General features: G+C 45.8%; 8 protein-coding genes and 1 non-coding gene across 12 annotated transcripts; 2 read left to right on the forward strand and 7 right to left on the reverse strand.

Moving 5' to 3' along the window:
- Positions 1–14754: 14754 nt before the first annotated feature.
- LOC115401544 (alpha-1-antitrypsin homolog) lies at positions 14755–16317 on the reverse strand. The gene is made up of 4 exons (XM_030109793.1): positions 15696–16317; positions 15294–15564; positions 15056–15203; positions 14755–14946 (listed from the first exon to the last, which is right to left on the reverse strand). Exons 1-4 carry the CDS (start codon positions 16315–16317, stop codon positions 14755–14757), a joined length of 1233 nt encoding a protein of 410 aa, XP_029965653.1.
- Positions 16318–28833: 12516 nt separating this feature from the next.
- On the reverse strand, positions 28834–30375 carry LOC115401542 (alpha-1-antitrypsin homolog). The gene is made up of 4 exons (XM_030109791.1): positions 29781–30375; positions 29379–29649; positions 29141–29288; positions 28834–29031 (listed from the first exon to the last, which is right to left on the reverse strand). The coding sequence occupies exons 1-4, from the start codon at positions 30373–30375 to the stop codon at positions 28834–28836; spliced, it is 1212 nt and encodes a 403-aa protein (XP_029965651.1).
- Positions 30376–35212: 4837 nt separating this feature from the next.
- clmnb (calmin b) lies at positions 35213–43362 on the reverse strand. 3 transcript variants are annotated; one of them, XM_030110370.1, is made up of 10 exons: positions 42343–43362; positions 41977–42038; positions 41795–41890; positions 41253–41336; positions 41055–41147; positions 40732–40958; positions 40453–40646; positions 40079–40161; positions 37142–38508; positions 35213–36071 (listed from the first exon to the last, which is right to left on the reverse strand). In XM_030110370.1, the coding sequence occupies exons 1-10, from the start codon at positions 42410–42412 to the stop codon at positions 35945–35947; spliced, it is 2403 nt and encodes an 800-aa protein (XP_029966230.1). In that variant the 5' UTR covers positions 42413–43362; the 3' UTR covers positions 35213–35944. The 3 variants fall into 3 exon arrangements, with proteins under 3 accessions (XP_029966230.1, XP_029966229.1, XP_029966231.1); XM_030110369.1 differs by having other exon boundaries at positions 35213–36074; XM_030110371.1 differs by lacking the exons at positions 41977–42038; positions 42343–43362 and having other exon boundaries at positions 35213–36074; positions 40732–40890; positions 41795–41846.
- Positions 43363–43615: 253 nt separating this feature from the next.
- On the reverse strand, positions 43616–45343 carry prkrip1 (PRKR interacting protein 1). The gene has a single exon (XM_030110372.1). It carries the CDS (start codon positions 45325–45327, stop codon positions 44746–44748), a length of 582 nt encoding a protein of 193 aa, XP_029966232.1. The 5' UTR covers positions 45328–45343; the 3' UTR covers positions 43616–44745.
- LOC115402548 (small Cajal body-specific RNA 13) lies at positions 44107–44388 on the reverse strand. Its single transcript, XR_003933143.1, has one exon.
- Positions 45344–45788: 445 nt separating the features above from the next.
- On the forward strand, positions 45789–47761 carry glrx5 (glutaredoxin 5 homolog (S. cerevisiae)). The gene is made up of 2 exons (XM_030110373.1): positions 45789–46178; positions 47099–47761. Exons 1-2 carry the CDS (start codon positions 45887–45889, stop codon positions 47269–47271), a joined length of 465 nt encoding a protein of 154 aa, XP_029966233.1. The 5' UTR covers positions 45789–45886; the 3' UTR covers positions 47272–47761.
- Positions 47762–52725: 4964 nt separating this feature from the next.
- Positions 52726–80594, reverse strand: LOC115402348 (kinesin-like protein KIF26B). The gene is given in 21 exon segments (XM_075410457.1): positions 52726–52884; positions 54739–54908; positions 56470–56941; positions 56943–57019; positions 57022–58063; positions 58066–58446; positions 58449–58481; positions 58483–58569; positions 58572–58720; positions 58723–59608; positions 60470–60629; positions 60842–60980; positions 61069–61246; positions 62221–62492; positions 64334–64427; positions 64707–64919; positions 71941–72112; positions 72199–72320; positions 74788–75201; positions 79817–80170; positions 80403–80594. Coding segments are annotated over 21 exon segments (5634 nt in total). The 5' UTR covers positions 80463–80594.
- Positions 80595–84369: 3775 nt separating this feature from the next.
- hnrnpub (heterogeneous nuclear ribonucleoprotein Ub) lies at positions 84370–91934 on the forward strand. 2 transcript variants are annotated; one of them, XM_030109829.1, is made up of 14 exons: positions 84370–84957; positions 86676–86790; positions 88638–88714; positions 88804–88943; positions 89045–89144; positions 89504–89616; positions 89756–90019; positions 90107–90226; positions 90316–90444; positions 90526–90694; positions 90770–91084; positions 91167–91450; positions 91545–91682; positions 91774–91934. In XM_030109829.1, exons 1-14 carry the CDS (start codon positions 84519–84521, stop codon positions 91822–91824), a joined length of 2454 nt encoding a protein of 817 aa, XP_029965689.1. In that variant the 5' UTR covers positions 84370–84518; the 3' UTR covers positions 91825–91934. The 2 variants fall into 2 exon arrangements, with proteins under 2 accessions (XP_029965689.1, XP_029965688.1); XM_030109828.1 differs by having other exon boundaries at positions 84371–84984.
- Positions 91935–97312: 5378 nt separating this feature from the next.
- lft1 (lefty1) lies at positions 97313–99244 on the reverse strand. Its single transcript, XM_030110520.1, has 4 exons — positions 98980–99244; positions 98521–98758; positions 98160–98402; positions 97313–97631 (listed from the first exon to the last, which is right to left on the reverse strand). The coding sequence occupies exons 1-4, from the start codon at positions 99242–99244 to the stop codon at positions 97313–97315; spliced, it is 1065 nt and encodes a 354-aa protein (XP_029966380.1).
- Positions 99245–104691: the final 5447 nt, after the last annotated feature.

Consider the following 104691-nt stretch of genomic DNA (forward strand, 5'->3'; position numbering starts at 1 on the left):
CATTCAAGGTGCATAGGACAAAACTACTTGTTGCACTGCGGTGCATTCACTGCACCTGGGATAGAAACAATATATGAAAAAAAAACCTCATTAATCTAACTTGAAAATCTAACTTGAGCAATGAAATAAACCTGGGTTACACTCTCCCCCTCTAAACGGCATGAGTCCCTTCATGCACAGCTGATCTTGGAAACTGTGGAGGTAAACTTCCAGTACTGGAGAATGCAACACCCAAAGTTTGGAAAAACGAACTAATGGCTAAGATCAGTGGCTCTCCCAGTTCATCATAAGTAAACTTACGAGGTGGGCGTCTTTCTCTGTCAGAGCGTCTCAAGCCTACTGACTCTGTAGCAACATTGCCAGTTTCAACAGCATCACCACTGACTACAGATTCTGATGGAATGAGAACTGTGTCAGTCGAGGTGGGTATCATGTCAACTTCTGGAATGTCAATCACAACATGGTCTGGGGACCCAGCATCTGTAGGTGACAACTCAACGCTACTTAAACCAGGGACTTCATGTTGTGTATCCATGTCAGATTTGTCACAGTCAGGTACAGACATTTGTGGTCTTGTAATGTCTGGAGATGGCACAGAGGGTTGAACATGTGTGAGGGGTTGAGGTTCTGGAAGAAACTGCTCAGTTTGAGCATAGGGACCTTTTGTGATGACTTGTGGCTCCCACATACCAACACAAGTTTCTTCATCATCGCTCTCTTCATCCTCTTCACTGTACACTCCCTCTTCTCCAATGTCGGTTCTTTTGGTCTTGTGTTTGCTCCTTGTACAGATTTTGTTCCTTTGACGAGGAGAGTCTGATCCACTCTGATCCTCAACAGGTAAGAACCCGCAAGGGAAAAGCAAATCCCTGTGTAAGGTGCGGTGAGGACCGTCTCCAGTTTCCGGTTTAATTACATAAACAGGACTGTCCTTGATGCGCCTCACAACTGTGTGAATGGTTTCCTCCCAACGGTTTGCAAGTTTGTGCTTCCCTCTAATGTTGACATTCTTCACGAGGACTCTATCACCAACAAAGAGTTCAGCAGCCCTTATCCTTTTGTCAAACCGAACTTTGTTCTTCTCACCCATTTTCTTTGAGTGTTCAGATGCAAGGGCGTAGCTTTCTTGGAGACTGTCACGAAGATTTTGAACATAGTCTGAATAGGACTTTGAAGTAGCCTTTCCAGGGTAAGTACCAAGAACAAGGTCGATGGGCAACCTTGGCTGTCTTCCGAACATTAGCTCATACGGGGAGTACCCCGTTGTGTCGTTTCTCGTACAGTTATAGGCATGTGTCAATGGCTTAACGAAGTCTCGCCAATGATACTTGTCTTTGTCCTCTAGCGTGCCTAGCATGTCTAGCAACGTCCTGTTGTACCGTTCCACCGGGTTTCCTCGAGGATGGTAGGGAGTGGTTCGGACTTTGCTCGTTCCAATCACACCACAGAGCTCTTTGATAATCCTTGATTCGAAATCTCTGCCCTGATCGCTAAGCAGACGACAAGGGAAACCATAGGGAATGATCAGGTTGTCCCAAAGAGCTTTGGCGATTGTTTTAGCTTTCTGATCTCTGGTTGGCACTGCCACAGCAAACTTCGTGAAATGGTCTGTCAATACCAAAACATTTCTAGTGTCTCGGCTATCTGGCTCAATGGACAAATAATCCACACACACTAGTTCAAGGGGATAATTTGAGTGGATGTTTTCCAATGGAGCGGCCTTTTGGGGAAGGGCCTTCCTCCTGAGACATCGAGGACATTGTTTGCATTTGTTTTCAAGTGCCTGGCCCATTTTTGGCCAATAGAACCTGGCTCGAGCAAGATGTAGGGAACGGTCAAAGCCAAGGTGACCAACCTCATCATGCACACCTTGCATAGCTCTCTCATGATACTGGTGTGGTAGTACTAACTGGTACACCAGGGAATCTCTGTCCTCAACCTTCCTGTGCAGCACTCCATTACGGAGCTCCAGTTTGTTCCATTGTCTTATAAGGAGTTTAACATCGGAGGATTCAAGATTTCTTTCTTTGAATCCAGGTTTCACTCCTCCCTCCAACAAAGTTATGACCCGAGCAATGGAGGGATCTGCTCTTTGTGCCGTACACCAATCAGCATCTGTCACTGAGGGCAAGATATTTTCCCCATATGCCTCAGGGATAACTGTAGGGTCAATAGTGAGAGACTCTACAATAACAAGGGGCTGAGATGGAGATGACACTGAATGACGCTGACACAGAGCAGAAAAGGCTTCATGATCCAGTTCATTTTGTGCTTCACTGAGACGTTTTTTCATGTCATCAATGCGAGCTCTCTCTTTAACAAACTCTTCATCTTCATGGGGTGGCTGTTGGGGTCGCCGAGACAACCCATCGGCATCTCTGTTGGCTTGCCCCGCCCTGTACTTAATGGTGAAATGGTAAGTAGACAAAGCGGCCAACCACCTGTGTCCTGCTGCGTCCAACTTGGCACTCGTTAGAACATACGTTAACGGATTGTTGTCTGTCAGGACACTGAAAGAGGAACCATAAAGGTAGTCATTGAATTTCTCACACACAGCCCACTTGAGGGCTAGGAATTCAAGTTTGTGTGTGGGATAGTTTTGTTCACTCTTGGAAAGCCCTCGACTAGCATACGCAATAGCCCGAAGCTTCCCCTCCTGTTCCTGATAAAGCACAGCCCCCAATCCATCACAACAAGCGTCAGTGTGCAGTATGTATGGGAGGTTTGGGTTTGCGAAGGCAAGAATGGGTGCAGATGTAAGCTTGCTTATTATGGTTTGGAAGGCTGTCTCACATTCAGGAGTCCACTGTTCAGTGAAGGTCTGGTTGGATCCGTGATCGCTCTGAGAAGGGGCGCGCTTGTAAATCTTGCCCCGTTTTCTTGGTGGGCGATAATTTGCAGTGAGGCGGTTGAGGGGTTTAGCCATCTTGGAATATCCTTCAACAAAATGCCTATAGTATCCTGCAAAGCCTAAAAAACATTTCAGTTCTTTGAAGGTGGATGGACGTGGCCATGTTTTTAAGGCTGCGATTTTGTCAGGATCAGTATGAACTCCTCTAGCATCCACAATGTGTCCCAAGTATTTGACCGAGTTCCGGAAAAAGTGACACTTCTCTGGGGACAGTTTAAGGCCATAATCTCTGAGGCGTGTCAGGACTTTCATTAATCGGGTTTCATGTTCTTCCAAGGTGTCTGAAAACACGATTAAATCATCCAGGAAGACAAGCACTTCATTGAGATGGAGATCTCCAACACATCGCTCCATGAGGCGTTGGAAGGTGCTTGGGGCGTTTGTGACACCCTGTGGCATCCTATTAAACTCATAGAAGCCAAGGGGGCACACGAAGGCTGTCTTTGGCTTGTCTTCTTCAGCCATTTCTACCTGATAGTAACCGGATTTGAGGTCCATGACTGAAAACCACTTTGCTCCGCTGAGAGCAGTGAATGTCTCTTCAATATTTGGCAAAGCATATGCATCTTTTATAGTTCTCAGATTTAATTTACGGTAATCAATGCATAGCCTGATTGAGCCGTTCTTTTTCCTGACCAATACAATTGGCGAAGAGAAGGGACTGTGAGACTCACGGATGATTCCTGCATCGAGTAGCTCTCTGAGATGCTGTTTCACTGCCTCTCTGTCACTTGGGTGAATTGGCCTTGGCCGTTCCTTGAAAGGTGTTTCATCATGTAACCTGATTTGGTGTTTCACGGCTGTAGTGTGGCCGTATGACTTGTCATCAAGAGCAAACACTTCAGAGATAGATTGCAATTTCTTTTGGATTCGCTCCTTCCATTGCTCAGAAATGGGAGATTCATCAAGATTGAAAGTGAGTTCACTGCGTCCCTGTTCTGCTTGACTTGGGAAAATCTTTGATTGACCAGGTGCCAACGGGGAAACGTGTTGGGCTGCACAAGCATGAGCAACAACTGTCTTTGGCTGCAGTGTTACATCATGTTCACTCACATTACACACCATAACAGGGACTTTGGTTCTGGCTTTGAAAGGAATGTCTACCAGAACTGGTTCGATAAACAATCCTCCAGGTAACTTTGACAGCTCACAAGGTTCGAGGACAAAGCTTATGTTTTGGTCATTCTTCTTCAATCCAACATTGCACATGAGACATAGCCTCTGGTTTGCATGGACTGTAACTGGCTTTTTACAGTGCAACATGACGGGGTAGGAATGAGTGTCATTTCTCTGGGCCTGGGCGACATGTTGAAGGATCATTGCAAACTGTTTAGAGTGAAATTTTTGGATAAACCCGGACCCATCTTGCTCTGCTAATTGTTCATAAAGCCGCAACAGGGCATTTGTTCCGATCAGCAGTGGAATTTTACTGTTAAAGTGATATTCGGGAACCACAAGTGCCAGTACAGCCAGCTGCTGTTCTTTGCCTGCCATGTTTGGGGGGAAAGTAATGCTTATTTGAATATAGCCCAAGTATGGAACATTCTGCCCTCCAGCTCCCTCGATTTCAAGAAGAGTGCTTATAGGCTGGATGGGAAGATGAGAAAGGTGCAACTTGTGGAAGGATTGAGAGATTGTGGTTACTTGGGATCCAGAGTCCATTATGGATTCACATGGCATACCATCAACGAATACAGAGGCTGCACAGCGTGGGCCTATGAGACCTTGGGGCAAAAATGAGTCACGGTTCAAGATGTCCATTGGTTGTAGTGGGTCCTGGTTCTGCAGCTCAGTGTCAAAAGTTTGGGGACTCTGACAATCTGGGGTCTCAGCTCCTGGGGGTCCCACGGCAGGAGCTGCCACTAGTTTAAAGCAAAAGGAGCAGTAGCCTGTCGTGCTGAAAAATCTGCCTGCCTCCTTTTCAATTCAGCATTCTTGTCTCGAACAAGAGTGGGGTTTGGGTCATTTGTGCAGTGGACTGCAATATGATTGTCTTCCCCACACTTGAAACAAAACCATGCACGAGGCATGCCAGAGACTTTGACAGAAGTCCGTGGTTGTCTGGTGTTCACAACAAAAGACTCCCTGGACTCGGTTTTCTCGGATTTGCTTGCACCCCTTTGGTTCTGGACAAGCATTTGAACCTGTTTGGTCAATTCAGCTATCTGATCTTCCAGCTTGGCAGTTTCATTTGGTTTTTGTTTCATTTGTTGTGGGCTTATTGGGAACTTGTTCAGTTGGATAGTGTCTTTTGGCTTCTGGCTTAACTTCTCCACTTGTTTTATGAGTTCATTGACTTTTTGTTCAAGTTCCAATGTTTCACTTCTTGACGAGGAGCTTGTAAGTGGCACTGGGTCGAAGACGGGCATGTTATAAACAGCGTGGGCATGTGCAGCAGCCTTTGTTGCGCCCAAATGCTTCTTCATCCGATCTAGTTTGGCTGATCATCTGTCTTCCTCAGACCTTAACATGAGAAGAAGATCAGGGAATGAGGGGGGGTGGCTCTTTTTCGCTTCAAGCTGGAGACCAATGATCAAGCTCTGGTCCCAGCAGCCACGAATGAATTGTTTAAGGAGCAGCTCATTCGCATTTGAAGCACTAGCTCCCCCTCTAGAAATGACCCTAGTCAGGAGACTGTGAAGACGGTTAAGAAATGCAGAGGATTTTTCTCCGCTGTTTTGGTTGCATCCCAGGAATGCAGTGAAAAGCTCTTCCCCATCCTCAACAACACCAAAAGCTGACTCCAGCTGAGCAACATAGGTGCTGGGTGGTGCAATGACTCCTAGGGGCTTTACAATATCAGAAACAGGGCTTAGTAAGCTCTCCAGTATCTTTCTCACTTTGTGTGCATCAGTCATAGAGGTGTCAGTGAGTAGAAGGTCAACTTGGGTGCGCCATGTCTCATAGTCAACTTCACCATTGGGTCTTGGTAGTCGACCCGAGAAAGTGCGGATTTTTGCATGTGAAGGTGGCGTGTGTGAAGGCTCATTACGAATGATGTGTTCAACTACCACTTTCTGGACATGAGGTGGGTTGTAAATACCTTCATCAATCTGAACTGGGCCTGTAGGGGGTTCAGCATGCACACCAAACGCACCTGCATTCACTACCCGTTCACTCTGGTCAGTGGAATGAGTTGTAGTATTGTCATGGTCATCAATAAGCTGGGTCTCAGTCTGGGGTGAGGAGCCTGCCTGCAGCTCACTTTGAAGGAAGCTAAAGAAGCCTGCTTTTGCACTACTCCCCAAAACTTCAAGTTCTTTCAAGTATCTGCGGGCCACTTCTTTGCCTATTTCCCCATGAGTGATGTCCCTAACAGTTTTAGAGAACCAAATAACACTTGGGTCTACAGGGCTCTGCAGTTCACCTAAGGTTGCGGGGTCAATCTTCAAAATGGCCTGTTCTGATTCATAAACTACAAGTATCCTACCCAAAGGCTGCTGTGGCTCATCTGGAACTCTAATGATTTTAGATATCTTGCCATTAGCCACAAACACATCAGAAACGTCATCTTCACCACAACTCAGTTCAACTCCTGTGACATACAGGGTGTTTCGACCATCAACTTGAAAGCGTTCACAAAGATCCATTCTCTTAGGCAATTTATCAATGTATCAGTGTCTCATATAGGTTGGAGATGACAAAAGCTGTGCCAATCTCCTGGCTGGCTCGCCACTTATTATGTCACCCTTGCTTCTTTGTGTGGTCGAAAGAATCAAAAATCAAATCAATGTGGTGTCGCAGAAGCACCAATCCATCTAAATCCACACAAATTTTAGGGTTCTAATAGGTTCGTAAGGAGATTGGCGCTGACGACCTCGCTTAGAGAGGGAAAGAAAAGAAACCTCCAACCGCAATGAAAACACTGACACCTTGCTTTTGGTAAGAAGAAAACATAGAACATGTATTAAAACAGATTTTTAACTCTTCCAAAACAAAACAATGATACAACCGTAGAAATATACCAACAAAACAGATGATACAATGTCCATTTCAGTTCAGATCCTTCTCTTGTAGTTTCACAGTCTCTTTTTGTTATGGTTAGTCTCTATTTTTATGGTTAGTCTCTAATTTTATAGTCAGTCTCTATTTTTATAGTGAGGCCTGACTCAAAAAAAACGGGGGTTGGGGGGTGGTCTGAGATCTCAGATTAATGGGGGGAAAAGGGAGATTCACTCCCAAAGAAAATGGTGAATTGGATTTCTCTCCTACCGCCCTCCTGGGAAGTAGGTGACCTCTGAATTTGGGATCCTCTGTGGTCTTCGCAGATGCAGTCCGGCCCATGGACAACACAGATCAGTTCCTCAATTCGCTTTGATCAATCCCATATAAAAAACCAGCCTGCACAAAACATGCAGAGCCATCAATCAATGAGCAAATAAATTTCACAGTTAATCCTTTTGTCACAAAATAATGCAGAACATCTTCCAATAAATCTCTCTTTCTTGTTCCCAAGTTTCACAATTATAGGCCAATACAACATTTTATCTATGAAAAACACAAAAAAACAGTCATATCAGGCCCACGTGTCACTCTACACAGTGTGTTGATTCAATCCACAGTGCATTGCGTCTGCAGGAAAAAAACGTTTAGATGCACAACTTACTTTGTACATTTTCTACAGAAATTAACATTTCACCAAAGTCAAAACACATTTCCTCATTTCTGTGCAAAAGAAAGAACATATCCCGACTGGTTTTTTTTTAAAATAGGTTTGCATACAATCAGTTTCACTTTTTTTCCCCTCATGGTGGAACATGATGCAATTTACACACATTTTCAGCCACTCACCGGAATATTCTTGAACTCTCTGCTAAAGGTATCACTTGAACTCAGCACAGACGCTTCCTTGTCCCAAAAAAAATGAAGTATCTCCAACAAAAAATACAGATTTATCTGAGTCACGTCTCCTCCGACTCCCCCAGAACCGAAAGTAAAACGGAAGCTGCACGAGGTGCATTCAAGGTGCATAGGACAAAACTACTTGTTGCACTGCGGTGCATTCACTGCACCTGGGATAGAAACAATATATGAAAAAAAAACCTCATTAATACTGAAAATCTAACTTGAGCAATGAAATAAACCTGGGTTACACTGTCACTGCACTCTTTCCTCCCACTTTGCCCAGAAAAGACCCAAGGCTTGAGCTTGAACCGTCCAGCTTTGAGGATGCGCTCCACATTTGCGGTGATGGTTTTCAGTCGGTCTAGGTTGTCATGGGATGTGAGGATGTCATCTACGTAGCTGTCTTCTTGGAGAACTTGCCGTTCCTCTTGAAGGTGAGTGAAAGAAGGAAGGTTAGCAGTTTCACGCATTGCTAATTGCGCAATGCACCCTGCTGGCTTATCACCGATGTTTACTCTTGTGATGGCATACTCTCCCATTTCTTCATCTTCTAAATCATGCCACAAGAATCTGTGCAGGTGCACCTCTCTGTCTTCCAACCAGACTGAATTATACATTTTTCTGATGTCCCCCAGAGCAGCATACCTTCCACCCCGGGACCTGAGGAGGACAGCACGAATCTGGTTGAGAACATCTGGGCCTTTCATAAGCAGATCATTCAGGCTCACACCTCCAAACTTTTGGCTGCTGTTCCAGACGAGCCTGACAGGGGTTGTGATAGAGGTTGTGAGTTCTTCCCTCTTACCGGTTGCCTCTCTGGTGTTTGTAGGTGCTTTGATCTGCAGGGTGAGTTGCAAGCAATCGCGTTCAGTCTCTCTGTCTGATGCTTGGTGCTGCTGTCTGCTTGATTGCTTCACCTGTGCTGGGGCTCCACTCATTCAGGTCCAGCAGGTCTCAGGAAGGATCCGCGTCCTGCTCTGAAGGTTCTGCCTCCTGTTCTTTGAAGCTGCCTCATTTCTTTTGATAGATCCACCTCAAGTTTGACTTGACAGTTCCATGATGCATGTTTTGACAGAATCACCCTGACAGCACGGCTCTGGGTGCCTCCACTGTTGTTACTGTCCATCTACTTGAAGAAGATCTATTTACTACGGCTGTGGTCCACATGAGCAGCAGCAGCGATTCAGAAAAGTTACACACTCGAAAAAGTAACTCAGAGAAGCTTCTAACACCACTTGATTTAATGCATGGATCCAAGTAAAAAATTGTAATTAGTTGAGTTTGATGAACTTTCTAAGTTCCAAACTTATTTTTTTAAGTTATGATTAAATAAAAATGTTCCTAATTACATCAACTTAATTTTGCTTGCAATTTGATCTCAAAATTCATTGTTGATGGTTTTAAAACAAAATTCAAGTTGTTATAACTTAACAAACTTGGCTTGATAATTTAATTTTGTCAACGCTGACTTCACAATTTGAAGTTCCCTCTCGCCACACAGCATGCCTGGACAAGTTGGACAGTGGGTTAGCAGGATGAAAAACCTTGATACAAGCAACATTTCATGATGAGTAGAATTTATTTCTAAAAGTTCTAGTGGGGTGAGGACACCACATCGGCATAGTTGGTGTTGGTCACAGCATGAAGGAAATGGGCTCTTTGAAGAATTTAACAATGATGATGGTAGTGCCGCAATGCATCATGGGAGTTTGGGATGAGATATTCAAGATTTAAACATTGATTTCATGATTTATTTCGATGCTCTGATGTTTGTCTTTTATTTTTGTGGCCTGGTCTGTTCACTAATATGGTTCGGAAAAAAAAAAAAAAAAAAATGTATGTATGGTTCTGTAATTTTCTGTGTTGGTTGTCGGCTCTGTTTTGGTGTTGTCTAGATTGGGGGTTTGGGATTGTTCTTGGTTGCGTGTGGTGCGTCGACAACACTGTTTTGTATTGTGACTTTGTACATAGGTTGTGCGTTTCCGTCCCGGTCCTGTCCGGACCATGCCGGATGCCAGCTTTAAATAAAGGCAGCAGCAGGAGGAGACTCAGTCTCCTCCTGCTGCTAACATTAAAATCTGTTCGGATAGTAAAAGGCTACAATCATACAATATTGCACGCCCCAGCTGCCGAACAGGACAAGGGAAAAAAAAAAAAAAAGCCTGCGACTGCCTGTGAAAAATGAGTCCACATTGGCTATGACAGCATTGTATTCCCAAATAATCACAGTATTAAGGTTCAACAGAAATTGGCCATTTTAACTACTTAAAAGCAGTCAGCCAATTTATTTGCGTTATCAACTTAAAAATCTTGCATTTATTAAGTAAGCAGCACTTAAAACGATCTTTGACTGATGACAATAAATGAATTCACCCAAAGTAATAGTTTGTTGGTTCAATGTCATTTCTAATGAGGTTGCCATAACTTAAAAAGACTAATGCAAACTGTTGCGTTGATTTTTTATTTTTTTTTTTGAGTCGAGACCTTTCTTTTTAGAGTGCATGCCTCTCTACAGAGTTTCTGAGGTTGAGACAAAGTGTCTTTAATCTGCCCCGTCATGTTCATTACATGCCTCTCTACAGAGTTTCAGACTGAAGCTGATTGAGCAATCCAACGCCAGAGACACATACTGAAAGGTTACTTTACAAGGTGGGAGAGAATGAGGAGAAATGTGGCAAATAAAAAAGAATTTCTCTTCCCTTACAGCTCCGTATGCTGGAATTAAATTGTTAAGATGACTCGGTGTAAGTAATTTCCATAAGAATCATTGACTTGCAGTCAGGGTAGGCAGGGTTGGCACTGCCTCCCCTGGGCTGATAGGAAAAAATGAAATCATTCCATTTCAATAATTACTTTTTCAAATTGTTTTCAATTGCTTTATTATTATTATTATTTTATATATAATTTTTCAAATTTTAATTTCCGATATAGTACTATATATAGTACCTTTCGGTTTGAAAGTGACAGCATTTAGTGCTTTTCACAGCCCAGTAAAAATGACTCAACACAGACTCCTCCTGGCCAAGCAGAGAAGCTGCACAAGTAACTTCCCCTTGCGCTGTGTTACAGTGAAGGCCACGCCCTCTCCTGAAGGCACAGCGCTGCTCTGCCTTCATCTGTCACGTCGTTGCAATGATTTGTGTTCACGCAGGCGTGGTCAGTTGTTTTTGGTTGTTGCTTTCAGGTGTTCTTTCATTAAATGTGTGTTGGGGTGTGGGCCCTGTAGAGAGAGAGAGAGAGAGAGACGTTTCAGCACCGCAGACAGCTCCGCGTCCGAATTGTCATTTTCTCACTCATTTTGCGTCTCGATCACAAACAAGGAATGCGCTGTGTGGTCATGAGATATAAAGTTAATTGGGAGAGTCTTGGGACTGCTATTGAAAACGAGATGATGCATCTCAAGGGGTTACTCCTCTATAAATAAATGTTAAATAAATAAATAAATATCAAGTCATTGTTTAAGCTTTTTTAATGGTGTTATACGATCTTGATTTTGTCAGAGTAAGCTGGCACTTACCTGCCTACGCATGTAAATTGTCATTGGTGTGTCCGTCGCAATTTGCGACTGTCTGCCTCCCTAACCCTGGAGCTCACGGCACGTGCTTGATAAGAATGTACCTCAAAGCTGCACACGCTGATCTCTGATCTCTCCCTCTGGTTTCCTCTGCTAATCCCAGTCATCCTGCATCCTCAGTCAAAGTGAGTCACTCTGCTACTACTCCATCGTAGTGCGACATAAAAGACTTGGAAACGTCAGCAATTAGAGGAGCTCCAAGGTTTCCCCGCAGAGTAACCGTGGAGGAAAGGTAGAGCGAGGAAGACAGCCCGTCCTGCCTGAACACGCTGAAGCCGCTGGCACCACTCCCACTCACAGGTTTGGAAGTCTGCAGTTCTTAAAATGTTTCAATTATAGCTGGGCCGTTAACGGCGATAACGTGCTGCGTTATGTCGCCGTTAATCTAATCTGTCCTATGCCCAGAGCCCGAGAGTCACACCGCGCTCCAGCTGAGCGTCAAAGAAACACACACGCAGTTTTAGCGATGAAACACGGTCCATTCCTCATTACTTGCCATATTGAACTCGGCTGAATTATCAGAAAAATCAAGAGGAAAAGGCTGGTATGAGGCACAAACTGAAATAAGGAGCGCAAATAAGAAGAAAATGCAAGTGAAATTTAAATCGCGTGTTTTGTCAGTGCAGCATTTCGGCCAGCTGGGCATTTTTAAGGCGCTGAAAACGCAAAAATAAAGTACATTTCCCTTCAACACACAATCTGGTTTAATAAAGGTAAGTATGAGGTAAAATTCGGTGTGACTGAATTTAGGCTGTCTTGGAGATAGGATAAAGTTTGAGGAAGTGAGCGCTCATAAGAAACTGCTATTTTTCATCGCTCTGTTATTGCTGGGGTGTGTGTGTGTGTGGTGTGTGTGTGTGTGTGTGTGTGTGTGTGTGTGTGTGTGTGTGTGTGTGTGTGTGTGTTGGTGGCAATCTTGGTAAAGACTTGGTATTTTAAGCTATTATAAATCATATTTGATGAATTGTAAAATTATTTATGTAACACACACACATTTTGAATGGAATCGGCAGACTTCAAATGAGCCACTTTAATTGTGATTAATTGCGAATAACTCCAGGATTCGAGTGTGATTAATCGCGATTAAAAAATTTAATCGTTGCCCAGCTCCAGTTTAAATGAAGAAGTCTGAAATGACTGCTGCAAGTTACAGGCTGAGAGGAGAGCTGGAGTGCTTGATTCTCCTCACACCAGGGGTGGGCAGCCAATTTTCCCAAAGGGCCACATGAAACAGAACTGCTTATTGAAGGTCGAGAGGACAGCTGACTTGAATTTTCTTCAACAACAGCTACATATCTCTTGATAGAAAATTTGTTTCACGGCTTTAATGAGTTATTGTTGCTCAAGGTCACTTTTTCTGAGTCTGTCCGTCTTCATCAAGATTACATGTTTCTGAATTTAGCGTCTGAGTAAATAAAAACCAAACTGTTTCATTAATCATCTTTATTTCTACTGTGAAACAACAACTTTGTGAGGTAACAGTTGCTCGATAAACAAGGTGGCCAGTAATATGCAAAATGTGAGCATTTTGGATGGAATGAGCCAATAGTAATAGTAATTTCATTTTTATGATGATTTCTCAGTGATAGATTTGCTGTCGTTGCCTCAGACTGCAGGAAGACAGTGAGGATGTGTTTACAGGCTGAAATTCCTGATTTTGTATTTTCGCTGTTTTCTGTTTGCAGAAAAGAGTTAGCAGTTTTCATGACAACACATAACTTGCAGGGTCTTAATCTAATCACAACAATGCCACTTTTTTCCAGTGTTTCTGACATAGTTTTTATGTTTTTGCTGCCTTTTGCTTCGGTGTGAACATGACTTTTTTTGGACCTGTGAAACTGCAACAGCCACACGGCTTTAAAAATTATGTTATCTGTTATCAAATAAAAAAAATAAAACACCTGTCAGGGAAAACAACGGCTTCATGTGAAGAAGTCCCGGCGAATGTGAGTCTTCTTGTAAACTGTGTGGAAAATGTTAAAGCTGAAGAACATTTGTGTGCAAAGCTTTTCAAATAAAAGAGACGTTTTTCCACAGTTTCCACCTAATATAATTTCTTGGAATTGGAAACCTTGTTTAATATAGAAAATAACAGCACGTATAATCACATGCATTGTTTTTATATTTGTTTTCCAGAACAGTATTTGTAAATTGTATTGATGTACAGTTGTATTGATGAATTTGAACAGTTTTCGACTGTTGTATTGGTTTTAACTGTTCAGTTTTTTTGTTTTTTGTTTTTTGTTTTTTTTTTTTTGTCACTGCACAGCAGTTTTTGCTCATATATCAGGTTTTATTAGCCGTTGAATGAAAGTATTTTCTTTCGAGGATTTACCCGTACCGAGCTTTCCAAGACGTGCTTTTGGAAACTGGGCGTGTATCAGCTGCAGTCAAAGACAGCAGCCAATAACATCAAAAGGTGCATGCAGCTCCGGGTTCAGAGGTCAGGGGGAGCAGACTGTGTGTTTATTGGTTCTGACAGGAAAAAGAAAACAGCTCTGACCTGCAGTCTGACTTGCATTGCTTCCTGTATGAGTAGATCTCTTTACACATATCACACTCTTCGTCCTTGAGTGAACTGCAACCTAACAAGCAAATACGTTGTATCAGACAGTATTGTAGTGTGATCAATAAAGTACAGTTGATCCTGGTCATTTCCCTGAAAACTGTTCAAGTGTCTGTGTGTATTTAAAAAAGGAATAAATAGCGAGAATATTCCATCCATCCATCTTCAGCCGCTTATCCGGGGCCGGGTCGCGGGGGCAGCAGTCTCAGCAGAGATGCCCAGACTTCCCTGTCCCCAGACACTTCCTCCAGCTCTTCCGGGAGGATCCCAAGGCGTTCCCAGGCCAGCCGAGAGACATAGTCTCTCCAGCGTGTCCTGGGTCTTCCCCGGGGTCTCCTCCCGGTGGGACATGCCCGGAAAACCTCCCCAGGGAGGCGTCCAGGAGGCATCCTGAACAGATGCCCGAGCCACCTCAGCTGGCCCCTCTCGATGTGGAGGAGAAGCGGCTCTACTCTGAGCTCCTCCCTGGTGACTGAGCTCCTCACCCTATCTCTAAGGGAGCGCCCAGCCACCCTACGGAGGAAGCTCATTTCGGCCGCTTGTGGATTGGGTGGCAGCTGACGGCAGGGTGCCCGGCGACCCGATCCTCAGACACAGAGACTAGCTCTAGGGACATGGAATAGCTAGAATATTGAATTTTTTTATTTCACTTTGTGTTAAAACAGCAACAGTACAATAACAAGCTTGTGCGATGTGTTCATGGATGCTTTGAATGGAACCATTATTTCCAATCCAAAATGTCATGAGTTTGTTAGAACTGCATTGACCGAGGCAGGTTCAGAATACACTGATACAGACGTTGGTCCCGTTCTGACGTTGAGGTAAACATGAGCCGAAGTGCTTCCCCCTGGCTTCCTCTTACAAGGCCGTGGGGTTGTTGATCTTGCCCATGAAGAGGATGGTCTCCGTGCTGGAATCCACGATGAAGACCAGGAAGGGTCTGTTGAGATTGACCGACCCGAGAGAGCTGTTGCGCCCCAATTCGATGGTGGTCGTGCCCGCTGCCTCCGTCCCCGTCTCATCCACGCTCAGCACGGCCTGGTGGGAAACCTGAGGAACAACAAGAAGGTCAGAGTCAGAGTCCAGTCACTGCAGGCTGAACGGTTGTCTCTGCTGACACCAGTCAGTTCCACAAAACATTTGCGTGTCGCGGTTCTACCTTTGAGACTATGAGTTTAATGTCTTGAGACAAGCCAGAGAAATCCGCGGCAACTGAGAAAGCATCAGTTACTCCCAGTTCTTGAAGTATCTGTTCCAGGGAGGCTTCGGCAGAGATGGAGAACTTGGGCATGGAAAGGTCGACGATCCTGAGGAGTGAAGGAAATCAGTGGCGTCAGAGTCACTCGGAACTCATCACAGAAACACATACAGGTCTAAAGAGGACGTTTCTCACTTACTTCTTGAAGAAGGATTGTGTCCAGTGTTGGAAACGCTCCATGGTGAAGCCGTCCTCCACCTCCTTCATCTTGCCCTCATCGGGCAGGACAATGATCATGGAGGTGTTGCCCTTGTAGGGCAGCCTCACGACCGTGGTGTGGTTGTCATTGTCCTCATAGATGTCGTAGTGCCCCGTCCTCTTCATCATGTCCACCTGAACTGTGGTAGACTCGTCCACATGGAAGTCTTCTTTGCTCGTCAGATTGGCATCAAAGAGGTGTTCCCACTGTCCTGCATGGGATAAATGTAGAACATGGTGTAGAAATTATCGACTGTGGTCACTGATGTTGTTTTATCGATGTGCCTTTGCTTCATGCTCCATTTGTCTGGAAGAACACTGTGTGTCCAGATGTGGGTCCTACCTCTGAAGTAGACGTAGTTCAGCAGCACCATGATCGTCCCAGGGTCCAAGTCCTTCACCATGTCTTTGATCTTGTCGTGCGTTTTGCTGGCGATCAGTTTGTTCATCTGGGCCACAGCTTCCTTGGGGTTGGCGAAGTCGACATTGTGGAGCTCGCCGACGTAGTGTTGCTTTATATCCGCCACAAACTGCTGGCTGGGCTGGAAGCCTGTTCTAACTGCGACGACGTTGCCCACATCCAGCTGCTGGTTTGCCTGTTGATGTTCAAGAACGTGGAAAAAATGCTCATAACCGTCATCTACCTGGGTCTGGTTCAGAGCGGCGTAGCCCAGGGTGGACATCAGCTGGCTGCGGGTATCACCGCGGGCCCCGGAAGACAGCATGGACAGGGCGGCTGAGATGCTGATCGGAGAGTAAAAGATGTTCTTTCCGGCTTCAGTGTGGGCATCCAGCTTCTTGTAGAGGGCCAGCGCAAACTCAGCGTTGGGTTCGGACAGCTTGTGACAGGCGTAGGATTCCTCATGGCTGTGGTGGTCATGGCCGTGGTGGTGGTCGTGGTGATCAGCCAGGGCCACGGCCACAAACACTGCTGCGATAACGCAGCTGGCAAAGGTACTATGCATCTTTTGAGCCTGTTGGGGAAAAGTCGAATTAGTTCCCTCGCACCTCTACATTTGAACATATATGTAACGACAACTCGGCAGTGGGGCTTACCTTTGAAGTCCACTTTGCTGCAGACAGTTCGCCAGAAATTTCCGCCTTATATACAGGAGCTGTGAGAGCCAGCTGACAGTCTGGTTAATGATTAACTGAGCGCAGATTTTTCCTGCGAAGCATCTGGCTGGGCCTTCGTGACTCATGCAATACAACTCATACATTATGTCAAACGGATGAACCACCCCTGGAAGGGACTGGTCTACTCATCCACCTTACAGTTTTTCTCCATTGGTTTGGCTCATTTCTTGAAACTGAAATTACATTTTCAAAACTTGAAGATCATTTGGCAAAATGGTCTTACAGTTCAGCTCGACACCATAGTTCACTTGCAAAAGCTCATCTCTCTCCCAAAACTATTCACACATGTTTCAAAGCTACATTTCTTTCCCATATAAATAGTCGGAGCCTCCAAAATGTAAAGATCCCTCTCAACAGCTTTGGTTCATTTCTCCAAACAGACCGGACGTTCTGAATTCTCTTGGTTCTCTTGTGAAAAACAACCTGGACGGTTCAGTAAAACACCATGGTTCACCTGTCAAAGATCACATCTCTGCCAAAACAGTTCACTCAGGTGGAAAAACTAAATTTCTTTCTCAAACAAATGGTCAATGTCCTCAAAAAGTCACAATTTTTAACCACACACAAAGTGACTACCAGCCATCAGAGTTCAATATACTGTAAAATAAAAACAAAGAAACAAAAACTAAACTAAACAAAACAAAACAAAAAGGAAAATTGTATGTAGCCCACAGAGCTGCAAATGAAGCTGGAGTTTCAAAGCTCACTTCTTCACTGGTCTCCCTCCTCGCCCTCCTGACTGTCCTCCTCACCTTCATGCAAACAGATCCATGTCTGGTATTCCTGGTATTGAAGTGTGTTTTTGACTCTTTTTGACAGTTGAGCAGATGATTTTGCAGGTGGTGACTGATGCAATGAAATCATTCCGATATGTTTTGGAGAGAAAAACCATCAGACTGAGAATCAATCAATCAGTTTCGATCAACATGGCCTATACACTTGGGAGTAGGGCTGCCACGATTAGTCGATTATTCACGATTATGTCGACTATTAAAATCATCGACGACTAATTTAATAGTCGACGCGTCAGGTTTTTTTTTTTTTTTTAATGTTTGTTTTTGTCTCGAAACTGCTGCGGTACCTTCCACTGCTGCGTCTGCCTCGCTGTATTTGACACACATGCGCAGCAGTGTCAGCCGCGACAACACCAGACTGGTGTCATGGCTACCCGGCAGCAGCAGAGCTCAAAAGTGTGGGAGCATTACAAGAAAACGTCAGAGAAAAGTGTGCAATGCAGTATCTGCCTTCCATGGCAGCACAACTGCGATGCATGAGCACCTGAAACGGAAGCACGTCGTGGCTCGTGACAAAGATGAAGAGGGACCGTCGTCTCGGTAAGCTAATAATATTAGCATAGAGCGCTAACTTGCTGTTTACTCATAGCTGTCAACGTTAACATTAGCGGTGACGATTTATTAGCTGCCTTTAGCACACATTTCATGTTTTCTGTAACGTTCTAACAGTGATGTGTTTTAATAAGAAGTGATGTCAGGCTGATATTTTCTAACGTTACGTTTCAGAGCCTCCACCCCATCGGAGCGGATTTTCTCCGCAGCAGAACATCTGCTCCAAAAAGAAAGCAAGTCTGTCTCCAGCACATGTAGAAATGCTGACTGTCCTGAACAAGAGCCGTGTGTAGTTTGGGATTATGTAGAGTGAGAGTGTAATAAAAGTTGTATACAGCTGAGCACTGAACACAAAATGCACTTTTGTTTTGTTTGAGTCAGTGAGATGAAAACTTTATTAATTCCTTAGTTACAGGTGCCTCCCTCATTGTTGCTCTGCTTGATGCCAAACACAAATTAAGGAATAAAAAATTAACAAAGGATTTATTTTTGTGTTGTTTAGGCAAGTGCCTTTTCCGTATTTTACTCAAGTATTTGCACTTTATGGTGCACAGTAATATTTCAATAAAGGTTTAATGAACTATCATCTGAATTGTCTTTATATTTATTTAGTATATACCTTAAACACTTAAAGCTGAAATATAATCACGGTTATATAAGAGCAGCTTCTTGGTGGTGCGATAAACTATGTTTTACATTTAATTTACATATGATGTGATTAGTCGACTAATCGAAAAAATAATTGGTGATTAGTCGACTACCAAAATAATCGTTTGTGGCAGCCCTACTTGGGAGTTGTGCTAAATACGTCCTTACTGTGCTTAATCATTTGCAAAGATTTTCTGAGACACTGAGACATGTACTATTGGGTTTTGTTTTTGTTTTGTTTTTTTTGCTTTTTTTTGCTTTTGGTCTTTTCTTTCTTCCTTTTCTCCTATGGAATATGGAAAATTTTGTTTTGGTTGAAAAGGGTTAGGCAAAATAAGTTTTGATTTCAGCCTAAACCCTTCGGTCACAGGATGATGAAGTTGATGATGATTTCGATGATGAATTGTTGATGTTGACGATGATAATTTATTGTGGATGGCGATGATGATGCCATCATAGTACACAGTTGTTACAATGTTTACTTTTTTCTTTGCTGACCAAATAAATCTTCTACTACTACTCCTACTATTACTACCTCTGCTCCCCGTCGGACGAGTTCTCCAGGCTTTCATACACTCCACATTGTCACATCAGCAATGCCGGCATCGTGAAACTTCTCTGCTTCTCCTCTCACCATCCTGGCACCGTCACGCCCTGAGCCCGGCCAGACTCCAGCTTTGGGGAAGTGTGTGTTGCGGAATGTGGGTGTTGAAAGCACATCGATCCCCATGGCGAAGATTTTGACCCTTGGGTCGAGCGCAAGCAAACAATAGCAGCTTGTGTTTAGTTTCTTAAAATCTCACCAGTAAAGAATATTGGTGTGTAATCTGACGGCAGTGACAGCACAGCAGACTCATTCCTTACCGGCAATACACAGTTTGGTCAACAAAGACTTTGAACATGCAAACAAACAATGCAAACATATGTATCACTGGAGTTTGATGGTATATACAGCAGGGTTTCCCTCAGTGCTTTATCGGCGTGGCGGGCCTCCCTGCTTTTCTTGCCCCCCCCCCCCAGGCTAAGTGTCACTCGTTTCTTTATTGTAAATATGTTATTTTTATGCACCAAAACAGCAATGTCAAAGATGGAAGAGCTTTTAATCGCATCTGGAGATATGGTTGAAGGTGCAATAGCGACATCTTATGGTCAATACGTGAACACATAGGGGGGGTCAGAGGTGAGGCGTATTTTCATCACCTGATCCCTACAACCATGGCCTGTCTTTACCTGTCTGCACGCTAACAACTTTTACGCGACATGTCACAGAGAAAGGGTCAAAAAACGTTGGACACTTTCTTTTTCCGATGTCAGAGGAGCACAGGAGGACGGTGAGTCGACCGATGATGAGGCTGAGCCGGTGCGAGTTAGCATGGATGTTAGCACGTCGTCAGAGCAGCCTTCTGCGAGCCGCGATGATAAACATCGAACTAGCGGATTTAATCCAAAAAGGTTTGTGTTCTATCCTCAAAATGATTCACTGTCCAAACGGTGGAATTGCGTTGCTTCTGTTTAATGAACCAGCCACGATCAACGTGCTTCATCATTCTGGGGGATTCCGTTCATACATGTTCTTCTTCTACGTGCTTCACACTGCACTATACATGTAACAGTAACACTGCGCCATCTGCTGGACTGAAGGAGGTACTGCTGGACTTATGCACTGCTGTGAACTCCATATAAACAACAAATACTTAAAGAACATAATGGCAGCAACAAGTGTTAACCGTAGCAACTGGCAATATGTAAATCTGTCAAACAGTCAATGATTTACTGCGATACTACAGTTAGCTGACCCTACATTTAGCGGATGGCCCTACAAAACCGAGGATGGTAACCATGTTTTGTACAATATTAAAAGATTAAATAAATTAATAACTGTGAGCAATCTAATAATTTTTCAATAATTTTTCTTCAATTTTTCATACAAAAAGTAGCCGAGGTCACACAGTCCAGCATATACCTCTTCAGCCTCTGAGTTCCCTGTTTTTACACCTTGATCATGTTTGCACTTTTTTATTTTTGTAACAGTAATTTATTTTACCTTTAAATGTGAACAGCAATGGCTGTTTTAAGATTTAACTTAAGTGAAAACAGTTGATATTTATTTTAATTGTATTTCTTGTGTTGGCTAAAACTTTATTGTAAGATTGTGCCTTTTTGTTAATAAATGCTTACAATAACACAAAATAGTCATAATTTAAAAGTTCTGTCAACTTTTAACTTTTTTTTTTTGCATAAACACGGTGGGCTTATCGAGCAGTCCAACCACCAGGCTTAGCAAGTTTTCTGGGGGAAACCCTGTACAGTCACAGAAACATCCAGAAGGAAAGTCTGGAAATATCCTCACAAATGAGATGAAAAACAGCCAAACTGTACACATCTTCAGCCATAAATGACACATTAATAGGATGGATAAATTTGTTGAATAATACTGTCTTCTCAGTGATCAGCAATTTGGATTTTGTTCGAATAGGTCAACCCTAATGGCAGCCATGGCTCTTGATGAAGACATTGCAACCGCAATGGACAACAAAGAATATACTGTAGGTGTATTTATTGATTTAAGTAAAGTCTTTCACACTATCGATCATGCATTACTCATGGAAAAGCTTCAAAGATACAGCATCAGGGGCATTGCTGCTGCATGGCTCAATAGTTACCTCAGCAACAGAGAACATTATGTACATTATAACGACGTCAATAATAAAAATACAAATGTATCTCAGTAATTGGAGTTACCAAGTGGAATAAACTTGATGAGGGGATAAAAACATGCAAGACTTTGAAAGTATTTAAAAAGCAGTTGAAAAGATCAACTCTTGAAAAATATCAATCCCAGGGAAAATAAACGAAAGTAACCAAAATGATTTCAAATTGATTCCTCATGTCTTGCAAATGATATCGATGGCCTGGTTTTTCTTCTCCCGTTTGTTTGTTTGTTTGTTTTTCTTGTTTTTGTTTTTGCTTTTTGTTTTTTGTTTTTCCTTTTCTTCCTTTTCTCCTATGGAATATGGAAAATTTTGTTTTGGTTGAAAAGGGTTAGGCAAAATAAGTTTTGACTCCAGCCTCTGACGAGTTCTCCAGGCTTTCATACACTCCACATTTTCACATCAGCAATGTCAGCATCGTGAAACTTCTCCGCTTCTCCTCTCACCATCCTGGCACCGTCACGCCCTGAGCCCGGCCAGACTCCAGCTTTGGGGAAGTGTGTGTTGCGGAACATGAGTGTTGAAAGCACATCGATCCCCGTGGCGATGATTTCGACTATTGGGTCGAGCACAAGCAAACAACAGCAGCTTGTGTTTAGTTTCTCAGAATTTCACCAGTAAAGAATATCGGTATGTAATCTTAGGGCAGTGACAGCACAGCAGACTCATTCCTTACCGGCAATACACAGTTTGGTCAACGTGGACTTTGAACATGCAAACAATCAATGCAAACGGTTGTATCGCTGGAGTTTGATGGTATATGCAGTCACAGAAACATCCAGAAGGAAAGCCTGTACTCATGACATGCGGCAAAGATCCTCACAACTGAGATGAAAAACAGCCAAACTGTACACATTTTCAGCCACAAATGACACCTTAAGAGGCTGCAAAATGCCAAAGAGCTCATTAAATACGATCAGATTAATCTCAATACAGCTTTAATTAAACGGGCAGGAGTCTCAGTGGGCAGCAGAGACGCCGGCTGCTCTGAAGGTAAGGCTGGACGATTAATTGAATTTTAATCTTGATTTCGATTTTGGTTACTCACAATCATAAAAATGTTATAATCGGAGAAAAACGATTAATTAGCCGCACGGCGCGGCGTGTATGTAATTTCCTACGCTGCCAAAGTACCATGAATGCACCTTGTGCACGCAGCTGCAGCAAGGGCTCTATCAGCAACACGTGAAGGAAGCAGTTTACAAACATGGCAGAAAAGGAGCCTTTCGTTGACAAGAAAGGCAGGACTACTTCAGTCATCTGGAAGCATTTTGGCTTCAACTCGTCGGACATCCAGCATCCCTGCCACAAGTGCTGCATCAGAGCGGGTTTTCAGCGCAGGTGGAAATGTTGTCACCTGCCTTCGTTAGTCGCTGAAGCCAGACATCATAAAAGACTTGGAAATGTCGGCAATTAGAGGAGCTCCGAGGTTTCCCCGCAGAGTAACCGTGGAGGAAAGGCAGAGCGAGGAAGACAGCCCGTCCTGCCTGAACACGCTGAAGCCGCTGGCACCACTCCCACTCACACACCAGCAGGCCGGGGTTTGGAAGTCTGCAGTTCTTTAAATGTTTAAATTATAGCTGGGCCGTTAACGGCGATAATGTGCTGCGTTATGTCGCCGTTAATCTAATCTGTCCTGTGCCCAGAGCCCGAGAGTCACACCGCGCTCCAGCTGAGCGTCAAAGAAACACACACGCGCTTTTAGCGATGAAACACGGTCCATTCCTCATTACTTGCCATATTGAACTCGGCCGAATTATCAGAAAACTCAAGAGGAAAAGGCTGGTATGAGGCACAAACTGAAATGAGGAGCGCAAATAAGAAGAAAATGCAAGTGAAATTTAAATTGCGCGTTTTGTCGGTGCAGCATTTCGGCCAGCTGGGCATTTTTAAGGCGCTGAAAACACAAAAATAAAGTACATTTCCCTTCAACACACAATCTGGTTTAATAAAGGTAAGTATGAGACAAAATTCGGCGTGACTGAATATAGGCCGTCGGTCCGTCGTGGTGAAGAAGGAGCTGAGCCGAAAGGCGAAGCTCTCGATTTACCGGTCAATCTATGTTCCCACCCTCACCTATGGTCATTTTTTTTTTTTTTTTTTCCCTTGTCCTGTTCGGCAGCTGGGGCGTGCAATATTGTATGATTGTAGCCTTTTACTATCCAAACAGATTTTAATGTTAGCAGCAGGACGAGACTGAGTCTCCTCCTGCTGCTGCCTTTATTTAAAGCTGGCATCCGGCATGGCTGCCGGACAGGACCGGGACGGAAACGCTCAGAGAGCAGGGACAGAAAGAGAGAAAGATAAAGAGAGGGAGAACGGGGGGGGGGGGGGGGGGGGTGGCACAACCTATGTACAAAGTCACAATAGAAAACAGTGTTGTCGACGCACCACACACAACCTAGAATAATCCCAAACCCCCAATCTAGACAACACCAAAACAGAGCCGACAACCAACACAGAAAATTACAGAACCATACATACATTTTTTTTTTTTTTTTTTTTTTTTTTTCCCCGAACCATATTAGTGAACAGACCAGGCCACAAAAATAAAAGGAGGTGTAGGGGAGGAAGGAAATGCAAGGACACCACAAACCCTTTTTTTTTTTTTTTTTTTTTTTTTTTTGAATATAGCTAGTCGTGACTAGTCGTAAACTCGGGGCGTGCATCAAGAGAGGTCTGCTACAGATCACCATTATTCTAACCACCACAAGAAGACAAGGTAACCGAGTATGTGAAGAGTGATTAAAGATCAACGTGATCATGTGAATATGATGGTGACAGTGATGGTGATAGTGATCATGCATATATGACCTCTGACCTCTGAGAAGGCCAGAAGCAGGCCAGAGAGGCCCTCAGAGCCCAGACAGCCGGCGGACATCACAGAGCCCGGATCCAAGCCGCCCCCCCAGGCAGACGCCCACGCTCCGGTCCAGAAACGGGGCAGAGGAAAGCCCCGGCCGGGGACCCCGGCAGCCCCGGGGCCCGGGCCCCGCGGAGCCACGACCAGCAGGAGCCGGTCCACCCCGGGCGCCGGACGCCCGGGGCGGGCAGGGCTGAGAGCCCAAGGCCCAAGAGCCCAGGAGCCAACCCCCCACCCAGGCGGAGGGCCATGACCCACCCGGGAGAACCAGCCCACACGGGCGGCTACCCACCCCAGGCCAGTACACCCCCCAGCGCTCCGGCCACGCCCCCCAAGATCCAGGGCATCACCCCCCCCCCCCCCCCCCCACCCACCCACCCCCACCCCATGACCCCCACCCGGAACCCACCCCCCCGTCCACCGCCCGGCCCACCCTTCCCACCCCCTGTCCTCTCCCGCCTCACTCCCCCCCGCCCCAACCCAACACTCATACCCACTCACTCATACTGACACACACACATGCACACACGCACACACACAACCACTCATCCCTAAACCAAACGCACACACACACACTCACATTCCAACACACTGACACACTCTCACGCACACGCTAACAAGCACACACACACACACACCACACACACATATACACACACACACACACACACACACACACACACACACACACACACAGAGTCCATCCTACCCCAAACACACTCACATTCCCGCGTCATCCAACTGTCACATCCTGTTGGAGATACCCCCGGAAGGCAAGGGAACACCGAACCCCACATCCAGGCCCCCCCGCCACCCACAACTGCCGCCCCCACCCCCCCACCCCACCGCCGCAGACAGGTATGCACCCCCCAGAGCCAGCAGCCCCCCAAACCACAGCCGCTCCAAACCCCAGGCCTGTGGGGAAAACAACAGCCCCCCCGCCCCACCCCCCACCAGAAGGAATCCGGAAACGGGGGCGCAGAAGACCCCATTGCCCTCCCTCCCCCCCCTCCGTCTCGTGAGTGTTGATGGAGTATATGTTGTTTGCGATTAAAATTTGAGGGTCAGTAACCACACCGTGCCGCGAGTGAGGCCAAACGAGCAGTCTCATCCACCTGAACAGCCCCACCCCCGACACAGCGCGCCAAGACCCCCCGACGTGTGTTTGTATGTATTTGGTCGTGTTAGATGACTAAGTGCAATTAAGACTGAGAGGCGAGCCACTGAAGCGTGCAGTGATTGGGGCCACTTAGACGGCCCCCTCCACCACACCCAACTTGATAAGCCCGCCTCCCAAAGCCCTACATGTGTGTGCATGAGAGCGGGGGGGAGAGGGGGGTCCGGGGATGCCGCAGCACCCCCGTCACCCAGGAGCCCCCCCGATGAAGGACAGGGCCAGGAGCGCCACCCCCCCCCCCCCCCCCCCCCCCCCCCCCCCCCCCTCCAGGACCAGGGCGGACAGCGACCATGGCCAGAGAGCCACCGACCCAAGAAGCACACACCCATCATGCATCAGGAGGAGTGAAGGTGAGGACAGACAGGGGGCAGCAGAAGGACCCAGACCCAGGGCCCACCGCCCCCAGGCCCACCGGGGCCACCCCCCACAGGACACCGCACTCTCTCATACATAGCTCCAATCGCCCATACATATACACCCACACGTACAGACATACATACATACTTACAGATACACACCCACACACACATACATACCCCGCTCACAGATACATACCCACACACACATACACACTTACACATACATAGTCACACACATACACATACATATCCAGATACACACCCACACACTCACATACACCTACATAAATACCCACACATACAAAAACATATATACATACTCACACATACACACCCACACACATATACACATACACGTACACGCACCTTCCTCAACCCCCTAACCCCCATAGCCCACCACCCCCCTATCTACCCCCTCATCCACCCCGCCCCGTCCCCCACCACCCACCCACCTCCCCCGCCACCCCCCACCCATCCACCCCACCCCCCTGTCCCCCACCACCACAACCACCCACCCCAATGCCCTGAATTCCGGGGCAGCAACCAGACACTAGGGCGTGCACCGACCCAGGCCGCGGCAGCACGCCCGAGCCGACCGGCCCCCCCAGCCAGGTCCCCACCTATGGTCATGAGCTTTGGGTCATGACCGAAAGGACAAGATCCCGGATACAAGCGGCCGAAATGAGCTTCCTCCGTAGGGTGGCTGGGCGCTCCCTTAGAGATAGGGTGAGGAGCTCAGTCACCAGGGAGGAGCTCGGAGTAGAGCCGCTACTCCTCCACATCGAGAGGAACCAGCTGAGGTGGCTCGGACATCTGTTTAGGATGCCTCCTGGACGCCTCCCTCGGGAGGTGTTCCGGGCATGTCCCACTGGGAGGAGACCCCGGGGAAGACCCAGGACACACTGGAGAGACTATGTCTCTCGGCTGGCCTGGGAATGCCTTGGGATCCTCCCAGAGGAGCTGGAGGAAGTGTCTGGGGACAGGGAAGTCTGGGCATCCCTGCTGAGACTGCTGCCCCCGCGACCCGGCCCCGGATAAGCGGTAGAAAATGGATGGATGGATGGATGAATTTAGGCTGTCTTGGAGATAGGATGAAGTTTGAGGAAGTGAGCGCTCATAAGAAACTGATATTTTTCATCGCTCTGTTATTGCTGGTGTTTGTGTGTGTGTGTGTGTGTGTGTGTGTGTTTGTGTGTGTGTGTGTGTGTGTGTGTGTGTGTGTGTGTGTGTGTGTGTGTGTGTGTTGGGGGCAATCTTGGTAAAGACTTGGTATTTTAAGCTACTATAAATCATATTTGATGAATTGTAAAATTATTTATGAAACACACACATTGTGAATGGAATCGGCGGACTTCAAATGAGCCATTTTAATCGCGATTAATTGCGATTAACTCCAGGATTGGGGTGCGATTAAACGCGATTAAAAAAATTTAATTGTTGCCCAGCTCTAGTTTAAATCAAGTCTGAAATGACTGCTGGAAGTTACAGGCTGAGAGGAGAGCTGCAATGCTTGATTCTCCTCACACCAGGGGTGGGCAGCCAATTTTCCCAAAGGGCCACATGAAACAGAACTGCTTATTGAAGGCCGAGAGGACAGCTGACTTGAATTTTCTTCAACAACAGCTACATATCTCTTGATAGAAAATTTGTTTCACAGCTTTAATGAGTTATTGTTGCTCGAGGTCACTTTTTCTGAGTCTGTCCGTCTTCATCAAGATTACATGTTTCTAAATTTAGAGTCTGAGTAAATAAAAACCAAACTGTTTCTTTAATCATCTTTATTTCTACTGTGAAACAAAAACTTTGTGAGGTAACAGTTGCTAGATAAACAACGTGGCCAATAATATGCAAAATGTGAGCATTTTGGATGGAATGAGCCAATAGTAATAGTAATTTTCATTTTTATCAGGATTTCTCAGTGATAGATTAGCTGTCGTTGCCTCAGACTGCAGGAAGACAGTGAGGATGTGTTTACAGGCTGAAATTCTTGATTTTGTATTTTCGCTGTTTTCTGTTTGCAGAAAAGAGTTAGCAGTTTTCATGACAACACATAACTTGCAGGGTCTTAATCTAATCAGAACAACGCCACTTTTTTCCAGTGTTTCTGACATAGTTTTCTATGTTTCTGCTGTCTTTTGCCTTTTGCTTCGATGTGAACATGACTTTTTTTGGACCTGTGAAACTGCAACAGCCACACGGCTTTAAACATTATTTTATCTGTTATCAAATAAAAAAAATAAAACACCTGTCAAGGAAAACAACGGCTTCATGTGAAGAAGTCCCGGCGAATGTGAGTCTTCTTGTAAACTGTGTGGAAAATGTTAAAGCTAAAGAACATTTGTGTGCAAAGCTTTTCGAATGAAAGAGACGTTTTTGCACAGTTTATAACTTCTTGGAATTGGAAACCTTGATTTATATGGAAAATAACAGCACGTATAATCACATGCATTGTTTTTATATTTGTTTTACAGAACAGTATTTTATGTTGTATTGATGAGTTTTAACAGTTTTGACTGTTTTAATGGTTTTAACTGTTCAGTTTGTTTGTTTTTTTGTCGCTGCACAGCAGTTTTTGCTCATATATCAGGTTTTATTAGCCGCTGAATGAAAGTATTTTCTTTCGAGGATTTACCCGTACCGAGCTTTCCAAGACGTGCTTTTGGAAACTGGGCGTGTATCAGCTGCAGTCAAAGACAGCAGCCAATAACATCAAAAGGTGCATGCAGCTCCGGGGTCAGAGGTCAGGGGGAGTAGACTGTGTGTTTGTTGGTTCTGACAGGAAAAAAAAAAACAGCTCTGACCTGCAGTCTGACTTGCATTGCTTCCTGTATGAGTAGATCTCTTTACACATATCACACTGTTCGTCCTTGAGTGAACTGCAACCTAACAAGCAAATACGTTGTATCAGACAGTATTGTAGTGTGATCAATAAAGTACAGTTGATCCTGGTCATTTCCCTGAAAACTGTTCAAGTGTGTGTGTGTATTTAAAAATGAATAAATAGCTGGAATATTGCATTTGTTTATTCCACTTTGTGTTAAAACAGCAACAGTACAATAACAAGCTTGTGCGATGTGTTCATGGATGCTTTGAATGGAACCATTATTTCCAATCCAAAATGTCATGAGTTTGTTAGAACTGCATTGACCGAGGCAGGTTCAGAATACACTGATACAGACGTTGGTCCCGTTCTGACGTTGAGGTAAACATGAGCCGAAGTGCTTCCCCCCTGGCTTCCTCTTACAAGGCCGTGGGGTTGTTGATCTTGCCCATGAAGAGGATGGTCTCCGTGCTGGAATCCACGATGAAGACCAGGAAGGGTCTGTTGAGCTTGAGTTTGAACGACTCGGGCAAGCTCATGCACTCGACTTCGATGGTGGTCGCGGCTGCCGCCTCCGTCCCCGTCTCGTCCACGCTCAGCACGGCCTGGTGGGAAACCTGAGGAACAACGGGGAGGTCAGAGTCAGAGTCCAGTCACTGCAGGCTGAATGGTTCTCTCTGCTGACACCAGTCAGTTCCACGAAACATTTGCGTGTTGCGGTTCTACCTTTGAGACTTTGAGTTTAATGTCTTCAGACAAGCCAGAGAAATCAGCGGCGTCTGAAAAAGCGTCAGTTACTCCCAGTTCTTGAAGTATCTGTTTCAGGGAGGCCTCGGCAGAGATGGAGAACTTGGGCAAGGAAAGGTCGACGTTACTGAGGAGTGAAGGAAATCAGTGGCGTCAGAGTCACTCGGAACTCATCACAGAAACACATACAGGTCTAAAGAGGACGTTTCTGACTTACTTCTTGAAGAAGGATTGTGTCCAGTGTTGGAAACGCTCCATGGTGAAGCCGTCCTCCACCTCCTTCATCTTGCCCTCATCGGGCAGGACAATGATCATGGAGGTGTTGCCCTTGTAGGGTAGCCTGACGACTGTGGTGTGGTTGTCATTGTCCTCATAGATGTCGTAGCTCCCCATCCTCTTCATCATGTCCACCTGAACTGTGGTAGACTCGTCCACATGGAAGTCTTCTTTGCTCGTCAGTATGGCTTCAAAGGGGTGTTCCCACTGTCCTGCATGGGATAAATGTAGAACATGGCGAAGAAATTATCGACTGTGGTCACTGATGTTGTTTCATCGATGTGCCTTTGCTTCACTCTGCATCTGTCTGGAAGAACATTGTGTGTCCAGATGTGGTTCCTACCTCTGAAGTAGACGTAGTTCAGCAGCATCATGACCGTCCCAGGGTCCAAGTCCTTCACCATGTCTTTGATCTTGTCGTGCGTTTTGCTGGCGATCAGTTTGTTGATCTGGGCCACAGCTTCCTCGGGGTTGGCGAAGTCGACATTGAGGAGCTCGCCGACGTAGTGTTGCTTTATATCCGCCACAAACTGCTGGCTGGGCTGGAAGCCTGTTCTAACTGCGACGATGTTGCCCACAGCCAGCTGCTGGTTCACCTGGTGATGTTCAAGAACGTGGAAAAAATGCTCGTAACCGTTATCTACCTGGGTCTGATTCAGAGCGGCGTAGCCCAGGGTGGACATCAGCTGGCTGCGGGTGTTACCGCGGGCCCCAGAAGACAGCATGGACAGGGCGGCCGAGATGCTGATCGGAGAGTAAAAGATGTTCTTTCCAGCTGCAGTGTGGGCATCCAGCTTCTTGTAGAGGGTGAGCGCAAACTCAGCGTTGGGCTCAGACAGCTTGTGACAGGCGTCGGCTTCCTCATGGCCGTGGTGATCAGCCAGGGCCACGGCCACAAACACTGCTGCGATAACGCAGCTGGCAAAGGTACTATGCATCTTTGGAGCCTGTTGGGGAAAAGTCGAGTTAGTTCCCTCGCACTTCTACATTTGAACATATACGGAATGACAACTCCACAGTGGGGCTTACCTTTGAAGTCCACTTTGCTGCAGACAGTTCGCCAGAAATTTCCGCCTTATATACAGGAGCTGTGAGAGCCAGCTGACAGTCTGGTTAATGATTAACTGAGCGCAGATATGTCCTGCGAAGCATCTGGCTGGGTCATCGTGACTGATGCAATACAACTCATACATTATGTCAAACGGATGAACCACCCCTGGAAGAGACCGGTCTACTCATCCACCTTACAGTTTTTCTCCACTGGTTTGGCTCATTTCTTGAAACTGAAATTACATTTTCAAAACTCGAAGATCATTTGGCAAAATGATCTTACAGTTCAGCTCAACAACATAGTTCACTTGCACACACATTTCAAAGCTTCATTTCTTTCCCATATAAATAGTCAGAGCCTCCAAAATGTAAAGATCCCTCTCAACAGCTTCGGTTCATTTCTCCAAACAGACCGGACATTCTGAATACTCTTGGTTCTCTTGTCAAAAACAACCTGGACGGTTCAGTAAAACACCATGGTTCAGCTGTCAAAGATCACATCTCTGCCAAAATAGTTCACTCAGGTGGAAAAACTAAATTTCTTTCTCAAACAAATGGTCAATGTCCTCAAAAAGTCACAATTTTTATCCACACACAAAGTGACTACCAGCCATCGGAGTTCAATATACTGTAAAATAAAAACAAAGAAACAAAAACTAAACTAAACAAAACGAAACAAAAAGGGATTGTATGGAGCCAACAGAGCTGTAAATGAAGCTGGACTTTCAAAGCTCACTTCTTCACTGGTCTCCCTCCTCGCCCTCCTGACTGTCCTCCTCACCTTCATGCAAACAGATCCATGTCTGCTATTCATGGTATTGAAGTGTGTTTTTGGCTCATTTTGACAGTTGAACAGATGATTTTGCAGGTGGTGACTGATACAATGAAATCCTGCCGATTTGTTTTGGAGAGAAAAACCATCAGACTGAGGATCAATCAATCAGTTTAGATCAACATGGCCGATTGACTTGGGAATTGTGCTAAATACATCCTTACTGTGCTGAATCATTTGCAAAGATTTTCTGAGACATTGAGACATGTACTATTGGGGGGGGTTGTTTCTGTTTTTGCTTTTTGTTTTTCCTTTTCTTCCTTTTCTCCTATGGAATATGGAAAATTTTGTTTTGGTTGAAAAGGGTTAGGCAAAATAAGTTTTGACTTCAGCCTAAACCCTTCGGTCACAGGATGATGAAGTTGATGATGATTTCGATGATGAATTGTTGATGTTGATGTTGGAGCCCAGGACTTCCGTCCCACTGACTCCACCCAGTTCTCTTTTTCTATGCTTTGTATAAAGAATGCCAAAACGACTGACTTCAGATTATTACCATTTATTGAAGTATAGCCAGATGTAATGCTCAGCGCTGGACCTTACAGGGAAAGATACAAAGTATTTCGCCCCGAAAGGATCCTGATTGTTGATGAAACAGAGTTTTTATTCCATGTTCTTCTGGGCTGGGCCTGCCCCGACAGATCGGTTGGACTTTGTTCGCAATTGGACAATTTGGTATTGATGTCAGCTGCCAACCGAGAGCTGACATCCTTATCCAGTATGTTTTGGAACACTAGTGAGTGTGTGTTGGTTTCTCTGGAACGTGTGGGTATGTTTACACTTTAGCAGAGCATCTTATAACCTTGGTGTACTTCTCTCAGGAAAGGCCTAATGTGCAGTTAATACAATTATTCCATAGTAGTAGTGGTAATTAAAGTATATCCCTAACATTGACGATGATAATTTATGTGGATGGCGATGATGATGCCGTCATAGTACACAGTTCTTATAATGTTTACTTTTTTCTTTGCTGACTGAATAAATCTCCTACTACTACTCCTACTATTACTACCTCTGCTCCCCATCGGACGAGTTCTCCAGGCTTTCATACACTCCACATTTTCACATCAGCAATCCCGGCATCGTGAAACTTCTCGGCTTCTCCTCTCACCATCCTGGCACCGTCACGCCCTGAGCCCGGCCAGACTCCAGCTTTGGGGAAGTGTGTGTTGCGGAACGTGGCGAAGATTTTGACCCTTGGGTCGAGCAAAAGCAAACAATAGCAGCTTGTGTTTAGTTTCTTAGAATTTCACCATTAGAGAATATTGGTGTGTAATCTGAGGGCAGTGACAGCACAGCAGACTCATTCCTTACTGGCAATACACAGTTTGGTCAACAAAGACTTTGAACATGCAAACAATCAATGCAAACATATGTATCACTGGAGTTTGATGGTATTTACAGCAGGGTTTCCCTCAGTGCTTTATCGGCCTGGCGGGCCTCCCTGCTTTTCTTGCCCCCCCCCAAACATGCACCAAAACAACAATACCAAAGACGGAAGAGCTTTTAATCGCATCTGGAGATACGGTTGAAAGTGCAATAGTGACATCTTATGGTCAATACGTGAACACATAGGGGGGGTCAGAGGTGAGGTGTGTTTTCATCACCTGACCCCTACAACCACGGCCTGTCTTTACCTGTCTGCACGCTAACAACTTTTACACGACATGTCACGGAGAAAGGGTCTAAAAACGTTGGACACTTTCTTTTTCCGAAGTCAGAGGAGCACAGGAGGACGGTGAGCCGATCGATGATGAGGCAGAGCCGTTGCGAGTTAGCATGGATGTTAGCACGTCGTCAGAGCAGCCTTCTGCGAGCCGCGATGATAAACATTGAACTAGCGGGTTTAATCCAAAATGGTTTGTGTTCTATCCTCAAAATGATTCACTGTCCAAACGGTGGAATTGCGTTGCTTCTGTTTAATGAGCCAGCCACGACCAACGTGCTTCATCATTCTGGGGGATTCCATTCATACACATTCTTCTTCTCCGTGCTTCACACTGCACTATACATCTAACAGTAACAATGCGCCCTCTGCTGGACTGAAGGAGGTACTGCTGGACTTATGCACTGCTGTGAACTCCATATAAACAACAAATACTTAAAGGAGAACTTTGCAAGATTTTCTTTAGCGCTCCCCCTACTGGTCTGCTGTGAAAGCTCACTGTCGTAAACGTCCTCCACATCACCCACCCACCCCTCCACCTCCGCCCCCGCGTGCGGAGAGCATCCCACTCCCCTTTCCTTTATTTCCGCTCGTTAGACAAAGTTTTTTTTCTGTCTTTTTGGTTCTGCCATCAGTAAGCACCTAAGGGTGGCGTTGCTCATGCTCGCGAGGGTTTCATGTTTGTTTTCTGTGCTTTTGTTAAATCTTCTGCAGCGGCAGTTCCTCGCGCTGCCCGGGAACTTCCTCTGGTCAGGGCCGGCGATTAGGCTGGGCATGCGGGGCACTTGCCCAGGGCGCCGGGCCATAGGGGGCGCTTGATGAGGCCGTGAGGCGCACCGCTGTGACAGCCGTTTGAGCAGCGCACTGCTTGGTTCGCTCGCTCGCGCCCCTCAGACTGCTCGACTCAACAACTCTCGCGGCGCGACTCTCCGCGACACTACCACGGGGCGCTCGTGTCGGGCTTGCCCAGGGTGCCTGAGAAGCCCGCGCCGGCCCTGCCTCTGGTCGCTCCCTCCGTCGTAGACATGCCTGCCTCGCACACTCAAACTAAAAAAGAGATGTTTAAAAAGATGATTGATTGATTAAAAAGAGAAATGCTGCTTTCAGCTCAGTGCAGCGAACTCACTCGCGCTCACTTCTACGAGAAGAGGTGCCACTCCTCTTTATTTTTCAGTTACCAACGGAAATTAGAACCAATCAACACATCATGCAAAGATCGTCTATTGCAACACAACGACAGATATCGCACTCCAACAGCTTTTATACTTGTAATTCCGTATGAGTGCCGTAAAGCAGGTTTGTTCTCGCGAGATGTAGTCGGGTCCGCTCCTCTGAAATTGCAAGCGCTGTTTTCAGGACACAGACCCCGGGGGAGAGTGAAGGGACAGGCGAATCACCGTGACAAGTCTTTGTTTAGCCCCACAGGGATTCTGAAACACATTTATTGAGGTAAAAAAGTTGCAAAGTTCTGCTTTAAAGAACATAATGGCAGCAACAAGTGTTAACTGTAGCAACCGGCAAGATGTAAATCTGTCAAACAGTCAATGATTTACTGCGATACTACAGTTAGCTAACCCTAAATTTAGCGGATGGCCCTACAAGACTGAGTATGGTAAGCATGTTTTGTACAATATTAAAATATTAACTATATTAATAACTGTGAGCAATCTAATCATTTTTCAATCATTTTTCTTCAATTTTTCATTCAAAAAGTAGACAAGGTCTCACAGTCCAGCAGTGGGTCCAAATCTATGGAATGATCTACCCTTGTATCTTAGACAGACAGACTCACTTCCTGTTTTTAAGTCCGCTCTTAAAACTCACCTTTTCTCCCTGGCCTTTGAATACAGGAAGAGTTGTTTGACTTTTTATGTGTCTGTTATTTTACTATTTTATTGTTCTTCTTTACTGTAATTTTATTGTCGTGTTCAGCACTTTGGTCAGCTCTGTTGTTTTTAAAGTGCTTTAGAAATAAAGTTGGATTGGATTGGCTTGGATTGGATATGCCTCTTCAGCCTCTGAGTTCCCTGTTTTTACACCTTGATCATGTTTGCACTTTTTTATTTTTGTTAATTTATTTTACCCTTAAATGTGAACAGCAATGGCTGTTTTAAGATTCACGAGGATTTCACTTAAGTGAAAACAATTGATATTTATTTTAATTGTATTTTTTGTTTGTTAAAACTTTATTTTAAGATTGTGCCTTTTTGTAAAACTCTGCATTTAATTAATGTTAATGTTACAATAACACAAAATAATCATAATGTCAACTTTTTTTTTTTTTTGCATAAAGACGGTGGGCTTCTCGAGCAGTCCAACCACCAGGCTTAGCAAGTTTTCTCGGGGAAACCCTGTACAGTCACAGAAACATCCAGAAGGAAAGCCTGGAAAGATCCTCACAACTGAGATGAAAAGCAGCCAAACTGTACACATCTTCAGCCACAAATGACACATTAAGAGGCTGCAAAATGCCAAAGAGCTCATTAAATACGATCAGATTAATCTCAATACAGCTTTAATTAAACGGGCGGGAGTCTCAGTGGGCAGCAGAGACGCTGGCTGCTCTGAAGCTGCGATGCCCTCATGTGGTCGGCTGAGTCAACTGAGACTGTAAAGGACTGAAGGCTTTCCTTCTAATCTGCACATGCATGCAGCAAAAAAAACAAAACCAAAAAAAAAAAAAAAAACAAGGTCTGATAAGGTTTGCAGCATGAGACCGAGCAGCTGGGAATCTGTGTAATAATGGGGATTACAGAGTTTATCTGACACTATAGCCCGAATTATTACAAATTATATCTGCTGGCAGACAGAAACAAACAATCATTAAATAATCGCCATGAGGGAAATTCGGTGACACAGATAGAGAGTGGGCCCGGCCTGAGGTGTCCCTGTTCGGCTCATTAGTAGAAAGCGGGACTAATAAGCATATCGTAATAAGAAGGATGCGCTGCGGGGAGACTCAGAGGTTCATCTGAGGCAGGAGGAGGCAGCAGTAGAGCAGGATCCACAGGACCAGCAGCACCTCCAGCTCCAACGGGGTTAAATCACAGGAGGCGGGTGGAGATGGTGGAGCGAATCCCTCCTCACTGCTGGAAAGCAGATAAACACACACACACACACACACACGTTGGAGTCAGGGCCGCTCGCATGCTTTGAGTAGGAGTTCTATTAAAGCAGCAAAACAAAAACATGGAGTAGAATGTGATGATGTGCATGAAAAAAGTATTCATAAAAAATCAATCAATCTTAATTAGAATACATAACAGCAATTGATCATTCAAAGTTTCATCAGAATGGAGGCTGTAATAAGAGTCTGAACAGAGTCACAGACAAATGAAGTGAGAAGAAGACTTTGAAAGAACGACTTCACAGTTTCATTTTCTCAGCAAGATGTTAAAGCAGATATTAAAATAATTCAGTGTTATGTGTTTAATACAGATATACTCCCTTCTTACTACAGAAGAACAGATGTTTAAAAAAAACTGGTGAAATCTTTAACTTCTTTATTTAGATTAGGAAAAAGGTTATAAAGTAAAGTTTTTTTTCACTCTTGAACTTTATTTTCCATCATTATAGCTATTTTTAGAGTAACGCTGTGTTTATCAGTGTGGACACAGCAGCTTTAGTATCGTTGATGCAGATTATGATTCATATTTTAACTCTGTTCTGAAACAGATAACAAACTGACTAGACTTTTTATAAAACCCTATTATTGGCAGTCAGTCACTGTAAAAGTATTTAAAATCTAAGAGGTCAAAACAACATGACACAGCCTTCATATCTATATTTAGTTACTTATTTATAGGATTTTCACTTTGTGTTGAGGGTTTGTGCTTTTCAAATTTTTACTTGTGATTTTTTTCAACATGTAAATTAAATGACATGTTATCCCAAAAATAAAAGACAATGGGGAAACCAAAAGCTGTTCCACTGCTTTTGTAAGCATATGTTATTTACATACATGTAAATCGCCAAAGGAGGGGGCGCCGTATAAAATCAGGCCTCGTGTACCACTAGTTTGCCAGACTTTGGTGTTTAAAATCAGTCTATGACCACCTGACACCACGTTTTGGCGTTGCCAAAAGCAATCTGCTGTGCTAACAAGGCTCCCATACATTCAGCTGATGGCTGCAGGACCGTGTGGATCGATCACTACCTGACTGACTGAGAGGCGGCAGTCGCAGCATCGTCTTCATGGTGGGCGTCCTCCTCGTCCTCTGTGTCATTTTCATGAGCTGGCCTCTCTGCTGCTGTCTCCTGATCGTTCTTGGTGTTCGTTTCTTCCATCTCCTCTTCATCTTTGGGATTTCTGATTGAAAGTATTTTGCCTTGACACTCAAAGACCCGGCTTCTGCCACCTTCTCCCTTTGTGGAGACTGGAGTCTGGGTGATTAAAGTTTTTCCTCTGACTTCACAACTCTGTGACTTCATTCTCTGCTCCTTTTCCCTCACTTCACTCTCCTCTCCAATGTTCCCTAAATTGTGCACATTCTCACATCTTGCCAAATGTTCTCTCTCATCCTCGTCCTGTGCCACTCTCCACTCGCTCACTCGTCTTTCAAAAAGCCCTCCTTCTTCTCCTTCCTCAACACTTTTCTGCCAACAAGCCACTTTAGAAACCTTTGCTTTCACCGCATCATTACTGATTTCATCAGAGACATCTTTCACCCATCTCACATTTTCCATTTTCTTCTCCTCCACTTCCTCGCCGCAGCCTCCATCACTGCTACTCTGTTCTCCAACAGCTCTCCCCTGTTGCCTCTCCTCTTTTCTTCCACTCTCAGCTCCTGGCTCCGGGTCAAACTCACCTCTGTTGTTCGTTACTTCTCTCAGGAAACTTTCATTCATGTCCAGATTAAACTTCCTGTGAACTTCTGACTCGGCCTCAATGAGTGATCCCTGATCTAAATCTTCGCTCTGTAATGTTGGGCTCTCCAGGCCACCGTTAACTGTCTGACACACCTCTGGACGTTTCAACTCTTCAATCATTTCTTCTGCTGTTTCCTCCTCAACCTTTGGTACTTGTCTCTTCAGCTGATTATATGGCTGAAAAACGTCTTTATTTAGGTCCAGGATGTAGCTGTAAGCGTCCTCTTCATCTGAATCCAACGCTGGCAGGGTATAGATTCCTTCCTCGGAGCTCAGGGAAATGTGATTATCGTCGGATCTCCGCTTGCCGTGGCCCCGACCTGAATCCATCTCCATCCAAGACTGGATTTCTGGACTGATCACGGTGGCGTCCAGCGGACTGGGTGGCTGCAGAGAGCGTCGACTCCTGCCTGCGTTCCTTACTAAAGGTCTCTCAGAGACGCTTTTGGTCTCTCCGTTTGTTCCGAGCAGAGCGGGACGCGTGCTTCCTGACTTCCTGGACCACCGTTTCCACAGCTGCTGCTCGCTGCTCGTCTCCAAGCCTTTGAGGAACGTTTGTGCTTCTGGATCGTCTGCGAGAGTTTCACCCAGACCGACTGACTCTGGAGATCCAAAATTAGGGATTTCAGGAATTTCCGAATTTGTTGTATGACCCTGTAATACGAAAAGAACTCAGTCAATCCCATAATAACCTTTAAAATGAAGCTTTAAAGTTTATCTTTGCTGTGGAGCAGAATACAACTCAAGAAAATGTCAATATTTTAGCAAAAGAACAACCAATTCCTCCAAAAAAAATGACTACAATATCAACATAAAGTCAATTTTTCTGAAATATTCTGGTGCAATATACAGTGACATGTCCAAAAGACTTCATTGATAGCTGTTCCATCATGCATGTTTTGACAGAATCACCCTGACAGCACGGCTTTGGGTGCCTCCACGGTTGTTACTGTCCATCTACTTGAAGAAGATCTATTTACTAGGGCTGTGGTCCACATGAGCAGCAGCAGTGATTCAGAAAAGTTACATTTTACTACATTCCATGGAGGCAGAGTTAGAGCATTTTCAGAGAGTTGAACTATGGAAGCCTTGTTGGTCTAACCACTGTTGTACGGTCGTCCAAATTAGGACTAAACAAAACTGAGGTGTATAACTATAAAACTAAAGTAATGTTTGTGGTCAATGGAAGTAATGCAGCTGAATTAAGTCTGTTATAATGTAAAGTGAGCAAATATTGCTTCTGAGCAAATTATTATTATTATTATTGAATCAACTATTTCCTTTCATTGTCTTTTTAACAGTTACTTAATTTAATTTAATTTAATTTGATTTGATTTGATTTGATTTGATTTGATTTGATTTAATTTAATTCACGATTTATTAAATTCTCTAGTGGAACGGCCTTTGGTTCCGATCTGGGGGACAATATTTTAAGACGGAACCAAACGACTGATATCAAAGCACATACATAAAGTTTTGGCTGCTTCAGCACGATGACCAATACTGCTAAATTTTGAAAGCACAATAATCGCAATCATAGAAGAGCAATATTTTACTTACAGTTCACTAAACTTTCCGTCAATCATAATAGTCCGTCAAAAAATATTTTCCCCCGGAAACAAATTCTTTTTTTTCCACTTGCGTTGTGGCTTTCTGTTATGTTGTTGCACGAAAAATTTAACGAAAGTTTTCTGTTTTCACTTGAAAAGGTTGAGCACGATAAGTCTGCATGGAAAAGCCGCAAAACCTGAAACCCGCCTACTCTCAGAGTGAATTCATCCTGCTCCTCATCATGCAGCTCTCTTCATGAGCTGCCAGTGCAGTTTTGAAATCAGTTGAAAATAAGAATCAGACTTTAGAAGACTTCACCTTTCACAGTTGATTTATCCAGCCCTCAAGAGGATTTTCAAAAGAGACTTCTGAAGAGCTTCTAACTGGTGTAGTATTTGCTTTTTATTTGGTGCGTCATTATATCTGCTTGATGCTTCACTCTGTTTGATGCCACCTGTTCGCCAAGTGTTTTATGATATTTTGTTTTGAAAATAAATCTTCACTCACTTTCTTGTTTATCTGTCACTTAAAGAACCCTCCAGGCACAGAGAGACGCTGAATACTAATTTGTTCATCTTCCCCCTGAAGAAATGCTCCTGCACAAAGCTTCAATTTGCTTTTGTTGTTTTGAGAAAAAGTGAGAGAGAGGGAGAGAGAGAGAATGCACACTGACCTCATTTGAGAGTGAATGAAGGCCGAGGAACATCGACACATAGGTGATGATGGACTTTTCATCCGGTGAAGAGCTCATTACATCTGAAGAGAGATTGATTTCAGACTGTGACCCAGGAGACCTTTATATTTCTGAAGGACCACAGTGAGCTTTAATGTGATGAGGAAAACAAAAAAACACAAAAAAAAATCCTCTTGGTGCTCATATCAAGCGAGGTAAACATGAAGACAGATCTCTGTGAGCTGTAATCCAGGTCTTTAAAAGGTGATATATGTGCTCCAAATACTAAGAAAATTATGCTTATGTTGTGAAGAACAAGAAAATGACTGATGAAACTGTTTGTGAGGTGTTTACACCTTTCAGGACTGTTTTACCTTCAGGCTCCAGCAGAGGCGGTATGTCCAGGCTTTGCTGGGCTATCATGAAGGCCTGCTGGATGTTTTCCCTGGGCTCTTTACAAAAACTCTCCCTCAGATCCACCAGGTCTGGGTTTATGGACTTAATCAAGCCGAGGAATGCCAGTCCACTTCTCCAGCTCCTCCCAAAATCCTGCACGTCAATCCCATACCTGTCGTGGAGATGAAATGACCGGTTGCTGTTGGGGTCAAGGTGATGGAGATGGTTTGACAGGCATTGGGATCTTTCATTCGTACTTCTTAGTGCATCTTTGGACCCACTGCAGCAGCGACTTCAGTGCCTTCCCATGGTACTTGGGCTCTCTTGCAGCTCTTCTGCCTTTGCTTGGCAGCGTGTTGGAGGAATAGCTGCCAGGCTCATCTCCCCGGGGTGAGAGGTCATCGGAGGATGGGTAACTGCTCACAGATAAGGAGGTGAGGCTTGAAGACAAACGCCTGTGAAGGCCTCCCATCACCTCCTTCACCTGTTTTAGTGTAAAATAATATTAAGAAAACACAAGCACATAGATGTCCACGGGCCTTATGTTGGACACGCCTGTAGTAGATGAGTGAAGACCAACCTGGAAATGCAGGATGAGATTCCAAATGAGACTGAGAACAACAGAGGGAACGCCGTCGGAGACTCCAGTGGCATCAATGCCGAGCAGCTTCACCTGTGTGATAATACGACAGTCCCAGAGCCGCCACACCAGATCTTAAATTAAGATTAGACAACATGTCAAAGCATCAGCACGATGTTTACAAGCAACAGCACTCACATGCCTGTCATCCAGGAAAGCCAGCGCCTTGGAAATGTTGTTAAGCCGGAAAATGCGATGAGAAGATGACCTGAATCTGTAAAGCTAAGAAGAGAGAGAGAGCGGAAAACAAGCATCATGGGAAATAGTGTTTATCTGCAGCCATTGATCTTCCATCGTGACAGATCACCAGTCTCAAATTCAAAACCCACAGACAGCTTAAAGCAGCCACTTTACCTCAGTCACATGTTTCAGGAAATCAGAGGACCGAGACACAACAAACAAATTAGATGCAGGAAAGCCTCCAACCAGACTTCAGTGGGAGATGTTCTCACTGAGAGGAGGAAGTTGGACTCACAGCAGCACATTGTGGCCCGTAGTGTTTATATAGGGACCAAAATTACAGGAAACTGTCATTAAGAGCTTATCGAAAGTCAGCAAACAGAGAAAGCTACAAGTTTAGTAGAAACAACAACAAGCTAAGAGTTTCTCCAAAGCTCCTCCTGTCGATAATTTAGTAACTCGTGTTATCTGGTTGTTCACGGTCCCTCCAGGATTCTCACCAGTCTGCAGCCGGACAGCTCCTCCAGCAGCGCCATGAGTACCCGGCCATCCTGAACGTCTGAGAACAGGTCGAGCACCTGGATCGGAGGATCCCGCTGGAAACAACACCAGGCGACCCCGGCGGGTGAGTGTGAGTCTGGGAAGACGTGCGGCCTGAAGCGGCGCTGATTTGTGACCTTACTCTTTGCAGGAACACGTTCATCCATCGGGTGAAGACCCTCTGCTGCACCGCGGTCCTCTCATCTGACGGACGAGAAAACATGAAAACACGCCTTAAGTGTGCAGCACGCTGGAGGTTTGGTGCTGCACCTGAGGTTGAGACGAAGTGTCTTTAATCTGCCCCTTCATGTTCATTACATGCCTCTCGACAGAGTTTCAGACTGAAGCTGATTGAGCAATCCAACGCCAGAGACACATACTGAAACGATACTTTACAAGGTAGTAGAAATGCGCCAAATGTAAAAGAATCTCTCTTCCCTTACAGCTCCATACGCTGGGATTAAACTGTTAAGATGACTCGGTGTAAGTAATTTCCATAAGACTGTACCTCGAGGCTGCACACGCTGATCTCTGATCTCTCCCTCTGGTTTCCTCTGTGAATCCCAGTCGTCCTGCATCCTCAGTCAAAGTGAGTCACTCTGCTACTGCTCCATCGTAGTGCGACATAAAAGACTTGGAAATGTCGGCAATTAGAGGAGCTCCGAGGTTTCCCCGCAGAGTAACCGTGGAGGAAAGGCAGAGCGAGGAAGACAGCCCGTCCTGCCTGAACACGCTGAAGCCGCTGGCACCACTCCCACTCACACACCAGCAGGCCGGGGTTTGGAAGTCTGCAGTTCTTCAAATGTTTAAATGAAGGAGTGTGGAATGACTGCTGGAAGTTACAGGCTGATCGTCTCCAAGCCTGGGCAGCTAATTTTCCCAAAGGGCCACATGAAACAGAACTGCTTATTGAAGGCCGAGACGACAGTTGACTTGAATTTTCTTCAACAACAGCTACATATCTCTTGATAGAAAATTAGTTTCACGGCTTTAATGAGTTATTGTTGCTCTAGGTCACTTTTTCTGAGTCTGTCCGTCTTTGTCAAGATTACATGTTTCTGAATTTAGAGTCTGAGTAAATAAAAACCAAACTGTTGCATTAATCATCTTTATTTCTACTGTGAAACAACTTCGTGAGGTAACAGTTGCTAGCTAGATAAACAAGGTGCTTGGCACAACGTGGCCAATAATGAGCAAAATGTGACCATTTTGGATGTAATCAGCCAGTAGTAATAGTCATTTTCATTTCTATCAGGATTTCTCAGTGATAAGTAACCTAACAGTTGACTGCAGGAAGACTGTGAGGATGTGTTTACTTGTATTTTAGGTCAGTAAGACTAATTTCTGTTTACATTTTGCTCATAACAGGCATGTCTTGGTTGTTTTTTTCTTCACGTATTCAGTGGACTGCGGAGCAAGGCACATTTTTCACTATTGCCTCACACTGACCTTTTAACGAGTTCAGGCTTGATCATCTGTCTGTGCTGAGTTTGCACGTTCTCTCTGAGAAATGTCCTCCCACATTCCAAAACCGTACATCTGAGGTAAACCGATGACTGCGAACACGCCTGTAGATGTGAAATCTTCCGGGTGTGGTTGTCTGCTCAGATAAATCCAGATGACCAAATTACTTTTCTGCTGCGGTGTGATGATTCAAGATTAACTGTAAAACTTATGATACGTCCCTCACTGCCGTTTATCACATTTGTTGATGCCTTCACCAGCAGTATCCTGGGATCGCCCCATCCTGTCATCTTACCTTGAATAAAGCAGTGGAAGGTGGATGGATGTTTACTTTAGCCAGTGATTACATTACTGATCGGACACAATCAATGACGACATTGTGATCAATAACGGTCATCATGCTTTATGAGACAGAGGAATGACGAAGGTGCCGTCTGAGAAATCTAAGAAATAAACCATCTTTTTATTTGTACTGCTGTCAAATTAAAGTTATCCAGAAAATCAGTATGGATGTGATTATTGATGACTTATGATGGCAGAGCTCATATGAAATGATTATTTCTATTTCCACATCTTTATTCAGCTCTCCAAAGCAGATTATGACATATTTCTCATGAAGAGGATCAGAAAGTTGACGTTTCTGTTAATCTCACTTTATTTCAACATATCAAAATTATTAAAATTACACTGATGATCTCTAAGCAAATAAATGAGTTACCTTTAAAATCTTGTTTCTAAAACACAATACTTGCTGAAGACCGAGTATTTTGGTTAATTTTGCTTTCTCTCATATAAGAACCAGAAGTGTTGCTGTGGCAGCTGGCAGTGCCTGACAGGAAAAGCTCCTCCTGTTTCAAACAATATCTAGCTGCCAGGCTCTTTCTCTACCTGCCTCAAGAAAGGCGACGGCCACCGAGCGAGGCCGGGCCACCGTGGAAAGCAGGAAAGGTAATCTGTTCAAGGAACATCGCACGTGAACCTCCCGATCCTCCGGGAGTCACGCCTTTTCATTCTTTGAGTTGCTGTCTGCAGCCTTGCTGAACACCCACAGGCGACGGGCTTCGCCAAGAGCAACTTCACAAGGCTGCGAAGCACAGACAACAAATCAGGACGAATTCTGAAAAGATTGGAACTTCAGATGAAAGCGTTTATTCATAAAATTAAACAAAAACACAGATCTGACAGTTCAGTGACATGGAGCTAAAAAGGTTGGTAAATGTAGCCTAACTATGGCAAAAAAAAGTCTGCTCCATTACTGAGAGCTTTTTCCTTTATCAAACCAGTCAGTGGCTCAAAGTCCAGGTCTGACTGCAGATAAATGTCTGGATCTTGCAGACTTCAGTAGTTAGTCCCTTACAGGCTTCGATGACAGTTTTCTTGCGTTTTGTGGGAAAACATCCACAAAGTGTTCAGTTAAAAACAAAAGTCCTGACTGTCTCTATGGGATTCATTTCCTCCCCATGATGAAGCTCGGAACCTCCGCATCATCCTCAGCTTCCCTCTCCTCCTTCTCCTCCTCGTCGCTGCTCTCGGAGCTCTTCTCCTCCTCGTCCGTCTCCTCTCCCTCCTCCTTTTTCTTCTTCTCCTCCTCTTTGGCTCTCTTCGCCAACATCTTCTTCTGCTTCAGCTTCTCTCGCTTCTTCCGCCGCTTGGCGGTCCTCTCCTCCGCCGCCTGCTTGTTCTCCTCCACCTTGTGCAGGTACCGCTGGTCCCGGTCTTGCTTCTCGGACATCTTGTCCAGGAAGTCCTGCCTCTGGTACTCCCTGCGCCGCAGGTGCCGGTAGACGTGGAACTCGCCGCTGCCCGCTCCCGCGCTGGAGCCCATCACGTCCCGGACGAACTCCGGCGGAGCCCGCGGGTTCCACTCTTTGGGCCGGTCCGGGATGGGAGCGGCCTTCTCCGGGTTCCGCATCAGCCGCTCCAACTTCAGCCGCTGCTCCTCCGCCGGAGTCTTGGCGATGATGAGCGGCTGAGCCTCTTTTCCTCCAGGTTTCCCCGACTTGTTGTTCTTCTGTGTGTGCGCCGCCATCTTTCAAACCCCCACCGTCTTCTTCCGCTTTGTACGTGGTGACCCGGATGTCCTTACAATGTATATTTTTAAATTTCAGTTTTGTTCTTTTCAAAGTTTAAATTTGAAAAATAACCACGGCAAGAATACATGTTTTTATATTGATGATAAAATATTATGTAATAAAAAATTTAGAAGGTATTTCTTGTGTAACGTTTATTTGATTGACAGCGAGAGACCCGGATGTCCTTAAAAAAAAATTTAATTTAATTTTCATTCTATTCACAAAAATGTAAAACAACAAGTACAAGAATACACCTGTTTGTATAGTCATAATAATATATAATCGAATGAAGAATTTGACTAGTATTTCTTGTGTAACTTTTTTATTGACGTATAGCGTAACCAATGAGAAACGAGGGCAGATTTCGTTTGTCCAATCAGAGTTTAGGTCCCGCCTACTTTTATCAGCGTGGTGCGTCGATGTTTTGACCCGCAGGCTTTCGGCTCCTGCTCCTTTATAAGTGAGTTCCACTCAGTTTCCGGCATTTATTTTCACTCTCTAAGCTCACCAAAGACCATGAACAGTTTGCTGGGAGCCACCGCCCGGTGTGTGCGGTCCGGGGCCGCGTTGTTTCTGTCCGGACCGGTGGGCCCGCGGCCGGCCTCGGCGCGGCTCCTGTGCGCGGCAGCGGACCTCCAGAAGGACCTTGGGGACATGGTGAAGAAGGACAAGGTGGTGGTCTTCATGAAGGGGACGCCGGCTCAGCCTATGTGCGGCTTCAGTAACGCCGTGGTGCAGATCCTCCGCATGCACGGAGTGGACAACTACGCGGCTTACAACGTGCTGGAGGACCAGGACCTGAGACAAGGTCAGTAACCTGACGTGATCCGGCGACACGCGCCACAGGTTGAACCAACACCTTTACCTGACACGAACCCTAATCTGATCAGACATTGTCCCTAACTTGATCCTCCTCTGATCACAGCTCTCTCTCGCTCTCGTGTGAGTCATTTTCAGGCTAGTGGAGCTTGTCAGGCTGTTTTCTGTTGAGGTGTGTTGGGTGACAGTGACTAACCCCTCACTTCTCCTCCTTCAGCTGCTTCTGGGAGGTTTTTCTGGGGTTTTTTTATCAGTGTGCTGCAGCAGGACTTCAGGGTGTGGCTCTGGTTTTTCTCTGTCCACACCAAAAAACCTGCTGCTTTGTCACACCCAGGGCCTTTCCTGTTTCACACAACGACAGCAAATATGTGACAAGGAACAAGACGTTTTCCATGTGACCCGGCAGTAACATTATTTCAACACTGCTGGTTGTACGGACTACATTCTGGGAATTTTTCATCATTTCAACATGCAGGGCAGTATGTGTCAAACATAAGGCCCAGGGGACAAAACTGGCCAGCAAGAGACCACAATCTGGTCCACCCTCTGAGAAATGGCCGTATTTTTTTCTACTTAATTTCATTATTAGGTTAATGAGGTTAAAGAAGTAGATTTGCGATCATAATTTTGAGTCCCTGAGTGTGACCCTTAACCCCCCCCATCATCTCCTCAGAGCACCTAATGAGGAAGTGTGGAAAAAGGAATTTGTTTTTGAGATGAGTGAAGCGTTTCTTCTTCACCTGACCACAGAATTGGCTTGATACTTTCAGAATGGCAAAAATGACCCTGTACGCTGAAACGGAACAGATTAATCGATCACTGATAGATAAACTCTCTCAGGCTCTCAGGACTTCTTGTCAAATCCACCGGAGCTTGACTGTGTGTTTTTGTCTCGTCCGTCCTCCGCAGGAGTGAAAGAGTTCTCCAACTGGCCCACCATCCCTCAGGTGTACTTCAACGGCGAGTTCGTGGGCGGCTGCGACATCCTGCTGCAGATGCACCAGAACGGGGACCTGGTGGACGAGCTGAAGAAGCTCGGCATCAACTCGGCGCTGCTGGATGCCGACAAGGAGTCCAAGTGAGGCGGGACAGAGGACACGCTGATCGGGGTGACGCCCTCCACCTCCATCTCCACCTTCTGAACCCAGAGAGGAAGTGACGGGAGGAGGAGGAGCAGAGATCGGACAACAGCAACACCTTCATACTTTCATAGTTGTTTTAAAATCTTTTTCACGCGGCTTCGTTATCTCCTCTCTCCTCTCCTCCTCCAAACCTCTGTTTTCACGCCGGCGCCCACTGGAAACGCAACAAACTCGGCCGGATGCGCTGCATGTTTCTCCCGAAGTGGACGGATTCACCGCAGGCCGGACTGAAGCAGCCCGTCTCCGTCTGTTACAGCGGTCCAGAGCCTGCAGTGTTCACCACTGAAGGGAAACCAAAGTGTTTCTCCTGCTGTATAATCCAAGCAACGATGATCTAGTATCTGTAAGATATTATTGTACATTGAAGGCTTAATATTAAATGTATTTTAGATGTAAACCCTGCACCGATTAAATATTTTGTGACACAGACTGACTTGTTAGTTGGGAACGCTTGATAAAAGTCTTCCTGAGGTCTGGATGTTTCAGATTCTACCAGTAAATCTGAGCTGTGTTGAAGCTCCGCCCCCTCGGTGCTGGTGGTTTTAACTCTTTAACGCCACAGAGCAGATTTGTGCTCCGTCTCCAGGGAATCTCCAGCCGGCTGCTGTCTGCCTCTTCTTCCCGCTAGCTGCTGAAGCATGCTGAGTCAGAAGGCTTGTTGAAAGCTTTACAGAGTTTAACGGAGCTGAAGAACCTCCACCGGGTTTTCCTGGTCTCTTTGTCTCCGTCTAGATGATTCACACCCAAGTCATAACAATTATTTTTAAAGAAATGTTGCACAAGGCATGAATAGAAACACGGGGCAACAAAAGTGATAAAAACTAAACTATCTGCAGTGTGCTAAGCCTCCACCGGGCCGTCATTTTTATCGTAATGATTCACTTCCAAACTGAAGAATTAAGAAGCGCTCAAACTGAAACTTTAAAACTCAGAACTGTAGAGAGTCGTATAATCCTCATTAACAATCATATCTGATCCATCACGGCAGATTCAAGTCCTGATTGATCATATTCAGCCTGGACTCTTCCTTTCAGAACTGAGGCCGCTGAGCTGCAGCATCATGTGCTCGTAATTTGACACCGGCTTCTAAAAATGACTTCACATGTCGATTGTTAACTTCTTACAGGTGTTCTGCTTCACTGTTGACCTGAACCTGACGTTCAGAAACTCCTCAGCGCTTCGTGAAACGTCGGCGATGAGTGGAAACGAGCCGAGAGGAACAGAACCTTTCAGTCCCGTCCTGGAACGTTTTGTTCCCAGAAATCTGCTCCGACTCGGAGTGAATCAGTCTGTGAACATTCTGCGTTTCTGATGAGGTTCACAAGCTGATATGTTCATTTTAATCTCTCAGCAGATCAACACAAACCAGCACGTAGCATGGCAAGTCATTTGGACATGTTTTGTTGGTTTTAGGTCCAATGAACTATTTAAGATGAGGAAATCAGCACTTCTGCACTACTTTCATGATATCATTTTATCCGAAAGCCAAACATTCTGAAGCTTTTCATCTGATTTCAAGCTCACACACCATAACATCTGATGGAAGAAGACAAAATGTGGGAAAATATTGACCTTAATCTTAATTTACGCCCTCTGAAACTACATTTTAACATCATAAACCTACCCTTCAAAGATGAAAATATCGAAATACTTGTAGCTTATTTCCATTTTTTGGGACATCCATCAATAAAATAAGTTACAGACACTTCTACTATTCCTAATTGGTGGCCTGAAATTTCTTTTATGACATTAAATTACTATTTTGTGGTCACAAATGACTATTTCATGGCCTCATATGACTGTTTCATGGCCTGAAACTAATCCTTCGTGGCCACAAAAGACTAACTTGATTTCCTGAAATATCAATGTGTGGTCAGGATGTATAGTTTTATTTCAGGTGTCTTGAAAGATTGTTATGCTGAACAAAACTGGCTTATTTTTCTGTTTTAAAACCACTAAAAGGCCCCTGATAACCAGTTAGTAAATATTCAGGCCAACTCTTCATTTGTTGTTGTTTTATTTTATTATTATGATTGTTTCGATGCAGAGTTTGCATGTTGTTCCGAAGCAAAAGTTGGTGTTTTTTCGGTTTCCTCCAGTTTTGCTTTATAGTCCTTCAGCTCCTACAAGTGAAGGAACCAGGTTCTCGTCCAGATTTTCAATCCTTCCTGTTGAGGCACGTTTTCAGAAAACCACTGCTGGTGCAGTACCGCAGTTTGTCCAGCAGGTGTCAGTGTCTCCCCAGAGATCACTCCAGTCTTTCTTCATTGCGTAAAAATCGAGTAGAAATTAAAATTGAAAGGAGGAAAAATGTTCCATATTTACGAATTTGTTAAAATAGATTATTTAAAATGTATTTAATTACTATTATTATTAGAACACTCGAAGTTGAAATAGTTATTGATACGTTTATTTGAAGGTATTTTCCTCTTATCAAATATGAGCGCAGATTGTTTTACCTCATTCATATCATTAATAGAGATTACAATTCAGTGAATAGCGTTCAAGAAAATATCAAGTAATATAAATGAAATTTCGTTATGAATCTAATGGGCCTTCATTGTTTCTTTTTCAGTCAACATGACTGAACCGAATTTTAACTTGTCACAGTTTTTGTGCTTTATAGGAAAACAATTTTCTTTGCTTCCATGCAACACATGGAAACCTTTGTGGGATATAGTATGTGAGGAGCATGTTTTTAAACTGATTATATTCATCACTGATTCTCAACCAGGGGCCCCGGGTTTGATTTTTAAGGCAGGGGTGTCAAACATAAGGTCCATGGGCCAGAAATGGCTCATAAAAAAACTCCAGATCAGCTGAAAACCACCAAATAAATTGTGTCCTGACAGGGTCCAGCAGCCTGGATGTGCTGCTGGACCCTGTCAAGACTGAACAAGTTATTTTCTGGTGAAGTACATGAAGTCGTGACCGTTGTTTCGGTAATTTCCTTTGAGGCTTTTTCTCTTCAAACAGGAACAGTAGCACATCATTTGTTCTTTAACCTTCAGAGGCCTGCAGGAGTCTTTTCTTACGAGCCTCCACGTAATGATGACTGTTCTTATTTGTGAGCTGCTGCTGCGTCTCGGCCCTCAACGACGGATGAAGTGGAGCAGAAAGAGAAGACGCTCAGCGTGTGTGTTTCTGTTTCTGTGCCATTTTTCTTCCCCGGGTTTATAATTGTGCTGCTGCTGCTGCTGCGGGGCTGAATCCTGCCCTGAAAACTCACCGTTTTCCTGCAGAATTACAGGGGAAAAGTCACTCGCTCTCTCTCTCTCTGCACACACTCAGATCTGATGAAAACATGAGCAATAACAGTATGTTGGCTTTTGTTTTATTGTTATTTAAAGACTGCAGTGTTTTATTCACAGTTAGAGACAACACGCTGAATCGTAGCATTTACAAATGTTTAAAGGGAACCTACTATAAAACACCTTCTCAAGAAGATTCACAGTTTTATTAAACACTCATTTGACTTCTCTTGTAACCTGACCCGAATTTTAACCTCTAAACGTCAACGATATATAGAACATGACAGGAAACAGTGGAGAAACATAAATGATCCCATTCAGATGCATCGATCGGTGCGTCGTTCGCTGATTACTGCGATTCAGTTCATCCTCTCAGTCCGGCTCAGCCGTAATGACATTACTCTCTTCAAGTAATTAGTCCTCCATCGCGCCGAGAGCGAAATCAACATTTTTATTCTGCTGCCATTCATCAGCTAATGCATCGGGCCATGTTATCGATCAGGGGAAAAAAGCAGCTGAAGTTGAGACACGGTTTGAAACCTGCACAGTGTTCCTTGGTGTGGAAACACACGTCCATTCCAAATCACTGATTACTGTGATTCAGTTCATCCTCGCCGTCTGCAGCATTTCTCTCGCAAGAAGACTCTTCTAGAGAAGCTCGAGGCTCCTTTACAACGTATCAGTTTTTGCATTTCTGTTTCAGAAAAGTTTCACATTTACACGGAAACGTAATAAAAAAAACTATGTCTGTGGTGCGCATGCGCAGTAGCAGCGAAGACGGAGGATAAATGTTTCCAGAAAGTTGTGTTTTCCCCAAGAGATGGAGTCGGCGCGTTTTCAAAAAGTTGCATCTACAGTTGCTCCATGAATAATTGTTGCATAAACGGACACACAAGACTCTAGGAAAAGTTGCATTTTCAGTTGAAAACATGGTGTAAACAGGGCCTTCAAGTTCATTCTCCACAGAAACATGTCACTGACTTCTGAACTGATCTAATTTTCATCTCAATCTACCAGAAAACAGGCCTATTGCTCCTTCAGTTGATTTTGCATCCTTCCGTCGCTCTCAACCCTCTTTTTCTGTGATATGTTGCAGTTATTAGAAAAAGTGACTGTTTAGGATGGGGTGTCATGTCTCACTTCAACATTGGATACGTGTTGTATTGTACTATAAATAAAATATTGCTTTTTGACTACTGAATATCAATGTATTTACAGTTTACACTTCCACATCCAAAGCTTTTCAAAATAAGGGTTGTATTTACATTGTACACTGTGTTCCAACTCTTTTAGGACTTTTAGCACTCAGTTTAATGTAAAGTGTGTAGGACATCCTGTAATCCTCATTCTAAAATCAACCGATTATTGTCCCATTCTGTCAGTGAGCTGATCGATTGGCTGAATTTATTTTAGCAGCTCAGAAGCTGTTGTGTGTTTCCGGTGTTTCCGTCCGGTTTTCAAAGTGGCAGACCTCCAGCTCGACTCACAGATGCCTGTCCATTTTTAATTTAATTTATCAGAGGAGCTCATGATAAGAAAATGAAATAAGTATTTTAATTCTTAAAATTATTGAAATACTGCATTTTTCTTCGGTCTGAATAATGATTTTTTTTTTGCCTGCAGATCCCAACAGCTATGAATAATAAGTTAAACATCCACACGCTCCCTCTGCCTCAGATAAAGAACATTACATTATGCAGATAACATTCAGCTCTTTATATCAGTGTCAGTGAACGACCACAGCCTCTGACACCTGCTGAGTGAGTGCAGAAATGAAATTAATGAGCGGATACGTCAGAACTGTTTTTCACCTCAAAGATTAAAGGTTAAAGGTCGGCGTTTACCTTGACTCCATGTCAGTCAAGACAAAAAAAAAACACTCATTCTTTTAAATCAGGGCTTAAAACACTTTTATCAGCCCAAACTTTCCATTAAACAATAGATTTTATGTATTTTATGACCATTATCAATATAAAGCTTTCCCTTATTGATTCTCCTTTTTCTGCCTTTGTTTTTAATCAGTTTATTTTGATGCTTTTCATAGTCTTCATCCCTTGTTCTGTTGTATTTCCTGGTGAAGGAGGAATCCACATATCAAGCCGTGTGTGTGTGGCAGTGAGTCAGACTCCGAGGAGGAGACGTCTCACCGACCCTCTCCGTTCCACCTCTGGTTCTCCGGTACGAGGCTGTGTTCCCCTCGCTCCAGCTCTCTCCTCAGGTTGGTGTGTTTGGCTCCAGCCTCTGAGCTCCTCTGCTGCCGATGCTCCACGAGCTTCAGCCTGGCACTGAAGCTCGCCGGGCCCTGAAAACACACACACACACACACACACACACACACACACACACACACACACACACAAGTTTCATTTTATTCCTATCCAGACTGCACAAAGACGCTCCGGAGGAAGGTCGCAGGGTGGATCTGTAGCTTTGGAGTGTTTTCAGCAGCGTTCCAGGAGCCGTTTATTGATCGTGAGGGTTTTGTGTGCAGAACATGAGGTAATGTTGCAGATATTCTCATATCCACTCACACATTCACAGTCTTTCTATTTCTATTGTTTTCTGTTTTCCTTCCATTGATCACACGTCGTCTGCACGCATGCATCTACTGTTGTATCGTCTTTTCCTACTCTGTCAGTCACATCTAATACTACTGTAGGTTTTCCTGTGGTACCGTAGCAGCATTCTGTTGTCCTGCAGCGACACCTAGTGGTCCTAAATGACAGAAGTGCTGAAACAATGTTGTTTGCATGTAGGGCCTCTAGTTGGTGCTGTTCCATTTTTTTATAATAAAACTATACAAACCTGCATGCGCAGAACAACATGCAATAAATGGAATGGTCGGGAGCGTTTTCAAAAAATTGTTTTTCAGTGAGTCCGAGCTGCGTTGTCAATTCAACGAAAGCGACGTGTTTATTTTTTTAGTTAAAGTGAATGAATGGAGAGCTGAGCCTCGTGGAGGAGGTTCTCATCCATCTCAGAGTGGTACAGAAAATAAATCTGATTGTAAGAAAAGAAAAATTGGAGAAAAATAAAAGCACAAAATGAGAGATTAGTGACCATAAGGTCAAAATTTTTGAGGCACAACACAGAAAACGTTATGAAAAGGTTGTGCTGATCCAGCTGATTAAACAATAACAGCAGCAGATCCTCACCGTCTTCTTAAGCCTGGAAGATTTTGTACATTAAAGGCTAAACATGTACTATTGTTTTGACGAGCCCTCAGTCCAGCGGGACCATCGTGCTGCAGACGGCGTTTAATCGCCGGTCTGCACAGGCTGGATTCACACCGGGACGTTTAGAGGTTGAATGGAGAGCAGCACCTCCCTGCTGCCTCCCTCCTCGGAAACACCATGTGGGGGCAGAGACAACGCCTCTGGGGGCCGAAACAAAGCAGGCCTGCATGCAGCTCAGCACATTTACTCTCATTAGGTTATTAACGGTGCGTGTACTGACATAAAGGGCAACGCTCAAATCTTATTGGAGCAGAAATTTACCTAAAAAAGCTTCTAATCCTTTTGTGTTACAGAAAATAACTGCTAGATTTATGATAATCCTGTCATGTTCCTCTTAACGTACTGTACCAAGATTTTCTTTCTACTTGTTGTGCCTGTCTTTGTTCCGTGCAGCAGCAGCATTGACCCAATTTCCCCGTGTGGTCATTAAAATTGAATCAAAGTTGCCCTGCCTGAGTCCGGTGGAGGCAGGGCGAGGGGTCCCCCGAGGCCGGCCCCTCGCCATGAGGCCCTGACGTCATTGCAGGCACCGAACAGGCGGCTCTCAGGTTCATCTCTACTGCCAGGTCTATGGAAAGGTCTTACTTTAAATGTTCCTCAGCATTAGTAGATTAAACAAAGTGATATAATCACACACACACGGAAACCTGGTGGCGGGGTGTGACGGAGGGTGGTGGGTGCAGAGGGTGGAGGGAGTAAAGGGGGTGGGGCAGTCGGGGGAGGGGAGGACTTCACTCTGTCTTTTATTCCCCCAAGCAGATTTCCTTTCAACTGTACAGCAGATCGATGCAATACGAGTTAAATACCAAAAAGCCGAACTCACTAGCGATTTGCGAAGGCCATGCATTGTTTCAAATCGCCTCCACACAGGTCGGTCCCGACCTTTAACCTCTCAAATGGAATCAAAGTAAGCCCAGCACCTGTTTGCCAGCGCCTGCTCTTTTCTGCATCCTCTGCACATTCTCGATCTCATAGACCTTGATCTCGTAGGCCTCCGGGATCCCCCTGTCCACCCAGCGGGGCCGCGGACCGCCGGACGAGCGCCTCGGGGCCGTGGGCGCGTCGCGGGACGGGCGGCGCTGGTGACCACCTACAGCGGGAGGAGGCGTGCAGTGAAATGAGCGGAGGGCCGAACGAGTCTCATCCAAGCCGGCGGCTCGCCGAGCCGTCGGTTTGGCACCGGGGAGCAGCACAGATATGCTGAAATGACATTTGCATCGGGGCCTCAACTGCTGGTAATCCAGTATTTATGAGGAGCTACATTAGAGAGCGATCCGTGGAGGCCCGTGTCCTCGGGTGGCCTCCCACTCTCAAGCTATGTGCGTGTCTGCAAACAGGCAAAACAGTCTGTTCTCTGCAAAGCAGCTGACTTATTATTCCAGCTTAAGATCAGAAACACAACAATTCTACCTGTTTGTATGAAGCATATATATCATACCTTCACACCGGCCTGCTATAGCGGAGATATCTGGGTTTAGCTGGTGTGCATACACGTCTTTCTAACCTCCTGTGTCACCCAGACACTGTTTCTCTGCATTTCCGTGTCCATTATGAAGTGAAGTGGTGAGGTTCATGTATTAATGATGCTGCTTCCTACACAATCAGGCTCTTATTGGTGATAAGGAAAGTAGGTCTGACTGGATTGTACAGATGTGTGTCATCTCTAATTAATGTCACATTAATATGTTATGTGGCCAGAATACAGGGCATAAATATCAGGGTGGAGGTGTGCTTCATGTGAAGGAAGTGCTCCGTATTTGAAAAAGAACTGATTCTGAAGGTTATTTTGTCACAGGGAAACAAAGAACAGCTGGAAAACAGTTTATTCAGTGAGTCAGTCAGTTAGTAAGTTAGACTAAGAAGTGCCTATTTTTTTATTTTTGAATAAATATGCAACTCGCTAAATGTATATAGTAAATACATTACCTGTTGGATACTTCTAATTTCCTCAAGTAAATATATTTCTCTTCCCTTTCTTGGAGTTAATTAAAATCCATAGCTTTAACTCTTTTCAGACTGAATTAGGTGTATATTTTGAGTATCTATTGGTTACTATTTTAATCCTGAGGATCAGTCAGAAAGTGCCTGATTAGTTCACATAAGTCTGCTGATGAGATTTGTTGATCATAAAAACTCAGCAAAGTCATACTAAGAAATGATAATTGTCTGGAGTTCAAAAATAAACAACCTGCCAAATTCGGAAAGTTGCTGCTCGGTGTTTGAAGGCGGCTGAAGACTGAGGTGCATGTAGAATATGAACAGCAATTAGCTGCCTCATCTCCTTTTCAGTTAAGGTAATTTATTGGGATTGACAGTGTGCAGTGCAACAAAACTTAACAAGAATAAATTCGGCTTTTGTGCATAAATTTGGTAACAAAGCACAGGGTTAGTGTAGCTTAAAAACGAAGGAAAGAGACATGTAGCAACAACATGAAATACAAGACAGGGTTCAGACAAGGTTACACATTTAGCACAAATCAACCTAAAATATACAATCAAATGCTTGAAAACATCCATTCCTGCTCTTATCTGATTTGGTTAACTATCCTCATGCCTAGTGCTCAGCATATAGATTAAAGGGTTTGGATCTTTACAAAAGGAAACTTAGTCCAGTTCAGTTCACAACGGGCCGTGTAATCCAGGTGTTTTACCTGCGTTACCCCTCCTCCGAGAGGACCGGCTGCTGCGAGCCGCACTGAGGGAGCCGCTCCGCTCGCTGACCGAGTCCCTGTTGGAGGCGCCGCTGCCGGTGGCCTCGCTGCTGTCCCTCACCATGCTGCCGTAGCCGCTGCTCACCAGACTGTCCCTGTTGGAGAAGTGCAGCGACGTCTTGCCCATGGCCGGCGGCAGCTCGCCGCTCAGCACGCTGGTGGTGTCGCTGGCGTGCCCGCTCATGTGGTCGGGCATGCGCGGGGCCGTCACCTGGCTGTACGGGGAGGGGAAGGAGGCCGCGTGGTCCAGCCCTCCGCCTGAAGTGGGGCCGCAAGACCTTTCCTTCAGGAGGTCTGAGAACCGGCCGTTCACGAAGCCCTGGATGGCAGACTTGGTGGACGAGCACGTGGAGCTCTGGCTGGGAGTCCGACTGACGGAGCGGAAGGACCGAGGAGGGGACGAGGAGAAGAAGAGGAGAGGTCCGCTCGAAGCTGACCGCCTGACCGTCCGGGGAGAGGCTGGCGCTGCGGTTGATGGACTGCTGCAGGTTTTGTGGGACAGGCTGAGGTTCTTGATGCTCGGGGCAGACAGTCGACGGACTTTCGGCGTCGATATCTTCAGTTTACCAACAGCAGAGAGCTTGGAGTGGCTGTGTCTGGAGGACTGAGAGGAGGGCTTCTCTGACGGGAAGAAGTGATGGCTCTGATCGGACCGAGGGTTTTTCCTGGGGCTCCTGCTGGCCCTCGGAAAGGTACTGTCTCCCTCACTGCTCCCTTTATACCGCGTCCTACCGGCCCCTTCCAGGCTTCCCTTAGAGCTTCCCTTGGAGCTCATCGATGTGTTGCTGCTGCCTCTTTCAAGTCTGGCTGGAAAGTCTCTCGGGATCCTCCCAAGGGAATTAGTCCGACATGCCAGCTGCTCCAGTTTGGAACTGAAAAGCTTGCCGCTGTCGTCACCAGGTGACTTCTGCCTTCTGTTTGTGTGATCGTGTTTCATAGCTGCACTGGAGTTCTCAAACAAAGACCCGACACATTTCTTTGAAAGGTGACTCGAGTCCTGCTTGAACTCGGAGCCATATTTTCGAGGAGAGGCGCCGTGGAGGGTGTGGTTTGCCGGGGAGTGCAGTTTTCCCTGCCTCCTCTCCAGAGTCGCCCCGGGGCTGCAGGCACTGAATGATGTCACCCCCCTTGAGTCTCTGCGGTCGCTGGTCATGTGACCGCGGGAGTAGTGGTCCTGGTGGTTGGCGTCCTGCCAGGCCCGTGGTAAACTGCCTGTTATAGAGGAAGCCGTAGTGGTTTCTTGGCAACCAGGTGAAACACCAGATCTCTTGGGGATACTCCCGACATGTCTGCAAACGGCCTCTCCCCCCTCCGAGACCGCCGGGCTGCTAGTGGAGTAAACATGCTCGCCGTCTCTGAGGTGAGTCCTGTCAGTTTTATGTGGTCTCTTTTCACACATTTTGTTCTCCGGAGGTTTGGAGCACAAATCCTCCAGGATGGACGAGTTATATATCATTTGGACTTTAGATGGGTAGCATGATTTGTCCAACTTTTTGACATTTGTCTCAGAAGACAACTCCGAACTCCTCTTCTCGGGAAATTCCCGTCTTTCGAGTGATCTGTGTTATTTCTCTGGGGCTCAGGCACAGACTTGACTCGTACAGAGGTTTCATGAGGAATTTCTTTTCTTTTAGCACCATTGAATTCACATTCCACATCTGTATCAATCAACATGGGGTTTATAAACGAAGGCAGGAATCCTCTTTCCCTTCTTGGTTGATATTTTGGGCTTTCGCTCGTTTCAGGCTGAACACCTGTCTTCTTTGTTATATCAGAGCAACCTGCAGCTGCGGATTCTTCACTGACGTTACTGATGATCCTGATCGGCTGTGAGCTGCTTGAGGCTTGAACTTGCCCCTGTGGCTGAGCGGGATCTCTGATGCAAATGATATTTCCCCCTGCGCTCACCTCGTTCATATGCCTCCGCTGATGGTCACTTCCTCCACCATCGAGGAAGACGAGTTCGTCTTGACCTTTCTGGTCCAGCGGCTGTTGAACAGTCACTGTGATCGTGGCTTTCATTTCCTTGACGTCCGGGCGGGGCGATTATGCAAGACATCGCCCAGTATGACGCTCTTAGCCATGGAGTGCGACGAGGTGCAAGAGGAGGACGGAGAAATGGGACAGCTCTTGCCGATGGGTGAGGCTCTTTTGTCCGGTTTGGGCCAGTCGGCGGCCTCAGCATTCTGCTGTTCTCTGAGGGCTGATGAGAAACCTGGCCTTGGCTGTCCACTTCAAAGTCCCGATCGTGACCTGATTTAAGAGTTCCAGCGTTGGGTACCTCAGACCGACGGGTCAGGTTGAGACTGACGGCTTGGTTTAGCAGTTCCTCGCTGGAACTGTTTGCGCTGCACTCCTCACAGTCGTACAGACCTGAGTCTTCTCTCTGAAAGCTGTCTCCAGGGAAGGCACCATCTGTTTGCTTCTCTCTGACGGTGGCCTGAGTGCAACCTGACCCCTGATTCAGCGACGTCTGTGGTGCTTCCGGCACCTCGGGCTCTCCCTGTGTCCCCGATTCCCTCCGGGGTTGAGGTTTGGTGGTGACGTTACAATACGAAGCACCACCTAAGGAAGACTTGAGGAGATCTATTGTCATCTCACTTCCATCAATACAACCCAGGCGCTCTTGAAGTTCAGCAAATGTGTCACACTTGAGGCAGTCCCTCTCAGGTTTCTTCCTGACGGCGCCGAGAAGGTCTGCATGCTCCTGGGTAGTCTCTTCTGTCTTCTTCTCTCCCTGCAGCTGGGGAATCCTCAAAAGCTCTTGGAGGAGAGCAGTGAACTCTGGATCTTCCAAGTCAGACTTGTTCGGATGCAACGACGGTATGATGGGCACGAACTCTGGTTGCGCCAGCCTGGGGGCTGTTTTGGAGTGAACCAGTCCGTCCAGGTCGATCTGGATGACTGTGTCACAGGACTGGTCACTGCTGGAGCGCTCATCCAGCTCGCCGCGCAGGCGGAAAGGACGAGTGTCGACGTCGACCTCGTCAGTGGAGTGGAAAGCGCGCAGGGACAACGATGGCGGTCCTCTCTTTTCTCTGGTCAAACTCCTCCCGCAAGGGGAACATGAGGTGGATTGCTGTGAGACACAGATCATTTTTATTAGAGATGGCACAGCACGGCCCTCAAAACCCAAAACATCAATCAGCAAGTTCAGTAATCAAATAGTCTGCTGTAAACTAACTGGAGTCACAAAACTCTGACCTACATCAAACTGCACAAGCATCCTGGGGACTATTTTAGTATTTCAGAGATCTGCTTTTCCGCTAATTCAAGGGCATTGTCTCTGGGCACAATACGGAGATATCATCAAAAAAAAACTAATTAAAGTGGCATTTCCTGTTCTTCTAGCGGGCCATGTGCCCTGTGTCCTGCTTTAGAAGGTGGACAAGACAGTTTTCTCCACACAGAAGGTAGATCTGCTTCTGCATGGATTGAAAGCATTGGCTTGAGCTCAGGAATGAGAAGGATGCTTTGTGACAAATAAACTATTACTGTGGGACAGATTATCTGTCTGCACGTGTTGTGTTTTTCTTTCAGGTCTATTACAGCTCTATCTACAGGTCCAACTCAGTGATATCAGAATTCATTTTGTCCTATAACGTCCAGCAGAGAGTTCTTGAGACTCATGCACGTAAGACCCTTATTTGAATATTCCTGTTTGAGCGGGATGTCAGAGATGGTCAGTCAGTCAAAAAAACACATGCAGAATGAAAGTACACCTTTGCAGAGCATGCAGTTTAGCACACCATAGACAGGATCTCAGTCAATCTGGCAAATTGTGTATCAACCACACAGGCACAGATGACCTGAAGTATATTAGAGGCAAGTGAGTCAGTCTGACATGAGAGAAAAATACATTTGCTTCGGTGGAAGACAGGGACCTGAGAGTCTGTTTGAAGTTGATGAATTTGACAACACGGCTGGACACGTGTCGTACCTTCGTTCTTTTCTGCGTCCGGCGAATGCGAGACGCCAGCTGTATGATGGAGAAGGTCTCTGGAAGGTGTCTGAATGAGTCGACGACGTCAGCCATCACTGCAATGTGGCAATTAGCATGACCCAAGGACTCTCGAAGGAGCATCGCCAGCTTACTGCCCCTACTGCAAAAACAAGACAAACGCAAAGCAGTTCGTCAATACGCTCGACTGGAGTCCTCAGTGTAGGCTTTTAATTCTCATAAATGTAAAAAAACCAAGAAGAAAGTCAACTTCCTATCACTGTCAAAGTGCTATAACAGATTAGTTCATTATATGACTTCTTGCCATTTCCACTGTTTTGAAGGACAAGCCGAGCTACTCCGTGTTCTTACTTGCTGGGGGTGGTTTTATATCCATTCAGAAGGGAGAGGACGATGGGTCCCAGTTCAGCATGAGGAGGTTTGTTCTTGTTCACGCCCCTCAGACCACTGCACACATCGATCAGGGTCAATTTCGTGGAGCCGCGGGAGCCTGAGGTTTGGAAATCAAGAAGAAGACAAGAGTGTTTGAGTGTTCGGTAAATGAGCGAGTGAAGAACGCGGCGTTTTTCCACCCTGACCTTTCCCGATGGTGCTGCTCTCTGTGCGCGGCGGCTGGACGTGGAGGGTGAAGAACATGACGGAGCTGTGGGACAGGTACGTCACGAAGTCGCTGCGGCGCCGCGCCGCAATGGCGGCGGTCCAGGAGGAGGCGGCCCGCTCGGCGGTGGGGGCCTTCACACGGTTGTGGTTACGCAGCTGAGGAGTGAGAATACGACGGACGCTTTAAGAAGAGTGTCCCAGTCAAGAGACGTTTTCATGTCTTGGCACCAAGAAATGCTAATGCTGCAGCTATTGGATCAAAATCCTTGAGTGGAGTTTGCATGTTCTCCCCATATGTGCATGGGTTTCCTCCTGGCACTCCGCTCACACAGCAGATTGCTTCTCCTTAAGTGTGAGGAGTGGAAAGAGTGGCACAGCTCCACTAACGACACCCCGCTGGGCGGGTAATGAACGGCGAGCCGTGTGAGCGAGGTGCACGGCTGTAATGTGATTACACCTGGTTTATAAAGTGGTCTAATCGGGTTTAATCGCTTATCTGTTCCGACGCAGAGGAAACTGTTAAGCAGACAGTCTAAATACTCCGGGCATACGTTGTGTCACATCTGAAGAGCAGGAACGAAACGACATGTGGCGCTTTTCACGCTGCATAATTCATGACGGACATCCTGGCAGTCGAAACAGAAACTGGACTGAGCAATGTGTCGAAAATACGACAAAGACAATGTAGACGACACCAGGTGTTAAAGACTAATTACCAATTCACGAAATATAACAGCATTTTTTTTTTTTTATTTGATGGCAACAAGATTAGCAACAAAGACGGGTCTATGAGATTGTGATGAAATGCATCCCCACATTTTCAATTTTGTTAGAGAACGTCCATAAAATACCACTGTGATTGTAGTTTAAACTCTTTGCCAACAACGCCGAGCCAAAAACATGTCAGCGATCAGCAGTAAAAACATCTCCCTGAGCACTTGGGTTTCTAGATTTGCAATAGTTCTGCTTCCAAAGATTGATGAGGATGTACATAATCAGGCCAGCAGGAATAATTCAATCATGGTTTTAATGCTCAACAAGCAATCATCCATCGATGTGGGTCAGTGGATCGTTGACGGAAGCACTCTAACAAGCCTCTTACTCCCACAGAGCGGCGTCTCTCCTCCTACCTGTATCCCGCTGACCGGGTCCTCTTGGATCTTGACGTGGGCCTTGGGGCTGTCCTGCGCGCCGCCTGCCGAGGGGCCGACCTCGCCCAGCAGGTCCCTCAGCGTGTCCTCGTCCCCGCTGCACAGCTCCATGGCCGACACCGACACCGTCAGGTCGGTCCAGGTCTTCTCCCTGCGCCGCTCGATGGCGCTGTAGAGCCAGGAGATGGCACAGGGGATCAGACCCAGCTTCTGGAGGCTCTCGCTGCTGCCCACCATGCTGGACCAGGACCCTGGGGGGGGGGGGGGGGGCACAGAGCACAGACACAGCTCCAACACTTAGCACTGCAGCCTCTGCAGGAGAGGAATTAGCATATCCTCCTGTCATTTTGACCCACTGGCGGAGGCAGAAATGGCTGCAGAGCTTTCCAAAATGCTAATTCATCCCACTTAAAGATGGCGGGACGGCGCTCTCCCCGGGGACGGTCCTGATGTCTGAACATTGGCGCTCATTCATTAAGTCAAGCACCACATTCAGAGCCCGCTCTGTGCAAACATTTCAGCTGATTGTAAAGCTGACATCAGCCAATTTCTGTAACGTACGGCAGGATAAAGCACTGAAGTGTCATAAACAGACTCATCCTCTGCTAAATCAAAGCACTTAAGCTGATCGGGTAGTGTCAACTTTCCTAAAAACGACCGCCGGGCTTCAATATTTAAAGATCCTCTTCAGGTTCATCGTTATCTTAACGTTTGAGTTTTGTAATTCACTTCAACAAGCGAGTGAATCCAAGTGGAATTATTCAGTATTTTGAATATTAAATCAGTAAATCTACGCAGACATGTGTATATTTTGCTTTCATCACTTTACTCTACTTCCCCTTCTGTATACATATTGAAGTAAATGCTTTAAATTACTCTTTACACTTGGATGCAGCCTGCATTTCACTTCCTGCATGCATAAAGCTCAATCTAGTTTAATTTAATCCGATCAATTCTAACTTTATGTTATTTATAATGTAAGAAATGTGAAGCTGTATTAATAAGATTTTTGACTTTTAACTTTAGACTCACACAACACAAATACAGTTCAGAAGCTTTGTGTTTCATCCCCAGTACTGAGGTAGAAGTGGGATCTGTAGACTGGACGGGAGAATGGAGTCCAGAGGTTTACAAACACAAACCAACATATAACATAAAGGAAACAAAAATAAGAAATGCAGGTTTTTAATGGTCTTCTGCCATGTTGCATCACCTCCTTGTGCACTTTTGCCCCACATTAGCTCAGAGTTATGGGCCTGTTTCACTCTCTCTGGTCTTATCCAAACTGTAATTGAATGAGGATAAGAGAATTGGTTTACTCCAATTAAAGCTGCCTGCCGTTACTGTGAAAGAATAGTATTCTGTGCAGGAGATTGATATCCTGCTGGCCGCGGGCCGCATGTCGTCTGTATCGGCCCACTAATTCAATCAGATTTACAGAGAGTGGCGTCATGCGAAAGAGCAGCTCCAAGGAGACCCTGTCCTTACCGTGTGTGTGTGTGTGTGTGTGTGTGTGTGTGTGTGTGTGTGAGAGAGAGAGAGGGTGTGTGTGTGTGTGTGTGTGTGTGTGTGAGAGTGTGTGTGTTTGCCACAAATCTATTAAACCCCTTCCCCAGCGCTAAGTGCAGGCTTCCATCTCTCTAATAGCGACATATTACAGTCCACTTTGTTTACAGTTTTGAGTCTTTCTGTGTCACATGTTCGGGAATGTAAAGCTTTTAAAGAACGAGAGAAAAAAAAAAGCAGGATGTGTGCTGTATTATTGATGAATCGGCTTTTATTGAGGAGTAACAGATAAGAGGTGACTGACTCAAAGGGAGAGATTTGTAGTGGCAACAAATTGCCGTCGCGGCGGTGCGAGCGGAGACTGGAGGGAGACAAATGGAGGCGGAGAGCGAGAGAACAAGGGATGTGAATTAAGATTGATGCGGAGCGGGAATGCAGACAGGCGGTTTAAGTGATAAAGACAGGGTAAATGATGGTGAGACGGAGCTGCAGGAGGAGGAGGGAGGGAGACGGATGGACTCCTGAGTACCCTCTCCCCCTCCAATCCTCCACGTCTTGAGATTCTAACCTGTGACCGTTAACTCACCCACGTCGGCGCTTCCCAGACCCAGAACGCAGCCGTCGCTGCCGCCGAGCACGCAGCGGATGACGTCAGCCAGGACGCCGGCGCTCACCTCGGCCTGGCCGGAGAGAGCAGAGGGCACCGAGCATCTCGTGATTCATCTGCGCTTTCAAACAGCGCAGATCCCCCCCCCGGGCGCAGATACTGTAAGCAGAGCTCGGGGAGAGCCGAGTGTAATTGATGGACTGTGTAATTGTGGTGGCTTTCCAGGCGATATCGGCTTTCAGGTCATCAAACAGACTGGAGCGAACCCACATCGACAGTCGAGCCTCCGTCGCTGGAGGAAAACACCACTTTCAGCATCCAGAGCTCCGGATTCTGCCGACGGAGACACAACCTGGCTGGACTCTTGAGGATAGGCGGCGTCGAAGCTGAAGGTCTTGAGCAGACCTTTCCCGTCGCGGCCCAGCGTCACGGCGCCGTACGGCTGGCTCTTGGCGACGGGTTCCACGATGGTGACCCTCTTCTTGGACGGGTCGATCCGGAGGACGGGGGGATGATGGCCGTGCGCCTCCGACAGTGAGGGACTCACCCTCAGCACCACTTTGACCTGCATGGCAAAGGAAGAAGGTTTCCAGCTGTTTAAACTGGAAGACCAGAGGCTGGAAAGCAACGATATTGCTTATATGGCAGGTGACTGACTACCAGAGGAAATGCTAACCAGAAAACAAAGGCATATAACTCAGCATCTAGGGTAATAAATACAGTAACTGTCCATGACTTAGCCTTTTGTCTATAAGCTACTTGGAGCTTACTGTTAAATACTTTTTCCCAGCATGCTGGTGCTTGTAGCAGGAAAGCACTGATTCAGATTATGGGAGCTGGATTATACTAAGAGCCTTTTCCAGAGAAAGCCCTGTTGTTTCACTCAGCCACCTATGCACAGGGCAGATGTTTATAAATCATTATTTATTGAAGGGGTGGATGCTGTTTTGGGATCATGCATGTTGTATGATCCGAGGCCCCGTCCCACGTCCCTTTAACTTTTGAGGGTGAAAACCAGCAGCGATTGGAAACTCATGAAAAAGGGATGAGATTTGAAGCAGCAAAACTCAAAAATATCTTTGTGGCACATTTAGCAAGTTTCTTTTAGTCTTTGTTGCCTTAAAACCATGCACATATTTCTTTCATATCGCGTAAAAAGGACTTCAAATACATGAGATGCTGAAATCCCGACCAACACATGCCGCCCAGACTGCGTGATCTGATTAGAGATACGAGTACACCAAAAACTGCATGACGGTGCTACATTTCCGCATGTCGTGACATTAATTCCTTAATGCATTTCTGCTACAGGAAGCCCGAGATTTAGAGGCTTCAAGCTCTTAAATCAAGTTACAGTCGGACTCCCAACAGCTATTTAACAAGGCCCGTCTGCGGCAAGACATGTCAACATGCCCCCCCACCAAAAGAAAAGAAGGCATATTAAGGTTTGTAAACCAATTAGAGCTCCAGCCTGACTGAGCACTGAGGTCTGCACGGTGGTAAGTAGCTGGATGTGCCGTGACATCCAATCGAAGGTGGTTTTTTTCGTGAAGCTGAGCAGGACCGGACTGCATTAGACCAGCATGACATCATGGACTGGGTCTGAAAGCCGAATCCGATCCGCCATAGCGTAGCCTCCCTCCCCTCATCGTCATGTCCATGCGTTATGCTCCGAAAAGACTCTCAAACTCTATCGAACATCTATTTATGAGGGTTAAATTATTCAGCAGATCCACTTAGGAGCTGTGAAAACCTTCCTCCTCGTATTCTCACACACTGAGCCGGTGTGGCCAGCAGCGGGGGTCTGCCCCGGCCCTCGTCTGTAACCCTAGACCCGGCCCGGGAGTCCATCTACGAGGCGGAGCGAGGGGCCGGCAGCCGTATCGATCGGCCCAGTTCCTCTCCCAAAGGAGGCCAGGAGAGGAGAGGGGAGGAACGAGATGGAGGCATTAGCGCCGCATTACGGTGCATCGAGAGGGAGAGATGATATGGGATCGCCTCCAAATTGACCGAGATCGCTCTGCTCCTCAGCACGAGGGGGGAAAACATCTTCACAGGTGCTGTTTGTGGGCAAGAATGGCGGTTCATTCACCAGTGTACAGCTATTCTGTGGTCATGTGTAAAACAAAGCAGCTTTTACCTGAATACAGTCACGAATGAGAAGGAGCTGCTTTATCAGGAATGTACAAACATTCTGTTGGTCACTTGATTGTTAAAGGTGCCTTAAGGAGTTTGCACGTTTTATGCGAAACAGCGCCCCCTGCAGACCTTGGGCGTAATGCAGCTCAGTGAAAAACTCGTGCCTGTGGCTCGCGTGCACGAAAGAGGGGAACTCATTCCTCGCTCTTTTAGTAGCGCTCAAGTAAGATTTAAGTTTCTTTTACCTGGTGGAGTCTGTGCTGGAGCTGTAGCAGTGCTAGAAGCCAGTCTTTTCTTACTTTCTGGAAGATCCTGCTCAGTTGTTGCTCATTAAGCATCTGGCCGAGTAATGGCAGACAAAACGAAACCCAACTAAATCAGGCCAGCTAGAGCGCACATTACGTCATTCCTTTCAAATTCTCCCCAAAAAAATTCTGGTGCCGACGTCTGCAACTTTCAAGTGACAATTTAGCGCTGTTAGCGGTACTTACAATGAATATGTCAGGGCACATTGTACACATCATTAAAGGGATGCTTCAACATTTTGCCATATTGGCCCATTTAGCGCAATTCCTTAGTCATTTCGAACAGCATACTTAATTTTTTTGTGAGGGCGAGCTGTTGTTTATTCAGAGGTGAGTCGGGGAAGGTTTTCGGGACGGACACAATGGAAGTGGATGGTATTTTTGGTTCCATCATCAACTCATCAAATACACAATCCAACAACCCCAAAACACTTTGGTGGACACGTTACAATCCGCACATTCACTACGCTGTGGAACACCAACAAATAATATTGTAGCGTTACGACACTGAAGCAAATACTGGGAACTACTTTTTCTTTTGAAATCACTACGCCCAGACGCCATGTTTAGTAAGTAGTTCTGTCTTAGCAATCTTTGCATAAACAACTCAATCTCGTAATTTTGCATTAATATTTCACAGCGTAGTGAATGTGCGGATTATAACGTGTCCACCAAAGTGTTTTGGGGTTGTTGGATTGTGTATTTGATGAGTTTGACGAGGGAAAGCAAAAATACCATTCACTTCCATTGTGTCCGTCCCAAAAACCTTCCCCGACTCGCCTCTGAATAAACAACAGCTCGCCCTCACAAAAAAAGTAAGTATGCTGTTCGAAATGACTAAGGAATTGCGCTAAAGGGGCCAATTTGCCAAAATGTTGAAGTATCGCTTTAAAAATGTGTAACATTTATGGTGGAAAATAAGTATTTTTAAAGTTGAAAAACTCCTTAATGCACCTTTAAATGATATGTGTTTATAGCACAAACACGGAAAACAATTACATTTTTTTCTGTTGGGCCACTAGTAGGTGCTGTTTCCTGTTTTGGCTGAAAACAAACATTAACGATGGTGACTCCACAGACCTTGGAATGAACATTACAGGCGATTGTTCACATTATCTAGAGCACAGATTGAGGTTGATTGTACTAGTTGGCTTGTTGCTGCTTAGATGCCGTGTCTGGACTAAGTTGCAGTGGAGCTTCACCTGCTCTCAGCAGCTCTGCGCTTGTTTTTTAACCCACAACAAATTTAACAAGCTCATGAAAATTCAATCGTATTATATTTTCCATAATGGTAATCAGTTCCTGGCATGCTGATGCCAGAATTGGAGGCGTTTTATAGTAAAACATGACTTTGTTATTCCCAGACATGGTGACACAGCTGCTGGTCTTCAGCCAGAGAGCTTCTCTGTCATCCCAACTCTCTGGAATTACATTTTGCACAAAGACTAATTGAAGCTCGTCGAGTGTGGCTGTTGGTTTCAGGAGGCTCCTTCAAACGTGACTGAGAACAGCGTCCTTTTGATTGATGAAAAGAGACGATCCACACATCCAGACATCACCTGCACATCAGTAATGTTCACAGACATTCAATAGCTGCAGATGATTGTACCTTAAAAGCGTCAGTATTGGCTTTAAACTCGATGATACAGACCAACGCTGAGTGTCAGATCCATGCCACAGATATCTTCTCTCATGCAAAACATGGATTTTAGATCAATGCTGAATAATCTGCTTCTCATTAAGAGATTATATTTCAGCTCAAGTGAATCCTGAAGCTTTTTCATCTGCACTATTTTCACACTGGTATCTTGATCTTGGTACTTATTGCTAGGGATAGACCGATATGGATTTTTTAGGGCTGATGCCGATTTTTTTTCTCATCGCCCTTAGCCGATGGCCAATTTTTTGCTTCGTCATTTTACATCAAAAAATGACACGATAAGAAATATTACAGGTCTCAAGCTTAAAATAAATATTATTGAAAAGTAAAAAATCATAACAGATTTGTTCAAGTTGACGCAACATACTTTAAAATGAACAAAAAGTGTTTGGTGCTTTTAATTATTCAAATATTGCCTATAATGCTTAAAAAATAAAAGAATACAAATATTTAGACATCATTAAAATGAAAAAGAAATCCACGTGCGTATGGGCCGATGCCAATACAAGTAAAAAACAAATATCAGCCCAATATATCGGCCGGCCAATGTATCGGTCTATCCTTAGTTTTATTGCTGTAGTTCACGGTGTTATTGTTGGAGTTCATGGTTATAATGCTGTAATTAGTGGTTTTAATGCAGGGGTATCATGCAAAATCCACTTTTCTGAGCTTTGTATAACGCTATAGTGTCATTTCCCCATTAAAAAGACGCATGGAGTTGTTTCCTGAACCATTCAGGCATATTTGAGCAATCCCTGAATCTCCCCCTTCCAGCCAAGTTGAGCGCTTGAACGCTCGGTGCTGCACAGCTCCGCCCATAATGCACAGCTCCGCCCCATCTATGACTTAGTCTGCACAGCTCCTCCTGCACAGCTTGCACTCCCTCGCCCCTGGGGAGGCTCTGAGGAGGGTGTGTCGCTAAGGTGAGGAGATTCTTAAAGAGACAGGAACTCATTTCCAGTTGTTTGAGGCAGCCTGATGCAGAGACAAATTTGATTTAAGTTGTTTTTGACACATGCAGCTTTCATCATCCAACTTTGGGCAAAGCTGTTGCTTGAGTGTGCTGTAGATTGATACTAAAGGGTTAAAAAACACGTAACACCCTCCCCCCTTTTAATGCTGTAGTTCCTGGTTTAATGCTGTAGTTACAAGTTTTAATGTATTGCATGTTACGTTAGTGTAATTACATGTGTGTTACAGTGTAATGACATGCGTGTAAAAGCGTACATGCGTGTTACAGCAAAAATTACATGGTTTTAAAGTGCAATTACATGCGTGTCACGTGTAATTACCTTCATTTTAAAGCTTAATTATATGCAGTTACAGCGAAATTGCATGTGCTTTAAAGCGTAATCGCATGAGTGTGACTGTGTAATTACATGGCTGTTACAGTGTAATTACATTCGTGTTACTGCATAATTACATGCGTGTTACTGCGTAATTACATGCGTGTTACCTTGTAATTGCATGCGTGTTACAGTGTAATTACATGGCTGTTACAGTGTAATTACATGCGTGTTGCAGTGTAATAACATGCGCGTTAAAGCGTAACTACATACGTTTTAAAGTGGAATTACATTCGTGTTACCATTTAATTACATGAGCGTTACAGCGTAATTTTATGTGTGTGGCAGCATAATTATATAGATTTTACAGTGTAATTACATGCATGTTACAGCATAATGATATGCGTTTTAAGGAGTAATTACATGCACGTTCCAGTTTAATTACATGCATTTTAAAGTGTGTGCACGCGTATCGGCCGATGCCGATGCAAGTAAAAAACTTAAATATCGGCCCGATATATCGGCCGGCCAATGTATCGATCTATCCTTACTTATTGCCTGCAGCTGCATTAACTGTCAAAGTTTTATATCGTCAGACTTTGGACCTACTTTGATGGACACACAAATGTACACTGAGTTTGCTAGCGAAAGTAAATATATTGTATGAATTCTGGGTCTGAGTCACTGCTTGCACAACATTTCAAATGAAACACTTTGGTTTTACAAAACTCAACAGATTACACTTTTACTTGAAAATATTTTGCAAACTGTAGTGTCGGTCACATGGTGGTGACGTCGGCACACGTCGGGTATTTGTAGGCGCTGCTGGACCTTGGGAATGATGGGAAATGTATGCAAGAATAAAGCCTCATTCACTGAAGTCACGCCGCTGTCTGGATCATCTTTGGGGATGTAATATTGGCGACGAGGATGGAGCTACCACTTATACCTCTTCCTCAGTTTCTCGCTCTGCCGGGTGAGCCGCCGATCCGCTGGGCCCGATGGTACGAGTCCTTCCAGACTTTTATTGCCGCCGCCAGGCTAGCCTACGCAAGCGAAGCGCGGCTACAGGCGCTCCTAATTCACAGCCTGGGAACCGAGGGACAGCGCATCTTCCGCACACTCGGACCGGCAAAGAAGTACAAGGACTGTGTTACTTTACTGGCAGAACATTTCGCGGCCCCACAGAGCGTGATCGTCCGGAGAATCGCTTTCCGGCAGCGCAGACAGAGACCAGGTGAGCCGGTACACCAGTATGTCATGGACCTCCGGTGTTTGGCTAGCCTCTGCAAATTCGATCATCTGGAAGACGAGTTCATTTGGATCAGTTGGCGGAGCATACATCCACCTGGTTTACCTAGGGCGGTTATGTAATAAGTAATTTTGTCATGTCACACTTCAACTTGGTTGTTTTTTGTGTTTTTTCAGGGGGGGTAAATGTGGTGTCGGTCACATGGTGGTGACGTCGGCACACGTCGGGTATTTGTAGGCGCTTTTGGACCTTGGGAATGATGGGAAATGTATGCAAGAATAAAGCCTCATTCATTGAAGTCACGCCGCCGTCTGGATCATCTTTGGGGATGTAATACAAACAACATTGTGAACAAATATTATTTGGCATCATTTGATGTTTTAAACACACTGACGGCTTGTTAGCCACATGTCTGACTTCTTCTGTGAAAAAAATGGCTGTAGCTTGGTCACAACACTGCCACCTAGTGTACAAGGAGGGAACCATTCCTTGACTCTTTTCATTGATTCCACCAGATACAGGAACAGAAAATGTTTGAACTTTCTTTTCATTTTTTTAATGGCCATACATCGCCTTGGTTCCAGTGTTACATTGCCACCATTTCGCTAACGTACAGTCGAAATCTGCAGCGCACAAACGATGTGTTTTCAATACATTAATCGACTCGCAATGTAGTGGCACACAGAAGTGAAATTACAGTAATAATAATTATGGATTTATTGATCGCGGGCGACCCAGAAGGGTCTTAAACTGCAGACTGTGAATGATGTGCTGAGCTGCTGTGTCACGGCTGGAAACACACTTTCACAGGCCTGAGTGGAAAACGTCTCGTGTATTTTCTATACCGCTCAAAACGTTAATATTTCCCTTTTCTGTGTTGTTTATTCCTCATCGCTGTGTGTGTGATGTCTCTGTATGTCCATGTGTCAGAATGTGAAGTGCACCTTTCCAACGTTGGGCAAGTCCTTGGTCCTGGTGGCAGCTTGCAGCAGGCAGGGGGGAACCGGCGGTGGGGTTTTCTGGATGGCGTCCCTGAAGCAGGTGGAGAGGCTGGAGGGAGCTGGATCCGAGGCCTGGCCCTTTTTCCTCAGAGTCAGGTTGAGCTTCTCGGCAGCCCTGTGGGAAAAGAGGCGGGGGGGGGGTTGCGTGTCAGAGCGCCGACGCCGGCGCTCGTGCTGTGCGGTCACAGGTTTCGGGTTCACCTCGCCAGGAAGGACATGGCGGCAGTGTTGGCGATGTTGACCACTCTGGAGATGTGTGGGATCTTGGAGCTGGCCTGGACGGTCCCCGCGTCTCCGAAGCTCAGCGCGGCATCATCCGCCGCCTGCCAGGGGAGAAAGCTCATCACAAAACACCCAAATCTGTAACTGCACCCCGGCAGCACCCGCTCCGAAAGAGGCTATTATCAGGGGGAATTACTCTGATGTGTGTGTGTGTGAGTAAGTAGGCCATCCATTGCTGAGAGGGGTTAAATATACACCATTAGTCATGGTATGGGTGTAGCTGGCTGCACTCAGAGTGTGAGGGATACATTGTGAAGGCTGCTCGGAGTCGAAGACGTGACTCAGAGTCCAGAGGCCGAAAAAAAAAGAAATACTCCTCAACAGTCACGCGGCTGTAGCTGGGAGGCGAGCGTCCGGCGCTCATTCATAACCGCACCGCGTCGCACGCAGCATGACCTGCGCGGCTCGCCGCGGGCCGCCCGGAGACAAGGAGGCCCGGCTCCGTCTCAGCGCAGGACGACCACGTCAGCCCCGCTCTCTTCGAACAACGTCCCGCCGTAAAGTGCCAATTAGTGCCAGAGGAGATCTTGGATGGAGGCCGGGAAAAAGAGGAGCTGAAGGTAGTCTGGGTAATGCACAGATACCCCCCCCCCCCCCCTCCTCCTCCTCCTCCTCCTCCTCCTCGCCTCACATCTTCAGCCATAACCTTTTTTTTTCATCCTGGCTTCCTCCTTCTCTCTGCTCTCATTTCTTGGCTCTCATACGTTCTCTTTTCTTCCCCTCCCTTCATCGTTTTGCCCGGCCACATTGAATGTCTCGTTTCTCAGAAAAGTGAAAAGCAGTGAAAGGAAAAAAAAACTGTCTTTTAAGAGGAAGAAACCTGCAGAACCAGGCTCAAGTGGAGAGTTTTCCTTATCTCCTTTCACTTCACACCAGCTTGCATTGATCTCCTCTCGAACTGGACCGGCTGCTTGATTCCCCGCTGTTGCATAATGCAGAATCATTTCATTTGCTAATAGGATGCAGAAATGTTATTGTTGCATTTAATTGGATGCGAGGATTGCGAGCAGCAGGTAATTATAATTGATGAAAGGATCTCCCGAGCCGGAGTGCTGATGAGGCTTCACGTCCCTGGGTTCCAGCTCTTCCTCCACACAGAAAGCTGACGGCCGCAGATAAACCAATCAACTTTTTTTTGAGCAATTTCCGAAACAATGATGTAATGCAGAAGCAGACAAAAAGTCCGGGCTGCTCACCGATTTTATCAGCCGGCTGATTAAGGTAGTGCAGGCGTCACAAAATGCTGACTCACTTAAAACGAGCTTCCTGTTGAAAGGATGTTAAATGTGACAGCGACCAGTGTGCATAAAGACCGAAGGGAATTCTGCATGTCTCTGCCAAAAAAAAAGAAAATAAAAGTCTCACCAGCTGAGAGGAGAGATTAGGTCTGAAGCTTCAAGTAGTAATGGAACTCATAATAGTACTCATATTCTGCTGCATTTTATCCCCAGCGGGGAAAATCGATAGCAGGATAACAAAACCTTTTTAAAAAATTCCCTTTGTTTAGTGCAGAGTGGAATGAGTACATTATGGTAAAGAAGGTTATGTTGACATGAAATTTCAACATTAAAGCGTTTTTAATAAAGCCTCCTGGTGCAAAATGCAGAGAAATGTCACAACACTAAGTCCTCTGTTCACAACATTTTGCAGCTTTTGTGCACGATGTTCATCAATAGAGGGAGTAAACTTTGACTGCAATATTAATACACATTACTGGAAAAGCAGATCAAATTGGATTTTCATTATTAGTTGTATAATTTGCAGAGAGATGCTCCTGTTAGCCTACCATGTCTGTTTTTGGTTGTTTTTTCACAAAAATTAACCAAACGGTAGATTTTTTTAGCACATATTGAACATATTCAATCTTATAATAGTCACACAGTTTTATCAGTCACTGTAGTTAGCTGGACATTTTCAATTCACAGCAGATAACCATACTGTTGTTATGTTTTGGTAATCTTCCCACCAAAACCTTTCTTTGTCCAACGCAAACTGTTCACTTTCAGGGAATCAGATGTTTGTGTTGCAGAATTGTCACATCAACTGGACAACACGACGTCCATCAAGGTTAAATACACCAGATGTAGGTTTCAGTCCGCTCGCTCACCTTGTGCAGATTTAGCAATAACCTTTTCATTATGGGCCGGGGAACGGAGGGGGTCAATCTGCCCGGCCTTCCATCTCGGTAATGCACACTTCACCAGCCGCGGCGCTGGACGCGACCGTCCCTGCTATTGATCACAAGTGCTTTTTGACTGGCTGCCTTTTATGATGGGCTAAATCATGACCCAATTCCATTCCATTAGCCGGAGTACTTCTGAGCGCCGCGCTCCGCCCTGAGATGGAAATAGGCTCTGATTGGGCCCCATGAATCACCGGGCGCGCCGACATGCGAGCCTCTAAAGGCGTGCATTACCTGCACTGCTCGTTAAAGAGGGGGGGGAGGGGTCACACACTCGGAGGTGTGTTCTGGGTGATTTAGTGTGTGGAGGAGGCTTTTAGGGGTACCTGATGGTGAGTGTGGCGGGCGACGCCGTCGGAGGTGGCCGCGGATTTGGAGGCCACCATCTGCTGCTGCTGCTCCACCCAGCGGTCCATATCGTGGCCGGCGGGCCTGGGTCCTCTCCGCCGGAGAGTCTGCGGGGTCCTCTGCGGCGTCCGGGGGCTCCGCGGGCCGTGAGGGCTGTAGGTGTGGCAGCGCGGCTGGTCCCTCGGCGCCCGGTCTCCGTGCCGGGCCTCCATGCCGGCGCCGGCCTGGAAGGGCGGCCTGGCCAGCGACTCGCCGCGGCTCATCGCCAGGTGGATGGCCTCCTGCTTCAGCTGATGCGGGGTGGTCCCGCAGGACCCGCACTCGCCCGGCTCCCGGTCCCGCCCGTGGACACGGAGGTTGTCGTGAAGAAAGGCCGACAGCTCGCTGAAGTCCTGCGACATTTCAGAAGACGTCTTTACTACATGACCACCCAGGGTTCAGGCATGGGACGCCTCCGTCTCTGGCGTGGCGTCGGGAGTATCGATTAGCACAACCTGCACAATCATGGAATGAGCAATTAAGACTCTATTTACCGTACCTTTACGACTGAGGGAAAATCCTATTAATGTTCATCCTCAATAAACTGTTCAATCAGAGTTTGTGGGAACGACTGATGTTTTCCTTCCATTCAGAATCACTGTATGGAAGTTAAACATGAATGTTCATTTACAACAGCTAACATTCCAACACATTTTCTCCATGTCTGACTTGATAATCTAAACCAAACACTAATCATGAAATCAGTTAGTAGCTTTAAAACTAAAGTTTCAGTGAGCCTCCAGTCTCCGGTATGCTAAAGCTCTGTTACCATTTAACTAAACTCCTGTTTATTGGTGGAGCAGAGCCTCATTGACCCTGAACAAACTGAGGCCCTGTTTATACGACAACGTTTCAAGTGAAAACGTACCGGTTTTTTAAAATTTTGTTTCAAAAAAGCACTGAAAACGATGAAGCCAAACACATGCGTGCAGAGAACAATATACCCTGTAAATCTTAGCAAGGCGAGAGCGATTCCAGGTACCAAGTCCCAGGAGGGTCTGGACCGGGAGTCAGGACAGTCTGGAGGAAAAGGCTGCAGAATCTCCACTGTTTTCATCTGTTTCCACAGAGATGGAGCATTTTCAAAAAGTTCCACCTTGAGAACCGTTTAGAGATGTAACGCTGTCGTGTCAACAAACTCCCAAAAAACAACAAAAGTTTTGTTTCCCCTTGAAAACCCTGCAATGTAAAGGAGCCTTCACTCCCTGACAGCAAATTAAAATGAGCCTGACTGTATGTGAAACCTTTCACCTTCAATCACAGCTGAATTCAGTACATCTACTTATCTTAGATATCTTTATTCAACTGTCACTTCCAAAACAAAAAATGCTTAAAAATGTAACTATCTGTATTTGTTTTTGCTTTACAGATGGATGGATTAAAGTACCGTATTTCACGTCATAAAGTTTGAATATTGATTCATATCGTGGCAACATAAACACGAGTAAAACGACATATGTGAAGAAAGCATTTAAAAATACTACTTTATTACAGCGGGGTGAGGGTTTGTAATTTCTTGTTCCCTGTCAATTGATAGAAGCTTTAATGGATTAAAAAGTCTGTGATCAAACATGAGTTTATCTTTAAAAGATGAATTTATTTTTAATAGTTCAGAAATTTCCTGCAGAAGCTGCAACATCCAGATTATAGAGCATCTTCCTCCCTCTAACATCCAGATTATAGAGCATCTTCCTCCTCTAACATCCAGATTATAGAGCATCTTCCTCCCTCTAACATCCGGATTATAGAGCATCTTCCTCCCTCTAACATCCAGATTATAGAGCATCTTCCTCCTCTAACATCCAGATTATAGAGCATCTTCCTCCTCTAACATCCAGATTATAGAGCATCTTCCTCCCTCTAACATCCAGATTATAGAGCATCTTCCTCCTCGAACATCCAGATTATAGAGCATCTTCCTCCTCTAACATCCGGATTATAGAGCATCTTCCTCCTCTAACATCCAGATTTCAGAACATCTTCCTCCTCTAACATCCGGATTATAGAGCATCTTCTCTCCATCTATACATCCAGATTATAGAGCATCTTCCTCCTCTAACATCCAGATTATAGAGCATCTTCCTCCCTCTAACATCCAGATTATAGAGCATCTTCCTCCTCGAACATCCAGATTATAGAGCATCTTCCTCTAACATCCGGATTATAGAGCATCTTCCTCCTCTAACATCCAGATTTCAGAACATCTTCCTCCTCTAACATCCGGATTATAGAGCATCTTCCTCCTCTAACATCCAGATTATAGAGCATCTTCCTCCTCTAACATCCAGATTATAGAGCATCTTCCTCCTCTAACATCCAGATTATAGAGCATCTTCCTCCCTCTAACATCCAGATTATAGAGCATCTTCCTCCTCGAACATCCAGATTATAGAGCATCTTCCTCCTCTAACATCCAGATTTCAGAACATCTTCCTCCTCTAACATCCGGATTATAGAGCATCTTCCTCCTCTAACATCCAGATTATAGAGCATCTTTCTCCCTAGTCTAACATCCAGATTATAGAGCATCTCCCTCCCTCCACCATCCATATAATAACGCATCTTCCTCCTCCTACCATCCAGATTATAGAGCATCTTCCTCCTCGAACATCCAGATTATAGAGCATCTTCCTCCCTCTAACATCCAGATTATAGAGCATCTTCCTCCCACTAACATCCAGATTATAGAGCATCTTCCTCCTCTAACATCCAGATTATAGAGCATCTTCCTCCCAGTAACTGCTGTGACTTCAGGTGAGCTTAATGAAGGAATCAGTTATTAAACTGACCCACACAGTGCTGGAATCTCAGCTCCTGTGCGTATAACTAGAACAAGGGGTGAATTAGGATTATCCCAGGACTTAGTTTACTTATTTAATGTTAGTATTCAACTATCCTCACCTATCAGGAAGTAACTGATTACTGTAATCCATTCATTTAACAATGGTTCCACAAACCTACTATTATTCCGTCCCTGGTTGCCTCTCCCCTTGAAAGTTTCCGGCACACTGCCAATGACCCTGGTTCTCCCGGTGGAGCACTACAGGAGCTTTCAACTGTTCAAACCAAGTCAGTCAAATCCCCCCTGCGCTGAGACTGCCAGTATTAATGTGTTCCTTCCATAAAACGATGTTAAGGGGTTACGCGCGTCTCGATATTAAGTAAATTCTTTCATCGGTCCCGTGCAGGCTGCAGCCGAGCTGCCCTCCATTTGACGAGGAGAGTGATGACAGATAAACAGACTGGAGAGAGGAGGAGGAGGAGGAGGTATCGCGCGGCGGCCAGACGGGAGGCTGGACTTTCCGTCCTAAAAAGATGATATCACACAGCCACGATGCTTTTGAGAAGTCATGCTTGGATCGATAAACCTGTGAGATTCAGGCTGGATTATCAGATTTCCACTGACCATGCCTGCAGCCACAGATATCCTCTCTCTCTCTTCTGTCTCTCTCTCTCTCTCTCTCTCTCTCTCTCGTCCCCATTCCACTTAGGAGGACTAAAATAAAAGCCGTCCCTCACTGGAGAGGACCGTGGAGATGACACATGGATGTAGGGATGAAATATTCATGTGCATTTAAAAGCCAGTGGTGCAGGAATGTCACTGCTTGGTTTCTGAGTGATGGATGCTGCTGGAGGGAGGTGTACAGACCTGCGCTCCCCTAAAAGGCAGCCCCGCCGGGGCTAATGCCCCCCATGCGGCCATTAAAACACCAGTTAAATGTCTTCAGCGCCGCGCTCGTCTGGACGAAAATGTGTCAAAAGGGGAAGCCTGGTTGATGAAGTCAAGTGTGTTGTTCATTTTACGATCTCCTATGATCACTCTCGTTTTAAAAAAAAGAAAAAAGAAAAAAGCTGAAATATTTATGTTTTGTTCTGCTGGTTTGCAACAAACACTGACATGCTGAATAATGAAAAAAGCTAATTTTACCATTTTTTTCTCCAAATAAACAGAAACTATAAATACGTAACTGATTACATCATATTCTCAATATCATAACATAATATTTAACAGATGGATATTAAGTGCTACAGTTGTATGAATACAACCATAAATGCTATGAAATCTCAAGTGTTTGGTTTAAGGGTAAAAAACGCAAAACGGAAAACTTTCATTGCGTTTTGGGCGTCCGTTTACACGATGATGCTGTCATTGAAAACACAGCTAATGGAGGAAAATGCTTGGGCTTGTAAGACACCATTTCTGATCGTGCTGCCACTGTGCAGGTGCACCAAGGACACAGCGCTTCTGCACATACATGAGATGGACGACTAACAACGGCCTCCAGAGTGGCATCTGATGTTCTCCTGGGACTTGTTTATTTTGTATTTGAAAATCACCTATGATAGCAGCCTAACTTGGTCATCGGTCCATATAAATGTGCATGTAATCTAAATTAGAGTTTTTATTGCATATTGTTCATATTTTCACTAAACTAATAACGACTGAAAATTACTACAACCTCAACATAAAACCGATTTTAATAAAGCCTTCTGGTGCAAAATCCAGTGAAATGCCTAAAACCTTCTCATGAAGCTGCTGTTACAATTTACTTAGTGATCTGGCGGACTGGACTGGAGCCTCTTATGGGCCACTGTTGGTCCACGGACCTTACCCTTAACACCAATGATTTAACTCAGCTACCAAATGATGTAATCTGACTGTGGTCCCTGAGCTGGGGTGAGTTTGATGCTCCTGATACAGAAGATGGATGCTGCGTTCATTTCACTCAAATCTGCTTTATTACCTTTTTTTTTTTTTTTTTTAAGAAATGCTTGCATAAAGAATATATAGAGAGAGATAAATCAATTTATTTCCTATTATTTAATAAATCCCACCCTTATCTATTGTACAAAACAGATAACAAGCTTATTTTTCTATCCACATTCTATATGCAAGCATTTTTAGCAAATAAGAATAATTGTATTTGACGGGAGTGAAGCAGGTTGAAGCCCCTCAGAGCCACTGACCTTGCAGGAGAAGTGATGGTGCACGGCCAGACTCAGCGCCTGCTTCTTCAGCGCCACCAGGCTGGCGGAGCACTTCTCGCAGCACGCAACTTTCCCGTCGGACCTCCCGGAGAAGAAGGGGTTCCCCGGCGGGGGGGCCCCGCGGCACAGCAGGCTCCCGCCGCCGAACGGCATGCTGCTCCGGATGCGGTCCCCCACGGACCCGGACAGGGTCTTGGAGGACGGGGCATCGTCCGCTCTCTGGCACATGTTGCGGGGCGGCGCGCCGTCCGGTGCGGGGCGCGCCTCGGGCTGCGCGCCTCCGCCCTCAGTGCGCCCGCTGGACGAGAAGCCCGGACCCCGCACTTGAGCGCGCTGAGAAGTGAAATCACCACACGGAGGATGTATGTGGGCTTTGGCCGAGGCAAATTAGATATCAATCGATGTGGACAACTGTAACCACACCCAGCTGCTTTTTGTTTTTTTCTTTTTTTTGTTTCTCCTCCTCGCGGAGCAACAAACCCCGCTCTCTAATAAAACTCCAAAACATGCAATCTCCCGCAAATGTCTCCGAATGTGTTGCCCGGGACGGATAAATCTGACTCACCCAGTGCGCTCCTCCGACCGAGGCAGGAAATCTCTCTCCTCTTCCAGTCAGAGATGACATGACAACTTGTTAATATTTAAAAAGATATCCGAACAAAGGCAGGGCGCATGTTTGAGGAGTTCAGCCGCTCCGGAGACGCGCAGTGGAAACAAGACGCTCATGATAGGACCAGGATAAATGCAGGAAAAAGCAACAAAGTGAGGGTCTGGAGAAGGACCGCGGAGGTGGGAGTGATGTTCAGCGGCTCGGAGGACAAGGGGAAGAGCGCAGAGCGCACAGAGCGCACTGAGAGCGCTTCAGCCCGATGGGACGCTTCTTTCTTTATTCCATGTTCCCTCCTCGGGGAGGCGGTGCGGAGCAACAGGACCCTTTACTCTCATTTCAAGTCTACCGTGGAAGAGCAGCTCTGTGTAAATTCTGTCATGAATCTGAGGAATATTACCTTTTTCTTAAATTTCTGAAACCAACACCAGACTTTTGACTTTTTTCTAAACAGAATTTTGACTTTAATCTTTGAATTCTGAGTAAAAAAAATAAAGTCATAATTCTAAGATTTCCTTCTCACTTATGTCTTTAATCTTCATGAGAAAAAGACAGGATTCTGGTAATCATTTCAGAAAGGGGTTTATAAGTTATGCTTGTACCATGATGTGTGGATACAGTTTGAGGTATAAAACATCGTGATCTGAATTTCTGTCTTTGTACACACTAAAAAATGTTGGGTTATTTTACTAACCCAATCGCTGGGTTATGAAATCGGTAACCCAATTTGGGCTATTATGATGCGTTTGGAGTTATTTATTGCAACTCATGTGTTGGGTTAAAGTCCATCAGACCCAACATAGATTTTTGAACTCAGCACATGGGTTGTTTTGAACACTGTTGGGTTGTCAACGGGTCCAAAGAAATTCAAAATAAATACTTTAAACATTGTTTACAAGTGCGTCATTGCATACTGTATTGTTTGCATGACCAAGTATAGATTGAATTTTAAAAGGCTTTGAAAATTAGCTGTTTACAAGATATGCATATTGTACTAATTTATCCATATATCAACATGGCCACACGGTGACACAGTGGTTAGCGCTCTTACCTCACAGCAAGATGGTCTTGGGTTCAAGTACTGGCCGGGGCTTGGGGCCTTTCTGTCAGGAGTTTGCATGTTCTACCCGTGTGTGTGTGTGGATTCCCTCTGGGTACCCCACCTTCCTCCCACAAATCAGAAGCATGCATGTCAGGTTAATTGGTCACCCTGAATTGCCTCCAGGTGTGAATGTGACTGAGCATGGTTGTTTGTCTGTATGTGTCAGCCCTGGCGACCTGTCCAGGGTGTGCCCTGCCCTCGCCCACAGCAGCTGGGATCGACTCCAGCCACCTGCGGCCCTGAAAAGGAAAAGCAGCATAGAAAATGGATGACTAAATATTTTTTGAAAGATTAAACCTATGTGTGTAGTTGAATTAACACGGAATTGTAGTTAATTTGACCCAGAATTTGGGCACATTCAACCAGTATATATGGTAAAATTGACCCAGGGCTGAAATTAATTTGATGCAATAGTTGGGTTAAAAATGAGCACAATATTCAACCCAATCATATGGTACAATCAACCCCAGACTAAAACTGATTTGACCCAATGATTGGATTAAATCTATGAACCCATCTGTTGGGCTAAAAAGACCAACCCGTTTTGTTGGGTAAAAGTAACTACTGTTGGGCTGGTCCAATATTGATTAACTGTTGGGTTAAAAAATAAACCAATTTGGGTTGTTTTTTACCATTCATTTTTTAGGGTGTAGAGCGATAGAATAAAGTGGAATAAATGATAACTGTCTCACCCAATTCCACAGTCTATAGTAGTTTCATTTACCCGTGTTTCATATTTGGTAATGCCATTTTACTTTCTGCCCTCTATAATGTATTACTGAACAATTGTGAATTGATGCATAAGTTCCATTTTGAAAGAAGGAACATGTTTGCTGACTGATCTGATGCAGGACAGTTTCTTTCAAAATGTGCTCCCATGCTCATTTTTACTGGATCCACATTAAATTATTTAAATTGTGCAACTCCAGTCAGAATTCTGACATTAATCTGATGAAGGACAAAGAATTTTAACTTAATTTCCAGAATACTTAGTATTTATTTGGGAGTCCTAAACCTGAACGCCATAAATCAATATTTTGTCTGAAATCTAAGAATTTAGTCGGAAAATTCAGACTCTTTTGGTTTGGGTCAGCAAAATTAGACATTAAAGTCATAATTTCTGGCTTATTCCTGAGAATTCAGAGAAAAAAAGTCATTTCCTCAGAATTGCAAGATTACATTTTTTGCAGTTGTACTATTTTATGAAAACATTTCGAATCACCTTCTGATATTTTCAAATACTTTGTGCTAAACCCTCGTTTCCACTCTTCCACCCTCAAGCCAACTGTGAGCTCTTTGACGCAGATCCCACTGGTGAGCCGCTGCGTTCAGAAGTTTAAAATAAGCAGCTGAACTATGACAACACTCCGTCTGAGTCAGGGGGAGGAACAGGGCCGAGGCTGGAGGGTGATTGAGGGGAGAGTCGATCCCGGCTCAGGCTGACGCCCACACACTTCAAAGTCCTGTTTCATTACTACCAGGCTGGTTTGGCTCAGATTTTCTTCTTCTGCCTCTGATAAATGTCAGACTTCACGCTGCACATCTAACAGACATGTATTATGAATGCACATAACTGCAAAATGACACAAAGTTAAAAGATAAATGTCTCTGTTCATACTGATGTATCATAAAATGTACATGAGTTTATTGTTCCATCTTTATAGGAGTTACTTGTTTTGGGAAAATCCCAACACTACTTCTCACTGTTTTTCTGCATAATCGTCCAGAATAATCTTTATATCTGCACCGAAATATTAGGCAGACGTTGGAGCTTTTGTTACCTTGCTGGCTAGACGCCTCATTATACTGAAGTGGTAGTCTCCCGTTCCTTCCTCACACTCTGTATGGATCAAGGACGTTTTTTACTGTAAGATGGAGAGGATCAGGTGCCCGTTAAAAGGTTCTCTTGCTAAATGTAACAAAAGATGGAGCCTTTTTATTTAAAACATGTTGAAGAATTGGTGTTAGCTGCTGTTCCAGACTGACTGTATTACTGAGTGTCCCTGACTGTGTGTATGGTTCCCATCTGCCTTAGCTATTAATGGTTTAATTTCTTTATTCATTCTGTCTACACTGTGTGCATTTATATTTCACTCAGTGAGAGTGTGTATTTGTTTTTGGTTTTTGTTTTATTTTATTTTATTTATGCTTTTATTTTGGCTGATGTTCCCACATTTTACACAATATTGATTTTTGAAATTTCACTTAATACGCAAACTCGAGCCAAATAAGGAAAAACTGTGAGGCCTAATTATGTTTTCTTTAAGATTTATGGAGGGGAATGTTGCTTCAGGTGTTTCCATGTGGGATATTCATTGTCATACTATGCCATTTTCTATAAGACATTATCCTGTACAGGGTAACCATGATCGGGGGCAGGTACACCTGGACAGGTCACAGTCCGTCACAGGACAAACACAGAGACAGGCAAACACACAATCACATTCAATCTCGGGGCAATTTAGGGTCCCAGACTAAGCTCACATGCCTGTTTCCGGACTGTGGGTGGAAACTAAGGCACACGGGGAGAACATGCAAACTCCACACAGAACCCTCTCACAGAGAGGTGAGGGAGCTAACCACCGCGCGACAGTGACAAATCTGTGAGATAAAAATATTACAAACAATTCTGCAACAAAATCATTCTATTCTATTCTATTCTATTCTATTCTATTCTATTCTATTCTATTCTATTCTATTCTATTGTTGCAGTGACAGATGGTGTTGCGACTCTCTTCGGGTCTTTACGGCATTACGGGGGCGACAGATCGCGTTGCGACTCTCTCCGGGTCTTTACGGCAGCTGCCGTCTCCCTCCCCCACACCGCGGGCTCCGCTCAGCTCTTCGCCGGTGATTGGTCGCACGAGCCGGAGCCATTTGGCGCAGTTTTGAGCTACGTTCGCTGACAAAGGGCGTCTTATTATTTATTTATCGTCGGGTTTTTAAAACACATTTCGCCACCGAACCTCACAATGAGCGCCATCAACGTGAAGAAGCTGAAAGTAAACGAGCTCAAGGACGAGCTGAAGAAGCGGAATCTGTCGGACAAGGGGCTGAAGGCCGAGCTCATGGACCGCCTGCAGGCCGCCCTGGACGAGGAGGCCCTGGTCCCGAGCTCCCCGCTCGACCAGGACCAGGACGCCGGCGAGGACGAAGGGTTCGGCCAGGCCGGCGACCAGGAGGGCGACCAGGAGGGCATGGGCGAGGAAGAAGAGGGCGACGAGCCGGTGGAGGAGAGCATGGAGGCCAACGAGGAGGAAGAGGAAGAGGAGCCGGAGAATGAGGGCGACGGCAATGGCGTTGACGAGGAGATGGGTGAGGGAGAAGAAGAGGAGGAGGAGGAGGACGACGAGATGGACCCCATGCTGAAGGGAGATGTGGACGACATGGAGAAAATTGACGCAGAGGACGGTGAGCCCGGAGACCAGGCTGCTGAGGGTGAGTGCAGCGGGCTGCTTCTGGAGGAATGTGGCTGGTTTGGATGGACTGTGGCGGCTGGGTGTTTTTTTGCTCGGTGGGAACAGTTTTGAATCCGCGTCCATGTTGGAGAGCCAGACAGTGACCTCACTAGCAGGCTAGCCAGCGTTAGCTTCACTCCAGCAGCTAGCACCGGGCTCCACCTAGCTTAATCTAAAATCTCCCCGTTTCTGATTAGCCAGCTCAGCTCGTGCGTTTCTAGTCTAGCCGTCGGACGTCTTTAGCTGCCAGCACCAGGCGTGTAGGTGAAGTTTAGGGCCGAGCTTTCGGTTTCGTGTTAGCCTGTTAGCTCGCCCAGCTAGCCTCGTTTCCTTTGTGTCTGTGGTGCAGCCGGTTAGCTAATGCGGAGGTTCCCCGGTTAATGGTTAACTCTGCCGGTGTGCTTGTTACCTGATTTTCCCGTAGTAGGAAATCCTCACTTGGTTCTCATTCAGACTGACGATTGCATTTGTCTGCTTAGACCAGGGGTGTCAAACATAAGATTCGTGGGCGAAAGCCGGTCCTTCAGAGGCTCCCAATCCGGCCCACCAAACCAATAAGTATATGGTAGAAATCTCAAAGAAATCATTAGTATAATTTTTTTAGATTCTTGAACACAACACTGATACTCAAGCTGAGATAACTGGTGCTGCCATCAAAGCTAGCCGTGATACCAGGATGAGATTGAAAACCTTCAGCAGTCACAGGACTTTTCTGCACATCTCATTGTAACTTGCACAAGAAGGTGTCATTAAAATAGCTTTTTTTTTATTGAGATAATCGTCACATCTGGTAGTAATTGTTTGGTTATGGGAAAACAATGATATTTTTAAAAATAAATGCACTCTGCACCACTTTAAAAAAAAAAAAACTTGAAAGTTTGAATTTATGTTGTTATGACACTATTCAACACACTCAAGGTGAAATTGGGCTGAACTGAGATGTTTGACACCTTTGGTTTAAGCAACTCTTTATTTGTTAAATGGTGGTGTATTTATAATTATCTGAAGTTAAGATTGAACCGTGCGATACTTCTTAATAAAACCGACATTTGTTGTACATTTTAGCCCAGGTGCGTGACCTCAATCTGAGGTCAGGAACCTCTAATTTAGCCAACCTGCAGCTGTACGGAAGGCGTAGTCTGCGTTGATCTAACACGTGGTTAAGTCTGTTCCTGGTTTGACTAGAGTTATTCCGATGGATGGAGCTAGGAACGTAGTGATTACTGTTAATGTAAGCTAGGTGGGAAAGGGTTAGTCAGGGGCTAGATAGGACTCCCTGCATGTTGCTTTGACCCACTTTTCCCTTCAGTAAACAGATCAAACATCAGTATATCGTCAGCCCTTTAATTCGGGGTTAATCACACTTTACTTTTCAGAGACTTGTTTTCACCAGCCCCAGCAGACACTGTCCACAAGGTTCATTTGGGCCAGCTTCTACTGTAATTACTACCTGGTCTTTAGAGCTGTTTCCATTTCTGCAGTATGACTGTATTTGTTGTAAGTGTAACTATTGAGGTGTTGCCTCTCAGTAACAGTAATATTGATGATTATGGTCGACACAATGTAACTAATGAACGGGCTTCGTGGGGCCAGACCCCCACTGCCAGTCCGACCTCTCTCTCTCTCACAAAAAGGAGCACCTCATTCTATATCTTTGTTCTATTTTCAAAGGAGATGCGGACAAAGACACGAATGCTGATCAGAAGAATAAGAAGGGTGTTAAGAGACGCCGGGAGGAACATGGAAGGGGCTACTTTGAATTTATTGAAGAGAACAAATACAGCTGGTAAGGATGGGACAGAGCAAAATGGCCTTCAGCATCCCTGAAACGCCATCCATAGCTTTGTTGGACTGTATTGGCTTTAAGCGCCAATGCACATATCTAGCAAGAGGAGAACCCTCTTATTTTTAATCATTATACTATTTCCTAATAACATGACTTTCACACACACACACACACACACACATGTTTGGAGGGTCTTCCCTGCCGTTTGAAAGAGCCTTACCATTTTACCTTGAACCTTTTTACAGTGCCCACTCACACTGTGTCTCTAATGGACTGCAATTCTGTAGCAGAAGTGCATCTATCAAGTCTCTATGAACTGTCACATATGTTCCTCATGCCACTTATTGTTTTGGAGAGCCCGTTGTGTCCTCGAGGTGAATCGAGGCTGCTCAAGGAACCCAGACGAAAAGTAGCAGATGTGCACTCTTGAATGGAAGGAGGGTGGATGTGGGGGGGAGAGGATAGCGAGGAGGCGTGGGAGGAGGAGGGGGTGTAGCACATGAGGGTGTGGAACGTCCACGGAGGAGCTCGCTATTGGCCGTCCCATCGTTTTGCCTCGCAGTGGTGTATTTTTATTTTTTTAACTTTTGTTATTATTTTTTTCCCCTTTTCTTTTCTTTTTTTTTTTTTTCTTTTCACTGGTTGTATGATGTCAAGATGCTATTTCTGTCCCATGTTTCACGTTGCGTGTCTGTGTTATCACGGCGTGAGAGTGCGGATGTGTGCATTTGCAAGGCTCCTTCTCTACTCTGCAAGGGTGGCATCATGCATGGTGTGCGTGTGTGGGTGTTTGTGAGAGTGTGTGTACATGTAAAGACTTCTTGGTCAGTGTTTTGTTTTCATCGCGCTGTCGACACCAAGGAAGGATCAACGGGCTGATTCCCCCGCCACCCCTGTGGTTTTATCATTTTTGAGGGACGTCTGGGACTTTTCACTAACGATCAGGGCGCCAAAACTCCTGGAGCACAATCGAGCTACTGTTTTTTGTTTTGTTTTGTTTTTTTCCTCCTTCCCCAAAATCATTTTTTTGTGCTTTTTAAAGATGTAATTCAGTACGAAAATCTTGGTCCACATGTTTTTGTAGAGCTTGAATCTACGTTTTGTGAAATCGGCGCTCTGGACAGCCACCTCACGTCTCCCCTCAAGCAGCTAATTCTACACCACTCAAGGTCATTCGGGGGCAAATACAGAGACATGTTCTTGGAATTGAAGAGTTGCTGATTTTGTCAGTCATAAAAATGGGCTCGTGAGCTCCTAATCTGGTGAACAATCAAGTGAATAATTCCTCCTCTGGATCGCCAAATGAAACATGTGAAAGTTCCTTAAGTCACGCTACAGAATCACTTAAGTTCTCGAGCAGCTCAACACGATGACAGCTTGTTCTGTGTCGTAACTCCGGCGTGACCTTCTCCTCTAGACTCCCACACATGCTAAGTTAAATATAAGCTGACCCCCTGCTACCGGGCCTGACCCCCCCACAGCAGTCTTGGAGACACAGACGCAGTCCTGTGAAAGGGGAGCTGTACCTGCTCTCAGGCCGGCGGACAGCCCGGCATGCTCAAGGCTAAAGTTGGAGCTGTTTTCTGTCTCTGTATCTTCCATGTTGTAGATTTCGCTGGATGTCACGAGGTAAGTGCCGTCTGCCACGGCCTCAATTACAAATGCCAAATGTTTGCAGGCTGGTTTTTTTCCACCTCACTGGTTTTATTTATTTTTATTTCCCCCCTAGTCTGTCTCTCCACTTCTTTCACCCCCTGATGTTTTTCAGCAAGTCGTGCCCTCAGCATCTGTTTGCAGCCACGTTGAGGCCTGAATCCTCTGACTGATTTGTTGCCGTTTCTTTTCAGGGCCTTTAAGTCTCCAGTGCCCCCGTTGGAGGAGGAAGATGAAGAGTTTGATGATACAAAAGTCTGTCTGGACACCTGTGAGTTGTGATTTCTGAGATCCACAGAAGTACGCAGACATAACAGTTTACATTGAAAATAAAACTTCTTTTTTCCTTTCTTTCCTCAGACAACTGTGACCTGCACTTTAAAGTGTCACGGGACCGTTACAGCGCCTCTTCTCTCACAATGGAGAGTTTTGCTTACCTGTGGTCTGGAGGAAAGGCCACCTACGGGGTGAACAAAGGCAAAGCCTGCTTCGAGATGAAGGTACACGAACAGAGCCGCCGAGTTGCGTTAGCGGCTCGGTGAGCGACGCCGATAGTTCTGAGTGGGAGCTTCAGCCTGGCGTGTGGTTTATCTGTCTGCAGATCACAGAAAAGATTCCAGTCAAGCACATTTCAGGCAAAAACATGGAGATCCACGACGTCCAGGTGGGCTGGTCCCTGGCAACCAACGCACTGCTGCTCGGTCAGTTCCCGCCACGCCACCATGTTTAGAGAAAAGTCATGTAAACAAACTGTTTTGGAGTTATTTGAGCTACTGTTAATCTTCATCTGATTGGACATTTCTACTGAATGTTGGAGCAAAAGACACGTTGCAGCATCAATTAATGAATGTGATGTTCCATCACATGTTTTATATGAAGAGTAAAGAATATTAATGTGAAAATAGTTCAAAGTTAGAAGAATATGCTTCAAGTGTGGAGCAGTTGAGTTGTGCTGCATGTTTGGGTCAAACCGCATGGTGTGAAAGAGTGCAGAGCTCCCTCTAGTGGTCTGTACGCCACTCAACAACGGCACTGTTTTTTTATTTCTCTGAATGTGCAGGAGAGGAGGAGCACTCCTACGCTTACTCCGGGAAGGGAAAGAAGACGACCAACTGCGTGACAGAAGACTTTGGAGAGACGTATGAAGAGAACGACGTCATCTGCTGCCTTATTGTGAGGCTCTTTTCTCATCGTTGGCCCGAATTCAGACCTGAGCGTCATAATGAAAGTAGTTCGTAATTGCTCACCACTGATAGGAGTTGTTGAATTTTCTAACTGTTCTCCTCCCATGGTGTCGTTGATGTTCTGCCAGGACTTCGAGGGAGACGAGGTGGTGCTCTCCTTCTCCAAGAACGGCGGCGAGCCCGCCGTCGCCTTCCAGGTCAGCAAGAGCAGCCTGAACGACCAGGCGCTCTTCCCCCACGTCATCTGCCACAACTGCGCCGTGGAGTTCAACTTCGGCCAGATGGAGACGCCGTACTTCCCCCAGCCGCAGGGCTACACCTTCCTGCAGCTGATCCCCGTGGACGAGCGAGTCCGCGGCCTCAAAGGGCCGCAGACCAAGTCCGACTGCGAGGTGAGTCCGAGCCCGAGAACCGGGCTGGTTCCTCAGGTGGGAGTTCTGCCTCGCACGCAGATTTAAAGCCGGTCTGGTGTTGTGCAGATCATTGTGGTGGTGGGCCTGCCGGGCTCGGGGAAGACCACCTGGGTGAAGAACCACGTGCAGGAGAACCCCGGGAAGTACTACATCCTGGGCAGCGACACCATCGTCGACAAGATGATGGTCGGTACCGAGAGCTGCGCTCAGGAAACTGGAAATTCCACTCGTCTCATTTGACATCACTAAATATTTCTGTCATACATTTGATGTAGATCAACAGCCTGAAGCGTCAGTCGAAGGACATCACCAAGCTGACCGCCATTTCCCAGCGTGCACCGCTCTTCCTGGGAAAGTTCATTGAGATCGCTGCTCGCAAGAAGAGGAACTACATCCTGGATCATGTATGCGACTTTTTCCTATCGGTCACGTCTCAGATGAATCTTCAGTTCAGGTTTTTAACTCGGAACCGTGTCTCTGTTCAGACCAACCTGTCCGGCCCGGGCCAGAAGAGGAAGATGTGCCTTTTCGCAGGCTTCCAGCGCAAAGCTGTGATCGTCTGCCCCTCGGAGGACGACTACAAGGAGCGAGTGCAGAAGAAGGTGGAGAGCGACGGCAAGGAAGTGCCTGAACACGCCGTGCTCAAAATGAAAGGTGAGGGAGAAGCGCCGCTCGGGGGGTTCGGGCTCCCTCCGTCTGTCCGTCTCTGACGGTCTCCCTGTTCGCCAGGTTTCTACTCGCTGCCGGAGGTGGGCGACAGCTTCGACGAGGTCATCTACGCCGAGCTGCAGAAGGACGACGCCGCCAAGCTGCTGGAGCAGTACAAGGAGGAGAGCAAGTCGGCCCTGCCCGCCGAGAAGAAGCCCAACCAGGGCAGCACCACCCCCAAGCGGGGCGGCGGCCCGCGGGGGGGCGGCCGCGGCGGGAAGAACCAGTTCGGCCGCGGCGGCGGGCCCGGCCAGAGAGGCGGCGTCCGCGGAGGCTTCCAGAACAGAGGCAACTTCCGGGGAGGCAGAGTGCATGCTGGGGCCAAGAGCAGCTGGGGTGAGTGTCATTCCGCCACGTTGTTTTTTTCAAAGTAAAAGCCTAAGCGATGTAGGTGATTCCGAACGCTCCGTCCCTGCAGCTCCGGGCCCCCGCGGCGGCTTCAGCCGGCCCCCCCGCGGCTTCCTGCCCCCGCCGGCCTTCAGGGGAGGCTTCCCCAACCGCGGCAACTTCAACCGGGGCGGCGGCCCCATGCCCAGCCTGGGCGGCTCCCCCAGAGGGGGGCCCATGAGGGGCAACATGGGGGTCCCCAGAGGAATGCCCATGAACAGGGGCGGCCCCATGAACCGCGGCAACATGAGCCGAGGCGGCGGCGGCGGCGGCGGCAACATGAGCCGCGGCGGCAACAGAGGACATCCCAACCAGGTCAGACACGAGCCGCCGGGAACACAAACGCACGCCCACAGCGCTTCCTGGAAGACCTGTCCTCACGTGTGTGTGTGTTTTCCCGCCTCCACAGTTCCAGCAGAGAGGCGGCGGCCGCGGCAACTTCGGCAACAAGAACGGCAACTTCGGCAACAACAGGAACAGCGGCAACTTCGGCAACAGGAACGGCATGGACAAGGCTCAGGCCTTCAACCAGAGCTGGCAGCAAGGGGTGGGTGCTTCCCCCGGCTGGGCTGTAGTGTTGTTGTTGTTGTTGTTGTTGTGTGACGGTGTCTCACCCCGCTTGTGTCTCACCCCCACAGTTCTGGAACCAGAAGCCCTGGAGCCAGCAGTACCAACCCGGGTATTACTGAGACGCTCGTTCTAATGGACTGGTGGCCGACTCTGAGATCCACCGCTAGCCACGGAACATCTCCCATCGCCCTCCTGCCGTTGTCACCCTTCTTTTTTTTTTTTTCTTTAACTCCCGCCGACTGACGAGACTGAAGCGACAACATTCCACCGGAGAGCCGAGCGAGCGAGCGAGCGAGCGGCGCCGAGCGCTCTCCATCAACAGGCATGCACAGCGTGGCCTCAGTCTCATCCCTCTGGTTTTGCTTCCGTTGTACATTTCCTGATATTCCACCACTTTTAACCATGCTTTTAAGAGAATCTAGTGTTTGTTATTTGAGGAACCAGGAATCTTTTTTCTTTCCCCCCCCGTTTGGCAGATATTAAGAGAATCTTTTTTTTGTTCAGGGTTGTGTTTTGTCTGTGCCGTGAGTTTAGTTTTTTTTTTTTCTTTGGCTTTTTTTATATGACAAATTGTAAATAGTTTTTCTTGTTTTCTTTGCTCAGTTTTCAAAGTGTAAGAAACCGTATTGGCGAGGCCGGTCGACGGGACGTTGGTTTGTCTCTGGCAACGCAGCAAAGATACCACAGCGAGTGTAAACCTGTCTTTTTGTTCCTGTGCGGCCCCGGCAGCGCGCATCCCTCTGCAGACTTTTAATAATACTCATCATACTTCAAGCAATCGGTTGGGCAAATCCATTTTCAGGCCGCGGGTCTCCACACAACGCTAACGTTTCCCGCTCTTCTCCTGAGACGACATGAATTCATGCAGAAAGTTGAACAGCAGCATGTGTTCGTAACGGCCCGTCTTTGATCGAAACATACAATCAAACATGAAGTGTCCAGTTAAGGTTCTGACAGGAAAACAATCTCCGTCTCGTCCTTCACAATCTGCTCCTCTGTTCAGGTCACTTTTCCGTCACTACTTGGCAAGGGTCCCATTCAGTTCCCTCAGGAAGGAAAACACGTCTCACACAGTCAGACGGGGTCGTCGGGTCAAAGATCCACCGGGATGAGCCTGTTCAGACCCTGGAGGAGTCACAGGCCGACGCTAAACTCCGAGTCTTCACCTCCTGGGTTGCTGTAAATAAAGCTGTGGAGCTCCGCTCGGTATTGTAGCAATTTAGCAGAAAGATGAGTAGAATGCTCCGTTTGCTCGCAGCTTTAGGCTAAAGAACCACACTACCAGCCTGACCTGTTCACCGAATAAATCATAGAACTTGCAGAACTCATCGACTCGTAGGTCTCTTTGTTACAGAACGCCAAAGAAGTGGTGTAGAAGAAGTGTCATGTTTGGAACAAAGCATTTCACCAAGGTGAAGTTTAGAATCCATCAGTTTGAAGAGAGTTCTCCAGGCCCTGAGAAATGTTAGCGATCTGTGTTCAGACCAAGACGACAGTAGAACCTTCCTACCGATCTGATGGCGTCTGGCGCAGCGGCTCCTGAACCTCGGCTGGACGGCGAGCCGAGCCTCGCCAGGCGTTAGTCTTCCTTGACGTGTTCGGACAGGGAGGGGTGGAGAGGCAGAGCGCCCAGCAGGATGGGAGCAGGCTGGATGTTTTCCCGGTCTCGTCTCTGCTGACCGTTGGCGTTGGACGTGCCGGAGCTGGGATCGTGTTTTATCTTTGCCTTTGGAAAGCCGCTGGGTAATCTTCCCTGTACGTTATTCTCGAAGGTTCTGAGGAAGCTCTTCCGTTATTTGCTTCACCAAACGAGCACGGCTCCTTCTTCCAAACCCTCACTTCGCGCTACCACACGCTACCGGCTGGCCTCTGTCCTCGCCATCTAGTTTTTTACTTTTCCAGAACGCTCAGATTACTGCGCTGACTCGGCTTCATTTTCTAAACCTTCCCTAAATTAGTTTTTTTTTTTTCTTCCCCTAAACGGTTCCTTTAGTGCGAGAAGCTTCTGAGAGAAAACCTTTTCTACACCCGTGTTGATTTAATCTTGACGGTTCAGCACAAACGGAAGGCGGGTGGCTCATCTTCACCAGCAGACATTAACAAAGGGCTACACAGCATCGCTCCATCGCCTCCACACCCCCACCTTCACCCCCACCCCGACCCCCCCCAGTGTGAAGAGCGGGCGTCTGTCTGTGTGGCCCCGGCAATAAGCCCCCGCCGGCGAGCGGCAGCCGTCCTCCGTTCTCCTGCGAGCGATGAACCTGTGTACATACATACCTGCTGCGGACGCCACCGCCTGAACCGTGCACGAATGTCCCCCCCCCCCCCAAAGTTCTTTGACCGAGTAATCGATGTGTTGTGATTAAGGACGTATTAGTTTGCCCGCGTACTGCTGTGTGATCCTATTTAAATGTCCGGAGAGGTTATTATTATTATTATTATTATTGTTAATGTACTGGAGACATACATGAAGCAGAATGCAGAGCTTTGGAGCTGACAATACAACAGACACTATATTTTTATGGCTTTGTGTTGCAGGTTGTATATCAGGTCTTTTATTATTAAACCAACAGTTGCGAAATCTTTCGAGAGTTTTGGAGATTTTTTTTTCTTTTTTTTTTTTTTTTTTTTCTTTTTTTGTCTTTTCTATCGGACGGTTTTTAATTTTGTGTTTGAAATGTGGGGATTGTTTTGTTTTCTGTCTGGATTAAAGTCGAAGAAGCTTGACGAATGAGCGACTGGATGCTGTGGTTTGTTGAGGACCTTCAGGTCCGATCTGGGTTTGACGTCCTGACTCCAGATCTTCCTCTGCTGCCCACAAATAGCATTTTATATTGAGGAGGCTGAGAGGACTCAAGAGTGTACTAAGTCTCTCTCTTGGTCTCTTATTTCGCTAAGTAAATCTAGAAATAAGCTTGTCTGACATGTTGAAGGCTGAAACAAGAGTCTGAATTGGGTTCGTTTTCACAGCCTCTGCACTACGTTCCAAATTATTATGCAAATTGCATGTAAGTGTCATAAAGATTAAATTTTGTGTTTTTCAGTTAAACTCATGGGTGGTATTGTGTCTCGGGGCTCTTTGGATCACTGAAATCAATCTCATACGCCTGTGATGATTAGTTGGCCAGGTTAGCCCAGTTAAAGGAAAACCTAAGCAGACCACCGTTTTCAAGCAATAAGGGAAAGAAAGAGGATCTCACTGCCGCTGAAAAGCCTGGAATAGTTGAAAGCCTTGGACAAGGTATGAAAACCTTCGATATTTCACAAAAACTTAAGCGCGACCATCGGACTATTGAGAGACTTGTGGCTGATTCAGAGCGCACACGGGTTCGTGCAGATAAAGGCTAAATGAGGAAGGTTTCTGCCAGACAAATACATCCGATTGAGAGAGCAGCTGCTGAAATGACTTCTGCAGAGTACGCTGAGTTTCTGACTGACCGCTTTCTTCCATGGTACAAAAAGAAGAACCGTGCTTTCCGAAACAAAATCATCTTCATGCACGACAATGGACCATCTCATGCTGCGAGGAACACCTCTGCTTCATCGGCTGCTACGGGCGTTAGAGGAGGGAAACTCATGGCGTGGCCCCCGTCCTCCCCTGACCTCAGTCCTACTGACAATCTCTGGAGCATCCTCAAGCAAAACGTCTATGAGGGCGGGAGACAGTTCACATCCAGACAGCAGCTCTGGGACGCTGCTCTGACATCCTGCAAAGAAATTCAAGCAGAAACTCCATAAACTCACAAGTTCAGTGGACGCAAGAATCGTGAAGCTGCTATCAAATAAGGGGTCCTATATTAAAATAACTTGACCCGCTATGTTTTTGATTGAAATAGCTTTTGATTTCAGTAAATATGACCTCCAACTGATGTAAATTTACAAACCAGAAAATGTCTTGAAACTCTGTTGTGCATTTGGAACAGTGCATTTTCAGTTTTTTATTTTTGAAAAAATACTGTTTTCATTGGGAGGTTTGTTCGGTAACATTTGGATTAAATTTTGACAGTTAATGACTCGAAAATTTATGCTGATTGATATTTTCATCAACTATTTTGGAAAATCAGACAAAAAATATCATTTGCATAATAATTTGGAGCGCAGTGTACTCTACCCAAGAGTGATAACAGCAGCACAGCCCATGTTGCTAATTCATTTCTAAACATCTCGAATAATTGTTTGTAATTATCCTGGTATAGATGTGCTGCTTGTTAACTTTATAACCAGATACCAGACCGATCTGTAAAGTTTTTCATAAACATATAAAACTGAAACATCCATTTCTTCCTCAGCCCCACATTAATGTTGTGCGAACTATAAAAAAGAAAAGAGACATAAAAACTAATGGGAGAATTAAATGAAGACCAGCTGCTTTGTAATGTGTAGAGAATATTACACAAAAAAAAGAAAAAAAAAACTGAATGTGAATTCTAGAACCAGATAAAGAAATGCATTATTTCATATAATCAATAAAACACAAACAGGTGAACTTTCAGACTGACGCAACAGGACTGGTCTGAGCTTTACAGCCTCTGGGGTCGGTTTTAGAGCCGGGAGAGGTTCTGTAGTCTTCAGTGCTTCTGTCCAAACCGAGCTCAACCCGCAGTGTGGCGCCGGGACGGCTCGCCAACATGGAGGCACCGTCCTGACGGCGGAGCACGGCGGAGGCATCATCACGGGCTGGGGCTGACGTCAGACCCCTAAACGGAGCAGGAAGCGCCGCCGGGTTTAACGGAGCTCCAGCGAATGCTAAGATCTGAACAAATATTGAGATTAACACAGATTTTCCTCCGTTTCTATGGCGACGGAGCCGGAGCGCTTTTCAAATATCGCCTTCTCAGTGGCTTCGAGCGGCGTTGGCGTGTAAACGGACGCTTGAGTCTCTTCAGTCCTCACATTACATCAAGACCAGGAGAGAGACGCTAAAGGTCGAAGGTTGACCTTTTGACCTTTTCGCTGTATCGTGGGGTTTTGATGGTTTCTCGCCGCTCACTGCTGGAGTCCAGCGATGAGGATTGCCCCCCCCCCCTCCCAGACAGACACACAGCCGCCGGCCTCGGGCCTCGACAGGACCCCCCACGCAGACAGCAAACGCCACGTCCGGGGCTGCCCGGCGTAAACGCCCGCGCTAACCGGCTTAGAGCGGGTCGACCCCGCGCTGCTCTGTATGCGGCCTCGTAGCTGCGGCCTTCCGCAAACGCCGCGCCGCCGCCGCCGGCAGGCCTTCATAAGCCGCTGGGCAAATAATTTGCTGTTCCTCGCGGCTTCCCGCCAGCGTCAACGGCGAGGCGAAAGACAAAAGCCGCATGTGAATGTGATCGTGCATGTGAATGGAGGCGGGCCAGGGGAGAGGAGGGAGGAGAGCGGGAGCGCTAAGTGAAAGTAAATATTTTATTTACCGATCAGGCATTCAAGTCGTTAACATTTACAGCACCTCAAGCACGCAGTGAGTGACTGCAGCACATTTTAATTAAAAAAAAATATCAGAATGTACAATATTTACAGAAGTGCTCGTGTGTGGGGAACCTCAGAAATGTCCATTTAAATAGAAAGTACTGTTTGAATCCCGGAAACACGCCGGCTGTGTGTGTTTCCAGGATCGCCGCGGCTTCACGCCAGGGAGACGTTGTCCAGCGTGCAGGCGCACTTCTCCACGATCATGTTGGGGAACTCGGCCACCTCGATCTCCGTGTGGTCGCCCTTCTTCACCAGGTACATGATGGGCAGCGGCGCGCTCTCCGACACCGTGCAGCGCCGCTCGCCGTAGCCGAAGTCGTGCCGCGGCTGCTTGCAGGCCCCGGTGCACCGGTAGGCCTGGTAGCCCGGCGGCTCGATGACCCAGTACTGCGTCCAGCTGAGCGAGCGGAAGTCCACGAAGTGCTCCTCCCTGCAGCAGGCGTCTTTGTTCCAGTCGCAGTCGCCGCGAGAGCTGAGGAGGGAGACGAGGAGTTCAGCTTCAAGTCTTCTAAAAAGTTACTTTTATTCTGATTTCCACTTATAAATACAAATCCATGAAATAAATCTGTTTTCATTTTAGAAAATAATAGTTGGAACATTCAGAAAAGAGATGATTTTACTGACATAATTCAAAATATGGGAATAACAAGTTAGATCTTCAAAAGGTCAAGAAGCACCTTGCAGGTCTTACTTTTTCCTAATCATAGTCTTTATCTTTTATTTTAGTATTTCAAAAAAGTGAAAGACAAAAATTACTGTAAAAAAACAAACTGAACACATCTAATCTTTTCATACATCAGTCTGGTTTTAATTGATTGATGATTAAATAATCAACTCTGCCAGGTAAAATCTGATCATATCAAAACAAAAAAAAAGGGTGCCACATTTCTCCATCGTGCGTAAAGGAGTGAAGTGGCGTCCCTGTGGCTCTCCTCACGCACTCCGTCCCTAATTGTCACACGGATACAATATCCTGTATATCAAACGCTGGCGCCCTTACCCGTACTCCTCCAGGTCGAGTGTGTAGAGGACGAGCTCGGGCGTCCCGGAGGTGTCGTTGCTCGCCTGCTCCTGGGTGGTAAAGCGGACACTCTTGGCCATCTCTGCCGCGTAGCTGCCGGGTCTCTCGCCCTCGATCCACACCTCCAGGTGCATAGGAGTGCTCCTCCGCGTCTTGGACCAATAGTGCACCGCCTGGGTCACATCAAAGCTCTTCCAGCCGGTCTCGCGAATCGGGACCAACCTGTGAAACGAGATGATTAATTGAAATGGGATTTTCTTCTTCGGCCACCACTGAGCGCGTCCGCATAATCCGCTTTGATCAGGCGGAATTCAATTTGTCTCCAGACGCGGGTCCTTACCGCGAGTCCACCAGAGAGGTCCTGTTGGAGGCCTCGTCCAGCCAGTAGATGCTGACCCTGGCGTTGTTGACCGGCCGGTGGTTCCTCCTCTCCGAGGCGAAGCGCTTGCTCTGGGACGCCTGCTGGAAGAGCTTCAGCTCCGCCATGGTCACCTCGCTGTTGTTCGGGATCCTCTCGTCCATGTCGAACACGACGCGCAGCCGGGTGGTGTCTGAGTACACATACTCCCCGGGGATATCTGAAGGAACGGGCATTTAGAGCACTTTACTCGTGTGTGTCTTTCAACTCGATCAGATTTGATTTCCGCGTCAAAGAATTCGGTGCGTAAAAATCATGGCGTGACCATTACGCACGGAAATGACTCTTTATCCGAGCTCACATTTGCTCCAAGCGATACGATCCCATGTGTATTGTCACTTTTGTGTTTTTTTCAAGAAAGGTTTAGGATGGGAAGCTTACCTGCGTTGCCAGGAATTCCCCTCAGGATGCCCGCCAGGCTGGGCAGAGATCTCCGTTTCCTGCTGTGATGCGTCTTCAGCATGGACAAGTACTTGTTTTGGATGTGCGCCGGAACCACCAGGCTCTCCAAATCCCTTTTCTGGATCTTGGGAAGCTCATCCAGGCCGAGCTTTTGCAGAAGCGCTTCCTTCACGTCCCGATAGGCAGAAGCCCCGGCGAATCCACAGAGAGCGGCGCACAGGATGCAGGCGCGGAGGAAATCCATGAGGGAGAGCTGGAGTGTAGTGACAGACAGACAGCAGCAGCGCAGCAGCACAGAGACACGCGGAGATGCACAGCCTCTCTCATCTGGGCCCCCCCTTATATTGTTGCGTCCCTCCCAGCCGTTCGCACTTTGTCGATGGGGGCAGGGACCCTTATCAGAACAAAGGTGCGACAATGCAGCCCCATCCCGAACAGGATATCTAAGTGGCCATACTTCAAACAGCAACAATTAGACCCGAGCGGCGTTGGCATTGTGGAGGTGTAATTTCACCCTAACTTCTCTAAAGACGTGTTTTTGAAGTTTGTGTGTTGCAGCATTTGCTGCCAGAATGAGGATTCTGCGGGGAGAAATCTGCTCCGATGGGCTGAATCCATAGTGTATTAGAGCCTGGTGGAGAGGAACGAACATTTTCTGGAAATTACTGAAGAAAAAAAACTTTTCTTTCTCCATAAGATCATTTTTTAAGTCAGTTTGCTCTTAATGTTGTGTGTGCTTGAAAACGTTCACAGAATCCCTGACTCCTTTTAACCAACTTCAGTGTTGATGTTGAGAATTTGGTGCGTAAAATCAACTTTTAGCGCATGGCGTCACATTTACGCACGGAAATGATGCAATTCCATGTAGAGGAATTATGTCTGTAGATCTCCAAATGTCCTGTCGGTACTACAACAACCTGTTGATTTGGTATAATGATAATTAATCAGATTACATGGTCAGATTAACTAGTGTCAGTCCCAAAGTATCCAAATGAGTAAGTTTACCTTTTTGTATTGAAGTTAAGTTGCTCAAATATGTGAACAAACTATTTAAAAGATATAATCTAACTTTGTTTTGATTTTATTTAAGTTAAATTGAAGTTTTATTTATGGTTTTAAGCTTCATTTTCTACAATGTAGAAATAAACTCTTTCACTTCATTGATGACTTTCAGGTTGAATTGACCTAACTATATATATGTGCAGACTGCTTAAAGAGAGATATGGAAGATATGTTGATGTTATGTGAAAGTTACCCTGAATATATTAAGATAAACAAAATGTTTATTGTGGAAAATGGTCAGTTTTCTATCAGACTGACGTAAAATTTCAAGTCAAGTTTGACTTTTAGTTAATTATTTTATGACTGTATCCCAAACCCTGTGGATTAAACGTCAAGGCTGCTCAAGTCAAAGTCTTGTTTAAAGTCAAAAGTGGTCAAATAAATGTAAATATCTGCTTTCTGCCGGCGTCTCGGCCGAAGCTGAGCCTGGTGTGATTTATGAAGACAGACAGCGTCGAACAGACTGACTGTCTCCTCTTTGAGCGAGGCTCTCCTCCAACTGTGTGTCCTGCACCGCTACACATGTGTCCCAGACAGACAGCTCCTCTCCGGCCCGTGAACCTCCAGTGCCCTCTTCACCGGTGCACCCTCACACACACTCACACACACACACTGGGACGTGTGCATTCCACTTGGCGATGTCAGGCCTGCAGCTGTGGCAGCAGTCTGTCACTCACTGCCCTCATGTCTGTCTGAGTGGCTGAAAAAAAAAGCCAAGTTTTGTCCACTTTGGTACAAGTGTGTAACAAACAGGCCCAGTGGGGGGGAGGCGGAGGGGCGGAGGGGGGGGAGTTTGGGGGGTCGTCGAGCGAAGGTTTCAAGCCAGGAGGAGGAGGAGGGACGAGAGGATTAGATGTTTATTCGAAACTCTGTCACCCATTCTGGGCCCACTCCAGAAGATTAAAATTATTAGTCAAACAGACAGTTAATCCGGGGGCCCCGAGCCGGGGGGGGGGGGCCGGCCCGGATGTGGATTGGGGCAGGCTCTTCACAGGTTGGTGATTATCTGATTCCATTGTGAGGATTTGCCTTGCCTTTTTTGTCACACAAACATTAGAAGTGGGGAGCTCTCGCTGGCTGCGCTGCAGGGCCCGGCCCGGGGTTGTGTATTGGGCCGTGTTTGCTTTGAGATGTCAGACAGACTGAAGGGGCACACAGGAAGAGCAAATGACAGATGACTGCCAGACCCTCGCTCCGCAGCCAGCCACAGCAAATTAATACAAACTGCTGCCGTCCACCTGCGGTACGGAGACGCCAGGGCGAGGGTTAGATACTGCTAAACACCTTTAACTCAGCAATGCTCAGGCTGTGACCCAGTTTCTCTGCCTCTGAGGTTCTTCCTGGTTGGAATAAACTATGTTTCATGTGTTTTCCAGATTTGTTTCATTGCAGAGTTAATGGGAGTTCAGTCACTTCAGCTAAAATCAACACTTTTCACAGCAGCGATCCATCAGTTTACTTTCTTTAGTTTTTGTGCTGAAAACTAAAAACTGAAAAAGGACATGTTGTCTGCCACTTCACATTGCTGTGAGACCTTCCTCTCAGCTGGCTGCAGGTCTGAAAGACAAAAGATTTGATTGTTTAAGCAGAAAAACACCAGAGCACTGGAAAAAATATCACTTTGACCAATAAATGCACTGAAAAGTATGAATGGATGTAGTTTTGTGTAAAACATCACAAACATACTGAATCAAGATGCTTCAATTCACACGAAGAAATGAAGCATCTTGCATGAAAAACTTGGAATGTTTGAGTATGTTTAGAGTTCTGAGGATGCAAGACAAGGGGAAGTTGTTTAGAAACTAAAGTTGGTTGTAGAAGTCTGAACATACAGCCTCCTCCTCCTCCTCCTCCTCCTCCTCCTCCTCCTCCTCAGGATCTTCATCCTCTCTTCATCTGCCCACAGAGCTGGCAGCCATCTTCCCTGTGCACAGGCCACACACTCATCCCACAAATGCCTGTTTTCTAGTGGGAACAGAAGTATTCTCAAGGCTCGTCTCTCCCAGTCGCCTCATCGTTTAATCAAATGAGGGAATTGAATTTGCTTTGGACAAGAGGCGGAGGTGTCCACTCAGTCCTGAGACTCATTGTTCATCCTCGCTGAAGGTTAATTAACGGTGACACTCTTCACAAATTAAGCCCTTGATCAGCTGAGAAAGTGTGTAGTGGAGAGAGTCTGACCACAGAAAGCCCCTGAAACCTTAGACTCAGTTCCCTGATCCTCTCTGCACGTGCTCAGTGCAGCCGTCAGTCCTCAGCGAGGAGCCGTGAACAGCATGAGTGGCTGGTAGTTTCCCCTCATGGTACGAGCTACTGTCTGGGTTGGGCTAAAGTAACCATGCTCTGAGATCATTTTAACGAACACAGTTTGGTTTGATTAACATGATAAAAGTCTAGTTTCATCCTAGAGTCTGGCTCACTTAAAATAACTACAGTCTGAGTCAGTTACAGGAACCAGAGTCTGGTCATAATTAGGTCTAAGTTAGTTATGATAATTCAAACCCAGTTAGCCGACCTCAACACTGCTCCAGCTGTTCTTGGCCCGAAGCTCTGGAACTCTCTTCCTCTGGATTTAAAGTCTATCACTGCACTTAATGTTTTTAAATGTCATCTGAAAACGCACCTTTTTCATTTAGCGTTTGATGTTTAGCCCCTTTTAGTACTTTGTGTCTTAAAGTGTTTTTACTTATTTATTTTGTTTTACTCTGTTAAGCGCCTTGTGCTCCGTTTGGCAGTTGGAAGGCGCTTTAGAAATAAAATTTGATTGATTTGATTGATTGAGTGGAAAGTCTTCAGGTAAAAAGCTATTTGAAGCCTGCAGACTCATTTTAAACCACTGGTGAAGAGTGTTCTCATTGGCACATCTGGTTGACCGTTCTGTTAACATGTCTGTGAGATTCTGTCTCATTCATCACGTTTCAGACAAGCTTTACTTGGGAAATAATGCATTTCCTGATTTTTTTTAATTTTTTTTAATTTTATATTTAACCCTTAACCAGGTTAATTAATTGGAAATTGGTTCTCTTTTGTGTGTGTGTGTTTTGCAACAACAGCTCATCTATTTCACATTTGAGCATTTTCCATTTTTCAGTCAATGGTAAACTTATGCATGGCAATCTGTAACTGGATTGTGGAGTAAAGGCCGAGTCTGATCAGATTCATCTCCCCGCAGGACCCAAACTGGTCTATCAAGTCCTCTGGTGCAGACATGCAAATTCCAGGAGCATCTATTGTCCAGTCCAGTCAAAGATCGGAGCAGGAGCTCCCCCTCGCTCCCTTTCTCCCTCACATTACCAGCACTAATTCGGATAAATTAAGAAGCTCCATTGTGTGTGTGGTTTCCCAGTCTTCCCTCCTTCCCATACCAGCCAGAGCCCCCGAGGCCAGTTCAAAGCCTCATCTGATGGTCCGAGGTGAGATTTCTTTTCAATCAAAGGCCATCGTCCCTCTACAATCAACAACTCAGGTGTTAATTAACATCAAGCCATTTGCATTCAAAAGCGGTTCAGTTTATAGGTCATTGCCTTCCATTTGGGGAACAGGGTCTTCTCTCTTTCAGACCCCCGCCAGGTCTCTTCCCCCTGTGCTTTGCAGGATCTGGTAGCATAGCCTCCAGCAAGTCAATATTGAGTTTCTGTTGGTGGTCAGACTGCCTCATTATGCACATGGCGGCTGCTGTGGGCCACTTCCTGTCCTGCTCTCCAGCCTTATCTCAACATCAAATATTTGGGCTGAATGGAGCTCTACTTTGCACTTTAATGGCTGCTCTGCTCTTCTGCCTGTCTCTGTCTGCACATTGTGCTTCATGTTTGATGCAGCTCGTCCACAATCAGCATCGAGCAGTCTGCGCCAGAACCGCGCGTTTCCCGCGGTTCCGGCGCGGGAAACGCGCGGTTCTGACGTTACCCGCCAAATGGACCAGCACCGAGTTAACTAACACCGGGAGACTTTGATGACCATGTGGGAGGATCAATGAATGAAAGTCATCGATGACAGACAGAATTTCACAATAATATGTGTTTCTGTAAAAAAAAAAATGAAGAACTCAAAAAATAAATAAATGAAAACCTGGATTCTGCACCTGACGAAACTCTGTACAAAATCATGAAAAAACACCAGTATAGAAACCGAACAGAAGAGAGCAGCACTGACTTATTTATTATGTATTTTAGAGGATGTAGGAAGACTTTTCTCGCAGCAGATGGCGCTGTGGTAACACTGCAGGAGCAGACAGAGGCCGTAAAGAGGCTCTTTTCAAATATTCATGAGATCAGATTAAAAAAAGTTGTTATATTTATTCAACCTGTTTTTTCTTTCCCTGGCAGAGGATCCACACACATTTCAAATAACAATAATGAAGTTGGTAACGCCACCGACAACATGATTTTTTCAAAATACTGACAAAAAAGAAAAAAAAATGCACTAAATTGGTGATTTTATCAAGACACATTGTTTTTTTCCTTCTTTTTCTCATCAGATCTGAAGAATTGTCATGTTGGTAACTGGTGTCATTTGTTTTAAAAGTTCAAAATCAACAAAATATTTTAAAAACCCTGCTTAATCTCACCACTTAATAATAATAATAATAATAATAATAATAATAATAATAATAATAATAATAATAATAAT

The sequence above is a fragment of the Salarias fasciatus genome, chromosome 15, assembly GCF_902148845.1.
Source record: "Salarias fasciatus chromosome 15, fSalaFa1.1, whole genome shotgun sequence".
Classification (NCBI taxonomy): Eukaryota; Metazoa; Chordata; class Actinopteri; order Blenniiformes; family Blenniidae; genus Salarias; species Salarias fasciatus.

Bases quoted from the DNA above. Each gene is read 5' to 3' on its own strand.
- LOC115401544 (XM_030109793.1), bottom strand. From the start codon at position 16,317: ATGCATAGTACCTTTGCCAGCTGCGTTATCGCAGCAGTGTTTGTGGCC. The intron at 15,565-15,695 runs GTAGGACCCACA...TATCCCATGCAG, and splicing joins GAACTACGTCTACTTCAGAG to GACAGTGGGAACACCTCTTT. The intron at 14,947-15,055 runs GTAGAACCGCGA...GTTGTTCCTCAG, and splicing joins TTAAACTCATAGTCTCAAAG to GTTTCCCACCAGGCCGTGCT.
- LOC115401542 (XM_030109791.1), bottom strand. From the start codon at position 30,375: ATGCATAGTACCTTTGCCAGCTGCGTTATCGCAGCAGTGTTTGTGGCC. The intron at 29,650-29,780 runs GTAGGAACCACA...TATCCCATGCAG, and splicing joins GAACTACGTCTACTTCAGAG to GACAGTGGGAACACCCCTTT. The intron at 29,289-29,378 runs GTAAGTCAGAAA...TTCACTCCTCAG, and splicing joins ACACAATCCTTCTTCAAGAA to TAACGTCGACCTTTCCTTGC.
- clmnb (XM_030110369.1), bottom strand. From the start codon at position 42,412: ATGCAGGACGACTGGGATTCACAGAGGAAACCAGAGGGAGAGATCAGA. The intron at 40,162-40,452 runs GTAAAACAGTCC...ATCTCTCTTCAG, and splicing joins GCCTCTGCTGGAGCCTGAAG to ATGTAATGAGCTCTTCACCG. The intron at 36,075-37,141 runs GTAGTGATCGAT...TCTGCTTTCCAG, and splicing joins GCCGCCTCTCAGTCAGTCAG to CAGTGAGGAGGGATTCGCTC.
- prkrip1 (XM_030110372.1), bottom strand. From the start codon at position 45,327: ATGGCGGCGCACACACAGAAGAACAACAAGTCGGGGAAACCTGGAGGA.
- glrx5 (XM_030110373.1), top strand. From the start codon at position 45,887: ATGAACAGTTTGCTGGGAGCCACCGCCCGGTGTGTGCGGTCCGGGGCC. The intron at 46,179-47,098 runs GTCAGTAACCTG...CGTCCTCCGCAG, and splicing joins GGACCAGGACCTGAGACAAG to GAGTGAAAGAGTTCTCCAAC.
- hnrnpub (XM_030109828.1), top strand. From the start codon at position 84,519: ATGAGCGCCATCAACGTGAAGAAGCTGAAAGTAAACGAGCTCAAGGAC. The intron at 86,791-88,637 runs GTAAGGATGGGA...GTTTCTTTTCAG, and splicing joins GAAGAGAACAAATACAGCTG to GGCCTTTAAGTCTCCAGTGC. The intron at 88,944-89,044 runs GTACACGAACAG...ATCTGTCTGCAG, and splicing joins AAGCCTGCTTCGAGATGAAG to ATCACAGAAAAGATTCCAGT.
- lft1 (XM_030110520.1), bottom strand. From the start codon at position 99,244: ATGGATTTCCTCCGCGCCTGCATCCTGTGCGCCGCTCTCTGTGGATTC. The intron at 98,759-98,979 runs GTAAGCTTCCCA...CCGTTCCTTCAG, and splicing joins GGGAATTCCTGGCAACGCAG to ATATCCCCGGGGAGTATGTG. The intron at 97,632-98,159 runs GTAAGGGCGCCA...CTCCCTCCTCAG, and splicing joins CTCGACCTGGAGGAGTACGG to CTCTCGCGGCGACTGCGACT.